Source organism: Loxodonta africana, chromosome 3 (assembly GCF_030014295.1).
Source record: "Loxodonta africana isolate mLoxAfr1 chromosome 3, mLoxAfr1.hap2, whole genome shotgun sequence".
Taxonomy (NCBI): Eukaryota; Metazoa; Chordata; class Mammalia; order Proboscidea; family Elephantidae; genus Loxodonta; species Loxodonta africana.
In genome coordinates, this window is record NC_087344.1 from 24,055,416 (window position 1) to 24,167,950 (window position 112,535).

Below are 112,535 nucleotides of genomic sequence, written 5' to 3' on the forward strand. Positions count from 1 at the left end.
TCATGTGTATTTAATTCTTGCAACTTTATGACGCATGTAGAGTTGTATTCCTCATTTTACAGAAGAGGAAACTGAGGATCAGAGCAATGAAGTCATTATCACTCAGCAAATAAACAGGCCCAGGATTCTAACCTAGATATGACCAATTACAAAGCCAGCGTTCTTAGAAAATAAGGTTTGTTATTGAAAAAATAATACATGTGTATGATCAACAATTCAAATAGCACAAAAAGTGCAACAGTTTTTATTGGTTTGTGTATTCCTCCAGAAATTTTCCATGTACACCTATTTTCTCATAAATGTTAGTGTCCTTTACATACATTTCTGTATTGCTTTTTTTTTTTTTTCTTCGTAGTATATCTGAGAAATTGGTTTACACCTAAGTACATGGAGAGCTTCCTCATTCTCCTTTATGGTAGCTGCGGCCCTATTGCACTTATTTAACCAGCCCTTCTGGAAGGACAGCTAGGGTGTTTCCAGGTTGCTGTGATCCTGGTCAAGGTTGGCTAACCTTGTTGGTGGCCTTTTTGCCGTCTTTCTGAGCGCTGGGATTTTGGTTCATGCTCTGCCATCTTCCACGGTGGTTCTCCATTTCCCTGGTTACTGCTGCCTCTCCCCCTTTAATGCTCCTGCCTCCTCACTTGGTTCCCTATTCTCTGGCCCATCTGTGCCCAGAGGGATCGAATAACTTATTAAAATCCGTCCACCCGTCTCCGGCATCTGTTCCAAGAGGTCAAGAATACTAGTTCCCACACCCCAACTCTGCCTGCAGAATAGCGTGTCTTCGTGGGGAGTGGAGCCGGTTGTGTTTCATTGGGTTTCTAAACGACCCATGATGCACTAAAGTTGAAGAGGCAGGGAACAACGTTGAAGAGGTAGCTGCATCAACGCGGGGCGTCAGCGGAAGATACTCCTAGGGGAGGGCACAGTTATTTGCAAAGGCATGGAGCTTGACATTATAGGAATGGACCGTCTCTCGCTAGGGAGCACGAACATCGCCCGGCTCCAACTTCTCTTCAAAGTGCGTAGCGAACCGCGACGAGAGCGGGTTTGCCTGCCGGCAGCCGAGATGCATTCTGGGACTTGTAGTTTTTCCTGTTGTTAGGGGCCGTGGATTCAGTTATGACTCGTAGTCACCTTATGTATAACAGAAACACTACCCTGCCCTGCGCCATCCTCACAATCGTTGCTATGTTCGAACCCATTGTTGCAGCCAATGTGTCAGTCCATCTCGTGGAAGGCCTTTTTCTCTAGAGCTCTGAAACTCAGAAGAGTGACGGGTCGTACCACTAGGTGTCGCCCTTTGGCGAGCGCTACCCTGTACTCCAGAAGTCTTCCAACAGGCGGTCAACAATCACAAGTTAAGAACGAGTTACTTTGATTGACAGATACAGTTCTCAATCAGAATCAGAATTCAGATGTAAAGCCTGCCCTCTTCTGATCTGTTGGCTGGAGGAACGGAGTGATATTTATATAAGCCAATGGGAAATTTTTAGGGAACTAGCGTGAAGTGACAAACCAGTGTCTAAGGATCGAGCCCTAACATCATTGGTGGCTTTCCGGACTGGCGGGTTTTTCTACCAATAAAGTGGCAGAATGCCTCTTCAAAGGGCGGGACCAACATACCTTTTCCTGAAACACCGCCTCCCGGCCTTGACAACTTGGCTCCGGCCGCTATTGGTTCTTGCATAACAACGACAGTTCTTCCTTCCAATGAGTCCACGAGAAGCTCCCTAGGGGAAGGCTTATTCAGCCGTAAACTCGTGCCTCGCTTCCATTGGCTCGAGTACCCGAGTGGCAGCCAGGTTGACCAATCAAGAGCGGCGCGATGGTTTTAAGCCCAGCCCGGGGGCCCCGGCGGGAGGTCGCTCAGGTCGGGTGTTGCCTGAGAACCGGATGAGGCGGCGACAGTGAGGCCGAGCCGGGAGCCGAGCGGAGCGCCGAGGCCCAGGCGGGCGGGGAGCAACGGCCGCGGACGCCGCGGGGCGCGTCGTTGAGTCGGGGGCGGGCGGGGAGCGCGGGGCGCTCGGGCCGGGGCGGCCGGCGCCATGGGCAACCGCGGGATGGAAGAGCTGATCCCACTGGTCAACAAGCTGCAGGACGCCTTCAGCTCCATCGGCCAGAGCTGCCACCTGGACCTGCCGCAGATCGCCGTAGTGGGCGGCCAGAGCGCTGGCAAGAGCTCGGTGCTCGAGAACTTCGTGGGCCGGTGAGCGAGCGCCGCGGGAACGGCGGGCGGGCGGTGGCCTAGGGCGCGGAGGGCGGCCCGGGAATGGCGCGCCTTGCGCCGCCGGCGTAACTGCGGCGCTTGCGTGCCGGCGACGGGGACAGGGACTGGGAGGCGGGCCCTGTGGGGCGCTCTGGGTGGAGGGCTCCCTACAGGCAATGGGGAGCCGGCCCAGGCCCCAGGGGCGTTCCTACAGTCTGGGGGGCGTGGAGCAGAAGGCGCCATTGACCCCTGCGGTGTGTCACGTTCCCAGCCTTCGTGGGTAAACTCTGCCATCTGGTTGCCTTTGGGTTGGGGTAGGTCCCCCTCTACTCCGTCTGTCTGTCCGTTTACCAGAGGCGAACGCGCCACCTCGGTAACTATTGGGGTGATCCCTGCAGTCGGCTGGCCATTTATCAGGGGCAGCTCGTTCTGGCTGGCTGTGTCTGGCTTGGAGAGACCTCCCTACCACCATTTGGCTGTCCATCTGTCCAGTCCCACGGGCAGCCCCCTGCTGATTGGCTAGCTGTTCAGGATGACCTCTGCTGTCTGGCTGCCTATCCGTTCCCCTCACAGACGTTAGCACTTACCCGTCCCTCTGTCGAGTTACCCTAGCTGGTCTCCTCCATCTAACTGGCTGTCTGGACCCAAGGAGGACCCTGTTGTTTTGCTCTCCTGGGATGACACTTCATTTGGGTCCCTGGTGGACCCTGGCTTCTCTCTTCCAAACAGATCCTTCTGTCTGTCTGTACTGGTGGATCCAATGTCTGTCCATCTCCTAGTCTACCATGACAGTCCCAGCAGCTCCTAGCTTTTCATCTGTCTGGCCTAACCCTTCTGGCAGGGGGTGGGGAAAAGGAGTAGGGGAGAAGAGAGCGAAAGGATGAGGCTTGAATCTGTTCAACTCTCTGTTGGAAGTACGACCTGGGGAACTTTCCCCGGAATTCTTTCCTGGGCCATGTTAGGATGCTCTGGGGCCCTGGATCATGGGCCAGCCCCCAAGTTAAAGCCTGCAAATTGGGGAGCACTCCTTGGAGCCTGGGAAGGGGCTTTTTGCCTCATCAGCCCTCAGTGATAAGAGCTGAGATACAGTCTTTTCTGGACCGTTCTGGAGAGGCCTGTTTGCCCATCCGTGCAGTGTGCAAATTCCACTCTCTGGGCTATTTCCAGTGTTCAGGAAACTAATGAATGAGACCAGGCCCTACAACCACTGAGGACTGTTGATTCTTCTCTCTCCCTCCCACATCTCTTGTCCTTCCACCTTCCTGGTCACTTCGCTATTCCCGGAAGGGACTCCATTTGTGGCTGTGTGGCTGCCAATGGTAACATCATCGTCCTTGTTATTGTTAATCAGTGTGAAGGGGTAGCGTTCACTGAGCAGGCCCCAGCTGAGTTCTTTCCTTGTTCCGTGTGTTGCATTCCACAATGAGCATGGGGTGATTTCGTTACCATCCTAACCTTAGAAATGAGCAGGGAGGTTCAGAAAGGACTCACCGCTTGCCCAAGGCCACTGGGCTGGTATGCAACAGAGCCTGGCTGGACACCCAGACCTGCTGTTGCCTTCCCAGAGGCCTGGGGTTGTGATCCCAGCGCATGAATTTCCTTCTGTGCTGCTGTGTCCCTGGTGGGTTGGCCTCTGTCCAGTGTAGCGGAAAGGTGTGGGCTTGGGCAGAGGTGGATCTAAGGTATGGTAGGCATGGCATATGCCCTGGGTACCACTCCACTTGAAGGGGAAGCGCCAATGACCAAAAAAACCAACCCGTTGCCCTTGAGTCGATTCTGACTCATAGGGACCCTGTAGGACAGAGTAGAACTGCCCTATAGAGTTTCCAAGGAGTGCCTGGTGGATTCGAACTGCTGACCTGTTGGTTAGCAGCTGTAGCTCTTAATCACTATGCCACCAGGGTTTCCATTAATCTGGCATGACACAATGTCCTGCCTCTGTGTCCTGCCTCAAGCACCATAGACACAGAGGCAGGTGGGTATGTGTGTGTGGTGGGAGTGGGGGTATACCTGCTCCAGGCACAAGCCCGGGGGGAACCAGATGAGGTAGGAAATGATCTTCCCAGGTGCTACAAATATGAAAGGCAAGTGACTGAGGCAGCTGGACAAGACCTGTTGCCGCTATCATCATCCGTTCATTTTGAAATTGTCGGGGCTGGGGGCAGTGCAATTTAGAGATTGCCCGTGGGCACTCAAATGGGGGGCAGGGCGCAATTTAGAGATTGTACAATCTCAGTGCTTGCCTTAGGTGCTGTGTTCTGTCAATATGCCTCTGAACTTGGGCTCAACCAGGCTGGGCTGTGAGCCCCTCTGGCCGTCTTCCTGCCTTTCCAGCCTCTGGTGGGCCTCTGTGAAGCTCTCTCTGTTTCATTTGCTTTGTGACCTTGTGCAGATTGTTTGACCTCTCTGGGCCTCGGTTTCCCCTCCTAAAAATGGGGCCCTGGACCCTCAACAAGGCTGTTGCAAGGATGCAGTGACATGGTGTGTTGGAAGTGCTTACTTAGCGCGGTGCCTGACCGGGCTGCTCTTCACTGGGCTGGTTCCTCTCAGAACAACAGCAAAAGCTAATAAGAGTTAAGTGCCTTCGAGTTCCATGCTGAATTTCATTTAAGCCCCATGAGGCTAATACTGTTATGATCTCCGTTTTACAGGGCAGGAAACTGAGGCTCAAAGAGCTGAGTCCTCTTGCTTGAAGCTGTTCATTAAGGAATTGAGGGCTCTGGGTTGGCAGCGCTGAATTTCTCTTCCCTCCCCACCTCTCCTGCCCCACTGGTGATTGGTTACCTGCTCCTGTGGCAACTGCCTCCCAGAACCCAGCAATGTAGACATTGGCTGTTAAAGAGCATTAATTTACTGCGTGAAAATTAGAGTTGTTAAAAGGCCTCTCTTAAGGTGCAGGGTGCTGGAACAGAGCTTAAGTACTGTTAGAATTTAAACATGGGTAAGGCCTCTGAGCTTCAAAGCCCTGCTCAGGGTGGGCCAGAGGATTCTTTTGGTGAATTTAGCCAAGGCGTGCCACTGCTCAGAGCCTCAGTTTTCTCTTCTGCAAAGTGGACGCATTCAGTGGACTGTCCCGACTGGTTTCAGGGAATAAACGAGAGCATGTGTCAGGGGCCTTCGTCCAGGTCTGGAACCTGGGGTCTGTAGGGCTTGCTGTGTGTCCTGGATGCTTCCCTGTGGCTTGTCTCAGAATGTGGCCCGGGTGAGAGCAGCCCAGTTGGCTCAGGGGTTGCGGATGGGTGGCTCCTGTTGGGCCCTTTGTTTCACCTGTGTGGTGTTTACAAAGTTTTGCTTTTAATTAGCTGCCAACCTTTAAAAATGAGATTTCACATCAAAATCTGGATTTCAGCGGTACTAGAAAATGGCCAGCAGCGCTCTAGAATTTCATGGTATAGTGCGTGGGCCTGGGTCCAAGGCCCTGTTCTACCATGTTTGGCTGCATGACTTTGGCCAAGGGGATCTTGGCTTTCTGGGCCTCAGGTTCATTTTCTGTAAAGTGAGGGAGATAACCGGACCCTTCCTGCGGCACTGGATGAAGTAATGTGTGTTGAGTAGACAGAAGGGCCCTGGTGAGGAGGAAGGGCCTGGTGCCCGTGGCTGCTGCTGTTTGCCATCATTATCTGGCCTTGCTGGGCCTGTGTCCCACTTGGCACCAACCGCCTAGATCTCAGAAGTAGCAGCCCCTGCTAGACTAGGTTTGGCTGCCAGAGCTGCCACAGTCCCCGCCACTCCCTGGTACTCACCCAGACCCATTTCATGAATGCCTGGAGCCTCCTGGCCCTAGAATCCTTTGAGTTTGAGACTCTTGGCCTGTCTACACAGTACCAACAGACCTGTGGCCTTAAGGCGAAGGGAGGTCATGACTCCCTCGGGGTGCTTGTCATTTGTCCCCTGAAGCTGGGAGAGGGCAAAAGGGAGGGGCTTGAGAATGTGTTCCTGTAGAGAAGAGCAGGAGGAGGCCAAGGTTGAGGCCTCCAACTCCCAGTCCCACAGGCCCAGGCTTGAGCCTATGAAGCTTACTTGACTGAGCCTCAGTTTCCTCACCTAGGAAACGGGGCTGTTAACAGGATCTCCTTGTGGGTCCCGGTCAGTACTGATACGTGCTCTGGAGCAAGGGTCTTAGTCCTTCTGAGCCTTACTTTTGTCATCTTTGAAATGAGTTTAAATGAGACTTCATTTGAGTGCTTGGGGCAGTGCTTAGGGCTTCAAACCATCAGGTCTACTCAGACTCATGGTAACCACATGTTTGTCACATAGAACTGTGTTCTATAGGGTTTTCAGTGGCCGATTTTTCAGAAGTAGATTGCCAGACATTTTTTCCGACGTGTCTCTGGGTGGACTCAAATTGCCAACCTTTAAGTTAGCAGATCCAGTTTTACAGATAGCAGTTCGGTTATCTCCCCCATTTTACAGAAAATGAACCTGAGGTCCAAGAAGGCAGGATCCTCTTGGCCAAAGCCATGCAGCCTAACGTGCTGGAGCAGGGCCTTGGACCCAGGCCCGTGCGCTACACCACTAAACTCTGGAGCACTACTGGTTGTTTTCTAGCACCACTGAAATCCGGATTTTGATGTGAAATCTAATTTTTAAAGGTTGGCAACTAATCAAAAGCAAAACTTTGTAAACACCACCGTTTGTGCCACTCAGGGCTCTGCTGAAAACATGAGACGTGTTTTAGTTGTTGATTGAAGGTTCTTAACTGAGCACGTTCATTGTGTGCCCGGCCCTGGGGAAGCTGGCCTTCCAGATGGGTACAGAGAGAGGAGAAACACAGTAAGTGAAACATGGTAGGAGGTGATAACTATGATGGAAAAAACAAAAGCAAGGTAAAGGAGAGACCCGAGAGGCAGGTTTACAGTTTTAAACAGGGGATCAGTGAAGGCCTCCCCGGGAAGGTGACATTTGAGCAGACATTTGAAGAGGGGCACTTGAAGGAGGTGAAGGAGCCCTGTGGAGATGTGCAGGGAAGAGCGTTCGAGGCTGTGGGCTTTGACAGCCAGTGCAAAGGCCCTGAGGCGGGAGCATGCCTGGAGGCCAGTGTAGGGGAGAGTGGTGAGAGACCTGGACAGGGAGGGACCAGGGTGGGGCAGGGTGCAGCCACTCAGAGCCTTGGGGGCCTGGGAGGGCACTGAGCAGAGGAAAAACTGTTCCTATCTTTCTGGATGTGGCTCTGAGCAAACTTGAGGGCCCTCGCCCTGTATAGAATAACCCTAATTATAGGTCCTTTGATTTTCAGCGTTACCTCTATTTTCACAGGTACCTCAGGGTCCTGTGCCATTTTTCTTTTAACAAGCAGCAGCTGCCTACGGGGTACCACCCTCTCCAGCTGTGTTTCCAATTGGTCTCCGGTGATTTGTCCCTCCAGGGAGATGGGGCTGTGCTGCGGGGCTGCTGCCTTGTGCTGAACAAATGTATGTCGCGTGACCAGTAGCTCATGTCCCTGCCAGTCTGAAGGGCATGTGGTCTGCCCATTGGGCTGATTTGTTTCTTAATGGATCTTAGCTGTATAAACCTACTTGGAAATGATGGCTGCTGTTTCCATTGTCTGTCTCCTTTTGTCAGAATGAGAGTACATCTTGAAAGCCTCAGGCAAGGCTCTGCCTGTGTGGTCTGTAGTACCTGGGCCAGCCTGGGAGGTCTGGGAATATGGCCAACTTGGTGCTGCCATGCACCAGGTGAGTAACCTTACTTCTCTGGGCCTCAACTTTCTCATCTGGAAAATGGGGGTAGGATGGTCCCTACCTCCTAGGGCCAGGCTGAAGACTAAATGAGCTAATCCTTGTGAAATATTAGACCCGTGCCGGTGCCTTTTGTGATCTTGGTGGTGGTGGTGGTTGTTAGTTGTTGATGAGTCAGCTCTGTCTTGTGGCACCCTTATGTATGACAGAGCGAAACATTGCCCGGGCCTGTGCCATCTTGGGGGTTAGGGTCTCTATTTAGCTGTGGGTCAGGACTGTCATGATCAGTTTTTGATTTCCGTATCTGTAAAGAGAAGGAATTCGTTATTACTTTGTTAATATAAGTAATATCATTTTAGTACAAATGTGAATGGAAGGCCTGTCAGTCATTATTCTAGCCTGGGGATACAGCTGGAACCAGGACACATGCAGACCCGTTTCTGCAGGGCCTGAGCGTTAGCGTGAGGCTGTTTCTCCGGTGTTCCTAAGCAGGCATCCTGGCTGCAAACAGTGTTATTTACAGCCACCTCGTGCATGGTGGTGGGAAACTGGGAGCCAGAACTCCCAGCAGTAGGGATTGGTTAGACAAGCAATATGTCCAGATAACTGACTATGACAAAGCTACTCAGAGTGATGTAGAAGAATACATAGTGATTCAGGGAGCAATCCACATAAGATGGAACAGGCGGCGTGATCCCATTTTGTTTAAAACAGCTATATTGAGAGCTTTTGCTTAGGGGCAGCGAGTTTATGTTCATGGCAGTGGAATGATTCGGAAAAGAAAAGCGGGAATGGCTGCACCACCTGAAGGATGTAGTCAGTGTCACTGAGCTGTACATGTAGAAATTGTTGAGATGGCCTGTATTTTGTTAGGTACGTTTTCCTTGCAATAAAATTAAACAGTTATTTTTTTATATGCATAGGGAAACGCCTGGGAAGAGGTACACCACCCTGACCCCACGTATGGTCATCTCCCCACGTGATTCTTGGTTTGTTTTTGCTTGTTTTGGGCTTATGCTTCAAACCAGGAAGATAAATGTCTCCGAAGCTCAGCTCTGGGCTGCCTACCTGCTTTTCATAGTTATTTGCCCAGAGGTGATGACCCTTCCTCAGTACCTTGGATGCATCTTGTCGTCATAAACTAGGTTGTTTCTGGGAGAGTGGAGGACCGCCTTGTGGACAGCGCTCGATAGATTTCGATTTTTCAAAGGTAGCTGGGGAAGAAGGGGCCTGTCACTGAATGGGGTCCCGTTTCCCTCCTGGCGTTCGCATCTGGCTCAGGGCTGCATCTGCCAAGCTTTTGCCTGATTTGAATGAAAATGATGAAATTACAGGCCCCTCAAATGGCTGGAAAAGACAGGAACATCAGCTAACCCTTAATTTACTGTGGTTGCCAACTGCATACTGTAATTAAGCCCTTATTGTGCTAAAGCACTGGGAAAATGCAGCCCAATAATGAGGTATTTATAGGGCATTAGCTGTAATCTAAATAAAAGAAAAAAATCTCCTGCCTTCGAAACAAGATGGCACTTGAGAGAAGATGCCTGCTTCCGCGTGTGTTGTGGGTTCCTGGAGTGCTGCTGGGGCTGGGGGTTGTCAGGTAGGCCCCCTCGGAGTCACCCTCAGCCAGAGCAGTTTCATCTGCTGTTGGGTCTTTATGGTATAACAAAAGCCAGCATTTGTGGGGGATTATGTTATGTCGTGCTCAGGGAATTTATATGTCAAATCTGACCACATCATTCCTGCGGCCCTGGGGAGTAAGTGGGGAAACCAAGGCCAGAAAGAAGGACTGGTCTGAAGTCACACAGGGAGGGTGCTGAAACTGGGGCTTGAACTGTGTCTGGTCTCCTCCAGAGTCAGAGGACCCAGGATGGTGGGAGGGGAGGGTGTGGGCATAGCTCTTGGGAGTGGAGGTAAATAGTGAACTTCATGGCAGTTGGGTTCGAGGATGGGGTCAAGACCACAGATGGAACAGTGGCTTTGAGGGTCCTTTGAGGTTGCTAGTTGTGTGTCTGACTGGCATGCCTTAAGTAGTGACTACTGTATGCCAGGTGCGGGGGCCCTAGCGGGGGGCCGAGATGGACAAAGAACAGGCAAATAGTTAAAGGAGCAAGAACATTCTGGAGAGGAAGAAGTGTAGTGAAGATAGAGGGGTAAGGGAGTGGCTGGGGGACTGTTTCAGATGGGGTAGTTGAGGTGGGTGTCCTGCAAAGGAGCTCACCTTGTAAAGACCCGGGAGAAGGATGTCCCAGGCAGAGGAAACGGCAGGTGCCGAGGCGCCGCTGCAGACATGCAAAGGAGACGGTGAGACAAGGACCAGCGGGAGTGTGAAGGTCGAAACACTGCCCGCCAGATGCCTACTTTTTCTGAAATTTAGTTAGGCAACTTGAGCGTGAAAACAGTGTTCCTGTAAAAAGGGAAGCCGTTACAAATGAGGATAAAGACCGGATCACTCATCCTGTCCTTCCCACCTCTATGTGGGAACAACACTGTCAGTCTGAAGTATATCCTGATGGCCCCTTCTCCTGTGTTTATGTAAGGATGTGTGCCAGCGCCTGTAGAAAATATATAGTACTGTTTTGGGTTGGTTCTTTTTCAGTGTATCTTCTTGCGAAAAGTGAGATCACCCCGTTTACGTTGTTCGGCAATTTGTTTTCCAACCACCTGAAACATCTTGGAGGTCTTTCCGCATTGGTGTTTTGGCAGCTGCTACTTAGAGCATCCTGACTGCCCCAGGGGGGGTAAGAACAAAGGCCAGGGCCAGCAGGTAGTCCCTGTGGCTGTCCCAATGACCCTCTATAATACCATGATCTATGCTGGGGCCTTGGCACAGAGTGCCTCACCCACTTTGAGGCAGGTGATTGATCCCCACTTACTGATGAGGAAACTGAAGGACAGAGGGTGAGCGGTGTGTCCAAAAGCACTGAAGTTTTGGCAGGTGGACTTGAACCCAGAGCCTAGCACTGTACTGGTGTCTGTACCTGGAGTAGCGCCTTCACCCCTGCCTTGGCCTGATTTTCCTATCTTCCTTTTCTCTTTGGCCCAGTTTCATGGGGGCTGGATTTAGATTTCACTCCTCTTCTGTGTGTATTTGTGCCCCCAGAGTGGCCTCAGGGTTTCTGGAAGAAGGTGGGGTGTTGAGGGATAACCCAAACCCTCGTGGGGCCCTTGTGGTGCTCACTGGGGTGCCTGGTGCCGAACCCTCAGCTGCTCAGTTTTGCTCCTCCTTCAGTGTCTACATAGCGTTGCTTACTCAGGAGTGGCTCTGGCCTTCCTCAGGGAATGGTGCCTCCATCTTTTTGACACACTCACTGTGTGCCAGGCCTTATGCTAAGCACTGTATGTGTGTCAGCTCGGGTCGGCCCTGTTTCATAGATGAGGGGCAGGCAAGTGGGGTCCTCTGAGCCACTGAGCTTACCCACTTGTTCACTCAGCCAGTATTTGTTAGTCAACGGTAGAGAATGGCATCACAATAGCAAGTGGCAGAGGCTGGGTTTGAATGGGGATGTGGTGGTGGTGGGTGAGGCTGAAGAGCTCCCTGTCCCCTCAGAAGGCATGTTTGAGAGCAGTGGGTGGAGAAATGTGAAGATGGATGCTCTGACAGGGAGCCTTGGCAGTGGTGGTCAGGTAACATGTCTTGGTGGCTGGTCTTCCAGCTGAGGTAAGAAGGATGGACAGGAGCAGACTGGAGGTGGAAGCAAAGGGTGACCACTGAACTCATACCTTTGCCGTGGGCCCAGCTCGTGGCTCCTGCCCTGTCATCCGTAGGGGCCTTTCTTTTCTTTTTCATGACTGCATAACACTCAGTCATACCAAGGGAACATCAGTAATGCTAACCTCTTGGCGATGGATGTTGAGGCTGTTTCCAGTCATACAGTCCCAGGATTTGAACCGGGACATGTGAGTCCCATGTAGGAAGTTATGACAATGGGTGTGTGGCCCTCACCTCCCCCCCGGGCACTGGCGGCCAGGTCACCAACAGCTACTTCGCTGTCCACATTGAACGAATGGGATTGGAACTGGTCAGAGAGTTGTCCCCGTGTTTCCTCCATGCTCCACCCACTCCTCACCTCTAAGGCTACCTCACTGTCTCCCACCTGGACCAGCACAGTTGCCTCTTCCTTGGTCCCTTGGTTTCACCTTTGCTCCACACAGTCTGTTCTTCCCATAGTGGCAGAGGGAATTTGAACACCTGAGAAGGCATGTCCCTTCTGCTCCATGGCTCCCACTTTATTTTGAGCAAAAGCCTAAGTCCTGGCTGTGGCCCACAGGACCCTGCACAGATGCCCCGTCCCCTCCCTCGTGTTTTCCCTCGCTCACTTAGACCTCCTGGCTCCCTGTGAACCCCCAGGCTCACTCCCACCCAGAGCCTTTGCCGTCTCACGTGTCTGGATCTCCATTGTCTCTGTCTGGCCATACCGCACCCTCTCTGCACTGGGCTCCCTACTCGGTCGTGCCTCCTGAGAAGCTGTCCCTGACCTGCTCGTCTCCTGCTGAGCCCCCCTCCCTCAGACTACTGGCCTAGGTGGGCCTTCTTTAGTGCTCTTATAGAACCTGGATGATTTGCATGTGTGTGTCTGCTGTCTGGTCCCCTCCCCCACGTCAGCCTGGCTGTTCCTTGCTGGCCTGGTACCCAGTCAGAGTGGGCGTATCTGATGAATGAATGTACCTAGAAACCAGAATGGAATTCACTTCATTGCACATTCATTGAAAAAGGTGGCCAGAGAACAGACCCCAGCCTCACCTTGGGGGCTCACAGCCCACCTGGGGGTGCAGGACTGAACAGTTGAGGGGCAGTGGATGGGGGAAGGGTGGGGGAGGGCTCCAGTGGGGAGAGAAGCAAGGTGGGAAGGCCGAGATCCGTGCCTATTGATAAAAACAGTAATAATAGTCATAGGCCTAGGCCCCAGAGCGGGCAGGTTGGGGGTCTCTCTGGGCTGGCTTCCCCGCCTGGGAAATGAGGCAGACCAGGGCCCCCTCTACCAGTAGGATTTTCCCTCTTGCCTCCTGCCTGGATGCCAGGCATGGGTACTGGCGTTCCCACAATGGGGGCTGAGGGTTCGGAGGCAACCTCACTCCCATGGGTGTCCCTAGTGTCTGCTTGGAGCACAGCAGGACCAAGGAAAGGAAGCCTCGCGATCCTGCTACTTAACTCTGGCAGCCGATTAGCGTCCTGTGGAAATGTAATAAAATACCGGGAGCAAGCCCCTCCACAGACCCATGGAAAGCTTTGGGGGATTCCAGTCATGCGTCCCAGGGAGAACCACTGCTTTGCTTGTAACGGGGAACCTCCTTTGGCTCAATCTGAACCCACTTGTACCTGGCCCCATGGACAGAGCTGTCCAGGGCCCCAGTGACCCCCACGCCCAGAAGAAGGAGGAGGCACCCTGGAGACTCTGTCCCATGGCACACTTTCCCAGAGATAAGAATCTTTTGGGGCTGCCAGGCTGGTGGCCAGCTGAGCAGGCAGAACAGTCCCAGCTGGGGTTACGCCCGCCTGCCCGCCCACCGGGTGATACACCCTGGCACAGCCTGGGCCAGCCTCAGAGGACGCCCCTGTGGCGGGTCTGGGACACAGGGCAGGTCTGTTCCAGGCCACGGGGCCTCTGTCTTCTGTGCTGATAGACAGGGTCTTTCTGGAAGGTTGCTGGTTCTGAGGATGTTGCCTTTGGAAGCTGGGGGCGATGGGGCGCCAGGGTTCCATACATCAAGATCAGGGGACTGTGACCGGCTCAGTTCAGAGTCTTCCTGTGGTTTGGGTTGGCGTTATCTTCATTTCTTGCAACACCGAGTTCCTCTCGTCTGGGCGGAAGCTGTTCAGACGGAAGCTGGGCTTCTGCAGTGGCTGCCCTGGCCTGCATGTTGCCGATGAGTTTGGGGCAGGCTGCTTCCCTGAGGTTGGGGGGCTCCACCTGGAATAGCCTCCCAGCACTGGGTGAAAAAGATGCGTTGGCTTTGTTTTTAAACTGTTTCTTTTTATCACTGTTTACTCGTGGTAAAAAAATTCACTCTGAAAGTGCAGAGTAAGGTAGAGATTCTACTGCCTGTTGCGTGGGCACTACCTCCAGAAGCACGAGGCTCTGGGCAGACTTTTCTGTATTCCTGTGTATGAATGTCCCCCTCCACCCAACTATGAGCCCATCAGCAAACCCTTTGGATCAAGTCCAAAATCTCTCCAGGATGTGACCATCTCTCACCAGCACCCTTCCCCCCGCCCCATTTAGTGTCTCCAGAGGTTTTGTTTTTTATTTTGTTTTGGCTTTTTTTTTCTTAATTGTGGTAAATATGTATGTAACAAAGTATTTGACATTTCAATAATCTTCACGTATATAATTCAGTGACATTATGTTCATTACGTCGTTCAACCATCATTGCTTTTTGCCTTTAATACACTTTATTTTGGAAGAATTTTCGATTTTCTGGAAATAATTTTTAGATTTATGGACAAGTTGCAAAGATAGTACGGAGAGCACCTGTATACGCTTCACCTAACTTCTTGGAATGTGAACATCTTACCTTACCATGGTACATTTGTCACAACTAAGACATTAACCTTGGCCTATTACTATTTTGTTTTTAAAATAATATTGAGTTTTTGGTGAAAGTTCGCGCAGCAAGTTAGGTTCCCTTTTGACAATTTCTGCACAAATTGTTCAGTGACATTAGATACATTTGTCACAATGTGTCATCATTCTCTTTAATTGTGTTCTGGTTGTTCTATTTCCAGTACTCTAGTTTCCCTGCCCCCTTATCTTCACATGTTTGCTTTTGAGTCATTGTTGACCTTTTGGTCTCATACAGATGGTTTTTAAGTAGTGCACCGATCCTACAGGTAATATCCTTTATTTTGTGTGTCACTCTGCTATTCTGCTAAACGATAATCTCAGGGGATAGGCTCGGCTCTAGGTTTAAAGAGTATCTCAGGGCGATAGTCTCAGGGAGCCATCTGTTCTCTACTGTTCCAGCCTGTCTAGCTTTTTTTTTTTTAAGAATTTGAGTTGTGCGCCACATTTTTCTCCCATTCTATCCGGGACCATGTATTGTTACCCCCGTCAGAATGGTCATTGGCAGTAGCTGGGCACCATCTAGTTCTGGTCTCAGATTAGATGAGGTCGTGGCTCATGTAGACTTACTTCTTCTCTGAGCTCTTGGTTACCTTCTTAGTGTTTTGCTCCTGGCGAGTAGAGACAAGTAGTTGTTCCGTCTGTTACGATTAACTCAAGCCAGACTTTATTCCAATTCCCCAGTTTTTCCCTAACGTCCTTTTTCTGTTCCAGGATCCCATCCCAGACCCCCATTGCATTTAGCCATCGTGTTTCAGTCTCCTCTGGTCTGTGACAGTTCCTCAGCCTGTCCTGTTTTCCATGACCTTAGCAGTCAGGTATTTTGTAGCATGTCTGTGTTTGGTCTTGTCAGGTATCTTGTCATGATTAGAGTGGGGTTATGAGTTTTGGGGAAGAAGACCCCAAAGGTGAGGTGCCTTTCTGTTGGTGTCATATCAGGGGTACACAAGACATGTCACTGGTGATGTTGACCTTGATCTCTCGGTTAAGGGGGTGTCTGCCAGGTTTTTCCACTGGAAAGTTGCTATTTTTCTCCTTTTCATACTCTATGCTCTGAAAGCATTGAAGATTCTTTTTGGTATAATTGTATAGATAATATACACACATGGCTCCAAAGTAAAAAAATTTCCTGAAAGGTATAGAGAGCGAAGCCTGGCTTCCCCTGTGTGCTCCTGAGGCAGCCCCCGCAGGCTAACCACCGCTAACATTTTCCTGTGTGTTCTCTCATAGGTTCTCTATGCAAATAGAAGCAAATATGAATGTGTTCTTTTCTGCTCCCCCATATACAGTTTTACACTCTGTTCTGCACAGCGATATTGTTACTTAACAGTATTTCCTGGAGAACTTGGTATATCAGCACCTGGAAGAGAAAAAAAGAATAGTTGCCACTGATAGATTCCAACTCATGGCAACCTCATGTATGTCGGAGTAGAGCTGTTTTCCAATAGCTGATTTTTCAAAAGTAGATTACCAGGCCTTTCTTCCAAGATACCTCTGGGTGGACTCAAACCTCCAGCCTTTTGGTTAGCAGCTGAGCTTGTTAACCATTTGCACCAACCAGGGACTCCATCAGCATATACAGACCGTTCTTATTAGTTTTTTTTCTTTTGAGGTATAATTTTCATACAGTAAAATTCACCCAGTTTAGTATATACTTCTATGAGTTTTGACAGTTGCAAAGAGTTGTGTAACCACCACCACAATCAAGAAATGAAATACTTTCATCACCCCCAAATCGCCCGCCATGTCCCTTGTAGTCACCCCCTCCCAACATCCAGCCCCTCGAAACCACTGATCTGTTGTTCTCCATACCTGTGGCTTTGACTTTTCAGGACCATCATATAAAGGGCATCATATGGCCTTTTGAGTCTGGCTTGTCTCTTTATAGGGTCGCTTGTTTCACTATAGGGTCGCTTTGAGTCGGAATCGACTTGACAGGAAGTTTGTTTCACTCAGCATAACACATTTGAAAGCCATCTAAGCTATTGCATGTATCAATACTTCATTCCATTTTATTGCTGCGTGACATGGTTGGACCATAGTTTAGCCATTCATCCATCCACTGAAGGACATTGGGTTGTCTCCAGTTTTTGGTGACTATGAATAATGCTGATATAAACATGATTGTATAGGTTTTTGTGTGGATCATAAAGATGGTCCGTTCTGAGTTAAGTTTTGTGTAAGGTGTGGGGTATAGACTCTGGTTTACTTTTTTGCATGTGGATGTCCAGTTTTTCCAGTACTCCTGTAAAAACCATCCTTTCTCCACTGAATTGCGCTTACACTTTTGTCAGAAATCAATTGACCTTATTCGTGTGGCTCTGTCCTGGCTCTTGCTCTTTAAGCCCTTCCGTTGATATCTGGGTCTGTCTTTTTGCCAAAACCACACGCCTTATTACTGTAGTTTTATAGTAAGTCTTGAAATCAGGTTATGTGAATTCTCTTAATTTTTTTTTTTTCTTGTTTCTTTTGGCTCATTTAGTTCCTTTGCCTTTATGTGTAAAATTTAGAATCAGCTTGTTGATTTCTACAAAAAAGATCTTTGTATACCAGTACGTTGTTATTAGTTTTTGTAATTGTATATTATTGTATCCACCCTCCCTGCTCACCTGGACTAGTGCATTTGCCTCCTTGGTATTGCACCTTCTGCCTTGGCCTCTTTCACCTCCTGTTCCGCAATCTGTTCTTCCTATGATGGCCAGAGGGAGTCTGTTAAGGACATCTTCCTCCTCTGTTCAGAACCCTCCATGGCTCCCAGCTCCCTTAGGGTTAAAGTCAGAGTCCTCACCACGGCCCACAAGGCCCTACGTGATCTCGCCCCTGCTGCCCCATCACTTCCCTGTCCTCACCTCCCCCCACTCCTCCCTCACTTGCTCTGATGAGCTACACTGGACTCCTCACTGTTCCTGAAACAGGTCAGGCTCGGTCCCACCTCAGGGCCTTTGTACTTGCTGTTTCCTTCACCTGGAATGCTCTTCCCCTCAGATAGCTCTACATCTCATTTTGTCCCGTTTGTCAGGCCTCTGCTCAAATGTCCCATTCTCAAAGAGGCCTTCCCCGCCCACCCTGCTAAAATGTCCCTCTGTCACTTTGTTCCCTTTTACCACTTAATTTTTCTTGTCACTCACTGTCATTGTCCCATCTATTGGTTTATTGTCTGTCTTTCCCCACTTGAATGTGAGTGCTCTGAGTGTGGGGCCTTATTCCTGGGTATGCCCCAGCCCCTTGCATGGTGCCTGGCGTGTGGTCGCTGCTCAGGTTGTTTGTCTTTTTATTGTTGATTGGCAAGAGTTTTTTATATTTCCTCGATACCAGTCCCTTATGAGATGCATAATTTGCAGATATTTTCTCCCATTATGTGAGCTTTTGTTTTCTTGATAGTGTTCTTTGAAGGATAAAAGTTTTACTTTTGATAAAGTCTCATTCAAGGGACTTTCGTTGCTTACGCTTTTGGTGTCACATCTGAGAAACTTTTGCCTAATCCAAGGTCCTGAAGATGTATATACTCCTGTGTTTTCTTCTGTTTTACAGTTTTAACTCTTTTAGGTTTGTGATCGATCTTCAGCTAATTTGTGTATATGATGTGAAGTACGGATCCAACTTTATATTTTTGCCCGTGGAAATCCAGTTGTATCACCACCATTTATTAAAGAGACTATTCTTTCCCCATCGAATTGTCTTCGTTCTTTCGTAAAAAATCACCTGACCAAAGGTGTATAGGTTTATTTCTAATACTGTCAGTTCTATTCCATTGATCTGTATGTCTGTTTTTATGCCAGTATCACTAAGTGTTGATTACTGCACCTCTCTATTAAGTTTTGAGATTAGCAAGTGTGAGTCTTCCAACTTTGCTCTTTATTTTTGAAGATTGTCTTGACACCTCTGAGTTCCTTGCTTTTCCGTATGAACTCTTAAGATCAGCTTGTCAACTATTGCAAAACAGGCAGCTGGAATTTTGAAGGGATTGCTGCATTGAAATCTGTAGATCAGTTTGGGGAGTACTGCCATCTTAACAATATTAAGTCTTCCAGTTCTTGAATGTGGGAATGCCTTTCTGTTTATTTAGGTCTTCAATTTCTTTAAACGATTTTTTTTTTTTTTAGTTTTCTGTATACAACTCTTGGACTTTAGTTTGTTTTTAAGGATTTTATTCTTTACGATGCTATTATAAATGGTATTGTTTTCTTAATTTCATTTTTGGATTATTAGATCTTGCATCCTGAAAATTTGCTCATCATTTATTATCTCTTTTTTTGTTTTTGCAATTTTTTGGGGGGGGTCACTTCCTTAAATTTTCTCTATATAAGGTCATGTCATCTGGGAATGGAGGTAGTTTCTTCCTTTCCAATCCGGATACGTTTTATTTCTTTTTATTGCTTAATTACGTTATCTCGAACTTTAGTACGGTGCTGAATAGAAGTGGCGTGAATGGACATCTTTTATTGCTCCTGATTTTATTAGGGGGAAAGCTTTCAGCCTACTTAGTAAACCACAAAGTACAATGTTGGCTGTGAGTTTTTTTGCAGGTGACCTTTATCTGGTTGAGTAAATTCCCTTCTGTTTCTAGTTTGTTCACTGTTTTTATCATGAAAGAGTGTTGGGTTTTTTCAAATGGTTTTTTTGCATCTGTTGAGATGATCATGTGGTTTTTGTCTTTTGTTCTGTTAATACAGTGTTTTGATTGGTTTTTGTATATTGAACCAGCCTTGCTTTCCTGGGATAAATCCCACTTAGTGATGGTATGTAATCCTTTTTCTATCTTGTTGGATTTGATTTTGTGTTTTGTTGGAGATTTTTTGTATTTATGTTCATAAGAGACATCAGTTTGTAGCTCTCTTCTGTTGTTTTTGTCTGGTTTTGCTATCAGGATAATATTGACCTCATAGAATGAGTTGGGAAGCATTCCTGTAGGACAGAGTAGAAGTGCTTTCTAGGGTTTCCAAGGCTGTAAATCTTTATGGAAGCAGACTGCCGCATCATTCTTCTGCAGAGCAGCTGGTGGGGCCAAACTGCCAGCTTTTCTGTTAGCAGCGGAGTGCTTAACCACTTGACTACTCCAAAAAAACTGTTGCCATTGAGTCGATTCGACTCATAGTGAACCTGTAGGACATGTGGTTTCCAAGGAGCAGCTGGTGGATTCGAACTGCCAGCCTTTTGGTTAGCAGCCAAGCTATTAACCACTTTGCCATCAGTGCTTCTTAAATATTTATTAAAATTCACTAGAGAAGCCACTTGGACCCGGGCTTTTTTTTGTGGGTAGTTTTTTTTTTTTTTTAATTCAATCTCTAGTTATAGGTCTAATCAGATTATCTGTTTCTTCTTGTCTTCTTGAGTCAGTTTGGTGATTTATGTCTTTCTAGGAATTCGTCTATCTCATCTAGGTTATCTGCTAGTTTTCCTTTATAATCCTTTTTCACTTCCGTAAGGTTGGTGGAGGTGACCTCTCAGCAATTCCTGATTTGAGTAGTTTGGGTCCTCTCTCTTTTTTTCTTAGTCAGTGTAAAAAAATATTTGCCAAGTTTTGTTGATCTTTTCAAAGTACCAACTTTTGGTTTTGTTGACCTTCTCTATTTTCTCTTCTTTATTACATTTATCTCCTTCCTAATTATTATTTCCTTCTTTCTACTTGCTTTGGTTTGGTTTACTCTTCTTTTCCTAATTTCTTAAGGTAGAAAGCTAGGTTATTGTTTTGAGATTTTTCTTGTGTTTTAATATAGATATAGCTATAAATTTACCTTTAAGCACTGTTTTCATTGCCTCCCATGTTTTTTGGTATGTTGTATTTTCATTCATCTCAAAGTATTTTCTAATTTACTCGTGATTTATTTTTTTGATCCATTGCTTATTTAGCAGTATGTTTAATTTTCACACTTTTGTGAATTCCCCAAATTTTCTTCTGTTATTGATTTCTAATTTCATTCATTGTGGTTAGAGAACATATTTTATAAGATTTCCGTCCTTTTAAATTTACTGAGGCTTGTTTTATGGCCTAACACGTGGTCTATCCTGGAGAGTGCTCCAGGCACACTTGATAAGGATGTATATTCTGTTGTTGGGTGAAGGGTACTGTATATATCTGTTAAGTCTTCTTGGTTTATGGTGTTGCTCAGGCTTTATATTTCCTTGTTGATCTTCGGTCTAGTTGTCCTATCCGTTTTGAAGTCTCCAGCTCTTGTTGAGTGCCTATTTTTCCTTTGCCCCTTTTACAGCTGTGTAGTATTTTAAGGTCTGGCTGGGTCCACTTCATCCGGCCGTTCTCCTGGAGCTTTTAGGTTGTTTCTGGTTTTTCACCCTCGTGACAGAGCTTTGGAGGCTAACAGGCTTGTTGTACCCATGGCTGATCCCGGGAAGGGGGCTGCTGTGTTAGAGAGGAAGCAGGTTTAGAATCATCTTGTTAGGTCTGCCAGGAAAGGCTGTGTCAAGGTCATCCCCTATGGCACCAAGGAGAAGGGTACTGTGATTGTCATGGTGGTGCCAGGGATTCACTTCTCTCTGACCTTGTTGCCCTTGTGAATTGGTCCGATGGAACTAGGGCCCTACTCTAACCACAACAAGAAGCTCAAACCTTGTGCTGGCCCCTAGGCTTCGCACGGCTTATCCTTCTAGTCCTGATGACAACCTGACAGTGTGGGTGCTGTTATCCCCATTTTACGGATGAAGAAATTGAGGGCCAGGGATATGATGGACTTTGCCCAGGTCACACAGCAATGCCATGGCTGAGCAGAGATTGGAATCTGGGCTCTCAACCACCAGTCTTCAGTTTTCCTGTCTTTAGAATCCTGATTCTGTTTTTCAAAGCCTGAGGCTGGAGTTGGCTTTTTTTTTTCCATTTTTGCTTCCGGCTGTGTGGTATGGTGACCAGGGTGTGGTGCCCAGACAGGAACAGGAATGAAGCAGGTTGGGCTGGCATCCACATTACCCAACAGGCTGTGCTGGGTGACATGTGAGTGGCTGCTGACTATGGAGTCCAGGCTGCTTTCCCACCTACAGATAGCCTGGGGTAGCGGGCGGCTGTGGGGCTTAGTGGTCAGGAGGGCCACTGTTACCTGTGTGACTTTGGTTCAAGCGACTTACCCTCTCTAGCCTTAGTTTCCCCATCTGGAAAACAGGGCTGGTGAGAACACCCTAGACAGTGAGATGAGGGCCTCTGTCCATGGAGCTCAGCCCAGTGCCTGAGTGCCACGTGGACCCTGGAGATGCAAGCCCCTCTTGCTGTTTACTTCTCAGCAGGCATTTACTGAGCACCTGCTTTGTTCCAGACACTGCTGGGTGCTGGGGACATGGTGGTGAACAAGACAGGCAGGAAGTGCAGGTGCCAGGGTGCGAAAAGAGACAATGGGGGGAAAGGGACAGAGCCCAATGTGGAAGGGGACAGAGAGGACCTTTTCCTGGATGCGCCACCAAGCCAACGTCCAAATGAAGAGCAGAGAGAGCAGTGTGGGCGCCCAGTGGACGATGGCCCAGGCTGAGAGGACAGCCTGGTGTGAAGCAAGGAGGCCAGGGTGTCTGGAGCTGGGTGGGGCAGAGAGGTGACAGGGCGGATTGTACAGGGCCTTGTGGGCCGTGGCGAGGAGGTTGACTTGTGTTCCTAGTGTGGTGGAAGCCAGGGGGGCATTTAAGTGTGTGCACGGTATGGTCTGACTTGTATTTTAAAAAGATCTGTCCCTGGCTGCGGAGGCATTGCTGTAACCTGGGCAACTTGGCTGAAGGAAGTTAGGGCAGAAAAGGGGAGAAGGGGATGGATCTGGGAACGTGTAGAACGGATTTGCTGACAGGCTTTAGGGATGAGGGAGAGAGGGGTCATGTACAACCCCAAGGCAGGGAGGTAAGGGCATCCTGTCTTGTGTGACACTGGTGGCCGTATTCCACCTGGATAACTTCTCGCAGAGTGGTACCCCATCACTTCGGAGAGGCTCTGGGAAAGAGAGAGGGTTGGGAGGGCACATTTATCCACAGAAGCCACTTGTCATGCTTGAAGGATTTGTGTTGGAAGAAGCCTGCACCGAGGCTTGTCCCCTGGTGGCTGGATGGTTCTGGAATGCTGGAGATAGCTGGAGCACTGCCTGTTTACCAGTGTTCTACTTACTGGTTCAGTTGGACACATAAGGGTGGTGACCATCCCCAACTTGTCTGCCCTGGGCTCCAGCCGTATGCCCAGATGTGGTGACTAACACGCAGTGAATCCTCACTATGACCCCCACCTGAACTGTCTCCACCAGTCCTCTCCATACCCATTTTAAAGATGAGGAAACTGAGGCCCAGAGAGGCCCAAAGTCACACAGCTGGCTGCAGTCCATCCCACTACTGTGTAGAGCAGTTAGGAGGATGCCAGGGCACCCACAGGGGTAGAACTGAGAGCTCCAGGTCCCAAAATGTGAGCAGGTTCTGGTTACCCTTGAAAACACTGCTTAGCTGACCCGGTTGCTTTGGGGCTTCTCCGTACAATTGGAAAACTACAAAATAGTTTGTCTAGTCTGTTGTTAGCTGCTATTGAGTTGGCCCCTGACTCACTGTGACCCCACGTACCACGGGATCAGACCATTGTGATTCACAGCGTTTTCATTGGCTGATTTTTCAGAAGTAGATCTCGAGGCCTTTCTTCCTAGATTGTCTTAGTCTGGAAGCTCCACTGAAACCTGTTCAGCATCATAGCGACACGCAAGCCTTCACTGACAGACAGGTGGTGGCTGCGCATGAGGTGCGTTGGCTGGGAATTGAACCCAGGTCTCTTCCACGGAAGGTGAGAATTCTGCCACTGAGCCACCACTACCCCCGTGTGTATTTTGTTGTTGGGTGACGTCAAGTTGATTCCAATTCATAGCGTGCCTCTAGGACAGAGTAAAACTGTCCCATTGAGTTTTCTAGGCTGTAATCTTTTTTTTTAATTTTTATTGTGCTTTAAGTGAAAGTTTACAAATCAAGTCAGTCTCTCACATATAAACTTATATACACCTTACTCCATACTCCCACTCACTCTCCCCCTAATGAGTCAGCCCGCTCCCTCCTTCCAGTCGCTCCTTTAGTGACTGTTTTGCCAGTTTCTAACCCCCCTACCCTCCTATCTCCCCTCCAGACAGGAGATGCCAACACAGTCTCAGGTGTCCACCTGATACAAGTAGCTCACTCCTCATCAGCATCTGTCTCCAACCCATTGTCCAGTCCCTTCCATGTCTGATGAGTTGTCTTCGGGAATGATTCCTGCCCTGGGCCAAAAGAAGGTTTGGGGACCATGACCACCAGGATTCTTCTAGTCTTAGTCAGACCATTAAGTCTGGTCTTTTTATGAGAATTTGGGGTCTTCATCCCACTGCTTTCCTGCTCCCTCGGGGTTCTCTGTTGTGTTCCCGGTCAGGGCAGTCATCGGTTGTGGCTGAGCACCATCTAGTTCTTCTGGTCTCAGGATGATGTAGTCTCTGGTTCACGTGGCCCTTTCTGTCTCTTGGGCTTGTAATTACCTTGTGATCTTGGTGTTCTTCATTCTCCTTTGATCCAGGTGGGTTGAGACTCATTGATGCATCTTAGATGGCCGCTTGCTAGTGTTTAAGACCCCAGATGTCACATTTCAAAGTGGGATGCAGAATGTTTTCTTAATAGAATTTATTTTGCCAGTTGACTTAGATGTCCCCTGAATAGGCTGTAATCTTTATGGGAGCAGATAGCTAGGGTCTTTTCTCTTACAGAGCTGCTGGGTGGATTCGAAGCACTGACCTCTCAGTTAGCAGCAGAGTGCTTAGCCATTGTACCACCAGGACTCCTGTTTGTGTATTATAAAAACTCATTGCCATTGAGCTGATTCCGACTCATAGTGACTCTGTGGGACAGGGTAGAGCTGCCCCACAGAGCTTTCAAGGCTATGATCTTGACAGAACCAGGCTGCCACATCTTTCTCCTTCCAAGCAGTTGGTGGATTTGAACTGCCAACCTTTTGGTTACCAGCCGACGCTTAACCACTGCGCCGCTAGGGCTGCTTTCTTTGTGTTATAAAAGACCAAAATTCAAATCACGGAAAAGGCTATAAAACAGAAAGCGATATTAAGCCCCTTACCCTTTCCATCCACGGGTGGCCTCCATCAGGTGTTTGGGGTGTCTCCTCCAAGCTTATTTTCCATACACAGGAAACCTCGAAATTGCGTTGCATTTTGCTTTCAGCAACACGGCCTGGAGAGTTTCCCAGACTATTTCCAGAATTTATTTCGCCGGTACCCTGCTGCTGAACATGCAGGCCATTCACAGTTTGGCTCTTTGAAAAGGATGGCACAGAAGTACTGCTGGCCATCCTTGCAAATGCACTCAGGCTGTGGAGTCTTCAGGCGCGGCGCCTATGATGTTGTGCACCAGGTATGGTTCTGTGGCTGGGCCCCACCACAGGACAGGACCCTTACCACCCCTGCCCTCAAGTTGCTGGTGTTCCATTTGGGGTACACATAAATAAGCAAATAAACCGGAAAGGCACCAACCAGTGAGCAGGACTATGAAGAATTAAAACAGGGCGATGTGGGCTGGGGAGTGACCAGAGGACTGACAAACGTCTCTGAGTTGAGTCCTGAATGGCCAGAGGAAACCAGCATTGCTGAAGGGCTTGGAGCTGGTCGTTTCAGGCAGGGGAACAGCACTGCAAAGACCCTGAGGCACAGGTGTGTTTGGCCTCCTTGCTGTTCCTTGACCACCAATGTGGCTGGAGTGGAGGGACACCAACGTGGCAGGGAAGTGATGGGCAGGTAGCTCAGGGCCTGTGGGCCACGGGGAGGACTTTGGAGGCCTCAGAGGCTGTAAGCAGAGGGTCATGTTCTGACTCACACAGTTGAGTTTTACTGTGATTTTATGGAGTGAATGCTTGATTTGGAGCACAGTGGTAAGAACTTTGTAAACCCAGCTACTCTCTGAGGTAGGTGGCATTCTTCCCATTTAATAGGTGTGGAAACAGGCACAAAGTGTTGACTTGACCTGCTCAGATTTTCCAGAAAGGAAATGGCCTGGATGTTAGCTACAGTCTGGAGAGTCCCAGAGCGGAGGCCTTCAGTTGCCGTGGGCCTCTTCCTCCTTTGGCTCCTTATCAGATTGACCAGGAGCAGGTGACACTAGGTCTTAAGTGCCAAGGGTGGGGCTCACTGTGTTGGCTGTGGGATTCCTGAGCAGGGAGGAGTGTGTGGAGGTGGGGCCCAGGAGTGAGATTGTGACAGCCATGGAGGCACTGACCTCCTCCACCATTGTCTAAGCGTCAGTTTCCTCATCGGTAGCATGGCAGGATTGTTCATTCATCCCATCGTGTCCAGCTCTGTGTTGGTGCCAGGGAGAAAACCAAGAATGTGCCAGACAAAGGACCCTGCCCTCGCAAGCCTACGCCTCTAATAGGGGGTAAGGAAGCCAAATGACAGCCAGGTGAACAGATCAGTAAACTGGAAGATGGCAGTTAGGAGTGGGGTTGAGCAGGTGGTGTGTGCGAAGCAGAGTAGGAGGAGACTTTTTGCCAGGGCCTGGCAGCAGGTCACGTGAATGCCGCAGGAAGAGAGGTCCACGCTGAGGGAATAGCCAGTGCAAAGGCCCTGAGGTGGGACCGTGCTTGGTGCATTTGGGAACATGGAGGAGGCCTGTGTAGCTGGAGTGTCGAGTGGTGGGGACGGGTGAGGGCAAGGGGGTGAAGCGGAAGATCATTCAGGGGCCTGTGGACCAGGAGGGGAGGACTTGGGCTTTTTTCTCAAGTGAGGTGGGAGCCGTGGGAGGGCTGTGAGCAGAGAGGGGACATTGCTGGACCAGTGTCCTCAGGCTCCCTCTGGCCACTCTGGGGTGAGGGCAAGGAGCCTGGGAGGCAGCGGCTGCACTGGTCCAGGTGCAGTGATGGCAGTAACTGGGCCCTGGCCTTGGACATGGGAAGAAGTAGGAGGAAACAGGTTCTATTTGGAGATGGAGCCAGTGGCACTGCTGGATGGGGTGGGGAGTGTGTAACCCCCTTCCTGCCCGTTGGAGATGGCCATGTGGATATGCTGGTTTCTGCCTAGGAGACACCAAAGTTGGGCTGGGCACTGCAAGGGCGTGGGCACCCATGTGGTGCGTTCTAGTGGAACCACAAAGGAGACCAAGGCCCCTGTTACGGGTAGGGGAAAGGGCCTGCCTCATTGCAACCCACCCCTTTCTCACCAAATGGCCTGGACAAACCCTGAAACTCTGAGCTTTAGTTTCTCTGTCTGTTAAATAGAGGTGATGGTCCTGACGTCATCCTTTTGAGTTTATTCAAGGATTTGCAAGATGTTGCCCAAGAAGGTTACAGCCAGGCTGGGCAGGCAGCTGGTGCTCCCTATACGGGGGTCTTATCGGAGCCCTGAGAGAGTGGAGCAGGCATGAATGGGGGCCTAGAATGTGGTGCTTCCTCTGGGGTGCTCTGGCTATGGCCTGCACTGTGCTAAGGACTAGTATCCTGATGAGTCCCCTTAGCTACCTGCAGGCTTTCGGAAACTGTGCATGAAAGGAGCCTGCGATATATGGCAGTGAGGAAGGGATCCCAGCCCATGGCCTTGGTGGGCCTCTTGCCAGCTGCAGGCTGCTCAGGTGCCATGAGGCCTGGGCCCTGGGCAAACTTAGTTGTGGGATGGGCGCCCTCTGATTCATCACTGCCTTATCTCTGTTGTCCCTGTCCTGGGCAGGCCGCCTGCTTGCCTGCCCCCGACCCCCAGCCCAGCCTGGCTTTTGGCCTTTGTTGTTCCTGCCCCCACCCTCGCCTGTCCCCACCCTCTTGGGGCTGGAAGTCAAAGGGCTCTCGGTTGGGCTTTGTGTTCTGTTCAAAAGGCAGTAAATAAACTGCCCGGCTTCTGATGTGCTGATGTGCGTGTGGTGCCCTTCCCCGTCACCCCCAGCGAGAAAAAAAAAAAAAAGTTGCCATCCAGTTGATTCTGACTCATAGCGACCCTATAGGACAGAGTAGAACTGCCTGGTAGAGTTCCAACGAGCACCTGCTGGATTCAAATTGCCGATGTTTTGGTTAACAGCCGAGCTCTTAACCATTACACCACCAGGGTGGAGAGGGGCCCGTTTTATAGAACTTGGGAGCAGGCTCCGAGGGGGTGAAGCCCCTTGCTGTGGAAAGGGGGCGTCCTCCCAGCCCACGGATGCTCAAGCCAATGCTCCGAGAGGGTGGAGACCTACCAGAGCCACATGCTCACAAGGCAGAGTTGGCATTTGAACCGAGGCTGTATGGCTCCAGAGTCCATGTCCTCCAGTTTCCTCAGCAAACACTGAGCACCTGCTGTGTGCCAGGCCTGTTCTAGGTGCTGAAAACCCCTTGGGGAACAGGCAGGTGATGACTGCCTGCCACAGGCCAAGGCCCCTGAGGCCTTATGGGTGGGGGGGGAAAGGGGTACATTCCACAGCACCTGTGCTGGAGGGTCGGTAGGCAGGCCCTGTGGGGAAGGGACTCCTGGCAGAGGGAACAGCCCCTGCAAAGGCTTGGAGCAGTCCCAGAGGCATGGGGTGCAGAGGGCAAGGCGGGGTGGTGTGGGATGGGCAGGGTGGGGCTGAGGATAAGGGGATAGATCAGAGTTGACCAGTCATGTGGCCTCTGTGGGGGTGGGGGCGGGGGGGGGAAGGTCTTTGTTTTAGAAAGATAACTGGGAGGGAACCCCGGGGCCAGGCTTTGTAGTTAGTTACCTGGGACTCATGGCAACCCCATGTGAGCAGAGTACAACTGCTCTGTAGGGTTTTCAAGGCTGTGACCTTTCAGAAGCAGATCACCAGGCCTGTCTTCTGAGGTGCCTCTGAGTGGGTTCGAACTGCCGACCTCTCGGCTAGTAGTCAAACACTTAATTGTGCTACCCAGGGACTCCTCTATCAGGTGCTGAAATGATAATAATTAACACTTATTCAGCACCTCCCGTATGCCCAGCCCTGTTCTAGGCACGAAGCGTGTAGCAGGAAACAGAATAGAGAAAAATCCTGTCCTTGGGGAGTCTGCATGGTGGGGAGCAGGGGAGCCAGACCAGAAGCAAATAAGTGACATGTAGAGTATGTTAGTGCTGTGGAACCAAACAAATACCAGGAGAGGGGTTGGAACTCTGATTGGGGGTGGCAGCCTCTCTGGGGAGGGATCATTTGAGTCAGAAGCTGAGGGAGCCAGCCCACCAGGGTCCGATTTTCCTCCTTGCACCCAGCTACCCCTGAGGTGGGTGGAGTCATTGCCCTCTTACTAACCAGAGAGGCAGGGAAGCCAGCCTGAGGCCACACAGCACACAGCGTATAGCAGCATTGTGGAAGTGGGTGAGGGGGTGGGCAGCTTTCAGTTCCAGTGAGGGGTGTGGGGGAGGTCAAGGAGGAGGAAGCAGATGACTGAGGCCTGAAAGTCACTTCCAGATCAGTGGACAGTCAGCATTCCTTCTGGCAGAGCTGCTTAGGAGGCCGGAAGGCGCCAGTCGGGCTTCTGCTGCTGTGTTCTAGATATACTTTGATGGGCCTTAGGGCAGGGGCCCCTTGGAGATTTCTGGGCCTGGTGTAGGGGCCTTTTTTTGGAGCTGTCCTGGCCGAGGGTGGGTATCCTTCAGCCTCTTTCCTGCAGGCCTTCCTTCCTTTGCCCTGTCTTTTCCCCCTGGTCATCCTTCTGGCTCTGGTACTACACCTCCAGCCAGAGGCATAATGGGGGCGTGAGGGGTGGCAGAGAGGGACACTTACCCCCAGGGGCAAGTCGAGGGGGGGTGCCAGTGGCTTCACTAGTGGTGTGAAGGGTGAGGGCTGCACCGGGTGACACTGTCAGAGGAGGTGGCACCACACGGTCCAGAGATATGTCTGACCAAATTACACTGTGCAAGGACTTGAGCTGCTCCAGAAAGCCTGTGCCCACTTCAGCCATGTTTCAGTGCTGCTCTCTGCTGCCGGTGCTCTCAGTGTCTGCTGGGATGATTCCCCGGCCTGGAGGCGCTGCTCATGCTTCCGCAGTGGCGGCCTGGGCCTCCCCAGAGCCCCCTGTCAACCTGCCTCTGCCCTTCTCCTTTTTGTCTCCACTATCAACATCTCTTTGGCTTGAAATTTGGGGGTGGGTGTGCAACTTAGAGATCACCCTTGGGCACATATTACCCTTGCTCTGCCCTTGCCCGTAGCCCTAGAAGGCCTTCCTCCCTACATGTGCCCAGAGCTCCTGGGGCTTCTCTTGGGCATCACCCTCGCCCTCCTGTTTGTCAGAGGCTCTAACTATCTGTTGTCTTTGCTGGACGATGGTGGTGTCTGGGGCCTCACCATTGTCCTCCTGGTGCCTGGCACCCCAGAGGCATCCAGGGAACAGTCACAGGACAGCACATGCAAACGCCAGTGGGTTAAAGCCTTGTCCTGTCTGGGGAGACACCCATGGCTCCCATGTCCGATGGGCCTGCCAAGAGGCCAGGCAGCCTGATGGTAAGAGGGGTCAAACTCTGCCACTCATGGGCTCTGTGATCTTGGGCAGGCACCCAGCCTCTGGGAATCTGTAAAATGGAGCTGATGGACTGATCTCATTGGATTCTTATCAAGATTAAATGGGTTCATCCACAGAGTTTTCACCTCCTTGTCTGACACACAGGGAGCAGTTGATAACTGTTAGGTATTCTTTTTTTAAATAATTTTTGGGTTGATAATCCATATGGATGGTGTAGAATTCAGAGATACTTGAGATGTGCTGTGACTCTCCCTCCTAGCCCATCCCCAGCCACCTGGCCCTCTCCTCTGAGCGTCTGTGAATTTATAAACAAATACACATGGGCTCTATTTTTTTCTGTTTTGTTTACTTCAGTCATAAACACTGACGCTGTTCTACAGCTTTTTTTTTTTTTTCTTACTTATTACACCTAAGGGGAAGTTTCATATTGAGAAAGAAAGCATTTTTTTCTTTTTTTCTTCTGTGGCTGCACAGTGTTTTGGATGGACTGTAATTTAACTAGTCCCTACTGACGGGCTTTGAAGTTCTTTAGATGCGAGCTGTTCTTTTTATTGGAAGGTGAACAAGATTGTAATGAATTTCGTGTGCGAATTTTAGTGGAATGTTCACTTGGTACTGTTTATCTGAATTTTCATGTGTACCTCCTCCTGGACTTACTTGTACTCGTGACCTTTTTATTGAGATTTAACTTGATATGGCAAATTGGTAAATTGTACAAATGTTAAGTGTACATAGTGATTTTTTTTTTTTAAATAAACGCGTGCACCCTTGGTAACCTCCGGGCAGATCAAGGTACAGAAGTTTTTCATCATCCCAGAAAATTTCCTCTCATGCTTCTTCTGAGTCAGTTAAAGTTCAAGTCTACCCTATGACTCGACAAGAGAAATAAGGGCATATGTCTACAAAAAGGCATGTATGAGAATGCTTACAGTAGGTTTATTTGTAAATGGCCCCAAACTGGAAAGACCTCAAATGTCCATCAACTGGTGGACAGATAAATGAACTGTGGTCCATCCATGCAGTGGAGCAGGACTTGGCAAAGAAAAGGCCACCCACAGCAACCGTGGGTACCCCCAGCAACCTGGAGACTCCCACAGACACGATGGTGGTGGCTCCATGTATGCGCTTCTCCTGTGTGGTTTGGTCCCTGATAGTGCTCTGCTCGTACACTTCAAAAAGAAGAGTTGAAGAGGTAGAATGGACAAATTCTTGTCAATAGCACCCACTGCGACACCATGCCTCCGATGTGCATGGTGTTTCGTGTCACTGCCTCTCAGGTCCCTGCCTGTGAGCCAGGCAGCCTGGGGCTCCAGGAGAGCCAGGTCCATGTGTGGTGGCTGGGAAGTTAACAGCCCCCAGGAGGCCCCTGTGTCCCCTGGAGAGCCTGCTGGCATGCCCTCTTGCAGCAGCAGCCTAATGTCTGCCATCAAGTGGCATTGCTCTGCTGGAGACGCCGGAACACCCTTGCTGGGGCCACGTGACCTGTGCCTGTCCTCCTTGTTCTTTCCCCAACTGGCCCACTGTGCCTCCAGGTTACACGTGGCTCAGAGAAGCCTTTCCTTTCTGCGGTGAAGTGAGTTCTTTTATGTGGCCTTTTGCATTGGTTCTTGGCAAAAACAATTTGAGAGATTTTTCCCGTAAGCCCTGAGGAGTTACCTCTGCTCTAGTTTTTTACCCCAGAGGGTTTGTTACTTTTGTCTAGGTTGTTTGACATTGCCTGGGTAAGCTTTAACCAACTTGATTTGATACTTTTTGCCTGGTCCTGGGCTATAGCCTGTCCTGTGGCTGGTATGCACCTTGCAAGGATTGGTCAACAGACTATGCAAATAAAGTATCTGTGGCATACTGAGAGGGGATTGGTTAGTTCATGGTCCTGGTAGGAGGGCCATGCCTTGAAATTGGCAAGGAGTTTGTATATATAAGCAGCCAACCCCACAGAGGTTTTTTTGGAAAAAAAAAACAGGAAGAAAGAAGCAGGTAGAACTTGAGAGAGAGGAGGCAAGGAACCTCCTAAAAAAGCTGTAACATGGATCAAGGATGTAACACTACAGATCATGACAGGCCCAGAGGGGCCCTGAGGTAGAGCCGAAGGCAGGGAGGCCAAAGGCAGAGGGGCCTGTCCTGAGGGGGCTGAGAGGAAGCCTGTCCACAGGGCGCCGAGAGGAGCTGAGAGAGCTGTCTTGCGCTGAAGAAGGGAGGACTGTGCTCTCCGTTTTGGGGGAGCCTTCCTGACCCTGAGTTGTACCTTGTTACTTCCTTAATAAGCCACTTAACTGTAAGTGTGGACTGTGAGTTCTGTGTGGCCGTCAAAATGGATTATCGAACGCAGCAAAGAAGTAGAGAGTACCGTGGGAGGGACAGCTGATGTCGTAATTGGTAAAAAGATTGGAGAGTGGAGATATGTCTGACCTCCACCTCATAGGAATCAGCTTTGGGCTGATCCTGGTCATTATCACTCCTGAAGTTAGGTTATGATCCTACTACTACTACCACCATTCTACACTGACCATCCAAGCGCCCAACTAAGTACCCCCAAAGTGTGTCTTCTTAGCAGTAACCCCTCATCCCCATCAGAATGTTGGTGCCAGTGTCCCCAGTATCTCCAACAGTGGTGATCCAAAAACCAAACCAAACCCAGTGCCGTCGAGTCGATTCCGACCCATAGTGACCCTATAGGACAGAGTAGAACTGCCCTGTAGAATTTCCAAGGAGCGCCTGGCGGATTCGAACTGCTGACCCTTTGGTTAGCAGCCGTAGCACTTAACCACGGCACCACCAGGTAGAGAGTGAATAATCCTTGAGTAAATGAGCCTATGACCTTGGTCAGGTCATGCATCCTCTCTGTGTCTCAGTCTCCTCATCTCTTGAATAGGAATAGTAGTAGTACTCCACCACAGAGTTGTCAGCGTGAAACATGGCACATGGTGTAAGGTGCTTGGCATGGGGCCTGTAGTATTCCATGGGCCCTTTGTCATCCTCTGGAACATGAGGTGCCGTCTGGCACTTGAGGCGTGGAGGGTTGGCTGTGCCCCAGGGCCGTGGGAGGCAGGATGCAGTGCAGAGGCAAGGGGTTCCAGGGTCTCCGTCATGTCCTCGGATGTGCTCTGCTCTGCCTCAGGCCCTACCTCCCTCTCTCTCTCACACACACTGCTCAGTCCATCTCAGGTCCATGGCTGTCTGCTTCCTAAACTGCTTCAGCTTCTGTCCAGAACCTGTTCACTGCCCTCTATGTTCCTGCCTCCCCAGTCCAGCCCCTATCATCCCTGGCCTGGACCATTGCTGTCACCTCCTGCCTGGCTTTCACCCCCACCGTTGCCCCATGGCAGCCACAGGTCTTTTAAATGCACGTATCTGTTATAATCTGGCTGTACCTGAGCCCCATGGGTGGCCCAGCTCTCTAGAATCATGACCAGACTCCTCACTGAGGCCGCACCACCCCTGACCCATCCATCCCTTCAGCCCTGTGACTCCAGGCAACTTCTCCTTCAGCGCCTGCTCACTGCAGGCTGGGTTGTCCCTGCGTGTGCCACCACATCCCTGCACCCAGTCCAGAGGTGGCAGTGCTAAACATGGTCGGAGAACCAGCAGGCTGATGAAACTTGAACGCCATCGTGCAGGGCATGTGGCAAGGGTGTGTCTTCACCTTCATTCCGCCCACTGGGTGTATAAGGTCCCAGGATTGCTGACACCCACCCTTGGCTGAGAACCATTGACTTCCCTCATCTGGGGCCTCCATAGCCCCCGCCAGTGCAGGTAGGGCACCCCCCTGAGGCACTGTGGTCATCATAGAGCTGGAGGATCACGATGCTGTTGGTCTTGCTGTATATGGAACATTACAGACACCCAGCACCAGTTGTGCTTCATCCTGCATGAATTTCGGACAGTTGAAACGTTCATTTAGGCACAACCTTGTTTGAAATTCCCTCAGCCTAGAACCTTACTCCTAAAACAACAAAGAGCCCTTTGCACGACTTCTAATATACTGTGAACATTCTGATTCTTTCTTCAGAGCCTGCCTGGACCTCTGCCCTTTCCTCCCCTTTCTTAATGATGGAGCCCTGGTGGCGCAGTGGTTAAGAGCTGGGCTGCTAACCAAAAGGTCAGCAGTTCAAATCCTTCAGCTGCTCCTTGGAAACCCTATGGGGGCAGTTCTACTCTGTCCTATAGGGTCACTATGAGTTGGAATCGACTTGATGGGAATGAGTTATTTTTTTGTATTCTTAATGGTACAGCGTTGGGCGTTGGGGTGTGTCAGGGATGAGAGCTCTCCTTCCCAGCAGAGAGGTGTTCTTCTGGTCGTCCTACTTTTCTCGAAGCCAGGTGCGTGCATTTAGTATAAGTTGGTGCAGGCTCCTTGCTTGCTCTAGGGTGGTTGTGCCTGAGTGTTTACGTAGTAAAATACACAGGATATATATTTTAATTAAGCAGCTTTATTGAGATACACTTGATGTACAGTGAACGTCACCTATTTTAAGTTCAGTGAGTTCTAATAAATTTACAGAGTTGTGCAAACATCACCACAGTCCAGTTTTTAGAACATTTCCATCCCCTTGGGAAGCTCCCTCCTGCCCTTTTGTAGCTAATCCCTTTTACCAGCCTCAGCCCGCCACTCTTCTTTGTTCAACCCTATAGATTTGCCTTTCTCTGACATGAAATACATCATATTTTGTCATTGACTATTGTCATTAGGTGACATTGAGTTGACTCTGACTCATAGCGACCCCATGTGCAACAGAATGAAATGTTGCCTGGTCCTTGACTCAATAGCAACAGGGTTTTTAAGAAGCCCTAGTGGCACAGTGGTTAAGCACTCTGCTGCTAACTGAAAGGTCGGCAGTTTGAACTCCCCAGACTCTCTGTGAGAGAAAGATGTGGCAGTCTGCTTCCGTAAGATTACAGCTGTGGAAACCCTGTAGGGCAGTTCTACTCTGTCCTGTGGGATTGCTATGAGTTGGAATCTGCTCAGCGGCAATGCGTTTGGTTTTTGCTGTTGACTACTTTCCTTCTATTTTGCCTTTAGATTGTATACATGGCATTATATTAATTAATAAATGTATATAGGGAGTTCATTGATCTCTTTTTGTATGTAGGAGATCATCAAAATATTTGTTAAGGAGAGGGCCCTCTGGGCATGTTAGAGCCCAGAGCATGTGTGGCAGCTATGTGAAACCTGTAGGCAACAAGAATCACTTCTATTGACCTCTGACCTTCAATCCAGTCCCTACCTCCACCCCAGGTGTCCTCAGGACCCTCCAAGGCCAGAGTGCTCCCCAGTCCCAAACTGGGGGTGGTGCCTTTGCTAAGATTACCCAAATTGCCCAGTTTGCAAGAGGGCAATCTCACACCATGTGTGATCACACTTCCTGCCCTACGAGATAGACGCGTGAGTAATTTCTCTCCCTTTTCCCCCCCCCCGCTCACAGGGACTTCCTTCCCCGCGGTTCAGGAATCGTCACACGGCGGCCTCTCATTCTGCAGCTCATCTTCTCAAAAACAGGTATGGTGGGGCGGCCTGCAGGCAGCCAGCTTCTGCAGGACATGAACCTGGACACAGGTGTCCAGGATCAGGGGCTGAGGGAGGAATCTTGAGTCCTGGGCTGTTGTTTGAGTTCACGTTTTCCACTTATGTATGTAGGGAAGTTGAAGAACAGTTCAGCAAACACCCACATGCCCATAAGGAGAGTCAGTGACTGACCAGGCTCCAGTCGGCCATATTTGCCATAGAGTTTCCAAGGAGCACCTGGTGGATTCGAACTGCCAACCTTTTGGTTAGCAGCTGTAGCACTTAACCACCATACCACCAGGATTTCCTTATATATTGTAGAGAGTGCTTTTTTGCTGATCATTTCAAAACCAGTAGCAGATACTGTGGCACCTCAGCTAAATACTCCAGTGTGCTTCCCATTGAAATAAGGACACTCTTCTGCATAGCCACAGTCAGAACCGCACCCAAGAGGAGGACTCACTCCTGACTGTTACCTAATGTGTCCGGTCTATATTCACAGGTTCCCAGTCTTCCCTCAGATGTCTTCCCTGGCTGGCTTTACACCTGCTGTCATCGATCCTATCACATGCTCCATTGCAGTGGCTCCTGTTTTAAATAGAGCAGAATCCTCACCCATTACTTAACAGCACTGACTTTTAGTATGTGTGTGTGGCAAAAATAGATTCAACAAAAAATTGGCCAGTTCAACAGTTTTTATATGTATAATTCCATGACATTAATTTCATGCATCATATTGTCAACCATCACCACTATCCTTTTCCAAATTATTCCACCACTGTTAACAGGAATTCAGCACCCCCTAAGCAAACAGTGTTGACTTTAAAAAAAATCTGTTTTATTTGGTGTTGCTGTTGAGAGAATATATGCTGCCTAACATACACCAATTGAACAGTTTCTGCATGTACAGTTCAATGACACTGATTACATTCTTAGAGTTGCGTAACATTCTCACTCTCCTGTTCCAAATTGTTCCTCCCCCATTAACATAAACTCACTGCCCCCCAGCCCCAAGTTTCCTAGCCGATCTTTTGAATTGCCGTTGTCAATTTGACCCCTAGATAGGCAGTTCTTAAAAGAGCACGATGCTCAAGAAAGACATTCTTTACTAGTTAAACGAAACTACTGTCTGATTTAAAGAAGACTTCAGGAAATATTTTTGGTTTAAGGTTTAAAGATTATCTCGGGGCAGTAGTTTCGGGGGTTCATCCATGATGTTATTTTTCTGTTCTCTGCTTCCATGGCCTTGGTTTATTTCTGTTCTTCTCACACAAGTCTGATCTGATGTGGCGTGTGTCCCAGCTTGAAACCCGTTCGGCCCCCTCCAGCCCAAGGGGGTTCGTTTGAAAGCACCTCTGGCCAGAGGCTGGTTCCTGAGAGGGGAGCTGTTGAGGGTGGGGCCTCTTACCTCCAGAGTCGCTCGGGGTCTGCCTGCTGCATTCTAAGCTAACTATGATTACCAGCTCCAAGTGTGCTAGCTTTACCCTGACCTTGTTAAAAGCCACCCCCACCCCGATAGCACATACCCCGGGGAAGGCAGCTGACAACAGCCCTATTTACAGACAAGGAGACTGAGACTTAGCCAAGTTACCTATCTTTTTAGTGGGCAGCAATCTGGTATCTGCTGGCAGGTGGCTCTGACCCCGAACCCTGCCTCATCAATTTCAAGGCATGGTGGGAGTGCCATGCCTTGAAACTGAGGAGTAGTTTGTGTATATAAGCAGCCATCCCCACAGAGGTTGTGGTGTTGTGCCAGGTCAGCCTCTCCCCTTCATCCTCTTGACTCTGCCCAGTCCAGGAGAGTGGGCGTGACTCTCCCAGAAGACCTATGGCTGCTCTTGGCTCTAATGAGTGGCAGGAGCTGATTGGCCCTGCACCTACTATCTGTGAGCTCTGCCATGTTATAGGTCACAGGCGGGCGAATAGGCCGGCCCTTGTGCATTCAGCTGTCCAATCAGCTGTGCCAGGAAGGGGTAGCAGTAGAGCATCAGTTTCAGAGACTGATGAGGATCAGTCACCGTAGCGCTTGGCAAGATACAAGTTTCTGCTTGCGATTCAGCAGAACGAGTTCCCAGGGGATGCTGATGCTGCTGGTCCAAACACACTTGGAAAACCTCTGCTTTCGAGGATCTGGGCTGGGAGCCAAGACTTCCCAGGTTCCAATCCTGGCACCTACCCCCACCCCACTACCTGTCTGGCCCCCAGAGAGTTACTGCTGCTCACGAGCCACATTTCCTGCGGGACAGTGAAGATAGTACCACCTTTGTTGGTTGTTGTGAAGATGACATGTTTCAGAACACGTATAGCCCTTAGAATAGTGCCTGGCACACACCAGGCCCTCCATGGTTGGTACTGTCCTAAGGACTGCGGTTTTGTGCATGCTGCCGGCCTGTCTGGGCACAGGGTGCTGGGAGAACAGATCACTGGCTTCCTGGGCTGGAAGGCCGTTTAGCTGTGCCATAGCGGGAGGGTGTTCCCATGGCCTCCACTGAGCGCTTGGGGCTGCTGCCCACTGCCTGCCTTTCAGGCAACAGGTGGGGGAGACTCAGGGGGCAAGAATGTGTGGGATCTGTTCTCCCAGCACCCTGTGCCCAGACAGGCAGGCTTCCCGAGGAAGAGGAAGTGATGTTTGAGCTGCCAGCTGGCAGGTGCATTGACGGGTGTTAGAGAAGGAGGAACTCTCCTTCCCAGCAGAGAGGAGTGTGCGGGAAGACCCAAGGTGGTGACGCCCATGGTGGCCTGTTGGTGGAACTGAAATTCCTCCTGGGTGAGGGGGAAACACGTGATGAGTGTCAGCCTGTTGGGAGCACTGAGGGCGGGGGCCCAAGAGCTCATGCATCTGCCAGGACCTGAGCTGGATTAACCTGGAAATCTCCATTCCTGGCCTTCACACTTGACAGATAAGGAAATAGAGACTTTGGGAGCTGAAGCCACTTGCCTGGGGACACATGCAAGGGTCACCTCTGAGCCCGGCCTTGGGGAGTATGGCCTGAGGCCAAGGTGTGGCTTGACCCAGTGACTGTTGGTGGAGAGGAGACCGTAGGGGGACCAGGGAGGAGCAGGAGCAAGCACCTGGGCAAGTGGTAGGGGGTGTGGTGGGGGCCGCTGGAATTAGGTGGCGGCGTTGGAGACCAAGCCATATTTGGATCCTGGGTATTTTCCAGAAGGCGAGCTGCCAGAACCTGTTGTTGGGCTACGTATAGGGATAGGAGGAGAGGCCTGTTTTAGTTATCTAGTGCTGCTACAACAAATACCACAAGTGGATGGCCTTAACAAAGAGAAGTTTGTTTTCTCACAGTTTAGGAGGCTAGACATCCAAATTCAGAGTGCGGGTACTACGGGAAGGCTTTCTCTGTCTCCAGAGGAAGGTCATTGTTTCTTCTGAGCGTCTTCTCCTGGGCAGTCTTCATGTGGCTTAACATCTCTTTTCCTCTTTCTCTGCCTGCTTGGTTGCCTGTTTAATCTCTTTTTATAGATCAAAAGATTGATATAAAACACATCCTACACTAATCTTGTCTCATTAACATAGCAAAGACAACCTTTTCCCAAGTGGGATTATAACCACAGGCAGAGAAGTTAGGATTTACAACAACATATATTGGGGGGGGGGGGCACAATTTTTTTTTTTTTTTTAATTTTTATTGTGCTCTAAGTGAAAGTTTACAAACCAAGTCAGTCTCTCATACAAAAACTTACATACACCTTGCTATTTACTCCTAGTTGCTCTCCCTCTAATGAGACAGCACACTCCTTCCCTCCACTCTCTATTTTCGTGTCAGTTTGGCCAGCTTCTGACACCCTCTGCCCTCTCGTCTCATCTCCTCTCCTCTCCTCTCCAGACAGGAGCTGCCCATATAGTCTCATGCATCTACTTGATCCAAGAAGCTCACTCTTCACCAGTATCATTTTCTATCCCATAGTCCAGTACAATCCCTGTCTGAAGAGTTGGCTTTGGGAATGGTTCCTGTCTTGATCTAACAGAAGGTCCTTCTAGTCTCAGTCAGACCATTAAGTCTGGTCTTTTTAGGAGAATTTGAGATCTGCATCCCACTGCTCTCCTGCTCCCTCAGGGGTTCTCTGTCGTGTTCTCTGCCAGGGCAGTCATCAGTTGTAGCCAGGCACCATCTAGTTCTTCCGGTCTCAGGCTGTTGTAGTCTCTGATTTATGTGGCCCTTTCTGTCTCTTGGGCTCATAATACCTTGTGTCTTTGGTGTTCTTCATGCTCCTTTGCTCCAGGTAGGTTGAGACCAATTGATGCATCTTAGATGGCCACTTGCTAGCATTTAAGACCCAAGACGCCACTCTCCAAAGTGGAATGCAGAATGTTTTCTTAATAGATTTTATTATGCCAGTTGACTCAGATGTCCACTGAAACCATGGTCCCCAAACCCCCGCCCTTGCTACGCTGGCCTTCAAAACGTTCAGTTAATTCAGGAAACTTCTTTGCTTTTGGTTTGGTCTAGTTGTGCTGACCTCTCCTGTATTGTATGTTATCTTTCCCTTCACCTAAAATAGTTCTTATCTACTATCTAGTTAGTGAAAACCCCTCTCACTCCCTCCCTCCCTACTCTCGTAACCATCAAAGAATATTTTCTTCTCTGTTTAAACTATTTCTCGAGTTCTTATAATATTGGTCTCATATTTGTCCTTTTGCAGCTGATTAATTTCACTCAGCATAATGCCTTCCAGATTCCTCCATGTTATGAAATGTTTAATGGATTTATCATTTTTCTTTATCCATGCATAGTATTCCACTGTGTAAATGTACCATAATTTATCCATTCTTCCATTGATGGGCACCTTGGTTGCTTCCATCTTTTTTCTATTGTAAACAGTGCTGCAATGAACATGGATGTGCATGTACCTGTTCGTGTAAAGGCTCTTATCTCTCTAGAATATATTCCAAGGAGTGGGATTGCTGGATCATATGGTAGTTCTATTTCTAGCTTTTTAAGGAAGTGCCAAGTCAATTTCCAAAGTAGTTGCACCATTTTACCTTCTGGGGGACACAATTTAATCTGTAGCAAAACGCTTCCTGTGTCTCCAGTTTGAGTACTCTGCCCCACCCCCTGCAGCCTGACCACAGCATTTCCAGTCTCTTACTGCTTTAAGTGATCATGTGCCCACTTCGTGCCAGGCCTCAGCAGGACGCCTGGGAGGCATCATGAACACACTGGTGCTGTTCTGACCCTCTGTAAGCCCCGGCCCAGTGGGGGCAGCAGATGTGGGGGCTGCTCAGCACACCAGTGTCTTACTGCCGCTGGGGTCCTGCTAAGAGTGGAAAGCATTGAGGCTTGTGGGAGTGTATGATGGACATTGGAGGTCCCTTGGGCCAGGGGCCCAAGGAGAACATTCTAGGCAGGGGCAACAGTGAGTGCAAAAATGTGAGGGGAGGCAGTGAGGCTGGACAGGGGCAGAAGGCCAGCCTCACAGGTGAGGAATTCTGGCCATGAGGAGCTGTGAATGGCAAGTGGGGTGGGCAGAGACTGGCTCAGCTGTGAGTTTTGGGAAGCCCTGCTGGCTGCCTCTTGGAGCAGGGACCAGGCAGGGCCAGGAGTGCTGCAGGGAGGCCAGTGACGTTGGCATGGCGTCAGAAGAGAGGTGCTGGAGCAACTCACTAATGGGAGTGAGGAAGCTAAGTGCAGTGTGGGCCACAGTGATTGCTGGGGCTTGTGGGGCTCTGGGGGCTATACGGGCTGTGTGCGCCAGAGAGTGGAATTTCATCGAGCCTGGCTCTTGGGGACAGGAGAGCCTGGGGGTGAAGATCATGGGCTCTGAGCCAGGCTGCCACCCCTTATTGGCCAAGGGCCTCGGGCAAATGGCTTCCCTGTGTGTACCTCAGTTTCCTCATCTGTAAAATGGGGATGCCAGTGGTACCTGCCTCATGGCTGTGTTACCCATGTGGCTGCCTCTTCCTGTGGGGTCCAGGGTCTAGAGATGTGACCCCTGATGCTGGGCCTCACTCCTCCCCTCTGACATCTGAGATCCAAGTGTCACGTGCCTTCTCATTCAGACTGGTCTCGGTGAACCATTACTTTTAACCAACTTAGTTTGAAAATTACCTAAGACCGCCATCATGAGGAAGTTTGGTGGCCTGTGGGTGAACCCTGCCCCTCCTTGGGCACCAACCCTGGCTGTTGAGAACTGTTCCCGTGTGGAATGTGGACGATGCGAACGGCTATCCTAAGCCCTCCCCACCAGGCCTTGACCTTATCTTGTGCTCCTCAAAGGCTTCCCTTGCACTCAGGATAAAACCCAACCTCCTTCTCAAGGCCTAGTGGCCCTGCCTCCTGGGGCCTTGCTGGCCTCTGGGGCCTCACCTCCTCATCCTGCCTTCAGCCACCTTCTCCCTCCTGACCCTCAAGCCCAGCCTGTTTGTTCCACCTGTGGGCCTCTTCACTCCCAGCCCTCCCTGCCTGGAGAACCCTGCGCCAGCCCCCACATCGCTGTTCCCCTTCATCCATCGGGTAACCCTTCCCCAGAGTCCTCTCTGACCACACACCCACCCGGTTACTCGTTGCCTCCTTCCGCCATAGCACGTGTCATGTGACATCATCCTCTTTTGTTTCTTAATAGCCCCTCTTCTCCCTGAGAATATCAGCGCTGCAAGGACTGGGCCATTAATCTGCTTTTTCCACTGCTCTGCCCCCAGTGCCTAGTACAGGGCCTGCCACACAGTAGGCACTCAGTAAGCATCAACTGAGTGCCTGAGCGGGCTCCAACGGCACCTGCTGTGGAAGGGCCCCCCGGTGGAAGGCAGGCAGGATTATCAACAACTGTTTATCTAGCATCTTCCCCCTTTGAGCTGGGCCTTTCTCTAAAGCCCTGTGAACTCCACAGCATCGAGGCGTGGGCCTGGGCCTCATTGACAAGATCACAACTCAGAGCTGGCATGGGTCAGGCTGGGACTGGCTGGCATATCAGCCCAGGGCTATTAGCTTCCCAGTAGCAGTATGTCCTGAACTGGGAGATGCTCAAGACTTACCTTGAATCAGAGGGGGCTCGAAGGCATGGGATATGCTGGGGCTGCACCCTCTTCCTGCCCTGTTGATGGCCCTGAAAAGCCCCGTGTGAACAGATCCTGTTGAATTGTGTCGTACCCAGAGTTTCCCAAATGCCATTGGTACCTGCCTGGCCTGCCAGTCAGCAGTGTCTGTCTGCTTTGAGGAGTCAGCCTGGTTGTTTGGCTCTCTGCTTGGAGTGGGGAAGGAACAGGTAGAGCCTCTACTGCAAAGCACTTAGACCCTGAGGCGCCTCGCACATTTCTTTAAGCTGTCTGCCCTTGCTGTGGGCCAGCGCTGCGGGACTTGATTGCATTCTTACAGCAGCTCCGTCATCAGCTTCTGTATTGTCCTGTTTTATTTGTGGGGAAACTGAGGACAGAACCCAGCTGAGCGTGACCAGGCTGGGTTGAGCACTGTCACCTCCCTCTTAAGAAATACCAGCAGGCACCTGCAGGCGTGCTTTGCAGTGGGGAGGGCTGTCCCTGGAGCATGCCTCCGGGTACTGTGGTTTTTGGTGAGCCCTTTACAGCAAGGAGGATACACAGACCTCGCAGAGGCCATGCCTGAGGGGGCTGCAGCCTGTCTGTTGAGGGGTTGCTTCCTTGTGTGCTGGGCGGCCTGACCCTTGGAAGGAGGTGGCAGGCAACTTGGAGTCAGGGGATGCCAGGGTGGGGGATTTGCTGTTTAGCACAGTGGGGACCAGCTGGAGGTTCTGTTGAGCAGCTACTGCATATTAGGCCCTGGGAAGGGCAGTGAACACATGTAGTTCCTGCCCTCTTTTGGCTCTGGTGTTAGTCGAGGGAGCTGGGCAGTGAGCCAATGGGATTGAGAGCATAGGGTCTGTCGTGGAGGAGAGGATGAGGGGCGTGGCCAGGGCACATCTGGAACCCAGGGGGTCTGGGTGGGCCTCCCCTCACAAGAGTGTTTAGAGCAAAGACCTGAAAGAAGCTGGGGAGTGAATCATGGGGGACCTGGGAGGAGGGCAGAACTTTTCTCCAGAAAAACTGCTACTGGAGCCTCCGAGCACACAGTTAGGACCTGGCAGGGAGCCGTGCAGGGGCGAGGGTGGCTGGCTGGCCCAGGGTTGGCGGCAGTGTGACAGCTGGATAAGGGCCTGTTTTATTCTTTTGTTCAGTGGCAAATGCCTTTTGAGACCTTGCTGGGCAGCAGGCCCTGGGCTGGGTCCCGCAGAACCCCAGGGCCACTCAGACGGGGAGCCCAGGCTACGGAGGGGGCATCAGGGAAGGCCTCTTGTGACCTCTTCCCGGGGAAGACAGCTGACTAGGAGTCCTGGGAAGGGCGGTCCAGGCAGGGGGATAGCACACCAAAGGTTGGGACATGCTTCAGACCCAGAGAACTGCACCAAGCCTGCGCGGCTAGAGCACAGTTGGCCAGCAGGAGCAACAGGGCAGCAGAGACCCCAGTGCCAGGCCTGGAGGGTTGAGGACGATGGGGTGCCCCTACAGGGGAGTGAGGAGGTATAGTTGCCTTTGGGTCCTGAGTTGAGCCTTCCATGTGGCCTTTCAGGCCTCCTCTCTTGTCTTTTCGGCCCCCAGAAAGCTTTCGGGTGGCCCCTTCCAGAGGGCACGTGGTGTGTGCTCGCTGTCATCCGTGCAGTGCTCTGAGGAAGCACTTGTTTTCACCCCATAGTAGACCTGAGGAAACTGAGGCTAGGGCCCACCTGCCTCAGCCTCACTGTCCCAGGTCACCTTCTGCCACTGCCCTGGGACTCTCCAGTGCCACCTCTTCTTCTACAAAGCTATTATTCTTTCCAGGGTCTGTGAGTTCCAACTGACACATACAGAAAATGGCGCCTATGGCAAACACTAAAATTGCACCCTAGTGCAGGGGCAATCTGTAAGTTGCGCCTCCCTCCCTCCCTCAATTCCAGCACCGGGGGGCAATCTCTCACCTCCACATCCCCCCCATTTTCAAGTTGAATAGATATTGATAGTGGTGACTGTCAGCAGAAATCCTTTGCCCCGTCCCGTCCAGCTGCTTCAGACAGGTGCCTTTCATATTTATGGCATCTCAGAATGTCATTTCGCTCCTTGTCTGGTGTCCCCTTGGACTTGCGCCCGGAGACAAGTACCCCCAGTTATGTGCATGTGCCCTCCCTCCCGCCCCCTACACCTCTGTGTCTACCGTGCTTGAGGAAGGATGTTGGGCCATACCAGGTTAATAGAAACTACGGGGAGGAGGGGAGCTTTAAGTGCTGCCCAGGGCACGTGCCATACCTTAGATCCGCGTCTGAGTCCACAGCCCCAGGCTGTCACCCAGGCAGCATCTAGGAGAACTTGCTCTGTGCCTGTGGGGTGTGTGCAGCAGTTGAAACGCTGAGGCGCTGACCCTGAGACTGGTGGAACTGGCTTTATCATCTGCACACAGGGCTGGGGAACCTGGGTCTCCTTTCCCAACTCATGCTATAGCTGAGCAGGGAGGGAGGGGCAGCTGTGTGGTGGGGACCAGGCCAGGCAGGGCGGCTGGGGGCTCAGCCTCAGTGCTTAGGGCCAGCCGAGAGGGAGGTACCAGGTCACTGAGTGGGCCCACCTTGACCCTAGGCCTCTGACTTGTTCTTCAGACTGTGGGTCATAAAAACAATCATCTCCAGCTTTTATTCTCCCGATGGGGAAACTGAGATGCAGAGGGGGAGCCCCATGGCCAGGCTGCCCCAGGCAGCCTGGCTGCAGGGTTCCGTGCCTCACCCCTCCACCCCACCCTTGTTAATCCCCCAGGCCCAGAGCAGCCTCAGTATGTGGGTAGAGGTTGTCACTTCAGAAAGATGGTGCAGGTGTGGACCCACCTGACTCTTGCCTGCATCCATCGTCTTGGTGCAGGAGGGGCCACCTGGGGCCGGTGCTGGGCGGCCAGGCTGGAGGCAGGGGTTGGTGGAGACTGGCAGGCCACCTCCTCCAAGAGGCTGCTTCTGCTTGCTGGTGTGCTAGATCTTTCCGAGCTCCCGGGATACCTGTCCTTCTCTGCCGTGACCGCACTTCTGCTGTGTCTGCCTCCCCTGCCAGACCCGGGACCCAGCCAACCTCACTTCTGGCTAGGCCGCCAAGGCCCACCTCATTATGGGCCTGGCTCTTGTGGTCAGGAAGTGCTTTGGGAAGGAAGGGAGGAGTGGGTGGGGTGGGGTGGGGGTAGTGTGGTGGTTACTTTATGTCCAGTTTGGTGGCATTGGGGGAGTGGGCTACCTTATGGAAGCTGTTGTAGGGGTCATATCACTTTTCTGGTGGAGTCATTCAGTCGTGCACATGATTATTGAGTGCCTTCTGTATGCTGGGCCCTGTGCTGGGTCCTGCAGACAGCCATCATCAAGGCAGTGTCCCTGCCCTGGTGGCTCACGCACTCAGGGTGCGGGTGGTGTACACAGGCATCATGATATGTCAGATGGTGATAAGTACTTCTGAGAAAAGGAAGGCAGAGGAAGCAGGGGCGAGGCTGGGGCATTGCTGTAGGGAAGGGGACAGTGGGACGTTCTGCGTAACTTGCAAGAGTGGCTTGCCCTGTGCAATTTTGTGGGAGTGACTCGAATTTTCTGCCCCTAGTCTGCTCCCTGGTGTGGCTCTCTGCCCGTCTGCCTGCCCCTCCCTGAGGGTTGCAGTGCTGGCTGCCGCCCATCCTCTGTAGCCCTGAGAAATAGGTCTTGTTGTGACCCCGTTTTATAGATCAGGAAACTAAGATCTGGGTGGACATTCTGACTGTGGAGACTGAGCACATAGTGCCCACAGCATGCTGCCACTTCACGTCAGGGTCTTGAATGCCACAGTGGACAGACAGATCCTGGCCCCATAAACATGAGCCAGGGTGACCTGGCTCTGATGGGAGGAGGCCCAAGATACAGGATGGGATACAGAAAGGGTGCTGTCAGGGAAGGCTCACTGGAAGATGAGACAGTCAAACAGGCCCTGGAGGCGGGGGAGGGGGACACAATCAGAGGCCCACAGGGGAGAGGGCCTGTGTCCTCGCCCCCAGCCCCTTTTCCATCCCGTGTCCCTCTTCCACTCCTTGAAGAGGGATGGTCTGTTGCTGGTGCTGAGCCTGGGCCCTGGAGCAGAAAGAGAACTGAGGTTGGCTGCGGTGGGGTTGGGGGGTGTTGAGGAACTGTTCCATTTTTAGCGGCTGCTGCAGGAAGAGCGGCTGAGTATTTCCTCTTGTCCCTCTGGAGGGCCAGAGCATGACTGCCTTTGGGAGCCAGGTCAGCTGACAGCGGGGTGGGGTGTAGGATCCTGCCCTCTTGAGTTCTGACAAGCTGGCGTCCTCATTGCCCCTACTTCTGGATGGTCTGTGCCCCTGCTGGATGCAGTGATCTCAGCCTTCTGCGTTCTGCTTGATCCCTGTAGTGGAGGTTCAGAGAGGTGAAGAACCTTTTGGTGACCTCATAATGCTGTCTGCCTTCTAGCTTCAGAGTCATTACATGGAGCTAGATTATCTGAGTTCCAAATCCCAGCCCCATCACGGAGTCACCCCCTGAGCTTGGGCCAAGTCATTTTGCCTGTCTGGGTCTCCATTTCCTCATTTGTGAAATAGGGATCATGGAGGCATATACTTGTTGAGGTGGCCATGAGGAGCAAATCGACTCACATGCAGGGCCTGGCCAGTGAGCGAGGCCAGAACGTTGGCTGTAGTTGGTTAGGTTATAGTGAAGTGACAGCAGACGGCCTTGCACTCGTTTCTCTCTGCCTCCTTATACCGCTGAGTAGAGATCCTAGACATTCCAGACTTTTTGTGTTGGCAGGGGTTCATCTCCATCCTTTTGAGTAGCCGTGTATGCCTATGTTGTGATTTATGTAGCCAGGTCTCCTCCTGGTGGACACTGAGGCAATTTCCAGTTTTTTTCCTTTTATTAACAATGTGACAGTGCACATCTGTGCATATCCGCAGTGCCCCAGCTCTTTGGCCTACTTGCCAGCAGGACTTCATCCCCTCTTCTATTTTAGCATAGTACCCAGGGTCTGTGACCTCACAGCCTGGAAGGTTTCCACTCCCCCAACATTTTCCTATGAAAGTGGAAACATGCAGAAAAGCTGAGGAATTGTACGATAAACTGCAGCTACACCTCCAGTGAACATTTCTTGCGTTTACTTGATCACATCTCTGCGCTTGGGTTTTGGTTTCTGTTGCTCGGTGACGGGACCAGCGTGGGTGTGGTGGGGAGTAAGGAATGAATGAGACCTGCAGACACACATGTGGGGATCCCCTCGAGCTGGAGTGCATTGCCAGCAGCTCCTGATTCCACTAGGCCAGCGGCTTTCGTCTCTTCTGACTGTGAGCCACAGTGAGGGAGGTTTTGCTTTGGGACCCAGGACTGTCTCATGGATAGCACCAAAGCAGCAGCTTCCTCATATGTCCTTGCCCTCGCTGTGGGTGACACATGCCCTTATTGCCTCTTCTGTTCATCTAAGGGAGCCCTGGAGGCACAGTGGTTGAGCGCTTGGCTGCTAACTGAAAGGTTGGTGACTGTAGCAGCCTGCTTCTGTAAAGATTATAGCCTTGGAAACCCTGTGGAGCAGTTCTATTCTGTCCTGTGGGGTCGCTGTGAGTCTGAATTGACTCGATGCCAGTGGGTTTATTCTGTTAATAAATACACACGGTACAGCTTACCAGCTGATTTTTTTGGACTCGTATATGTCCTAATGTGTAGTTTTCAGAATACTGCAGTAGAATGTCACTTCCTGGGGGACTGAATCTTGGCCAGTTTTGTTCCTGTGGAATGTGAAACGTGCTCGGGGTATAGGAGCGCCTCTCAGATACTTGTCGAGTGAATGCCTCTTTTGTCCCCCAGATTCCTAGAGTGCCTGTGACTGATTTGTCACTGTCTGTGCTTGACAAAGCTCTTCTCCCAGAAGTGCATCTGCTCCCCACCGATGGAGAACGCTTGTCTTTCTAATTTTGAGCATCTTTCTTCCCTTTTCAGAATATGCTGAGTTTCTGCACTGCAAGTCCAAAAAGTTTACAGACTTCGATGAAGTCCGGCAGGAGATCGAAGCGGAGACCGACAGGGTCACGGGGACCAACAAAGGCATCTCCCCAGTACCCATCAACCTGCGGGTCTATTCACCACATGGTAGGCGGTGCGGGCTCGGACCTGAGCAGAGGGGTGGGGGGAGGAAGCTGACCCTGTACTAGCCATGGGAAGGATGTTCCCCACTCTCACAGAGAATGTGTTCCCTCCTGTTTTCCTTGCACTCACCCAGCCCTCTTGAGCTCTGTCTTCCCACTTTAGATAGGCACGTGGTACAGAGAATTCGATCTCGGCTCTCAGAAAAAGATCAACAGTCCAGGAAGACTTCTGGGAGTGGTGGGGACTGGGGCAAATTGCGCTCTTTTAAAGGAGGCAGCTAATACTCAGCTCCCAGGCAATGGTGGCCACATAGTGATAGAGGCCCAAGGCAGCCAGGTCTTCTGATGCCTCAAGAGGAACCAGAAAGCCAGACTTCTATGCAAAATACCCTGATTTTAACACTCTATGTGACGTAAATAGAACAGCTTGCGGCCATGGTGCAGAGGCACGGATTGCTAACTCCACCAGTTCATGGGGAATATTCCAACATCTTAACTCCTCTGTATGGGTTTCCTTGATGAATTTTTATATTTATTTATTTGGAATAGATAATATCTACACATGGCTGGCATTCAAAAATTACAAAAGGGTATACACTCTACCCTCAACATTACGAATATATTTTGTGTTCTTCAAATGGTGTATTATGCATATCTAAGTAATCACTGATATATATGCATTCATTTTGTGTGTGCATATGTGTATCCCCCTTTTACTCAAATCGTAGTGTAACGTAAAGATACTTGAGTTTATCTCAGGGTGTTTCTTATCAGTAAGTAAAGACGATCCTCTTTTTGCTCCCTTGGTATTGGCTGAACGGATGGGCCGGAATTCATTTAAGCATTTAGATTGATTCCATTCTGCAAATACAGATGTCCTGACTTTAAAACTCAGTACCATTTGAATAGAGCAAGCCCAGTGTAGGGCTGTCTGTCAGCCGGGTCCCTAGAGGGAAGCTCTTGGGTTGGAACGTCAGGAGAAATCGTGAGGCCTGGCCCCCCACAGTCTGGGGGAAATGGGCCAGGCCGCTGCAGGCTGTGTAGACCGCAGCGCTCCCAGCCTCTGACAGCCTTTCTCTCTGCTGTCCCACCCAGTGCTTAACCTCACCCTCATCGACCTTCCGGGCATCACCAAGGTGCCTGTGGGGGACCAGCCCCCAGACATCGAGTACCAGATCAAGGACATGATCCTGCAGTTCATCAGCCGGGAGAGCAGCCTAATCCTCGCCGTCACCCCAGCCAACATGGACCTGGCCAACTCAGATGCCCTCAAACTGGCCAAGGAGGTCGACCCCCAAGGTAACCACTGAGCCCCAGCGTCCCGGCTCCCTCTTCCAGGTACCTCTGAGTACATTAGGACTCACCTAGAGTCCTTGATCCCCAGTCCTTGGTGTCCTCTTTGGCACATGGCCCCTCTCGGAAAAGGCCTCCTGGGACACCCCCATGAGGACCCGTAGTGCTGGTGGACGCCCCCTGGAGGCTGTGGGGCCTTTGGACATCCCTCCTTGGTTATGATGGTGCACACTTTGCCTGTGCGGAAAGCTAGTCTAGGGGGATGGAAAGAGCCCAGGTATCACAGCTCACAGATGTGAGTCCAGATCCTGCCTACAGAAGTTACGTACCCTCCCCAAGGCTCTGCCCACTCTGTCAGAACGGGAACAGCAGTGCTAGCCTGTGGGGGTGTTGTGAGGAATACAGATAAAAAAAAAAAAAAAAGATACTCTCCATAAACTGTTCAGGGCAGGGTTGAAAACTCAGACTTCCTCAGCAGCAGATAAAGTACAAGAGTGACAGATTAGTGAAGCAAGTGGGGGGCCATTGGGAGTAATGGAGACTGTGACTTCCCCAGCTAAGGGCATTTGGGGTCAAACTTTTCAAAAGGCCATTTATTCGATAAATGCTCTTTAAGCCCCTGCTGTGTTCCAGGCTCTGTTTTGGCCCTGGGGACCCAGCAGGGGACAAAATCAACAGTGTTCCTGCTGCCGGGGAGCTGATATTCTAGTAGAGGAAACAACACAACAAGGAAATAAGCAAGTGAAATCATTTCAGGTAGTAGTAGGCACTGGGAAGAAAATAGACCTGCCTGAGAGTGGTTGGGAGGGAGAGGTGTGGAGCTTCTGGAGAAATGAGGCTTTAGGCAAGACCAGAATGATGAAAACGGCAAAAGCTAGGAAAATGGGCCAATGCCAGTACTGGTTGCTGTTGAGTTGATTCCAACTCATGGTGATCTTATGTGTGTCAGAGTAAAACAGTGCTCCATAGGGTTTTTAAGTGCTGATTTTTTTTTGCATGTAGATCACCAGGTCTTTCTTCCGAGGCGCCTCTGGGTGAACTCAAACTGTCAACTTTTTGGTTAGCAGTCAAGCACATTAACCATTTGTACCACCCAGGGAATCCACCCAGGGAAAATGAACAGCAGGTGCTAAAAGCCTGGGGTGTATAAGATACCATAAGGAGGCCCATGTGGCTGGAACAGAGCAGGCCAAAGGGAGAGTAGGGGGCTGAGAGCTGGGAAGGGCTGGGGGCCAGTCAAGCAGGGCCCTGTGAGCTGCGGTAGGGGGTTGGAATTTTATGCTCAGAGTATTGGGGCATTTTAAGCTGAGTGTGACACACACTGAAATATATTTTGCAAAATGCCCTCTGGCTGCTGGGGCCCCGGAGTGGTTTGGAGGGAGTCAGGGACCAGTGAAGGGCTGAGCAAGTTGTCGAGGCCAAGCAGGCTCTGTGGCACAGGCTTCCCAGTTTGCAGCCCTGGGTCAGGGTACCGGGTGTTGGGCGAAGGGCGACAGCTGGTGGCTTTTCCCCCACTGGGTGTGAGCTCATTACAGTCCAGGGCTGTGTGTCTTCATCCCACCAGTGAAAAGGCCATGCAAGCTTGTGTCCCCAGAGCCATCCGGTGTCCTTTTCCCAGAACCACTGCTCCCAGGGTTCACAGCCCCAACAACCATATTCTCTGCTGTCATGTCATGAAATGGAGCACGATGGGGATGAGACTCAGTGGAGGCTTGATGAGGCGATGGAACAGTGGGAATTGATGTAGTTAGGCACCATCTGTGAACTTGATGCTGGCGTTCCTTCTTTAAGAAAAAATCGTTTTCTGCCTTCAGAAGTATTGGTGATCGTTACCAAAAAACATCAGTGTTACCAAATACAGAACCTAAAAAAATGACAGTTCCCCTCCTCTGGCAGAGGTACACTGGCCATGCTGCGTAAATACTCTTCCAGAGCTTTTCCTTATGTGTGAACTCACATTTTAAAAAGGGGGTGACCCTTCCCTTGTTTTGCTGTAATGTGGATTTTTCCTGTTTCATAGCTTAGTGGCAGTCTTCTGTTGTCATCCACTGGGCTGCCCGGCGCCAATTTCTCCATTCCTTTGTTCTTGGACATACGCGTTGCCTCTGGTTTTTCGTCGTCACCAAGAGAGGTGACTCCAACAACAGTGGCCACTTTGAGCCTTTGCCATGTGCCAGGCTTATCTTAGTGGATGACCCTTTGAGACTGAGGCTGTTTCTGTCTTCATTTGACCCATGGGAAACTGGGGAACAGGAAGGTGACCCGAGGCCACCAGCCCATGCTCCTTCCTCCCAGCACCCTCTGACATCTCGGCTTTTTCAGGCCTGCGGACCATCGGCGTCATCACCAAGCTCGACCTGATGGACGAAGGCACTGATGCCAGAGATGTCCTGGAGAACAAGCTCCTCCCCTTGAGAAGAGGTGAGGCTGGGTGGGGCTGGGGCCACAGGGCGGGGGACAGGGAGGGCGGGCTGGGCTTCAGGAAGCCCGCCACTTTTGAAAAACTTCCTTTGTTTTTATTGTTCTCCTTACTGAGACCATGGCAGATGTCAGGATGCACACACAGACGCACCCGTTTCTGGCTGCCCAGAGCTTACTGCTTTTACATTGTGTTGTAAATCCTTCTAATATTTTTGTCTTATGACCATGCATTACTTTCTGCTGATTTGTATACATCTGTCTTCAGTTACATGGTTAACACCTGCTCATTTGTGGAACAGTAAAAACAAGTGCACAGAAAGAAAAAATTAAAACCACCTATCATCTTAACTTTTCCAAGAGAGCCCCAGGTTAGGGCTTTGTGGATCTACTTCCAAACAGCTTTTACCAGGATTCTGAACTTGTATTGATTTTTGTACTTACTTTCTATTATGAAAATTCTCAAACATTCTCAAAAGTCAGGAGAAGAGCTGGATGAACCCCGAGGGACCCACTACCCAACTTTAGCACCCAGCCAATCTTGAACCCCTAGCCTGGCTTCTCCTACTGTTGTGATTTTCTTCCTGAGGGATTTTAACACAGATCCTACCATTTTACACACCAGTACCTAAGCTTTTCTAACAGCTCCCCTGCCAGTACCCTTTGTTTTTCCAATACCGTTTATCTATGGAAGAAACCAGATCATATGTTCCATGTAATGTCCACCTTTGGGATTTGGCCAATTGTCATTCTCTGTAAACTGGTAAAAAAAAAAAAAAAACAGGTCTAAACAGGAGGCTTGGTTAGGTTCAGGTCTTCTGACGGGAATTGCCTAAGTATTTTTATTTACAACAATGAGAATAGCAAACAGTTATTGAGTGTCTGCTCTGTACCAGGGACTCATTTAATCCTGACAACAGTCCAATGTCACAGTTGTTGTTAGGTGCCCTTGAGTCAGTTCTAATTTGTGGCGACCCTGTGTACAACAAAATGAAACATTGCCCAGTCCAGCGCCATCCTCACAGTTGTTGCCGTGTTTGAGCCTGTTTTTGGAGCCACTGTGTCAGTCTATCTTGTTGAGTGTCATCCCCTTTTTTGCCGACCCTGTACTTTACCAAGCATAATGTCCTTCTCCAGGGATTGGTCCCTCCTGATAACATGTCCAAAGTATGTGAGACAAAGTCTTGCCATCCTTTCTTCTAGGGAGCCTCCTGGCTGTTGGATCTAAGTCGGATCTGTTCGTTCTTCTGGCAGTCCCTGGTATATTCAACATTATTCACCAATACCGTAATTCAAAGACATCAATTCTTTTTCGGTCTTCTTTATTCATTGTCTAGCTTTCGCCTGTATGTGAGGCAATTGAAAACAACATAGCTTCCATCAGGCACACCTTAGTCCTTAAAGTGACATCTTTGCTTTTTAGCACTTTAAAGAGGTCCTTTGCAGCAGATTTGCCCAACGCACTGCATCATTTGATTTCTTGGGCATTGATTGTGGATCCAAGTGAAAGGAAATCCTTGACGACTTCAATCCTTTCTTGTTTATCATGATGTTGCTTATTGGTCCAATTGTGATGATTTTTGTTTTCTTTACGTTGAGGTGTAAATCTGTAGTGAAGGCTGTTGTCTTTGATCTTCATCAGTAAATGTTTCAAGTCTTCTTCACGTAAAGCAAGCAAAGTTGTATCATCTGCATAACGCAGGTTGCTAATGAGTCTTCTTTCAGTCCTGATGCTGCATTCTTCTTCATATAGTCCAGCTTCTTGGATTATTTGCTCAGCATACAGATTGAATAAGTATGGTGTAAAGACACAACTCTGACGCACACCTTTCCTGATTTTAAACCATGCAGCTTCCCTTGGTTGTGTTCGAATAGCTGCTTCTTAGTCTATGTACGGGTTCTGCGTGAGCATAACTAAGTATTCTTAAATTCCCGTTCTTTACAGTGTTATCCACAATTTGTTATGATGCACACAGTTGAATGCCTTTGCATAGTCAATAAAACACAGGTAAACATCTTGCTGGTATTCTCTGCTTTCAGCTAGGGTCCATCTGACATCAACTATTATATCCCTCATTCCATGTCCTCTTGTAAATCCTGCTTGAATTTCTGGCAGTTCCCTGTTGATACTCTGCTGCAACCACTTTTGAATGGTCTTCAAAATTTTGTGTGTGATATTAATGATATTATTCGATGATTTCCGCATTCTGTAAGATCACGTTTCTTTGGAATGGGCACAAATGCGGATCTCTTCCAGTCAGTTGGTAGCCACCAATGAGGTTGCTCTATTCTCATCCCTATTTTATGGATGAAGAAACTGAGGCACAAGAAGCTAAACCCCTTGCTCCAGCTCACAAAGCCAGGAAGTGGCAGAGCTGGCTTTAATCACGCTCCAGGCAGCTTTGTGACCTGCTTTTCTGCTTCCTTTAACAGAATGGCAGAACGTTTCCCCCTGACAGGTAAATAAATATCCTTTAAGAAGACTTCAAAAGAGTCCATGGTATTCCTTATGGGGCGTGCAGGCCATTGTCCCAGCCTTGTTTGTTGGACACTCAGGTTATTTCCTGTTTTTCACTGTGCTGCAGTGTTGCATAGCCATCTGGGTTTGCTTGTTTTTTTTTTTCTTTTTTTAAGGCCATGTCTTCCCTCTCTGATGTGCTGTCAGCTGTGGGCACCTTTTGTGTCTTTGATTTTGCTCCCAGGGGTTCCATCCTGCACGTCTGGGATAGACATGGAGAAACATTCCAACCTGGGTTGCTGCCTTCCCCCAGCACAGCTGAGACATTGAGTGGGGGGAAGGAGCATGGCCAGAGCCAAAATCAAAAACCCATTTGGCTACAAGGATCAGGGGCTGAGAAGCAAACCTGTGGCTGGCAGCAGTTTAGGAGGGAATGTCAATGCTGAAGAGAGAACACCTAGTCAGGCCCGCTGTGCCAGCACCCTCCATCCAGCCCAACCCCAATCTTCCCCTGCCTAGGTCTCCATCTCACAGTTCTAGGGACTTGGGTCAGGCTCAGCTTCCCAGCTTTGCCAACAGAGTGGCAGACAATGTAGAAGTCTTCAGCTTCCTTCCTCACCAACTCACTGCTGTCCACGCCCCCTCCTTTGCCTGCCTGTCTTTTTCCTCTCTCCTCTCACTTGTGCACTTGCTTTCGTCCGTGACCTCAGGCCCTTTCTCCCTGTTTTCTCCTCCTCACAGGTCTTCTGAATCCCTCTAACTGGACCCTTTGTCTTTGCCTACAGCAGGCTCAGGGCTCCTGTACCTGTAAAAAAACCGAAAAGCAACCATAGCCTTTCTCTCCCGCTGCTGTTTCCTTCCGCATGCTCTTAGACAAACGAGAGTATTTGGGCTTCATACAAGTCTGTGTTCAGATCTCTCAAGTGACCTCCCTGTGGCACTGGTTCCCTCATCCGTAAAAGGAACTTAACAGTAGCTGTGGAGAGGAAGAGATGCAGTCATGTCTGCACATGGCCCAGCAGGGTAGACGTCAGGCTCACTCCCCTCCTCCCCACTGCTAAGACTTTTCAGTTGCCCTCAAGTTGCTTCCAACTCATGGCAACCCCATGTGTTTCAAAATAGAACTGTGCCCTGTAGGGTTTTCATGGCTGTGACCTTTCAGAAGCAGATCACCGGGCCTTTCTTCCGAGGCACCTCTGGGTGAGTTCAAACCACCGCCCTTCTGGTTAGTAGCCAAGTGTTTAACTGCACCGCTTAAGGTGTTTTGCCACCTATCTCCAATCCACCTTTCCCACCTTAATTATATTAATAACAATAACCACTTCTGTTTATTGACCACCTACCATGTGCTGCTATGTGTTGGAATCCCCGACGGCACTGGGTTTGGTTTTATTTTTTTTATCATGTGTCAGCCACTAGGCTAAGTCCTTTGTTTTCCATGACACCCATTTGTACACACCTTGCAGTATGGACTCTTAGGGCCTCACATCTGTGCCCTGGGGCTCCTGGCTGTTCTGTTTTTTTTCGAATGCCCCTACCCTTCTCTCCCGAGTTATGTCCAAATACTGCAAATATTTTTTTCCAACTAGCATGTTTATTATAACAGTAGGTTTTCATGTTTAAAAATTTTCCAGAACTGTAGTGAAGGCTGATAAATCAAGGCGGTTGTCTCCCAAGCAACCCCACGACAAGTCCCATTTCTCACATGCTCACCATTAACTGGTGCTCATGTTTCATCCCAGAAGACTTTAATGCAAATGCAATCGTTGAAAAAATGTTTTCTTCAAGTATTTCTCTAGTTTCACGTCTTTCGTGTAAATCTGTGATCCCTCAAGGATTAATTTTGGTGGGCATCCAACTTTGTGTCTTTGCTAACAGCATCCATTGTCTAATCCAGTTTTCCTCCTACAGATTTTCATGTGTTAACCTTCAGTGCCCACCTGCTTCTGGGTGTGATTTTGGAGTTTCTGTTCTGTTCTTTTCATCTCTCTGGGCATACATGCCCTCATATACCCAGCCGTTTTAAAAACGATAGCTTTGTAATATGTTTTAATATCTGGTGAGATGAGCTGGGCATGCATTGCCCTTTTGTTGAGATTTTTTTTTCTTAGCTGTCTTTAAAGCTTAGTTTGTGGACTTTATTTTCCCCAAAGTTTTTCTCTGTCTCCCCTCATGCCAGGCAGAATGTAATTCTCCTCCCTCCAAACCCTCGCATTGCATTTCAGGGCCTGCCTTCTGTTGCACACTGTTTTTGCATCCTCCTCTGTTGTCACTGGAGCCCTGGTGGTATAGTGGTTAAGAGCTTGGCTGCCAACCAAAAGGTTGGTAGGTCAAATCTACCAAGTGCTCCTTGGAAACCCTGTGGGGCGGTTCTGCTCTGTCCTATAGGGTTGCTCTGAGTCGGAATTGACTTGATGGCAGTAGGTTTGGTTTTTTGGTTTTGTTGTCTCTGAGGAACATAGTACTGCTGGTAGCCCAGTCTGGGAATGGCAAGACCCACTTCTGCCCTGAACCTTACGTAGCCCCAGGCCTGGTCCACAGTGGGTGCCCAAGCACATTGGCTTGCCTGGCATTGCTTCCACCTAACCCTCTTTCCCCACAGGCTACATCGGCGTGGTGAACCGCAGCCAAAAGGACATCGAGGGCAAGAAGGATATCCGTGCAGCCCTGGGAGCCGAGAGGAAGTTCTTCCTTTCCCACCCGGCCTACCGGCACATAGCAGACCGCATGGGCACCCCGCACCTGCAGAAGACCCTGAACCAGGTATGGCAGGGGAGCAGGGCACCACGTGCAGCAGTACGGGTTACCCCTTGCCAACAGCTCTGATCACAGTGGCACTGGGCAGCTTGGCAGAGGCAGGCAGGCCTTAGTGCCTTAGTCCAGAGCTGCACTCATTTTAACAGAATGGATTCAGTCCCCATTTATTACTCACATCATAAATGCATTTGATTCAGGGCCTGGTAAAGAGTGGATCTCAGTGGTCGCCGCTACTGTTACCACCATCACTGTTGTTAGGACTATTGCTCTGACTGCCATTGGAATTATATAGTCACACCCAGGAGGTTGCATTTAGTTCCTGGGGTTGGCGACCTGACTTAAGAACATCTGGCCCAAACCAAGTCAGAGCAGCCGGCAGCACCAGAATGTAGCTAAGTGGGGGTACTCCAGAGGCTGGCCTTCACCAAAGCCCAGCTCTGAGCAGTGGCTCTGGGCCAGGGGCCCATCCATTCAAAGCATCCCTGCCCTCTTGGGCTGGTGTTGGGAATCAGGGAGAATGCGTCTGTTAAGTTAAAGCTCAGCTCATCTACTTCGTGAAACGCAGCAAGTATCAAACACCAGCAGTTTGTATTTTCTATGTTCTTTCTTATAGGTAATATAGTCATAGGGTTCGTAAATATAGACTGTATTCAAAGGTGAACAGTGAAATTTCCCTGTCTGCCCCGACCTTGCACCCACAGGGAAACACTATCCTTGGTTTCTGTAAATAAAAGCAGGAAGGAGTCTTTCTAGAACCACGGAGGCTAGAGGAGCCCCCGAAACTATTGCTATGGGATAATCTTTAAACCTTAAACCAAAAATATCCCCGAAGTCATCTTAAAACCAAACAGTAGTTCAGCTTTAACTAGTAAAAAAGCTCCGCCTTGAGCATTATGCTCTTTTAAGAACTATCCATATAGGATCAAATTGACAACAGCAACTCGAAAGATTAGATAGGAACCTTTGGTGGCGGTTAGTTTGTGTTAATGGGGGAGGCACAGCGCAGAAAAGGAGGGTGAGAATGGTTGCACAGCTTGAAGGATGTGATCAGGGCCGCAGAATCGTATGTGTAGAAACAGTTGAATTAGTGCGTATTTTCTCGTGCATGTTCTCAACAACAAAAAAATAAATAAAATCGAAGAAAGAAACTGTGATAAAAGAAAAAAAAAAAACAGGACGCACTTCAGAGAGTCTTGTTTCTCCCTTTCATACTGTAAGTGGTGGCACTTGCTTTTTTCCCTCCTGGAGCACTGGCCCTGCCATGAAGAGCGCTTCCTGCTCCGTGTGTAGCTGTGTAATCCCCCCTGAGCAGACGGGCCCTAATTCTTACCCAGTCTCCTTTTTGAGGGCCCCAGGCTGGTTTCTGTTCAGGAAAAGGCTGGAATTAGTAACGTCATTCTGCTTAGGTGCAGCTTGCTCTGCACAGTTGGATCCCCGATATGGGATTATGCTGTGAATCCAGAACAGGTTGCTGCTATCGCCCTCCACAGGAGTCATCCTGTCACCCGTGCCAGGACTCCCTCCCAGCAGGAGTGGGGCAAGGTCTGGGTGCCCCTCACTGTGTCCGGGAAGGTGGCAGGACCCCAGGTGGCAGTCAGGAAATTATGCGTTCATGTGTGCACTGGGGACACAGCGGGCAACGAGAGCGGGCCCTGCCCTCTGGGAAGTATGTTTCTAACAGCCACCAGCTAAATGCACGATACAGGGCTGGGGAGAGAGCTAGCGCAGGGCTCGGGGGAAGCAGCCGGGAGGGCAAAGCGGGGAGTCAGCACCTCTTGAGTTGGCCAGGGTCTGCCTGGGCTGGGGGAGGAGCCAGAGGAGGGAAGTGAAACTCCGTGCAAGTGGCTTGGGGGCCTCCTTCTAGAGAGCCTGAGGTCACGGCTCAACTCATTCAGCTAGAGCTGGGTTCAAACCCTGCTGCCTTCAGGAACACTGGTCCCCACCTCTCCATTTCCCCTCAATTTAAATGGGGCTGATGATACTGTTCTGGGACATGGCTGGAGACCAGGGCACGCTGCATAGACCCAGGCAGTTCCCACCGGAGGGGCAGGACCTCTGGTCAGGGAGGGAGCTTTGGGGTGGCCTCCACTGGATCCATTCCAGTGCTTGGGTGTGTTGATGTCTGTTTTCTAGCTTCATGAAGGCTTCACTGGTACTTCACTATGTGAAACAGATGGCAGTGAGTCGCTGGTTTGTCTTTCTTGTGTATTAGTTGGTTTCACGGCTTTTTGTTCTTTGGTTTGTTCCTTTCTCTCTTTTATAACAGTAAAAAAAAAAAAAAATCATACAGCCCAAATATTAGTGAATGCCAAGTTCCTCCTGTGCCATGGTAGCCAGTTCCTTTCCCCAGCGGCAGCCAGTGTCACTGCTTTCCTGAGACCCCTTCAAGGGACACCTGGGGCCTGGGAAGGCATAGATGTATATACAGGTAGTCCCAGGTTTATGGCTTACTCGAATTACGACGAACTACACTTACGCCACCAGTTTTTTTCTTGGCATAGCTTTTCATTAATAACATGTGCTATATATACAGTGTTGCAGCATGTAATTTGCTGATGTTATCATTCTCACACGAACCCCCAAAGACAAAGATGGATTTATAAAGATACTGATAATAAAAGGCAATGATAATGAAAACTAAAAAAAACGAAGTATTCAACTCATGCCAGAACCGACTTATGATGGAGTTGTCAGGATGGAACCCTGTTGTAAGTCGGGGACTACCTGTATAGCCAGCCCTCTGTTCCTCTTCTTTCCTTCCTTCCTCCCTCCCTCCCTTCTTTCCTTCCTTTCCCTTTCCTCCTTTTTCCAACCTGAACAGTAATATATCCTGCTCACTGTTCTGTACCTAGTTTTTCTCTGATAGCACATCTTGGGGATTATTCCATATTCTTATATGCAGCAGTGGCACTTGTGGTTCAATGGTAGAATTCTTGCTTTCCATGCGGGAGACCTGGGTGGGATTCACAGCTAACACACCTCATACGCAGCCACCACCCGTCTATTTATTAGTGCAAGTTTGCATATTGCTGTGATACTTAACAGATTTCAGTGGAGCTTCCAGACTTCAGATAGACTAGGAAGAAAGGCCTGGCGGTCCACTTCTGAAATTCAGCTAATGAAAATGCCATGGATCACAGCTGTCTGATCTGCAACAGGCCATGGGGATGGAGCAGGACTGGACACTGTTTCGTGCTCTTTTGCATAGAGTCGCCATGAATTGGGGACTGGCCGAGTGGCAGCTAACAACAACCTCCTTTTAAAATGTGTGAATAATGAATCCAAATGGTTCAAAAGCAGAACAACACAGAGAAAAGGGGTTCATGAAGTCTCATCCTGCCCATCCACTTCATTCTCCCCTTTTCTTCCACATTTGTTTTTTGCTACTCCTCTTTGTTTATGCAAACTCAGCTTCCTAAGAAAGATCCGTGGTTGGTGCAGCATCTTGCTCCATGGACAGTGCTGAGCCCCTGTCCTTTCCCCATGTTTGACCTTTTCTGTGGCTGGATGTTTCTGGTGTGTTCTCTCAAGGCCGTGGGGTATGGTGTGCACCTCCAGGCGGGCCTGCACCTTCCAAGCATTCTGCTCCCACTGATCTCTGATCTCTGGCCTCTCTCCCACAGCAACTAACCAACCACATTCGGGAATCGCTGCCGGCCCTGCGCAGCAAGCTGCAGAGCCAGCTGTTGTCACTGGAAAAGGAGGTGGAGGAGTACAAGAATTTCCGGCCCGACGACCCCACGCGCAAAACCAAAGCCCTTCTGCAGTACGTGCCCACCACCCCAGCCTGGCTTGCCAGGCCTTCTATTGGTTGCCTACTGGTATACACCCAGCCAGAGGGCACCAGTCTTCATTCGTTTCACTTGTTCATTCAACAAACATTTATCGAGCCCCACATGTGTGCCAGGCCCTTCATTCAACGCTAGAGGCACAGCAGTGGGTGAGGCAGACACCCATCCCTTTCGGTGGTGCCTCAGCTTGGAGATCGGGATAGAAAATAAGTAAACAGCAAAGTTTATCATGTGTTAACTGGTGAAGTAGTAATGTGGGGAAGGGGCTAGAGAATGCCAGGGTGGGCAGGTGTGTACTCTTACACAGTGGTCAGGGAGGGCCTCACTGAGAAGAAGAGAGAGCCAGGCAAAGACCTGAAGGAGGTAAGGAAGGGACCTTGCAGTCAGAGGGAAGAGGCCTGAGCCCAGACGGCACCTGGAGTGTTGGCGGCACAGCAAGGAGGCCAGTGTGCCTAGAGGGAGTGAGCAAGGGGGGAGCAGAAGGAGGTGAGGGCGGGAAGGGACAGGAGTAGATCATACAGGGCCTTGTGTGAAGAGGGGGGGACTGGTTTTTACCCTGGAAGGCTGTGACAGAGGAAGGATGGGGCCTGGCTCAGGTGTGCACAGGCGCCCTCTGGCTGCTGCGGAGAGGATAGTCGAGGGAACAAGGGCGGGAGCCAGGCCCTGTGTCAGCTTCCAGGGGTTCACAGTATTTGGGAGTCCGTATGTGGTGCAAATGCTAGTTAATAGGTTAGATGTTTGAGTCCGCCCAGAGGTGATGCAGATAAAGGCCTGGAGGTCTACTTCTGAAAAATCAGCCATTGAAAACCCCGTGGAGCACAGTTCTACTCTGACACACGTCGGGTTGCTATGAGCTGGGGTAGACTCAATGGGACTGGTCAGTTCACATGGTACAAAATTCCAAGAGTCCAAAAGGGTTGATTATGAAAACTCTCTTCTCCCCTACGCCCCAGTTCTCACCTTCAAACGGTTTCTTGCCTTGCAAATGAATAAGAGCAGTGGGGGCAGACCTTTCCATTGCAAGGCTTGCCACTAGGTATGTCGCAGTTTATTCATTTAACCAGAGGTTGATAGGTGGCATTCAGGTATCTTGCGCTTCAACGAAATCAGCATTGAGTGCGTGCGTGAGGACTCCTGCAGAGCAGACACCTAGGAGAGGGATGGCTGTGTCCAGGGGCCTGTGCGTTTACGTACGGATCGATAAGGTGCATAAATTGCCCGTGCCCACCCTCCAGGGCTGGTGTTTGGGTGCATTCCCTGGGGCCACATACATGCCTGGCTCCCAGGAAGCCAAGGATACCAAAGCTAACAGTTCGTGATTTTATCACCATGGTTATTAAGATGGTTTGTTCTGTATCTGGCTTAGCTCTGCCCCAGCACAGCTCAGTAATCAATCCCTGTCGGGGTAAAGCTGTACACAGACTCCTTTATCTATAAACTCCATCCTGGGCCTGTAACGCAGATTATTTCAAAGCCCCGGTAGGTTCTTTCCACAGGCAGATTCTTTCCAGAGGCATTTTTCTGATCAGCTCTCTTCCCTTGGCTTTTGTGCTTTGCACCTGGGTCTCTCTATTCTGGAATTGGCAGCAGGAATGCATGTCCCTGGGTACGTGATTGTGGCTCACCCCTCTCATCTCCAAGGACCGCTGCTCATGCGTAGTCACCTTAGCTGCCCCGCACAGGTGAGGATGCTCTGGGAGCACAGCCTGGGCTGGCCTCGAATCAACTTCTGCTCCATGGGCAGCATGGTTACCTCCCTTCTGCAGCTGGCAGCAGGGGATCGGAGCCTACATCCTCACCCTGAAACAGCCCTGCCCTGCTGTGCTGTGGTGCTGTGCCTCTCACAACTTGGTCCTGTTGTGGTCCATCCCAAGTGCAGCATTCACGAGGCCTTGCATGTCTCCTGGAAGAAATCAAGTATGCACGCCCTTCACTCTATGCGGCCAAAGAGTTCCTTGGGATTCGGGCAGCCTGTGTGGCCCTGGGGCTTGGACGGAGAAGCTCTTCAATGGGTGGCGTGTTTGGCCACCCTGGCACCACGCTGACATCAGCTTTGCTGTAGAGCTGGAGGCTTAGTGCCCCAGACCCAGCTGGGAGCTGGTCCCAATTGGAGCCACTAATTTCTGCAGAATACTTGAGTGCGTGGATCTTGGGGGTTGAAATGAGGAAATGAGTGAGGCAGAAGTGCTGACGACATCCAAAATGCCACCTCTGTCGTCTTAGTTCTGTACTGTTCACGTCGTCACAGACCTACTAAACCGCCTTTAGAGACTTTTTAAAGGCCAGGCTGCATTCTAAGGGCCACATGTGTTATTACCACATTTTGGCAATCATGTGAGCATTAAAAAAAAATCAGGAAGCATCATCTAGTTATAGGCAAATTACCACTAATCAGCCACGTACTTTTCTGTGGCTGTGCAAAATAACAGCGTATTTTCTGATCGGTGACATCTTGGTGTTGGCGAAATACAGAAACTCCTTGGATCCTCACAGTGACCTCGTGGGTAGGTGGTGTTATGATCAGTCCACTTTGCAGATGAGAAGACTGAGGCTTGGAGGAACAAAGCCGCTTGTCCAAGGCCTCATGGTCCATCACTATTGGAGTCAAGCCATACAGCCTGTTCCGCACTAAGCTTTGAGTTTTCAGCATTTAAAGCTCCTCCCTTTCCCCACCCAGTGAAGCAGAACAGAATGTCTGTGATGGCCTGAGGGTGCACAGGTGACAGGGTGGGAAGACAATAGAGCAAGTGGGTCAGGTGGACAGATGGGATGACAGCAGATGTCATCCTATAGGAAGGAGCTCCTGGCTGAGAAGGAGTTGGGGCTGAGAATCCAGAGCTGCTGTGTTGTCACAGCATTTAGGGAGGTGATGGGAGCCAATAGGAACTGCAGAATTGGAGGGATGGCCCTTTCTCCCTCAGGGCAGAAGTGCTAGCTTTGCATATAGGGAGTAAGAAAAGAACCCCCACCCCAGAGGCATCTTGCAGGCATGAAGGGCGGAGAGCGGGCCTGCCTGGAAGCTAATGTTTGCCATCAGCAGCTCTTGTGTTTGTGTGTTTATTTTAACTTGAGCACACGTTTTGCTGCTAAAACTTTAAAAAAAAGGGGAAGTGAGCCATGGTCTGACTCTGGAGATAACTCCTGGAGCTATGTTGAAACCGTTTTGATGCCGGGGTTTTCCTCCTCGCAGGATGGTCCAGCAGTTTGGGGTGGACTTTGAGAAGAGGATCGAGGGCTCGGGCGACCAAGTGGACACACTGGAGCTCTCTGGGGGCGCCCGCATCAATCGCATCTTCCACGAGCGGTTTCCCTTTGAGCTGGTGAAGGTAGTGCTGCTAGGGCTGGGCCGTTCTGTCTCTTTTGAGCACACCTTCCTGCTTGACCCTGTTGTCAGCCTCCATCCAGGCAACGGGGTGTCGAGCTCCCACCTCCAGGCCTGAGCTTGCTGTCAGCAGAACTCAGCCTGGAGAAGGGCATCCATCCCAGAGTGGGCAGCTTAGAGATATCCACAGAGCTGAATGAGAGTTCCATTTTTCCCTCTTTCAGAAAGGAATACACATTCTTTTCAAAACACATAGAAAATATAGGTAAATTGACCTGGGCGGATGTCCTCAGCATATCATCGAAGTGAGGAAGTGCAGGTTACAGAAACACCCTGCAACTTCACACCTAGATGATACGTATGATGTCCTCACATATCACATTTAGATGACACATATAATGTCCTCATGTCACATCACGCCTAGATGACACGTATGATGTCCTCACATCACATCACACCTAAATGACACGTATGGTGTCCTAACACCACATCACACCTGGATGACATGCATGGTATCCACACCACATCACACCTGGATGACACATGTGGTGTCCTCATACCGCATCAGACCTAGATAGCATGTATGATGTCCTCAGGCCACATCACACCTAGATGACACATATGGTGTCCTCACACGTCACACAGATGACACGTATGGTGTCCTCACACCACATCACACCTAGATGACACATGATGTCCTCACACCACATCACGTAGATGACATGTATGGTGTCTTCACACCACATCACACCTAGACGACACGTATGGTGTCCTCACACCACATCACACCTAGACGACAAGTATGATATCCTCACATATGAAATCACCTGTGTGTTGCTGCAAGGACACATCTGCAGGACTACTCAAAAGTGTTATCAGCTCCAGGTGCTGGGATTAGGGGTTTCCTTTTTCCTCCTTTTTGCTGATTTTCTTGGTGTTTTGCATCTTTTACAGTGAGCACGTACTGTTTTTGAAAAAACAGTGACATTCTTTTTAATAAAAGAGAAAAAGAACAAAAGCTAAAAGGAAAAAAAAAAACCATACTCCTAACATCCCCCAGACAACTTTTAGCACGCTGGCATGTGTCCTTGCAGGATTATTTCTTTGTAACTGGGTAAGCGTGCACGTATGCACCCCAAATAGACTCGTCCTTATTTCTGTGTATATAGGTATTTTTTTAGGCAGTGGTGGGTGCATGGTAGAATTCTTGCCTTCCACCTTACACACAGCCAACACCCATCTGTCAGTGGAAGCTTGCGTGTTGCGCATTGTGTGGAGCTTCCAGACTAAGACAGACTAGGAAGAAAGGCCTGGTGACCTACTTCTGAAAAATCATTCAGTGAAAACCCTGTGGATCACAATTGTCTTATCTGTAACTGATCATGGAGATGGTGCAGGACTGGGCAGCATTTTCTTCCATTGTGCATGGGGTCACCATGAGCCAGGGGCTGGCTTGACAGCAGCTAACAACAACAACGTATATTTTTTAAACCTGAAACAGATTATGTCTTTCATACCCTGCTTTTTTCGTATGGTGACAGTCTCTCCCAATTAGTCCTATCTGTATTGTGGATTGTTAATGGTGTACCGTACAGGTAGTCCCTGACTTACAATGTGCTCAGGGTACGACGAACCACGCTTATGGCTGTCTATTTTCTTGAATTATTTTTTACGACTTTTTTTTTTTTTACGTCTGACTTCTAGTAATATGTACTACATATAACGTTGCAGTGCGTATTTTGCTGACATTGTCTTTCTCAGACGTGGTATTTTCAACCCCCGAAGACAAGTAAAGATGAGATTTATAAAGATTGATAATAAAAGGCAATAATAACGGAAACTGAGAAAAATGATGTATTCAACTTATGTCAGAAGTGACTTACAGTGGAGTCATTGGAACAGAACGCTGTTGTTAGTTGGAGACTACCTCTATCCTGTTTCTCAAATGTCCGTCATACATCTAACCAGCCTTCTGTTGGACATTTAGGTTGTATTCACATTTTTTAGCGTTAGTGAGTAGTTCTGTGATCATAGCTGAGTTTTTGTGTGTTCTTCAGAATAAAGTCTAGTGCGTTCAAAATACTGGGTGACAGCATAGATGTGTTTTTGGAGGCTTCCAGTGTGTATCACCAGGCAGTCCCTAACAAAGTTTATATGAATTCACATTCCTGCCAACAGAGCCAGAGTGTTGGTTTTACAGTGTCCTTGCTGAAATTGGGTTTTAAAAAAATCATTTTTTTAATTTTGACCAATGAGAATATTCTACTTGGTAACTACTGCTGCACATTAGAGCTGTTGTTAGGTGACGTCGAGTCAGTTCCAACTCACAGCAGCCCTGTGTACAATGGAATGAAACACTGCGTAGTCCTCCTGCACCATCCTCACAGTCATTGCTGTGTTTGAGCCGACTGTTGCAGCCACTGTGTCCGTACATCTTGTTGAGGGTCTTCCTCTTTTTCGCTACCCCCCTACTTTACCAAGCATGGAATCCTTCTCCAGGGACTGATCCCTCCTGATAACATGTCCAGAGTACATAAGACAAAGTCTCATCATCCTCGCTTCCAAGGAGCATGCTGGCTGTACTTCTTCCAAGACAGATTTGTTCGTTCTTCTGGCAGTCCCTGGTATATTCAGTATTCTTCACCAACATCACAATTCAAAGGCATAAGTTCTTCTTTGGTCTTCCTTATACATTGTCTAACTTTTGCATGCATATGAGGTGATTGAAAATACCATGGCTTGGGTCAGGCACACCTTAGTCCTCAAAGTGACATCTTTGCTTTTTAACACTTTAAAGAGGTCTTTTGCAGCAGATTTGCCCAAGGAAATATGTCGTTTGATTCCCAGGAGCTAACATTCTCCAAATGCACATCAACTGGGGGGTGCCACAGGTAGCATACGTTTTGTTTGTCTGTCCTCAGATGGAGTTCGATGAGAAAGACTTAAGACGAGAGATCAGCTACGCCATTAAGAACATCCATGGAGTCAGGCAAGTTCTGTGGGAAGAGTCACTGTCTTCCCTTCACCTCCGCGGTGTTAACCCTCCAGCCAGTTGGGCCCCCCAAACCTCTGGGCACCCCGATTTGGAGGCCTTGAGGAGGCTCGTGGGTAGTTTCCAGTAGCTGTAGGGCTGTCCTTGTGGATCTCCAGGGGCACTTGAGGGCAGTGTGCTTCAGTCCTGTTAACAGGCCATGGAGCTGGCCCAAGCCCTGGGCTAAACATGCTTGGGTTCCTACCCAGTAGCTTAACATGAACTGTAGTTACCATGGTAAAGTAGGAAAGCCCTCTGCAGACTTGCCCCGGGCAGGGAGATGAGGACAGAGCAGAAATACAATTACGAGAACCCAGCATATTTTACCATCTCAGGTCCCCTGGGAGCCTCCTGGGTCTCCCTCCTTAGTCCAACAAAAGTCACTCCTACTGCCCAATTGCATATCGTCCTGGGGTCCTCGGGTCTCCAGACAGTGGACACAGGCATCTGACCCCCAGACTTGACCTAGCCTTTGCTGTCTCATGGGGACCCAGCCAGTGCCTGTGGAATTGCTGACCATGCTTTGTTTCTCTCTGACTTATCTCTACTGCCCCCGGGTACGGATGTTTTTAGGACTGGGCTCTTCACCCCGGACTTGGCATTCGAGGCCATTGTGAAAAAGCAGGTCGTCAAGCTGAAAGAGCCCTGTCTGAAATGTGTCGACCTGGTTATCCAGGAACTAATCAATACAGTTAGGCAGTGTACCAGTAAGGTATTGGATCCTCTGCAGGGTGATTCCTGGCCTGGTGGAAACGGGTGCGGGGGTTTGGTATCAGGCTCCCAGTGCCGCATCCTTTGCCCAGCTGGCACCTTTTCCCCATGTGCTTTGGTTTCCCAGATTATCGCCTCTGCCCAGGGGCTGGATTGGGAGCGTGTCATCCTGGGCCCAACCGGGTAGTATCGGGCCTCCAAACTGGCCAGACTGATGGGCAGATCTCCCTGGGACCCTGATACCAAGCCTAGCATGTGTCTGGTAGAATTTGGGGTTTCATTTGAGTTGTTGCTTTGCTGCCTTCTGGGAAACAGAGAGGGAGCCCGCGTCGGCTGCTGGAGGCCGAGCTCCCCAAACCTCCCTCGCCGTCACCCTCCTTGACAAATACCCGCGCACTGGGGCTTTCCTGGAGCCAGCCACTTCTCTATCCCCGAGGCACCGAAAAAGGCCTGAATGCCAACAGCATAACGAGCACTGGGGTCACCGGCTTAACAAAGCCAGCTCACTGCCACTTGGCCACAAGCCCCTTCTGTGCCAGTGGTCATGGGCAACCACCTCCATTCAGCAGGACGCACCTGGCTCCCCGAGGGGCCTGTTTCCCAGGGTAGCATGCTTTGGCCAAGCCGCTGAAGCGCTTCCCAGTGGGCGGTTTGTGGTGTGCGCCCACAAGTGGTTGTCAGAGCTGTGGGTCGGCACTCCCAGGCAGGAGGTTTTGGCCTAAGCCCCCGTTCCCAGTCCGGAAAAGTCCTCATTTGCTTCTTCAACTTCTTTGATTGGAAAAGAGAGGGGAGAAAAAAAAAAAAAAACAAAACAACCTCAGCTGACTTGGAGATGATCAATCCAGAGTCTGTTGTCACAAATTTGAAAATTCAAGTTCACACCCTTTGGCTGTCCACAGGATGAGAGCAACCTGTGGCACTTATACAATTAAGCCCCACACTGAGCCAGCCCCCCACCCAGGAGACCTCTGATTGGAAGCAGCTTCTGGGGCAGATGCGGGCGCAGGCTCCTCCATGCATGTTACTAACCAGCTGACTCGTTTCTTCTCTCTCTCTCTCTCTCTCTGTCCCGTCCGTGTGTGTGGCCTGCACTGTCTTTGGGTGTCTTTCTACCTCGTCCTGCCCTCCGCATGACCCAGGACGGGGCTCTTCACCCCTGACATGGCCTTTGAAGCCATTGTGAAAAAACAGATTGTAAAACTCAAAGAGCCAAGTTTGAAGTGTGTTGATCTCGTGGTCTCAGAACTGACCACAGTCATTAAAAAGTGTGCCGAGAAGGTAACAGGTTTCATTATTATCACTCACACATTTGTCCCCCGTCTTCTGTCTTCCATCGTTAGTCTCAGCCTGGGCATCTGGAAAATTCTGCCTCGGCAGGAACCCCTTTCTGTAGACCATTTGTTACTTAGCGACATCTCAACTTTGCATTGGCAGACACATTCGGGGGAGCTGCACCGCACCTACATTCCACCTTTGCCATTTTGGCTACCAGTGGTGGTGGGGGCCTTTGACTTGCCCAAACCATCAAATTTCCTAAGCAGGTGGAGGTTACAGTCGGCCCTGCGAGAGTCAGCGCCCGTTAAAGAGGGGGGAGGCGAGGTGATGGGTTTTCCACCTGTCACCACAGCAGCGAGCCACTTTGTCGGTGTGCAGACCTGCGTGTTCTAGTCAGCAGCACTGGAGAGGTTGTTCCCGAGTCATTTTGAGAGTCTGCTCAATTGTCCCGGTCTATGAACTTAACCCCAGCCACGAAAAGCATGAGTCCGCTGCGTGTTTCGTTACTGCCCGCAGACAAAGCCAAGGGGTAGTGCCGGACTAGACTCGTGGGCTCCAGAGGTAAAGTGATGAGGAATTGTTTTCTTCAAGGGGGTCCCGCCGAGGTAGATGGCCCAGGTGCCGCCACACCATCCTAGAGAAGGTGCTACATGCTCACGAGCTTGGTGAGGGCCCTCACCCCGTCGACCCAGTGGCCTTAAGCACATTTGGTGTCCTTGTTGTCACCCAGTGCCGGGTGGGAAGGAGACACCACCTGCTCTCTGCCCCTTTTCCTCCTCTGATTTGCTGACTAGCAAAGTCACTCTGCTCTTGCTTGGCACGCTCTCTCACGCCCACTTTCCCAGGCCCACCGTACTCCCCACGACAGTGGTTTTGTCTCCCGCTGAAGCAGCCGTGGTGACAGGAGCGTCGTGGGGGACTCGGTGGGTCTCTCCATGTCTCTCACCACCACCCCTGAATTTTCCGTGGCGTTCCTTTCTGGGCCTGAGGCCCCAGCCGATGCTGCCACTCTGCTTCTTCCCCTAGCTCAGCTCCTACCCCCGGTTACGAGAGGAAACGGAGCGAATCGTCACCACGTACATCCGGGAACGGGAGGGGAAAACCAAGGACCAGGTATTGGGTTTTCTGTTTGTTTGTTTTATTTTTCAGATATAATTTACATTCAGGGAAACTTACCTTTTTTAGTGTACAGTTCTATGAGTCTTGACAAACACCTACTGTAATGTGACTTCCACCTCACTCAAGACACAGTGTGGTTCCATCCCCTCAAATTCCCCCTCCTTGCACCCCTGTTGTCAGCCCCTCCCCTTGCCCCCAGATCTATTTTCTGTCCTTATAGTTTTGCCTTTTCATGCGATTGGAACCTTTTTCTTCTTTGATTGGAAAAGGAAGGAGAAAAAAAAACAGTTGGAGTGGAGATGATCAAGCCAGAGTCCATTGTCACGAATTTGAAAATTCAAGTTCTCTAATTTGAATCGACTTCTTTCATGTGCGGGATGCATGTGGGGACTGTCCATGTTGTTTGTTGTGTGTGGCAGTGGCCTTGTTGAGTTGTATTCCATGGTCCAGATGGTATTATGCATTCACCCGGTGGAAAGCTTTTGGGGTGCTTTTTTGTGTTTTAACATTTTCTTGGGAAGATACAAAGCCAGAGAGTGGACCAGCGTGCCCCTGCGACCCCTCCTGCACAGCAACCATCACCATTCCATTAGTCTCACTTGTCACCTGTCTCTTCTCTCTTCCCTTTGCATCCTGAAGTATTGAAGCCTGTCCCAAACATGCTCCCACCTCACCCTAACGTGTGGCTCATGGTCTCGCACGGCACGTGGCATATTCTCACACAAGCCCCGGGCCATCATTATGCCTTCACATGACCCAACACCTGGTCCTCGTCGCTTCCCCTCATTTGTCCTTTGTGGTCTCTTTGCAGTTTGTTCAAACCAGAATCTAAATGAGTCTACACATATTTGGTTGCTATAGCTCTTAGTCTCTTAGCCAAGAACAGCCCCCTTTCCCCTCACCGTTGAAGGAGAAACTGGCTCGTTTTTCTGTCAGAGCATCCCATGGTCTTGATTTGGCCAGTTGCTCCTTCAGGGAACTGGTCAGCTTGTGCCTCTTTCCCGTGTAGTTCCTATAGCCTGGAAGTTGGATGAAAAGCTTGAGAGGTTCCAGTTAGTTTTATTCTTTTGCAAGAATGATGCTGTCCTTCCAAGAGTACCACAACCCCTGGCTGCCTCACTGCCAACGCGGCCAGCCTTTATCCCAGGGCCCACAGGTGATGCAACACAGGCCTTACTAAAGTAGTCACAGTGGCTCCCACAGATGGAATACCTGGCCCTTTCCAACAGCTCTGTGGGGGCTAAATGCTTTGCCCATTTTATGCTTGAGTACGCTGAGGCACAGAGGCAAAGTGACTGGTCCAGGGCCAGTGGGAGCCCAGCAAGTGGTGTTCAAGTCCTTCCTCCCAGGCTGCTTGGCCCATTCTTCATGGGAACCAACCCAGTGAGCTATTTGGACCAGTGGTTCCTGTAGGACAATCTCGTCCGGGGCCAAAAAAGGACAAGAAGGAAAGGAAGAGAGAGTTTCAGCAAGCAAAGTATATTGTTTAACCACCTGATCCTGAAGTGATATCCTTAACTGACTTACATGCTTGTGTGTGTGTGTGAGCGCGTGCGCGTATGTGTGCGTACGCGTGCAGTGTGCGTTTTATTTTAATGTCTTCACTCGACCAGATCAAAAGTTGAAACATCTAGCCACCAAATTATGTTTGAATTTTTAATAACAGCATTTATAACGTGCCAGGCACTCTTCTAAAGACTTTCTGTATTGTAAAGGATTCAGCCCTTTGAAGTAGGGTCTCCTGTGACCCCATTCCACAGCTCAGTCACATGAGGCACAGAGCCACACAGTCAGTGGCCAAGCCACGACTCCAACCCAGGTGGTCAACCCCAGAGGCTGTGCTGTTAACCACCATACCGGGCTGTCTCGCTTTGCTCTGTTGCCCCCATCTTACTCGCCTGTGAGGCCCTGATCTCTGGAAGCATCTGTGCCCCCTTCCCCTTACAGGCCTACCCAGGGTTGCGTGCAGGAGTGGGGGAAGCCATCGGCTGGGCTCCTGCCTGGGAAGCAGCATGATTCCTGGGCCCCCTCTGCTGGTGGGTGTGGGGAGTGCTCTGGTCGCTGCCCTTCTCTGCCACGCTTGGTTCTGGACTAACAGTCACCCCCACTTTCCCTCAGATTCTTCTTCTGATCGACATTGAGCAGTCTTACATCAACACAAACCACGAAGACTTCATTGGATTTGCCAAGTATGTACCTTCCCAGACAGCAGCTGGTGGGGTGGCACAGTGCCTTCCCTGGGAGCCAGGCCCGCAGGGGGAGGTGGCCATGTTGGGATTCCCTCAGCACAGCAGCATCTGAGTGTTCCGCCCCTGGGGCGGTACCTGGAAGCTCTCCTGGGCTAGTGGTGGCCCCCCTCCCCATTGTCCCCAAAGCACCTTCTGTGGGGCATCCTAGTGGGTGGTTTAAGGAGGAGGGGGTGTTGTGGTGCAACATGTCCCGTGAGACTCGTCAGAGCCTTCCATGGCCTGGTAAGCGGCTCCTCCCAGACCCGCCCACACTGCACACGCCTCTTCACAGGCCTCCTGCAGACTCAGGGCTCTGGATGCTGCTCAGCCTGTGAGTCTCTCTGGCTTTTAGCCATAGAGGTTAAAACTGGAACCTTCTATGGAGGCAGCATAAGGTGCCAGGGTGGGGATCTCTGATTTGGGCAGGATGGAGATACAAAAGCTGGTGGTTTTAGGTGTTTCCCCACTGATTCCATCAGCTTCCAGGTCCCTGCAGTGTGCTTGGGTGTCATGTAGGTGGTCTGGTGGCTCGTGCAGGCGTCTTGGCCTGAGGCTAACAGAGTGAAAAATTATCAGTAGCCAGCTTCCTTGTATGTTTGGCAAATACTGCTGGCATGCGTTCTGTGCCATGCACGGGACATTTCTGGGTCCAGGCAAGAGGGACAGGCTATCACGTGGGATCCTGTTTGAGGGAGCTGGCGAGGTGGGAGTCAGGAGGCCCTGAGGAAGTAGCACATGAGGACCCTCACTGTCACCCAGCCATTGCTTTCTCAGACACTTGATAACAGAGCCGGGTCCTGCCCTCAAAGGAAGGTCCCCTGTGAGGGGACACATGCACAGGGCAGTTAAGATGCACTGTTGTCAGTGTTGGGCTGAGGCCAGGAGAACACAGGAAGCCTTCTGGCCGGCCTTGGGCATCCAGGGAAAGCTTCTTCAAGGAGGGCCTAGTAGACCGAGTTCTGGACTGAGTAGCTTCCTGAGCAAAACATTTGTTGATGTGCTCAACAAAGTCGATAGGGCACCTGTTTTGTGCACATAGTAGGTGAGTGGAATGAATGAATGAACGAATGCACAGAGTTCCCTGAGTTGCAGGCATGTGGCCAGTGGGCACGATCAGAGTTTCTCCCAAGTCCAAATGGGCCACGGGCCCTGGCCATGCTGTCCCTGCTGGGGGTAAGCTGTGAGCCCTGGACACAGCCCTCCAGACGGGCCACACCTCAGGCGGGTGGTCCGAGCCCTGGGGAAGGCAGCCTCTCCTGCCCCTTTCTTCCCAGCAGCTGGGCGTATGTGGGCTGAAAATGCCGGTCCCTCTCTTCACGTTGCTGCTGTTTTCCTTACCTTAACGTCTCTGCTTCTCACACTTCATCCACAGTTCCTTCTCACAATCTCTCCTGTTTTTCCTTTGACCACTCTACTCTTTCTCTGGATTCCTGGGCCTTCCCAATTACCCCAGCTGTTACTATACTGAGCAGCTGGTGACCGGGTGGGTATTGCCTGCTGTGTGCCTTCTCCCTGGTGTGTGAATGGGGATGCCTGGGCTGGGTGTGGGGCTCAAGGTGCCAGGCTCTGCCCAGCCACAAGCCTAGGCCGCCGTCTCAGGGGCTCACTGAGTAGGTATTGAGCACTTTCTCGGAGGTAGTCACAGTGCTGGGCCTTAGGACTGTGGCACTGAACAAGCCAGATGTGGCCCCTCCCTTTTTGTGCCCACAGGCTGTGGAGATGGGGTCACTGAACAAACTGTCAGGAAGACAAGAGAGTTGGAAAGAAGAGTAGGTGAGGTGCTGTGGAAAAGCAGAGCGAGGGACGTGACCTGGAAAGACCTCCCCGAGGAAGTGTCATCCAAGCCAAGTAGTGACAGCTAGGTGACAGGCGGGAGACCCCAGAGAGTCTCGGGACGGAGGGAAGGAAGGTCAAGAGGCAGGAGCATGGGGAGGACACAGTCGATGAAGGTAGGATGGAACTGAGAGATGGCTACCAGGCACCATTGCCTGGAAGGCCCAGCAGGCCCAGGTGAGGACTTTGGACTCTGCTCTCCCTCTCCAGGGCAGCGGGAAATCTATGATTTGAGTCCAGACAAGGGAGAGACTATTATATGGGCTGGCATTTGAGGGCTCTGGCAAAGGTGGGAGCCAGGAAGATTTGAGGAAGTACCACTTGGGCATTGCTGTGAGTGTTGGTTAAGCTCATTCTGACTCCTTCAGACGCTATTGATCAAACACCTTCCTGTACTCAGACGTTCTGGGCTTCTTGCTGCCCTCTAAATACTGTGGTTAGAAACCAGGGCCTTATACAAGCTTATATGTGACAGACTGACTTGATTTGTAAACTTTCACTTAAAGCACAATAAAAATTATTAAAAAAAAAAAAAACCAGGGCCCAGAGAAAAAGGTAAATCACTGGATAAAATTCTGCATCCGTTCTTAATTTTAAAACCTTTAGTAATCTAGGAACAGAAGCCTACTTTCTTAGCACACACGTGCCCGCACACATGTTCTCGTCTGCCTTAAACCAGCAGCCAACTTGAAGGTAAAATACCAGAGGCAGCCAATAAAAGAGCGAGACAAAATGGTGTACTTTTTCATATTGCTCTTAAAGTTCTTACCAAAGCAATAAGAAAAGAAAATATGGCATATAAGTAACAGGAGATATAAATTGTTTGCAGATGATACGACTGCCTACCAGGAAGCACTAGAATATAGCTTAGAACTAATAAGAAAATTGAATAGGTGTTCACATATAAAATACACTGGCTTTTGTTACAGCAGGGAAATATGATGAACAACAAAGAAGAGATCTGTGACATACAAAAGTAAAGGAGCTTGTGGAAGCATGCCCTGTTGATCTTGAATTGGGTCAGGAACTGTCTGAGATGATGTTTTCATGGCAGTCACCTTGAACTGAGGCATCCTCACTGAGGAGCCTGAAGACCTTGGGTTTGACAGGCCAGTGGTAGCGGGTCAGGGATAGGAAGAGAGAGCAGATGGAACCTTCAGTATTTTAACCCTCAGCCAGCCTGGTACTCAGGTTACCTTGGGGCCACCATGGCTACTTATTGGCCACCTGAGAACCCAGCTTCTTTGTCATATCCCATCTTTGAGGTTCCAGGATTCAGTGGCTCCTGGAAATAGATGCTGCTTTCAGGAGTGGTTGAGATCAGGGCCTAGGAGCTTCAGATTAACCAGATACACTTTCTTGTTTAATGTTACTGAGGTCCTCCTTCTCTTTGGCCACCCTTTTTGTGCAGAGGCTTCTCTTGGCCTCTGCCTGAACTTGGGCAGTCGGCCCCCTGCAGGAGAAAGCCCCTCTCCCCTGCCGGGCCATGAGTTCTCTTGCTATCATGGTGTTTCGTCCACATGAGCCGTCTTTGTGCTTTGGTTCCAGTGCCCAGCAGAGGAGCACACAGCTGAACAAGAAGAGAGCCATCCCCAATCAGGTAGCCCACTCCTCCGCGGCTGCAACCCCACCCGGGCGGGGGAGGGGGGAGGTGTGGAAGAGCACTCAGGGACACCCAGAATGCCTTGCCAGAAGCCGACCCTGTAGTACCAGGCCCTCCACTCACTCAGCCTCTGGAGTCGGCTTAGCTTTTGATGTTTCAGGAAAACGGTCTGGGAGTTAAAGCTTTGGCAGGGCCTTGGGGGCAGATTGTGTGACTAAGAAGGCCCTGACATCCCAGGCTAGGGGTGGAACTTTACTCTCAAGTGAGGGGCAATGTGACAATGACCCGAGGTGTTTGCCACCCAATTGGATTGCTCAGCCCCAGGGATTCCAACGTGTAGCTCATAGCCAAGTGGGAGCTGCGTTGTCAAAGCAGCTCAGGTGAGGCTGGGGGTGACTTGAGCCCCACACATGGAGAAACCCTGAGCCACCTGAAGGGTTTTCCACCTCGGTGTCCTGCCCTAGTCAGAGGCCTTGTGAAACATGAAAGGCCTTTATAAATGCCAGTGTGAGGTGCCTTTTTTTCTCCCCTAAAAAATAGGTCATCTTTGAAAAATCTCTGCTAACATCCCTCCTCTTCCACATTGGATGGGGAGGGGGTGGGGCTCTGCCATTTATCTTGCACGATTATACAGCCCGTTGGAAAAGAAGAATGTAACCTCTGCATGGTTTTTGTTTTTTTTTTTTTGCGCTTGCCATGGGTAATATGTACGTTGTTGCTTTTTGTTTCAAGAGATGATAATGAATTAAATATTAACACCATGAATATAATTAATAGCATGTAATTTTTTTTTTCTTTTGCTGTTTTTTTTCTCTGCTCTTCTCTTCTCCTGTTTTTGTGCTTTTCGTGCTTCTTTTCTGTCCCCTCATGTCCATTACGTCTCTTTTCCTTGGCCTGCTCTTCCTTGATTTACCCACAACCCTAACTTTGTGTTTTCAAAGGGGGAGATCCTGGTAAGTACCCACTTAGTGTGGTAGCAAATATTAGAGAATCTAGTAGTGGTGAAGTCCCTGCCCATCCTGTAACCTTCCCCTCCCCTCCAGATAACAAATAACTAAAAATCAAGCTAACTAACAACCTCCACACTGCAGCCAGGGCTGGACTTGGCATTGCCCCAGGCGTAAGTTGACTTACACAGGCACTAACCTGATCGCCGCCTTTGCTGATTCCCGTTGGTTGACCTGGTTTCCTGTAGGTGGGGGGTGGCAGATATTTGGTTCACACACCGCCCTCCCTCCCCTCACATCCCTGGCCATGGAAAATTTGCTCAAGCCCCACATAATGCGTACTTTCCACTGCCAGCCCTCCTCTCTCCAGTGCAGACATCACTCATTGATCAGAGCATGCTTCTCCACAGGCAGAATTCTCCCATTCTGTGCCCAGGGCAGACATTGCTCATTGACCCAGTACTCTTTCCCTTGTGCCTCTCCACTGTCATGTGCCAGTGGTAGACATCGGTAATCAATCCTGGCATTCTTTCCTAAACGTGCAACCAGTCCCCGTTCTGTGTCAGATGTGACTAACTGGTCAACATGATATCTTCACAGGGTACCCCTCCTGTACCCATGACAGACATGACTAATCAAACACAGATCTATTTCCTGGATTCTGCTCCTATTCTCCTGCCTTTGTGGCAGATGTGACAGTTGATGAGAGTGTTCTGTTCTACCGGCCCCCTTTCTCTTCTCCTCTGCCTATGGCAGACATCACTAATCGATCCTAGCATCCATTCCTGCTGTGCCCAGAATTATCACCACAGTGCTCCAGCCAGCTACAACCAGTCAGTCAGCGTGGCCACACAGTTGAGTTGTATTTGCCGTCTCTGCTGTAGGTAACACCTCCTCCCCGTGTGCAGAACCCACTGCTGGACCCAGTGGGAAGTGACACTGTGCAAGTCTGCGAATTGGGCCCATTTTGGGATACTTGCTTCAGGCATCTGGCCTCGGCCCTACATCTCCCACTCAGAGAATGCCCCTCACAGAAAGTGGGCTGGGCATGCAGCCCTAGTCGAGGTCCCCTTCTCCAAATAGCCTCCCATTGACAGCCACTGAGGACCTGGGCAGACCCCACCTCTGCTCTTCTGGCTGGATCTTATGGCAGTCTCAGGACCTTTCTTGTGACTCAGCTGATCCTGTGTTAGGGCCTCACTGCCCCAGCTCCTGGAAGGTTGAGAAAGGGCCAGAGTACAAACCAGGAATGGTGGGAGGGAGGAAACAAGCAGCCTCAGCCATGGTTCCCGCCTTCCCATGAACCACCCTCCCCCACAACAAGCAGCCAGGTGCTTGCTTCTCTCCTGCAGTCTGAGGGCTTTAGTCATGTTTCTGTTCCTACCAGATTCCACACCCATGGCCACCAAGCCAAGCCCCTTCCATGAGCGTGATGGTGGGGTCTCCCGGCAGTGGTTTCCATCCCTGCCCAGGCAGCCCAGGGCAGAACACTCACAAAGGGAGAAGCCAGGCCGGCCTCCCCAAGGGCCCAGCTTAGCTGCTTGCTGCCGCTGCCCCTGCTGCCTGGTCAGCCCTCCCCCTGCCTGCTGTGTGCTGTGCTCCTGATGCTGTGTGCCCTGGAGCAGGAGCCCTGCCTGCTGCCCCTTCTGTCTCCCTCAACGTTTCCCCTACACCGGGCCCCTTGGATGGCCTAGATCTCAGATGCGGAAGCCTGGCCATACCCCCGTTTTCTCTAGACTCAGGGTCCTGTATCGGCTGCCTCCAGCTAGCACCAACCTAGGGCAGAACTTGTCTCTAACCCCACTTAGCCTCCCATGCAGGTAACTCTCTGGCTGGCTTCAGCCAGGCTGACCAGCAGCCTCTGGCTCTAAGGTTTGGGTGTGCTATTCCTGGCATGGCATGGGCAGTGTCCCCACAGGACAGGGTAGCCACCTGCCATGCAGCACAGCCAGGGCCTAGTCCTCCAACTCCGACAGCTACTCCCCACAGGTGAAGGTAGATGGCTCGGGGCACATCTGCTTCTTGGAGCCCTCGCTGTGTACGGATTTCTCCTCTGGGGGAGCACTGACAGCCTGTCCCCTGTTCTCCCTTCCCTGTTGTCAATCAGTGACTGAACAGAGATTCATGAGATACCCACTCTGAGTCTGTCTCTGGACAATGACCCTGGACCAGGCTCTCCTGCCCTGAGTGAAGGAAGACCAACTATGAACATAGAGTCCCGCAGCCCTGGGGTTGGGATGGCATGGTGGCCAGAGGCAGGGAGGTCACGAGCACCTGGCTCCCTTTAGCCCTGCACCTCCGAGCCTCCACCCTGAGTCAGGGGCTCCTTTCTGGGCCCTTCTCAGGTCAGTCTTGGCCCTGCATTTGAAGACCAACTTTACCAGTAAGAGGACCACTCATCCCAGTTTGCCCAGGATTGAGGGTGCATCCTGGACACAGGACTTTAAGTAGTAAAATCAGGAACTTCCTAGGCAAACCAGGATGACTGGTCACCCCATTGCCAGTGAGGGTGTCCTGACCCCACTGGGGCTAACAACCTCTGTGGCTCACCCAACCAGCAGCCCAGGGTGGCAGGTGCCAGGTCATGGCCTGCTTCCAGACAGCTACAGAGTTCAAAATGGTGTTCTCATCATCCCAGGGAGCCAGTACCCAAGGAGGGGCCTGTGTCCTCAGCCTTCACAAGGGGCACTAGGTGCCATCTCATACTGTTCCCAGCCTGGGGAGGGACTTCTGTGTGGCACTTGGGCCACCTTCCCTTCGTGGCCATCTGGGGCTCGGAGCCCATATCCAGCCACAGAGGAGGGGCAGGTGCTGTGGGCTGGGAACCTGATGGGCCTGAGGGTACATCAGGGTAGAAAGGTGAAGCTCCTGGCCAGATGCCCTCGAGGAAGGCCTCTGGTCCAGATTCTTCTGGAAAGGCCCCATCTCAGATGCTTGTGCTTCTGCCCCACCCTGGGGGTCCATACCAGCACTTCCATGCTGACCCCGCCCTCTGCAGGTTAGCCTGGTATATTGCTGCTGTGGCCCCAGGTGGCCCTGCCCATGCTTCTTGTGCTTCCTGCTGTCGCAGGGTCCCCAGTCCAGTGTGTTGGGGGGCTCCGGCCCTCACTTGTGTCTGGAGCCTGTCTCCTTCCTCCCTCCGCTCTGGGGCCTGCCCCCTGACTGCCTGCATAAGCTGTCAGGTGAGTGCTTCATGCAGGCCTGGCTCTGCCGCCCATTCAGATGACAGCTGTGGCCATCTGAGCTTCATCCGTGGTGCCCTCCCAGCACAGAACCCCACCATGTCAGAGAAAAGTAGGGCTCCCAGGCTTGAAGCCAGTGTGGGAGTGTACCCTATCCCTTACATCGCCCTGAGGGCCCCTCCAGGAACCCTGACGGGGTCCCCTAGGGCCAAGCATTTGTCCTCAACCCTCTGGGTCACGGAACCTCTTCATCTTGGTACTCTGAAAAGCGACTGTGGGGAAGGCTGGCACTCTGGAAGGGAGCCAGCTGGGGGGTGGTATTGGCCATGGCCCAGTCAGAGTAGGTTCCCCCCTCTGAGGGCCCTGCCCTGCCCTGCCAACCAGGCACCAGGTCAGCCACCGTATAGACAGCAAAGTTGAGGCCATGAACAGTGAGCTGCTGATGGTTCCACTCAGCACACTCAGCCCTAAAAAGGAAGGAAGCACAGCTCCACAGCGTGAGTGATTCTTCTGGCCCCCATCTACAGCTCCCCCAGAAGGCTCGAGGCTCAGGGACTGAGGGCATCCCAAGAACCGCACCTCACCAAACCAAGTGCACCTCCCCACTGTCACCTTCTACATGACCTGGCCCCCTGCACAAGCCTGGACATCCTCCTCTGGGCTCCTCCTGCCCGGGCTCTCTGTCCCTGGGCAGACTCTCACCCTGAGCCCTTGTCAGAGGAGCATGATGGGATCTGGAGAGATGCTGTGGGGAGAGGGGTACTGACCACTGCGCTGGAGGGTGGGCTGTGGGCAGCAGGGTCCTCGCCTCCACTGAGCCCCTTCGTCCCCTCCAGGTGATCCGCAGGGGCTGGCTGACCATCAACAACATCAGCCTGATGAAGGGCGGCTCCAAAGAGTACTGGTTTGTGCTGACGGCTGAGTCGCTGTCCTGGTACAAGGATGAGGAGGTGAGTGGCTGGCAGGGCAGGGCTGTCTAGCTGTGAGGAGACACTCAGGCAAGAGTGGGTGGGTACACCCCAGACGCACTACCTCTGGGTGCCACTTGCTGAAAAATGTTCCCTGAGCATCACTGTGCCCACACCCTCAGGTCGAGGTGCTTCAGAGTCACTGTTAGGATCATGGAGGCCAGCTACTATGGGCCAGGCACTGCACATTGTGTCCCTGCTCCTCAGGGCCCCATGGGGTTGGACCTGACAGTGGGTCTGCTCCCCAGAGGAAGAAAGGGAAACAGACAGCCTAGAAGGCTGGAGACTGATCACAGCTTCCAGGGCCACAGTAAGGGCCCTTGATCTCACGAGAGGGTGGAGCCCTGGCTCAGGGACTCAGGCTCTGCAGCCAGGCTGCCAGGGTGCTTCATGGCCTCAGCTGGGCCCCTATCCTCTCCAGGCCTCAGTTTCGCCATCTCTAAAATGGGGTAGAATGGCTCCCGCCAACCTTGTGGTGCTTAGTTTACCACAGTGTTCATCTTAGAAACATTCTACATGTGCACGTCCTTATTAGAAGGAGCCTCTGGGTAGTGCAGACAGCCAAGCACTTGACTGCAAACTAAATGGTTGGGAGGTTTGAGTTCACCCAGGGTGTCTTGGAAGAAAGGCTGATGATCCAAAAACTCAGCCATTGACAACCCTTGGAGCACAGTTCTACTGTGACGTGCACGGGGTCACCTTGGGTAGGAATTGGTTCCATGGCAGCTGGTTTAGGGAGCTCCTCAGAAATGTCATGATGACTCATGCCAGGGGCTTGTTCTGTCAGTAGTACTGTGCCCAGTGCAGGAAATGTCAGCCTGTGTTGTGGTCTTGAGGTGCCTGCTGAGGGGTTCTGGCAGCACTGGGCCGAGCACTGCCATCCAGGCCCCTCTATGGAGGCCATGCTGGCCCTGTCTCCTGTCCTGGCCAGCCCATGGCTTTGCTTAGTTTCTAAACAGCAGCACCATGCCTTCACGGCCTGTGAGTGACGCCACTCATTCAGCGTGGCCATTGCTGCCCTGACAAGGGGCGCATCGGCAGCTGAGAGTCACCAGAGAGGGGAGCCCATGAGAGGCCCACAGGCTCTGCCTTTTGGCCACAGCTGCACTAGGCGGGATATCGATTTGGGTCTTATAACAAGAGGCCCAAAATGAAGGCACTTACAAACAGAAGTTTGTTTCTCACCCATGTCAAGTGGGTGGAGTTCCTAGGCCAGAGCTGCTTGGTGGCTCTGTCCTGGGAGGCAACCAGGGCTAAAGCTCCACGCCTTCACAGGGCTCCTCCTCATGGCCTAGGATGACTACCTATACCCCTCACCCACGCCCTCTAAGGTCTGATGAGGAAGGCACCTGCCTTGCTCTGCTCCCATCATGCCCACCAAATTCAAACCCCTCGGCCCCTGGGCGTGAGAACTGTGAGCCTAGCTGACAATTTTGGAACTCTGAGGGCACAGCGGATGTTGGGTTCTGAGCAGGAGAGTTGGGATTTGACCCACGGATTTCACAGAGGGCACCGAGGCTGGGTGCCTGAGGGACCAGCTCCAACCCCAGCTGCCCAGCTGGATCCCGAAGCCCTGCCTGTCGCTCTCAGATCTTGGGCAAATGGTCCCATATCTGTCTTGTCTCCCCATTTATAAAATCAGGAGCATGGCTGCCCCCTCTTGGTGGGGGGCTGGCAGTCGAGTCCAGGAGCCAAGCTCAGCACAGGGCCTGGTGCACAGCAAGTGTTTGGTGGTTTGACCTTGTCGTCACCGTTTAGTCCTCCCAGCTCCTCTTGGCTGTGGGGTAGGGACTGTCCCCCATTGTACAGATGAGACTCAGAGGCTCAGGGAGGTAGCCATTTTGCCCCAGATTACGCCATAAGCCCAGGGCCATGGCCGGGCAGTGAACCAGGTGTTCCTGACCTGCCTGCCTGTCCCTGTAGTTCTTGCTCACCTGGGATAGCAGTGCCACCAGCACAGCCCAAGTGTGCCGCCAGGTGCCCTCGGAGGAGACGGCAGCCCCGCCTCTTTGCCCCTCTCCTCCAGGGCTTGGGAGGGCTGTGAAAGTGCCTGACCCCTGGGGGCTCCCTGGCAGCTGACCTACCCCGGGACAGTGCCTTCCTCTTCTTGAATCCTCGTACCCAAGTGGGAGGATGGCACTCTAGTCATTCCACATGACAGTGAGGAAACTGAGGCTCTGAGCAGTGATTTGCCTGTCCCAGTTGGTGAAGAGTGCTCTGTGTGGTGGGTGCCGGGCAGCCTCACTTGAGCACTGTGAGCACGGGCACCCTGACCTCGGTGCTTGTCTCAGCCACGCCCCATAGCCCAGGCTGGATGACGTTACTGTGAGGGAGGGCGTGTGGGGTGAAATGTGATCGTCTTGTACCAGAGGAGCCTTCTGAGGGACTGTTTTGGGCGGCCCTTTCCAAACCCAGGGTGACCAGGGTCAGCAGAGCCACCATGCAAGCATTTCTGGAGTTCCCGGGGTGGTACTCAGGACCGGTTCCTGCCTTCTAGAACCCCAGACACAGCAGGCCTCTCGGGGTTGGGGTGTAGAGGGGGCCAAGACCAGGAGTGGTCCAGGGCCTGCTCCCACCATGAGCTATAACCACTCCTCAAAATGACTGGGATGGGGGTGACAAGCCATGATCACTCATCCAAGTGGCCAGGATGGGGGGTGACCAGCCATAACCACTAGAAATGGCTGGGTTGGGGGGTGACGAGCCATAACCACTTCTCGAAATGGCCAGGATGGGGGATGTTTAGCCATAACCACTCCTTGAAATGGCTGGGATGGGGACGATGAGCCGTAACCACTCCTCGAAATGGCCGGGATGGGGTGATGAGCCATAATCACTTGAAATGGCTGGAATAGGGGATGACGTTTTTGCATTTTCTCCCTTCTTGCCGCCCCTGTAGCCTGGAACCGGGGCTGCTCTGCAGTATATCAGCTGTCAAAAATGGGTGCAGGGACGTTCTGGGGTCTCAAGCAGGGCCCCCAGGCCTGGGGCTCCTGGACCCAGCCCGCGGCCTGGTGGTTTACTGCTCCTCAGCACTGTGAATCCAGTTTCAGGAGCTGCTCCTCTAACTTGAGGAGGGGCCCTTGGTAGGTTCCTCCTCCAGGGTTGAAAACAGGAGCCTCAGCCACCCTGGGGGCCCTGGAGTGCCATTCCGCAGCCCAAACAGGAGGCAGGGGAAATGCTGAAGGGAGGTCGAGCGCACGGCAGTAATGAGAACCAGCAGACCCGTGAAAGGGGCTCTGTGTGGCCCAGACACAAAGCAGGCTCGGATCCCGGCCCCACTGCCCATGCTGACGTCCCCAGCAGGGGTCCTCAGGGTCACGCATGTGGCAGCCACCCCTGAGGGTCAGACCACCCTTCTTAGAGAAGCCTCGGAGAGAGGCAGGATGTCACTATTTCTTTATTCAAAAAATAAACAAGGAGGCGGGTGTAGGTACAGCATGGGGTCAGGCAGGGGAGTAATTGGCTGGAGCCCCCAACCCCCTCCGGGGCTCCCTCCACACGTCCCTGGAGCTACTTCTCCCACCCAGGCCCCTCTTCATTCCACAATCTTCCCTCTGAATCTCTACCCTGGTGGGAAATGGGGTGCAAGGCAATGACACTCACCTCAGGGTCTGCCTCATTGTAGGGGTGGCAGCGAGTTTAGGGGCTGGCGGGGGGGCCATCCCGAGGCGCCGATCGCCCGAGCCCAGCCTAACCAATGTGCAGACTACTGTACACATTCAGAACCCCTGAACAGGTAGTCTGAACACTGGGTTGGCGGGGCCGGCTGTCTGTCCTGGGGCCCCCCCCCAGGGTGCCGGGCTGCCGCCCTAGGCCGCACCTCAGCGCCTCTGAGCAGGCGAGGAAGCCACTGCTCCTCTCGCGACGACCGCGCCGTCTCTTCTGACGTGGCAAGTCTAGGGCCTAGGGCTGGCTTGCATCTGGAGAAAGTTATGGGTTTTCAGGAAACCCTAAGGAGGGGGTGGGGAGGTGGCTGGGGGTGGGTGGGATGGAGCGTTTGGGTCCGTGGCCTCTGTGCAGGGGAGTTCTCTTTGGTGGGACGGTAGTGGGGGCAGGGAGCTTGCACTGTGTGTGTGTGTCTGTGTGTGTGTGTGTGTGCGCGCGCGCACGCACGCGCACGTTCTCGTGTGCAGCTGCCTGCCGGCAGCATCAAGAAGGCAATAGCCGAGTTCTGGGCGGAATCGTAATATAAACACTTCCAGATGTGGTGTCTCACTCGGGGCCAGGATGGACTGTGACTCAGTTACTTGGCCCCCACCGGCCCACTGGTGGCTTCCTGCCTCATGACACAAGAGGGTGGGGGCAGTGCAGACCCTTGCACAAACTCCAGGCAGGGGGGCTGCAGTGCTGCCCCCCCCGGACCCTTCTAGAGCCCCCAGAACTCTTCTTTGAGAGGTTGGGGGGACCAGGGCCGTACATTACTCAGCCTTTCTTCATCACCTTCCCTCCCTCTTGTGTTTACAGCCTGAATGGCAGGGGTGGGGACCTGCCACCTCCAGGGCCACCAGGCTCCTCTGCTCTGCTTCTTCCTTGCCCAGAACCTGGTAGGCTGGCCCTGGAGCCAAAAGAGAAAGCAAAAAAAGAAAGACCCAGCAGCGTCTCATGAATGATGGCCGTGGCGGGCACTGGGCTTAGCACTTCCCCACATTGTGTTCATCTTCATCCAGCACAAAGAGGGGGACTCCTGCTGTCCACGGTTGACAAATGAGGAAATTGGGGTGCAGAGAGGGAGTGATGTGCCCTAGGCAGGCGCATGAGAGCAGCAGAGCGGCATGCGGCTTCTGGCCCATCTGAGGTCCTAATGCTGCTGGACAGAGCCTGCACACCAGGCCTGCTGCTTGTTCCCCCTTCCTGTGCTGTCCTGAGATGCCAAGGTGGCCTCCCTGCCTCCCCCCCCACCCCGCCCCCCGCCATCCTTGCGGCCGCTCTTGAATTCTGAGACAGCAGCTTAGGCTTCTTTCTGGAGCCTTCCGGTGGACAGTGAGTGACAGGACACATGAAGAGAAGCGAACTGCTGGGAGAGGGGCAGTTCTCTCCTTTCCAAAGCAGCCCAGGTGCTGCAAGGCAAGGCCAAAAGGCAGTGGAGAGAACCTGGCTTTGGGTCAGACAGAACTGACTTTGAAGACTTGAGTGGCCCATGGCACCTGAGCTGGGTGTCTTGTATGCACACTGGGGGTGAGGCTTCCTGGGCAGTGGGCTGGGGAGGATGCGTGAGCTGGTGAGTGAGCAGCGCTGTAGCAGCGCAAAGGCCACACAGTTATCGAGACGGCCTGGGTGTCAGAGACCTGACTACACTCTAGGGTCCTGACGTTTTCTAGGTAACACCCAGCACCAGCCAGGCAAACAGGAGGAGCTTGGCCGATGTCGGTAGGTGAGTCCAGGGCCCCGGAATGTGACTCCCAGCTCTTTGACTCACCTGCCGCCCATCCCTGGCCAGGAACGCCCTCTCTGAGCCTGTTTCCCAGTAGCATTTGGGACTGTCAGGCACCCCCCAGACAAGGCTGCTGTTAGGAAGTAGCACTTTTGTGGCATCAGGGCTCAGGCATCAGCTCAATGGCCTCGTGCTTCAGCTCTGGGATCATCTGAAGCAGCCAAGGTTTAAACCCTAGCCTATCCCTAACTTGCTGCCTGCCCCACTTAGTTCCTCAGTCTTCAAGTCTGTAGAGTGGGATCGTAGCTGTAAATCACCCCTGGGACCATCATGAAGGTGTAACTGAGTTAACGGTTTTGTTCGTTCAACCTGAAGAGGAGTGGTTGGCTTCTGGGTAGAGGTAGGCAGAGCTGAGCAACTCTGTGAGGAGCTGGTGTGTCCGTCAGGGAGATAGACAGTAGCCTCAGTCAACAAGCAGAGTATGAAGTGTGCTACGAAAGGGGAGAAGGAGAGGAACAGAGTGAGGGGTAGGGTGACAGCAGACCTTTCCAGGAGGGTGCCTCTGCACACAGACCTGAAGGAGGTGAGAAGGGAGCCATGTGGGCATTCCAGGCAGAGGACCCGGCTGTGCAAAGGCCCTGGGGTGAGCCTGCCTGGGATATGGCAGGGGCAAAATGAGTGTGGGGGGTGGTGGTGGCAGAGGTGTCAATCAGATAAAACAATCAGCATGAGATGCTGGGTGTGCTGCCTGGCACCAGCACAAGAGCCCAGGGTCACTCCTCCCTTCCACCCTCAGGAGAAAGAGAAGAAGTACATGCTGCCACTGGACAACCTCAAAATCCGTGATGTGGAGAAGGGCTTCATGTCCAACAAGCATGTCTTCGCCATCTTCAACACAGAGCAGAGGTGAGAGGCCCAAGGGTCCCTGGGAGGGCTGGAGATGAAGACTGACCCTCGCTCACAGGCATCCAGTCATGTTCACTGAGCATGGGCTATGTGTGGGCAGTGGGGTCACACATTCTAGAGCGAGGCAGGGAAGAAACATAAATGCCATGGGTGCTTCTGCTGGGTGGTCTGGGAAGATCTCTCTGGGTAGAGACCAGGATGAAGTGAGGGTCCAAGTGAGGAGGGAGCCATGGAGGCCCGTGGTCAGAGGGGGGATAAGATCTGACTCTTGTTCACAGGCACCCTCTGGCTGCTGTGGGGGGGACACACTGGGGGGAGCCAGGTCACTGGTCCAGGCTTGAGCAGAGTGGGGCCGAGGACGTAGAGGAGGAGGAGGTGGATTCCGGGCAGAGTCAGACTGAGCTGACCAAACTGCTGGTAGGTGTGGGTGTGAGAGACAAAGGAGCTAGTGGCAGCCCTCAGGGTTAGGGCCTGAGCTCCTGATGGACCAAGCGACATTGGCAGAGATGGGGAAGGCAGGGTGGACGCCCACGGAGCGGGAGAGAGGCGGTGTTCTGTAGTGAGGTCTGGGTGGGGGTATGAATTTGAGAGTTGTCACCGTGTGTGTGGATGGGGTGTAATGTTCTGAGACCGGTGAGATCACCACAGCAAGTGTAGATGGAAATGAAAAGGGCCAGGAGGCTTGGAGCCCGTCCATCATGGGAGGCGTTGAAGGGAGGCTCAACACGAGCTGACATGCTTCTCACAACTCAGGAAGAGAGCCGGTTGGCAGGAGAAAGGGCTGAGGGTAGACCCAGGAGGTTTCCTCATCCAGGAGCCAGGGTAAGGGAGTTGGGGAACCTCTCAGAAAAGGCCTGGTGCCCCACACGACCAGCTGGCAGGCATTGCCAGCCCTGTCTGGCCCCAGGACCATCTTCCCCTCTGCCCTTCACCACAGTCCAGTTCCTGTAGAGCCTCCTGTTTTCCTCCAGGGCTATGTAAGGAAACTCGGTGTTCCACTTTGTGCTGGGCTGACCTAACTCGCTGATGCCGATGTGGCCACCTGTTGGCTCCAAAAACCTTTATAGCTCTTCTAGGCTCAGCCCCCACCAAGAAGCCGAGGGCGAGCAGGATACCCTATGCTCTGCGTGGGCCAGGCTGGGTACGTGTGAACCACTTCCTGGTCGTGCGGTGCTGGGCACCTGTCCCACCTCCCTGCGTTCCCCTGTGTTGTGGGGTGTGTTTGTCTTTTGATGTAAATGAAGCCCAGACTTTGCCTCCAGGCCACATGCCCAGGCCTAGCCCTGCTTTTGTTCCTCCACCTTCCTCAACACTTGGCTTCCACATCTTTGTCCAAGATGGCTGCCCACACACCAGCCATCATGGTGACGCTCCAGCCACTCCAGGACTGCTTCCAGAAGCTGCTCAGGGTGGCCTCTCACCAGCTGCCCATTGTCCAGTCATAGGGCCATGCCTAACTTCAAACCTAGGTCTCACACGAAGGCTTTGGTGGCAACCTGGCCATCTTGGCCACACCTGGCTCGTGGGATGAGATAGAGCATGTGACATGTGGAACAGGGCCTGGCCTCGAGAACACTGTCTATAAACACTAGTTAATATCTGCGCTGTTTTTCTTCCAGCCTTGTGGCTCTGAACCTTTTTTCGCTCACAGACCCACACTTGCTCAACATTTCACAGCCTTTTCCAGAAGTCTAGGTCCTGTCCCTGGATAGCTCCCATCCCTACTCACCCCTGGGAATTGGGTACATTCTAGCCCATCACTTCCAATGCAGTAGCCACTGGCAACATGGTTATTTAAACTTAAATTAATTGACATTCAATCAAATAAAAAATTTACTTCCTCAGTCACACTAGCCACATTTCTAGTGAAGTTCTTGGAGAACACGGTAGAGGTGGTTTCTACCGTCGTATAAAGTTCTGTTGGACAGCACTGCTCTAGACTAACCTGGCAGACGGCCCTTAATGGGAGCTCCCCAGCCAGAGGAGGGGATGGGTAATTCCCAGAGAAAGGGGAGGAGATGGCTGAGCTAACAAACACCCGAAGATGCTAGTAAGTCAGACACTCACCACGTGCACCCTGCGCCTGGCACTGTAGGAAGCGCTGCAGCTCACACTCATGGTGCCTGTCCACTGGTTGGGGTATAGGCGCTAGTACCTTCCTCCTTTCTCAGATAAGGAAATGGGGCCCAGCCAGTTGCCACCCCTTGCCCATGGCTTCCTGGCTCTGAGTGTCTGGGTCAGGTTTCCATTTTGGGTTGGCAGGCCCCAGAGCCTTCGCTTCAACTCAGTGCTGCTTGTGGCCTGCTGGGCCCCATGAGCAGGATCAAGCGTGTTCCCCTCCCTGCCCATCTCAGGAATGTCTACAAGGACCTGCGGCAGATCGAGCTGGCCTGTGACTCCCAAGAGGACGTGGATAGCTGGAAGGCCTCATTCCTCCGAGCTGGGGTCTACCCTGAGAAGGACCAAGTGAGGAGCTGCCTGCTGGGCCAGTACACCCTAGGCTGAGCTGACCTCCACCCCTACTCCATTCCTACCCCTCAGGGAAGGAAGGTTTCTCATAGGGCGAGCCATTTCTAGGCCAGTGTTTGCCAGGCCTCTGAAGGCTTATAGCAGACACCCACTCAACACGAGTAAAGCAGAGGGGCATTTGTTATCAGGGCTCAGGAGGTTCTCCAACAGAGGCTAAGGACAGGGACACCGAATGGCCTGGGAATCTGTCTGCTCTGGTCTTTTCCCTCCTCCCATCCTTAAGGCAGAATGAATATGGCCACCTTTGGCCCCCATATTAGCATGTTGTTCCAGTCTTCAGGTGAGAGGATCCACCCTGGCTCTGGCCAGGGGCAGGCCGGGGCACATGGTGGGACATTGTTGGTGGAACAGGGAGAGTAGTTTCCAGAGGAGGGGGGCTACGCCACATGCCGAAGTCACCCTCCCTGCCTCCTGTCCCCCCTTGCAGGCAGAAAATGAGGACGGGGCCCAGGAGAACACCTTCTCCATGGACCCGCAGCTGGAGCGCCAGGTGGAGACCATCCGCAACCTGGTGGACTCATACGTGGCCATAATCAACAAGTCCATCCGTGATCTCATGCCAAAGACCATCATGCATCTCATGATCAACAATGTGAGTGCCAGTCACAGGGTGGTAGCCAGTGGGCAGCCCATAGCCAGATGTGCTCTGGGCACAGTGTGCATAAAGTTAAAAATGAGAGTCAGTCGCTACTGATTTCAAAATCCGGACTCCTAGCCTCTCTAGAGAAATGGGAGGGTGCAGGCCACATGACCGCACTCATTTAATCAAGTAATTCTGACCGACACCTGGGGTGCTCACCACATGCTGTGCGCTTTGTATGTTTTTGTTTGTTGCCCTCGACCCCATGGGTGCAGAGTAGAACTGCTCCATAGGGTTTTCAAGGCTGTGACCTTCCAGAAGCTGACTGCCAGGCCTGTCTTCTGAAGCACGTCTGGGGGGGTTCAAACCGGCCACCTTTTAGCAGTCAAGCGCTTAGCCGTTTGTGCAACCCAGGAACCTATATATAAGTTAATTTATTGAAGCCTCATCATAAACCTAGGAGGAGGCATTGCTTTTATCCCCGTTTTATAGACAGGAAAGCAGAGGCCTAGAGAGGTGAAAAAATGTGCCCAAAGTCACTGGAGAAGGTGAGATTGAAACCCAGGCTGAGCAGGGCCCCCAGCATGGCCTGGTGTTGGGCAGCTGCTGCCTCCTGGCAGTCTGAGGCCCAGCCTGCCTTCACTCATGGGTGTTACCTGTCTGCCCCAGGGCTCACCTGAACCTCCTCAGGCTGTGGGCAGTGAAATGCAGCCATATCAACAATGTCTCCCACTCCAGGCTGCTGCGAGGGCTGGGGTTTACACGTCAAGCTTTGGGCTCAGCTCTAGGCACTCAGAAAGCTGTAGAAATTGGGTTTGGTGTGCTAGAACTGTAAAAGATCTAGAGTGAAAGTCCCAAGTCCTTTACCCTTTTACCTCATTCTTCCTAGTCTCTCAGTGGTAGTCAGTATTAACAGTTTTATGGGTATCCTTCCAGATATACTTCCTCAAATATACACAGAATATGTGACATAGATGGTTCTGCAGCTGCGAAATTTAAAATGCATTTATGCTTTGACCAAGCAATCATACTTCTAGTAATTTCTTCCACAGACACACTTGCCCGTATGCCAAAATGTGAGCAGTGTACACAGCCATTGTTTTCAGTAAGATTCTACATCAGCCAGAGATTGGGAACAACCTCACTATTTAATGGTCTGTCATCGAGGAAAAAGACACTTTCCGGTCTATAATGACTTTCAATCTTAAGTTGAAAAAGTATGGAGCAATACAAAATACACAGAATATTCATTTGTGTTTAAAAAGGGAAGGGAAATATGTATTGTATATGTCTTCTATGTGCATAGAAATCTGTGGAAGTTTGACCAAGAGCCTGGTAAAAGCAGTTGCTTCCTAAAAAGGGAACTAGTAGGCTAGGGAGGCTAGGGTAGAAGAAGAAGGTTTTACTGTCCCTTTTTGTATCTTGAGGTTATATTTTATTTTCCCTTTTACCAGTTTTTCAACATCTAAGTTTTTGAATAGCTAATACATTCACATGGTTCACAATTCAAGAACTGTCAAGTCTGGTCATCTTTGCAGATTTTGAAAATGCATCTGCAAAAACGCAATGTCCATTCTTGACAAGACGGCTGGAGCTGGAGCTTTCCTTTATGCGATGCCATATAGCGGTGTAATCTGTGCATTTCAGCGTCAAAGCCAGTCTTGATCCTAGCGGGGAAGCTGTGAAAGCGTCCCATCTGAAATCAAGAGCAAGGCAGCGATTTCGACTTTTGTTTAACTTTATTCTAGAGTCACTAGCCAGTGCAGTTAGACAAGAAGAATAATTTAGAGGTGTGAAAATTCAAAAGATGAGTTTTTATGTACCTAGAAACACCAAGAAAAGTAACTGAAAAAGTACTGTATCCCATAGGAGCATTCAGGAAGGGACAGAGTATAAAATTAATTAACAGAAACTAATTAGTTTTCTGAGAAAAGCCACTTAGAAGATAGAATGGAAGAAAGATAGCAAGGAAAGAGATAATAGGAATAAGTTTCATAAGAATCTTGTGAGGTCCTTCAGGAAGAACACTGAAACTCCCCTGCGGGACTCAGAAAATAACTAGGGGGCAGGCCCCCTGCATTTTAAATACATTCTGAAGTAAAGTAAAACAAAGAAAGCCCCACCGAGTGTGGTGGCCACTTTCCCAGCCAGTCACAGCGGCCAGCTGAAAGGCAGGGAGGGCATAGCCCTGCATGAGGCAGACCCCTTGTGCCCTTGCCCCCAGACAAAGGCCTTCATCCACCACGAGCTGCTGGCCTACCTATACTCATCAGCGGACCAGAGCAGCCTCATGGAGGAGTCAGCCGACCAGGCCCAGCGGCGGGACGATATGCTGCGTATGTACCACGCGCTCAAAGAAGCACTCAACATCATTGGAGACATCAGCACCAGCACCGTGTCTACACCTGTTCCCCCTCCTGTCGACGACACCTGGCTCCAGAGCACCAGCAGCCACAGGTCTCGGAGGCCCAGGCACCCACTCCCCCATGTTCTTGTCAGGGTCCTGGCAGGAAACAAGGCAAAACTGAAGGGTGGGCAGGGTCCAGGGAACCCACCTCAGATGCGGGAGCACAGGGCTAGCCGCAGTGGGGGCAGCTCCCACCTGGACCTGAAGGGACAAGGGGAAAGAATGGCTAAAGGTGCCAGGTCTGAACTGGAGCTTGGGGCTACCCAGCAAAGCAGGGAGGAATGGTGACTAAAGGCCCTGACTCCCTCTCCTCCCACCCTCCAGTCTTTTGAAGCCTTCCATTGGTTAAAGCCAGGGGGACGCTAGAGGGCCGGCGACTGGGTTGGTGCTGGCCATAGGGGTTGGCCTCCTAGTGCAGGGCTGAGAATGGCAGGTGGGAGAGAGTCTGGAGGGCAAGGGAGGGTATAACCAGCACATCCCACCACCCCAGAGCTGCTGGTTGGAAATGAGACCCTAATGAGGTTGTTCAGAGTATCAGGCAGCGACACCTCCCCAGTGACGGTGCAGGTGACGGGAGGAGAGTCAGGGAAATCTCATAGAAGGTGCCAGCCCCACTGAGACCTCCTTAGGGAGACACCAGTTCTTTGGACAGGGGCATTACCTCCAGGTGCAGGGGAGCAGCAGGTGCTAAGGCCCTGAGGTGAGCCGGTGGGGAGCCTGCGGGCCTCTGGAGGCATTGGGGCTTGGAGAACAGGGCTGAGCTCTGGAAGATTCTTCAGCTGGGTGGGCTCAGAGATAAGAGGTCAGGAAGCCAGAGAGGGGCTAGGGAGTGTGGAGATGCCCGGCTGGGTAGGGATCACAGCATGAGGTCAGAGGGAAGCAGCCCTTGGCCCAGGGCAGGGGAGGGCAGTGAGGCAGGTGCAGGGCCTTGGCTTAGGTGGGGGAGGAGGGCCACCCCTGAGCAGAGTTTGGGGGAGGATACCTGCACTGCCTTCACCCAGAGCCAGGCGCTCACCAGCATCTCCCTGGGTGGCAGCTGAGGCCAGCCCTGTTAGAGAGGAGGTGGCCTTTAGAGCAGAGGTGACCGAGGCCAGCACTGCCTATCTGGGCTCCTGTGGCCCTGTTGCAGGGCCAGTGCGCCTGCCCCCCCAGCTCATCCACCCTCTCCTTCCTCCACAGCCCCACTCCACAGCGCCGACCCGTGTCCAGTGTGCACCCGCCAGGCCGGCCCCCAGCAGTGCGGGGCCCCACTCCCGGGCCCCCGCTGATTCCCATACCAGTGGGAACGGTATCCTCCTTTGCGGCACCCCCGATCCCGTCCCGGCCAGGCCCCCAGAGTGTGTTTGCCAACAATGACCCCTTCTCGGCCCCGCCTCAGATCCCTTCGAGGCCAGCTCGGATTCCACCCGGCATCCCTCCTGGAGTGCCCAGGTAAGGCTGGGTGCAGGCCCCTGCCTTGTACCCCACCCACTTGCGCCCCTGATGTCATGGCTCCAGCGTGACTCCCTCCCAGTGAGCTCAGGATATGTACGCGAGTGTGGGGGGAGGTGCCTTCTTATCCCCATTTCGCTGATGGGGAACGAGGCCCAGAGAGGCCAAGTCAGGGCTGACTTCAGGGCTCCCAGGCCTGGTCCTCTGCCTCAGTGGGAGCAGCTCAGGAAAAACTCATACTGAGTACTTTCTGGGTTTTACCTTGGTTTCCTGATTGAGTACAAACAGGCATCAGCTCTTGCAGCACTCCTACCCCACCCCCACCCCCACCCCAGCCTACCTCTGGGCTAGGCTCTGTTCTCCCCACTTCTCCATGGGAGGAACTGAGAGCACAGGGAGCTCTCCCAGGGTCACACAGCAATCAGGTTAACCGCGGGGGTGGGGGCAGGGGGTTGACGCCTGGGTCGGAATGACTCCCAAGCCCTTCCCAGGCCAGAGTCAGGCCTCCTAGCAGCTGAGGAGCCCTCGTGTCCAGCATTCGGAGCAACTAGGGTGGGGTGACGGGCCTGGGTCCTTCTTGTCCTGCTTCCGGCCTCACTGCCATCTCCCCTCCCGCCTGTCTCTATTCTCTTTGCAGCAGAAGACCCCCGGCTGCACCCAGCCGGCCCACCATTATCCGCCCGGCCGAGCCATCCCTGCTCGACTAGGCTGTGGGGGGCATGTTCTTGGGGGCCTCGCACACCCACCATGCAGGAGCTTCGGTGGTCTGGGCCCCTCCGCCATCCGTGGCCCTCCCTGCCCCTATGCGGGACCAGGCCCCCTGGGGGCAGCAGCCCTTTTCTCCCCCAAGCCTAGCCTCACTCAGGGGCTGGCCTGGCCCCATTCTCGGCTGGGGGGAACCGGGGTGTTGCACTTTGGGGGGAGGGGTCTCAGGGTAGCAGAGGAGGGAACTGCACCCCGGGTGCCATCTTGAGGAAGGGATCCTAGCAGCGATGGGGGGACTTGCCTGGAGGCTCCTTTGATGGGCTCCAGTGGCGCCTGTCCCTGGTGGCCCTCTTTGGGACTTGAGGAGTGTCTATTTCTCATCAGGGCAAGGGCGTGAGCCCAGGCCCAGGGGGCCCAGCACCCCCCGAAGGCCCGAGTTGTACATATTCCTTCCTTGGCCACTATTAACCACACCATGTGAGCCCGCCCCAGCCCCAGCTGCCGGAGGTGCCTTCGCCGGCCCGGAACCCTCAGCCTGGCTGGCCTCGCTCTCCTCTCTCAGCCCCTATCCTCCGGGGTCCCCCAGGGGAGCATGGGCTCGGGTTGTGTGTGGTTGGGGAGGCTTTGGGGCGGGGTCTCTCTGGGGCCCACCCAGGCCTCCCTTCCTGGAGTGGGGTCCTGGGCGGCCTCTCTGAGCAGAACTCGCCTGCTCCTCGCTCGGTTTGACCACTGTAAGTGCCTGCACTCTGTATCCTATTAATAAACTAAAATAAAGGGAAGACGATTCTGGTGGCTGCTGTGTGGGCCTTTTGTGTGGATGTTCAGGTTAAGGACGAGGGGCAGCCGTCCCTGTAGCATGCCTGGGACACCCATGCGTCCCTCCCACCATGGGCATCTGCCCATTCCACTGGTGGGGAGGGGCTCCTTTCTTCTGGAGAGGAAACCAGGGTTTAGAGGGTGGGGAGTAGGGAACATGCAAGCATGTGTGCGCACGCGCACACACACACAGCCAGCTGCTGCCCCTGGCACCTTTATTAACACCTCAGGAGCAGGAAACACACACACAGAGCCACCTGCTACGCGGCCCCCCTGGCACCTTTACTTAACACCTCAGGAGTGGGAACGCCAAGGAACGCATGCATGCTTGTGCGCACACACACACCGGCTGCTGCCTCTGGCACAGCGGTGATACAGGGCTAGGATGTGATCTCAGGGTGGTGTCTGAACGGCTGAGAAGGGACGGAATCCCTGCCTTCCACCCAAAACTTCACTGTGGTGAGGCTCCCTCTCTGCCCCAACATTCCCAGGGCCTCCTCCCTTTCTTGCCCTCTCAGGGACACAGTCAAACTTTGCTTTTTGATTTCTTTTGTGCCCAGGCGACCACCTCCATCGGCTCCTGCCCGACCTTTCTTCTGAGCTTCGTGGGAGACCCCTCCCATCTCCTGGTGGCCCCAGGCCCGGGACCTCGGGGGCAGGTCTGTCCCGGCTGGTGTCCCTGAGCCCCAATCACCAGGCTTTGTGATTTCTGACCATAATTTATTGACCCTGGCACACAGGCCAGACCCTTTGTTCCTTGAGGATCCTGCGCAGGCTCTGGCCAGGCCACCCCTCAGCGCTGTGTGGAGCCTCTGCAGGGAGAAGGGGAGGGGTGGGGGACTTGCAGGCCCTCCTCCCGGAACTCTATTACTGGATGGAACTCTATTACCTGGAACTCTACTACCGGATGGCATACCCTGGCCGCCCCCTGCTGGGCCGAGGGGCGGGCCCCTTGCTGCCTAATAAAGTGACTGTCCTGTCAAGAACACTGCAGCAGCGTCTCCTTCCTGCTCCTGGCAAGAGCAGGCCTCCCCACTGCCTGGCACCTGCCCCCAGCATCAGCAGCCAGCCTCTGATGGGAAGACAAGGACAGGAAGGAAGGCATGGGGTCACACAGCAGCAGGCCTCTCTCACCAGGACCTGGCTCAGAGGGCCCAGACCCAGGTGGGGAAAAGAGTTTGCTTCCTGGGCCCTGCCCTGCACTGGCAGCGTGGTGCAGGCTGGAAGACAGGGCTAAGGCACATTTACAATAGGGTCCAAGGCAGGGACCAGTAGGGACCAAGGCAGTGGCTAGAAAACCCACGGCTTGTGTTCAGATGCTGCAATGCTGACCTTGCATGATTTCCAAGAAAGCAGGAGCAGCCCTGGAGGGCTGAGGCCCGCAAGCCAGCGGATTTTCCCTGTTCAGCCTCACAAGTGAGGAGGCACACGAAGCTGGGGAAGGGACCCCTAAGTCTCATACCCCTCTGCCCTCCTCTCCCCTGGCATTTGCTCTGGGTAGGGCTTCGAACCAGTTCTGCCCAGTTCAATCATGGCTGAGGACGCATCACCAGAAAAGACCCGAATTTTTAAAGTTAGGGTGAACCGGAAAGATAGCCGGAACAGGAAAAAAAAATTACGGGTCAAAGCCCTGCTAGAAACTTAAATCTTGGCTTAGAGAACAAGGGCAGTGTACATGTTGCATGGCAACCAAATCTCTTGCCCTTGGATTTTGAGCACAGTCCAAAGCAGGGCTGCCCCACTCAAAGATGGCAGCGCCCTGCTCAAGGAAATCAGCAGACCGCACCTCTTTGAATGTGTGTCGCTCTCCTACAGTCCTGCCAGTAATCCAGTCTCATGCATCAGGTTCCTGAAAGGGCTCACTACACCTTCTTCTCAGCCTTCCATTCTAAGGTTTTGACCCGTAATTTTTCCCATTTCTGGGTACCATGCCGAATCTGCCAAATTGTAAAACTTTGGGTCTGTCCTGTTTCACTACATTGGCCATGACTGAACCAGCTCAAACTGGTTTGAAGCTCTGGTTCTGGGGCAGGGGCTACGTGGGCACCGGGCGCTTGTCCTGGAAGAAGCGCTTGAGCGTGCAGACCTGCAGCACAGCCACCAACAGCAGCACGGCCACGTTGATGGCTGACCAGAAGTTGACCCGCTCCAGGTTGCCCTCCTGCAGGTTGCGGTCGCGCGCCTCAAAGGCCCGCAGCAGGGTCAGCATCTGGATGCTGCGCTCCAGCCGGGTCCTCATGGTCTCGATAGACTCCTGGGGTACAGAACGGGGAGCAAGGTCAGGCAGTTGCCCTTTGGGGAGCAGGGATCAATGAGACCAGAAGAGACGGACAGTGACGGGGTGGTAGGGGGGACGGACAGGCTGCTGGGTCCGAATCCTCATGCTGCACTCCCTGGCTGTGTGATCGTGAACCAGTTAATTTACATCTCTGGACCTCAGTGTCCTCTTCTGTACACCTCAGAATTGCTGTGAGAATTACATGCCAGTATACACGTAAAGCATTTTAGTAATGCTTAACAGGACAGTCACTGGAGCCAGACTGCCTGGCTTCAAATATTGGTTCTGCTGGTTGCTGTTATGGCCTTGGAACAATCAGCCATCCTGTCTCATTCGCCTCCTCCCTCCCACCACTGTAATGTGGGGATGCATACAGCATAGGACCAACTTCATGAGGTGGTTTTGGAGATTTAATGAGTTATTTAAGACCCTAGAAATTCAGGATCAGGCTAAGGAGAGGGCCTCAGCCCAGGAGGAAGGCAGAGATCAGGAGGAGTGGCCTGGGCGCACCTTGATGTCCTCCATCTTGACATCCAGCATCTCCTCTGGCTCCACAGCATCGGGCCAGCCCAAGGTCTCAGCCCAGCCCTCGACCTCCTCATCGTCCTGCAGACTGTCGAAGATGAGTTCAAAGAACACCAGCTTCTCAGAGATAGTGCTGAAGGAGTTGTCGAAGCACAGTTTGTAGTCCCCAGCCTCCGTGGGCTCCACCCTTGACACAGACACACACACAAACATGACTCTGAGCGGCTGCCCAGCTGGACTCTGTAAGGCACGCAGGGTGGTAACCCGAGGCCGCTGGGGAGGGGCAGGGCTGTAACCGAACCCAGGCAGGCAGCAGAACTTCACTCACGTGTGCACCCCATCTGCCTTGCGGGACTCGCTGACCAGCAACGCACCCTGAGGGCTCTCCAGGGAGAAGTCCACGTCCAGCCCAGCACCACCGATCACCTGGGGGTCAGGTAAAAGTAGGTGGGGAGCTGGGGGTGAGTCCAGAGCACCTTCTTAGAAAGGCCAGGCCTAAGCCAGCCAGCACAGAACCAATACAGACCACTAGAGCCCTACCTCATGCAGAAAACTACTCTCGCCCTGCCCCCAACCATCACTCTGGCCGTGTCCCTTCCCATTGCTCCACCCTCACGGATGACAGTTTTGGGATCTTTCATCCCTGGGTGGTGCAAACGTGCTCTGCTGCTAACCGAAAGGCTGGTGCTTCTAGTCCACCGAGAGGTGCCTCTACTTCTAAAAAACCTGCCATTGAAAAAACTATGGAGCACAGTTCTACTCTGGCACACATGAGGTCTCCATGAGTCGCAACGCACTGAAGGTAACTGGTTGGTTTTTTCCTTCATCTGGTCACGCCCTCTCGAAGGCCCTTGATTGACGCTTACCTGGCCACGCCCCAAGCAATGACAGGGCCCTGCCCAAGCTCATTTAGCCCACCCCCAAAAACCCTCGTGTTGACCACGCCCTTTCCTCTAGCCTTCCTATCAGCACGCTGGCCCACCAGCGTCCCTCATTAGGCCCAAACCCGTTCTTTGGCTAGGCGCACTGAGGAGGGTCCTGCCCTCTGAAGGGCCTCCCCTCCTTCCTTTGGCCCCGCCTCCCCGGCGACGGCTCGTTGGCTCCGCCCCCTACGCCTGTCTTACTCTAGCCCCACCTTCCTTCATTACTCCCATCCCTTCCGCTCCCATGCACTAGCACCGCCCCCACCGGCTCGCGCACTCTAGCCCTGCCCATACGCTCCCACGCGCGGGCTCCTCCCCCTTCCCTCTTTAATGCATGTCTCGCCTCAGCTGCTTGGCCAAGCCCCTTGTCCATTATTCCACCAGTTCCCAGGTTTAGGACCCTCTACCTGGTACTCGGTCTCGAGGCTTGCGTTAGCCGGTGCGGACTGGTAGAAACACTGCTTCCTCCCCGCGGGCAACAGGAACGTGAACTCACCGTCCTGGATCGGCGGGGGGCCCGCCCATCCAACCCCCACTGACGGCAGTAGTAGCCACAGGGCCAGGGTTAGGGCCGCGCCGGCCGCCATGATCCAGGTCACCCTCCGGTCTGCTAACGGGTCGCGTCTCCTTTAAGGGCTAGCCCTGCCCTTCTGCTACTCAATGGAGCTGATTGGCCGCCTCTTCTGCCCGTTGTCCTAAACCTGCAGAGCCAGGAGTAAAGGACCCCCTGATTGACCAGTTGCCCGGATGAGTGCCTGATGCGTCTGAAAACAAACTCCTAGAGACTTTTTCTGGAAGAACTCCAGGCATAATCTGAATTTCTGGTGGAAGAAAATGATAAAAAATAACTGCCATGTGGGTGGCCCATCCTTCTCAAAGGTTAAGACAACTAATGCGGAGGCTACCGGGTCCTTCTGAAGCACCGCCCTGTGGTTTTCCCAGAGTGCGCCGCGCGGCGACTGTTGGGCAATCCAGTTTGGGAGGAGTAGGAACGACAAAGCGGCCGGGCATGGCCCTTTGCGCGACCCGTAGGACTCACTTATAAAAGGGTCCTGCTGGGCTTGGGAAAGATCCCATCACGTTAATGTGGGTTTTTTGTTGCTGTTAACATGTGAGCGTGGCTCCATATTTGACGCCGGATCCCTTCTCCCTTTACGCCTTAGAATCACCACGTTATCAGTTCTCTCCTCTGTAACTTGGGGGTTCATGTAATGACCACCCTATAGGAGAGCCATGAGAATTGAGTGAGCTTAGGCTGGCCAATAGTAAGCCATCAGCCTTTTTTTTTTTAATTGTGCTTTAAGTGAAAGTTTACAAATCAAGTTGGACTCTCATACAAAAATTTATAAACACCTTGCTGAACCAGAAAACCCAGTGCCGTGGAGTTAGTTCCAACTCATAGTGACCCTATAGGACAGAGTAGAACTGCCCCATAGAGTTTCCAAGGAGTGCCTGGTGGATTCGAACTGCTGACCCTTTGGTTAGCAGCCATAGCACTTAACCACTACCCCACCAGGGTTTCCAACACCTTGCTGTATACTCTTAATTACTCTCCCCCTAATGAGACAGCACACTCCCTCCTTCCACTCTCTGTTGTGTCCATTCCGCCAGCTTCTGACCCCCTCTACCCTCTCATCTCTCCTTCAGATAGGAGATGCCAACATAGTCTCGTGTGTCTCTTTGATCCAAGAAGCTCGTTCTTCACCAGTATCATTTCCTATCCCATAACCCAGTCCAGTCCCTGTCTGAAGACTTGGCGTTGCATATGGTTCCTGTCTTGAGCTAACAGAAGGTCTGGGGACTGTGACCACTGGGGTCCTTCTAATCTCAGTCAGACCATTAAGTCTGGTCTTTTTACGAGAATTTGGGGTCTGTATCCCACTGCTGTTCTGCTCCCTCAGGGATTCTCTGTTGTGTTCCTTGTCAGGGCAGTCATCAGTTGTAGCTGGGCACCATCTAATTCTTCTGGTCTCAGGCTGACGTAGTCTCTGGTTTATGTGGCCCTTTCTGTCTCTTGGGCTCATAATTATCTTGTGTCTTTGGTGTTCTTCATTCTCCTTTGCCCCAGGTGGGTTGAAACCAATTGATGCATCTTAGATGGCCCCTTGCTAGCGTTTAACACCTAAGATGCCACTCTCCAAAGTGGGATGCAACATGTTTTCTTAATAGATTTTATGCCAGTTGACATAGATGTCCCCCAAAGCCATGGTCTCCAAACCCCTGCTCCTGCTACGCTAGCCTTTGAAGCGTTCAGTTTATTCAGGAGACTTCTTTGCTTTTGATTTAGTCCAGTTGTGCTGACCTCTCCTGTACTGTATGTTCTTTCCCTTCACCTAAAATACTTCTTATCTACTATCTAATTAGTGAATACCCCTCTCCCTCCCTCCCCACCTCTTAACAATCAAAGAATATTTTCTTCTCTGTTTAAACTGTTTCTCAAGTTCTTATAATAGTGGTCTTATACAATATTTGTCCTTGTGCAACTGACTAATTTTGCTCAGCATAATGCCTTCCAGATTCCTCCATGTTATGAAATGTTTCACAGATTCGTCGCTGTTCTTTGTCGATGCATGGTATTACACTGTGCGAATATATCATCATTTATTTATCCATTCATCCATTGATGGGCACCTTGGTTGCTTCCAACTTTTTGATATTGTAACCAGCACTGCAGTGAACATGGATGTGCATATATCTGTTCGTGTAAAGGCTCTTATTTCTCTAGGATATATTCCAAGGAGTGGGATTGCTGGATTGTATGGTAGTTCTATTTCTAGCTTTTTAAGGAAGCACCAAATCAATTTCCAAAGTGGTTGTACCATTTTACATTCCCACCAGGAGTGTATAAGTGTTCCAGTCTCTCCACAACCTCTCTAACATTTATTATTTTGTGTTTTTTGGATTAATGGCAGCCTTGTTGGAGTGAGATGGAATCTCATTGTAGTTTTGATTTGCATTTCTCTAATGGTTAATGATTGTGAGCATTTCCTCATGTGTCTGTTAGGTACCTGAATGCCTTCTTTATTGAAGTGCCTGTTCATATCTTTTGCCCATTTTTTAACAGGGTTATTTGCCTTTTTGTAGTTGAGTTTTTGCAGTATCGTGTAGATTTTAGAGATCAGGCGCTGATCAGAAATGTCAAAGCTAAAAACTTTTTCCCAATCTGTAGGTAGTCTTTTTACTCTTTTGGCGAAGTCTTTGGATGAGGATAGATGTTTGATTTGGGGGAGCTCCCAGTTATCTAGTTTTTCTTCAACATTCTTTATAATGTTTTGTATACTGTTTATGCCATGTATTAGGGCTCCTAACCTCAGCTTTTCTTGATGAGTCAGTAGAGGGGGCCTGGACCCACGCTCTCTCCTGAGGATTTCAACTCGAGGGCCAGGCTGGTAAAGAGAGCGATTGAAGTGGCTCAGGGTAAGAAAAACGACAGCCAAGGTGCTTAGAGACAATAAGAGGTGAGGTGAGAGTGTGGGCCGAGGAGCCAGGTTGCATGGGTTCAAACCCTGCCATACTGTTTACTTGAGGCAGTCGCCTAGCTGAGCCTCAATTTCCTCTTCCCTAAAGTGGGCATCATAATCGTTCTAACTCATGGAGTTGTTGAATGAGAGAATGCCTGTCCAGTGCTTATCTTCAGTGCTTGGCACATAGTAGGCCCTCAGTTAATATTGGATGTTATTTTGTTCCGGGTTTATAGCCTGACATGGAGCACCCTGTCACTTAACCTCTCAGGCCCTATATTCCTTCAGAATAGCATAGAGCATTTGGAAGCAGGTGCCCTCCTTCCAGGGAGCAAACAGGAAGACAAAAGTCTTTGAAGAAATAGGCACTGCTTGTCAGTTCTGTCTAAATACAAGAAAAAAGGTTTTGATGGACATACTTAGCCTTTAATGGTAGTCCTGGGAGACCTTGGCACGTGGTGGCAGTTACTCTTCAAAAGAGAGCTGCTGGTTGTCATCCTTTTCCTGCGTTTGAAAAATTTGGGAAGCCACACCACTTTGTATTTTTTTCACTCCCAGGTTTTCCCTTCATTCACATTCACTGCTTGAACAGTGTTGTTGTGTTGTTACGTACAGTCGAGTTGGTTCCTACTCATAGCTACTGTCTATATAGTAGAAGGAAACACTGCCTGGTCCTGTGCCATCCTCACAATCATTGCTATGCTTGAGCCCATTTGTGCAGCCACTGTGTCAATCCATCTGTTGAGGGTCTTCCTCTTTTTCACTGACCCTCTACTTTACCAAGCATGATAGCCTTCTACAAGAACTGATCCCTCCTGATACATGTCCAAAGTGTGGGAGAAGTGTCGCCATCCTTGCTTCCGAGGAGCATTCTGACTGTACTTCTTCCAAGACAGATTTGTTTGTCCTTTTGCCAGTCAATGGTGTATTCAGTATTCTTGAACAGTAGTTATAGAGAATGAGTGATGCTTTTTTCCTTCATTGTTGAGGTAAAATTCACCTTACATGAAATTAAACTTTTTTTTTGATTGTGCTGAATATATACATACCAAAACATTCACCAATGCAACTTCCACATTACAACTCAGTGACATTGATTATGTTGTTCATGTTGTGCCACCATTATCACTATCCTTTTCCAAAATACTCCAAAATATTCCGACAAACTTGGAAACCCTGGTTGTGTAGTGATTAAGAGCTACGGCTGCTAACCAAAAGGCTGGCAGTTCAGACCCACTAGGCACTCCTTGGAAACCCTATGGGGTAGTTCTACTCTGTCCAATAGGGTCAGTATGAGTTGGAATCAACTCAACAGCAAGGGGTTTGGTTTTGGTTTTTTTATTAACAAACTCAATGCTCCCTAAACAAAAAACTCCCCCTTTCTCCCTCCCTCCCTCTCCTGGTAACCATTAATAATCTTTGGTTTCTATATATTTGGTTATTTCCTGTTAGTGAGATCATACAGTATTTGTCTTTTTGTGACTGACTTAGTTATGTTCGGCATAATTAACCATTTTAAGGTGAACGATTCAATGGCGTTCACAGTTTTGTACAACCCTCACCTCTATCTAGTTACAAAACTTTTTCTTCACCTCAAAAGGAAACCCTGTACCTGTTAAGAAGTTACTCCCCATTCCTCACTTCCCCAGCCCCTGGCAACCATTAATATTTTTATTTATTCTGGATATTTCATATAAATAGAATCCAACAATATATGACCTTTTGTGCCTGGCTTCTTTCACTTAGCAAATGTTTCGAGGTTCATCCATGCTGTAGCATGTATCAGTGCTTCATTCCTTTTTGTGGCTGAAGAGTATTCCATTGTATGTATATGCCACAATTTCTTTATCCTTTCACTCACTGATAGACATTTGGGTTGATGCCACCTTTTGATTATTGTGAATTATGCTGTTATGGACATGTGTGTACATGTATTGGTTTGAGTACCTGCTTTCAATTCTTTTGTGTATATACTTAGGAACAGAACTGCTGGGTCATATGGTAATTCTATGTTTAACTTTTTTGAGGAACCATCAAACTTTTTCATTTCCTCAGCGACTGAACCATTTAGGGCTCCAGTTTCTCCACGTCGTCTGCTAACACTTGTTATTTTCCTTTTTTTTAATTATAGCCATCCATTCTAGTGGGTGTGAAGTGGTATCTCATTGTGGTATGGATTTGCATTTCCCTCATACCTAATAGATTGGAGCCCTGGTGGCACAGTGGTTAAGAGTTTGACTCCCAACCAAAAGGTCGGCAGTTCAAATCCACCAGCCTGTCTTTGGAAGCCCTATGGGGTGGGCAATTCTACCCTGTCCTATAGGGACTCTGTGAGAAGCAGTCCTGGTGGTACAGCGGTTAAAGTGATTGGCTGCTAACCAAAAAGTCAGCGGTTTGAAACCACCAGCAGCTCCGTGGGAGAAAGGTGTGGCGGTCTGCTTCTGGAGAGATTTATAGCCTTGGAAACACTATGGGATTACTATGAGTTGGAATCAACTCAATGGCAGTGGGTTTGTAATGACTAATGATGTTGAGCATCTTTTCACGTGTTTGTTGTCCATTAGTGTATCTTCCTTGGAGAAATGTGTATTCAAGCCCTTTGCTCACTTTTTAATTTGGTTGTTTGTCTTTTTGTTATTGAGTTGTAAGAGTTATTTATCCTGGAGAAGAGGGGAAAAAGAAAGAAAAGCCCTCTCCTAGTCTTTGCAGGAGGAGCCCTGGTGGCACAATGGTTAAGACGCTCAGCCGATAATCGAAAGGTCAGTGGTTTGAATTCAGCAGCCACTCCATGGGAGAAAAGACCTGGTGATCTGCTCTGCTTCCATAAAGACTACAGCCTTGGAAACCTTATGGGGCAGTTCTTCTCTGTCCTATAGGGTCACTATGAGTTGGGATCACCTGGGGATAGGTGACTGTCTTTGCAGATTGTCTCTGTGCTGAGGCACTTCCTCAACGCTTAGCCAAGCCCTCAATTCCTCCTTGCCCTGAGCCTAGGGATCCGCTGGAGGAGAAAGTTTGGGGTCTTCTCAGGTCTTTTCTGAGCATGTGTCCTGCTCTGGGCATGCAGGTTGCTTTCTAAATTCCCAAGTATACAAGGACCTTTGAAAGCCCTAATTACCCAAAGAAACTCTCTCCATAGCTTTCTTCCCAGGCTTTTAGTGTGTCTATCTTTTGCCTCAGTTGTAATCTTTTGCCCCAGGAGGCTAAGGGCTTTGCCTCAGTCCTTCAGATAGCCCCAGACAGGTTAGAAGAGACGAAAGAGTTCTTGGAAGATAAGGTCTGCTCTGCTCTGCTCCCTCCAGAACCTGGGACCAGGGTCTCACACCTAGAACTCAGGCTGCCATCTCCAAGGCCTCCGCCAAGCCCTGGAGGAGGGTGGGCCAAGGTCCAGTAAAAATGCCAGGAAGCTTCTCCACCTTTTTTTAAGTTGCCTTTTTCAAGTATTTATTTATTTATAATTTCTTTCATTTGTTGTTTTTGTTGTAGAGAATATACACAGCAAAACATACAGCGATTCCCCAGTTTCTGCATGTACAATTCAGTGACATTGATTACATTTTCCTAGTTGTGCAACCATTCTCACCCTCCTTTTCTGAATTGTCCCTCCATCATGAACATAAACTTACTGCCCCCCAAGGTTCCTATCTAATCTTTCTTTCCAGGTGCTGTTGCCAGTTTGATCCCGTATATGTAAATCTTGAAAGAACACAATGCTCAAGGCAGGCATTCTTTAGTTAAGCTAAACTATTGTTTGGTTTAAAAAAGACTTTAGGGGATATTTTTGGTTTAAGATTTAAAGATTATCTCCATGCAATAGTTTCAGGGGTTCATCCAGCCGCCATGACTCCAGAGTTGCCTTTTTCTTGAGGCAGCATGCTTTTTGGCGGCTTTCATTGTTTCCAGAGTTCTGATAAAGTTGATTTTGACAGCATTTGCTTGATTTTCTGATGTGTCTGTAGAGGGACGTACCTCCGAGCTTCATAATCCACCATATCTGCTGACGTCTGGGGTCCAAATGGGTAATTCTTGTCCTTCAATAAACAAAAACTCTCCTTCTCCCCAATTATTCACAAACAGTTACTGAGCGCCTGGCACTGTGAATAAAGGACACTGTCCACATCCTCATGGAGCTGACGTGACACTGAACAAGCCAGACAAAACACAAGTAAGTTTAGCACTAAAGTTCTCTCAGGTGCTTAGAAGGAAGTGCTAGGTCATAGAGGGTAGTCAAAACCGAAAACACATTGCCTTCCAGTCAATTCCAGCTGCCCCATAGGGTTTCCAAGGAGTGGCTGGTGGATTCGAACTGCGAACCTTTTGGTTAGCTGCCAAGCTCTTTGCTACTACGCCACCAGGGAGAGGGTAGTAAAAACCAAAAAAACCAAACCTGTTGCCATAGAGTTGATTCCAACTCATAGAGGATAGTAGGACAGCTAATTTAGCCTGGCTGGAGCCAGGGAAGGTTTCTCTGAGGAAGTGGCATTTCAGCTGAGACTTGAAGTGGGAGGGAGAGACAACAAACAACAGTCCCAGCAGTCAGAAGTCACTCAGACAGTTCCAGGGACAGAAAGGAGACAGGGTGGGGGGTGGGGTGAAAGGAGTGGCCAGAGAAGAAATGGGAGTGGTCAGCAAAGGCCACCTGTAGGGTCCCGGTTCCCTTTGTAGTGTTGGCTTAGAATCTTAGCCTGGCATCCTTCCAACCATGGGAAGGTTGCAGACAGGCTTCTGGAGGGCAGTGAGCCGCTTGAAATTAGAAGATTCTGAGAGTGTGTGCTGGGCAGTCTCAGTTTGTCCCGCAGAGCCGCTCTCCACCCTTCTCTACACTGCTGTGTGCCCCTTGAAGCTGACCTCTAAGCACTGGGCCAACCTGGCTGCCTTTTCCTCTTGCTTCCCGGTTAGGTTCAGCCCTAGTAGGAGATCTGAGGGCCTGAGAAAAGGGAATCTAGTTATAAATTTCCTGGGCCCTGCCCTGTTGGGCTGCAGGGAACAGTGGCTTCCTCTCTCTATGGAAGCCTGCAACTACAGCTCTCTCCAAGTTCCACAACTTCTTCCTCCCAGTAACTTCAGGCCAGGGAAGGCAACAGCTCCCTAACCCCAGGGTGCCTCACCTCTGTTATGGATTGAATTGTGTTCCCCAGAAAGATACGTTAAAGTAAGTCCTAACTCCTGGTACCTGTGAAGGTCACTTTGTTTGGAAATAGGGTCTTTGAAGATCTTATCAGTTAATGTGAAGCCATAATGGAGTAGGGTGGGTCCTACTCCATTCTGAGTGGTGTCCTTATAAAAGAGAAGAGAGATAGAGGAAGGATGGCCACGTGAAGCTGCATCTACAAGCCAAGAAACCTAAGAGAGACAGGAAAGGATCTTCCCCTCAAAACTGGAGGGAATACGGCCTGGCAGACTCATTGATTTGGAAGTCTGGCCTCCATAACTGTGAGACAATAAATTTCTGTTCTTATAAGCCACCTAATTTGTGATATTTTGTTATGGCAGTCTTAAAAAACTGATACACTATCCCTCGTTGGTTTTCCTTCACCATTACTCCTCGGCGGTGCCTCTTGAGGGTGCCATCTCTGTGAGACCTGACCAATACAGTATGGATGCATACTTTTCTGAGCAGAGGCTCGAGTGAACTCCAAAATTCAGGTTATAGATTCCAGCACCATATAAAATGCTCCTGGGATGATGTCTTTACAGACATACAAGGCCCTTAACACGTACTATTCCTTCTACCTGGAATGCGCTTCCCTGTCCTCAGGATTTCAGAGTCAGAAGTCACCTCCTTTCAGAAGCCTTCCCCGAACCTCTGACACGGGGTTAAGAGCGCTTAGTGAACTCTGAGTTCCTTGAGGGCAGGAGCTGTTTCACCCATCACAGCAGCCATAACACCCAGCAGAACACTGGATCCTTGGTGACACTCAGTAAACAGTTGGTGGACTAAATGAGCCAGGAATATCTCTTAACTCTGTCTCCTATAGATCCAGGATACAGCCACAAAAGTAGATGGAATGAATATTTTTTGGCTTTCAGATCAGACAATCCAGAAATATTTATGAGGAGAAGGAAATGGAATGTGTGGCTAATTGCCTCCCTGAAAACCACCTCCTTTGCCATGAGGCCAGAAGAACTGGATGGTGCCCGACTACCATTACTGAACATTTTGAGCAAAGATTCTACAGAATTACCTGATCAAAAGGGGAAAAATGGACTCCAGACTTTCTGGATCCATGGAGTCTAGATGAGCCCCTGAAACTATTGCCCTTAAATAATCTTTAAATCTTAAACCAAAAATATCCCCTGAAGTCTTCTTAAAACCAAACAATAGCTTAACTAGTAAAGAATGTCTGCCTTGCTGGTAAAAAACAAAAAACTGTTGCCGTTGAGTCAATTCTGACTCATAGAGTAGAACTGCCCCATAGAGTTTCCAAGGAGCACCTGTTGGATTTGAACTTCCGACCTTTTGGTTAACAGATGTAGCACTTAACCACTTTGCCACCAGGGTTTCCTGCCTTGCAGGTGGGAATGTAAAATGGTACAGCCACTTTGGAAATTGATTTGGCACTCCCTTAAAAAGCTAGAAATACAAGTACCATACAATCCAGCAATCCCACTCCTTGGGATATACCCTAGAGAAATAACAGCCTTCACATGAATAGATATATGCACACCCAAGTTCATTGCAGCACTGTTCACAATAGCAAAAAATGGAAACAACTTAGGTGCCCATGAACAGATGAATGAATAAACAAATTATGGTATATTCACATAGTAGAATACTACACAACAATAAAGAACAACGATGAATCCTTGAAATATCTGATAACATGGATGAATCTGGAAAGCATTATGTTGAGTGAAATTAGTTGCAAAAGGACAAATATTGTTTGAGACAACTATGATAAGAACTCAAGAAAAGGTTTAAACACAGAAGAAAACATTCTTCGACGATTACCAGTATGGGGAGGAAGGGAGAGAGGAATTCACTAATTAGATAGACAAGAATTATCTTAGGTAAAGGGAAGGACAACACATAATACAGGGGAAGTCAGCACAACTGGACTAAACCAAAAGCTAAGAAGTTTCCTGAATACAACCAAACACTTCGAGGGACAGAGTAGCAGGGGCAGGGGTCTGGAAACCATGGTTTCGGGGGACATTTAGGCCAATTGGCATAGCAAAGTTTATTTAAAAAATGTCCTGCATCCCACTTTGGTGAGCGGCATCTGAGGTCTTAGAAGCTTGCGAGTGGCCATCTAAGTAAGATGTATGAATTTGTCCCAACTCACCTGGAGCAAAGGAGAATGAAGAACACCAAAGACACAGGAAAATATTAGCCCAAGGGACAAAAGGGCCACATAAACCAAAGACTCCATCACCCTGAGACCAGAAGAACTAGACTGTGCCCAGCTACCACCAATGACTGCCCTGACAGGGAGCACAACAGAGTTCCTGACAGAGCAGGAGAAAAGCGGGGTTGCAATACTCAAATTTACCTAAAAAGACCAGACTTAATAGTCTGAATGAGACGAGAGGAACCCCAGAAGACATGGCCCCGGACTCTCTGTTAACCCAGAACTAATACCATTCTGGAAGCCAACTCTTCAGACAAACATTAGACTGGACTATAAAACATAAAATAATACTCATGAAGAGTGTGCTTCTTAGTTCAAGTAGATACGCAAGACTAAATGGTCAGCTCCTGTCCGGAGGTGAGATGAGAAGGCAGAAAGCAGTAAGAGCTGGTTGAATGGACACGGGAAACCCGGGGTGGAAAGGGGGAGTGTGATGTCACATTATAGGGATTGCAACTAGGGTCCCATAACAATATTTGTATAATTTTTTGTATGAAAGATTAACTTGAGCTGTAAACTTTCACCTAAAGCACAATAAAAAAGAATGTCTGCCTTGAGCATTATGTTCTTTTAAGAACTATCTATATGGGATCAAATTTACAATAGCAACTCAAAAGACTAGATAGGAAGCTTAGGGGGCAGTGAGTTTATGTTAATGGAGGAGGAACAACTTGGAAAAGGAAGGTGAGAATAGTTGCACAACTTGAAGAATGTAATCAGTGTCACTGAATTGTACATGTAGAAACTGTTGGTGTATATTTTGTTGTATATATTCTCAACAACAATAAAATAATTTTTAAAAAAAGTATTTTTGTTCACTGTGTGCCTAGCGGAGCCCTGGTGGCACAGTGTTTAAAAGCTACAGCTGCTAGCCAAAAGATCAGCAGTTCAAATCCACCAGCAACTCCTTGGAAACCCTATGGGGCAGTTCTACTCTGTCCTATTGGGTTGCTATGAGTCTGAATCAACTTAATGGCACCAGGTTTGGTTTCGTTTGGTTTGGTGTGCCTAGCACTGTGGTTGGCCCTAGGGATGGAGCAGGAGACAACACAAACCCTAACCCTGAATTCCTGCAGGAAGAGAGGTATTTTTTTTTTAATAATTTTTATTGAGCTTTAAGTGAATGTTTACAAATCAAGTCAGTCTGTCACCTATAAGCTTATATACACCTTACTCCATACTCCCATTTACTCTCCCCCTAATGAGTCAGCCCTTCCAGTCTCTCCTTTTGTGACCATTTTGCCAGTTTCTAATCCTCTCTACCCTCCTATCTCCCCTCCAGACAGGAGATGCCAACACAGTCTCAAGTGTCCATCTGATACAAGTAGCTCACTCTTCGTCAGCATCAAAAGAGGTATTTTTAATAAATCATGAAGGATGAATTCAAGCATCTACTGGGAACTACCTTGACCTACCATGACCTAATCTAATTGATATTTACAGAACATTATACCAAACAACTACAGAGTATACTTTCATTTCTGGTGCATGTAGAATGCTCATCAACATATGATGGGACATAAAAAAGGTCTCAATACATTTCCAAAGATTGAAATCATATGGAGTATATTTTCTGTCCAAAAAGGAATTAAATTTTAAAAGTAAGCTATGAGGGCTATAAAAATGGCATGGTGGGGGCATCTTATCTCCTCTAACTTCACAAGGGGGAGGGAGAATCAAGATCAACAGCCCAAGGCTGATTCCTAATGAGGCAGAGGTCAGACATGCCTTCACCCTCCAACCTTTTTACTAATTCTGACACCAACTATCCCTCCCATGGTACTCTGTACTTCTCTGCTGTGTTCCATTCATTGCAGTGACCACACAGAACTCACAGACAGTACTCACGATTATGTGGGTTTATTAGGGAAGTAACAGGTTATAATTCAGGTTCAGGAACG

At 50.9% G+C, this 112,535-nt stretch overlaps 2 protein-coding genes across 9 annotated transcripts; one reads left to right on the forward strand and one right to left on the reverse strand.

Annotated features, from left to right (window-relative positions):
* The first annotated feature begins 2,014 nt into the window (after positions 1-2,014).
* On the forward strand, positions 2,015-96,764 carry DNM2 (dynamin 2). Of its 7 annotated transcripts, none has more exons than XM_023552427.2 (21): positions 2,015-2,209; positions 35,262-35,335; positions 48,266-48,415; positions 49,507-49,710; positions 52,027-52,125; positions 57,183-57,343; positions 60,961-61,103; positions 64,319-64,454; positions 67,372-67,439; positions 69,332-69,470; positions 70,494-70,580; positions 72,705-72,775; positions 76,196-76,247; positions 77,192-77,203; positions 81,216-81,329; positions 87,518-87,627; positions 89,982-90,093; positions 90,584-90,748; positions 92,961-93,193; positions 94,323-94,574; positions 95,212-96,071. In XM_023552427.2, exons 1-21 carry the CDS (start codon positions 2,049-2,051, stop codon positions 95,279-95,281), a joined length of 2,613 nt encoding a protein of 870 aa, XP_023408195.2. In that variant the 5' UTR covers positions 2,015-2,048; the 3' UTR covers positions 95,282-96,071. The 7 variants fall into 7 exon arrangements, with proteins under 7 accessions (XP_023408195.2, XP_064136730.1, XP_064136732.1 ...); XM_064280660.1 differs by having other exon boundaries at positions 95,215-96,071; XM_064280664.1 differs by lacking the exons at positions 69,332-69,470; positions 95,212-96,071 and adding exons at positions 68,055-68,193; positions 96,656-96,764 and having other exon boundaries at positions 2,016-2,209.
* Positions 92,172-100,756, reverse strand: TMED1 (transmembrane p24 trafficking protein 1). Of its 2 annotated transcripts, XM_064280667.1 has the most exons (5): positions 100,229-100,756; positions 99,227-99,324; positions 98,884-99,085; positions 98,182-98,349; positions 92,172-92,432 (listed from the first exon to the last, which is right to left on the reverse strand). In XM_064280667.1, exons 1-5 carry the CDS (start codon positions 100,406-100,408, stop codon positions 92,253-92,255), a joined length of 828 nt encoding a protein of 275 aa, XP_064136737.1. In that variant the 5' UTR covers positions 100,409-100,756; the 3' UTR covers positions 92,172-92,252. The 2 variants fall into 2 exon arrangements, with proteins under 2 accessions (XP_064136737.1, XP_064136738.1); XM_064280668.1 differs by lacking the exon at positions 92,172-92,432 and having other exon boundaries at positions 97,466-98,349; positions 100,229-100,753.
* Positions 100,757-112,535: the final 11,779 nt, after the last annotated feature.

Bases quoted from the DNA above. Each gene is read 5' to 3' on its own strand.
- DNM2 (XM_023552427.2), top strand. From the start codon at position 2,049: ATGGGCAACCGCGGGATGGAAGAGCTGATCCCACTGGTCAACAAGCTG. The intron at 81,330-87,517 runs GTGAGTGGCTGG...TTCCACCCTCAG, and splicing joins CCTGGTACAAGGATGAGGAG to GAGAAAGAGAAGAAGTACAT. The intron at 90,749-92,960 runs GTGAGTGCCAGT...CCTTGCCCCCAG, and splicing joins TGCATCTCATGATCAACAAT to ACAAAGGCCTTCATCCACCA.
- TMED1 (XM_064280667.1), bottom strand. From the start codon at position 100,408: ATGGCGGCCGGCGCGGCCCTAACCCTGGCCCTGTGGCTACTACTGCCG. The intron at 99,086-99,226 runs GTGAGTGAAGTT...GTCTGTGTCAAG, and splicing joins AAGGCAGATGGGGTGCACAC to GGTGGAGCCCACGGAGGCTG. The intron at 92,433-98,181 runs GTCTGCACGCTC...TCTTGATTTCAG, and splicing joins TGTTGGTGGCTGTGCTGCAG to ATGGGACGCTTTCACAGCTT.